Source organism: Rousettus aegyptiacus, unplaced genomic scaffold (genome assembly GCF_014176215.1).
Source record: "Rousettus aegyptiacus isolate mRouAeg1 unplaced genomic scaffold, mRouAeg1.p scaffold_m13_p_1, whole genome shotgun sequence".
NCBI classification, from domain to species: Eukaryota; Metazoa; Chordata; class Mammalia; order Chiroptera; family Pteropodidae; genus Rousettus; species Rousettus aegyptiacus.
Window position 1 is genome coordinate 124,913,046 of NW_023416284.1, and position 144,179 is coordinate 125,057,224.

Consider the following 144,179-nt stretch of genomic DNA (forward strand, 5'->3'; position numbering starts at 1 on the left):
ATTACAGAGAGATTTCTTAGGCTTTTTTATAATACAAAACTGTATTTAAAAGTGTAAAAAATTAACAATGACATTTGCCTTTGTTGCTTTAGAATAGAGCAATCAACAAACATTTATTAATCATCATTCAATACATATTCAGACCTTGGTTAAGTAGCATGGGCAACATAGAAGGAGGCAAAAGTTGGCCCTCTCTCTTGAGGGATATGTAATGTAATTTAGAAAAGAAAGTGCATGCACACACACACACACAGAGACACACACACACACTTCTAAAATGATGAAAGGATACCGTGTATGGATACAACAACTTGTTATATATAGAATAAAATTGCTCAGAGAGTATAAAATATCCACTTGAATCATAAATCCCAAGAAAGTTTAGGCAGAGGAGGAAATCACGTATTCATAAATTTATACTGTCCTGTTCCAGATATTTATTGAGCATCTACTGTATGAGAGAAATTCTCTTAGGGGAAAGAGAGTAAAAGACAGTAAAATGCCATAATTAAGCTTTCAGCTGACAAGAAACAAAGAATCACAACACGGTGTATGTGATAGGAGCTACAAAACTTTTTATTCTGGGATGCTTTTCCTGATCTGTATGGGTTGTTAGATTTATAATATGTTGATCAATTTATGCACTACTTATCTTGAGTGTTTACTCTGAGTAAAAAGTTAGACTACACATTATATAAACATAAAGAATTGGAGTTAAACCCTGAATTTAGTATTTTAATCTAATACAGGGAAATATACTGAAAATACCCAGTACAAAGTAGAAAATGATTTTTCCATTTTTGCTTGGCTTACATTTTAGTTAGCAACATAAACCTAAGAGAACAATTCAAAAACATTTATGTTATAAGGGAAGGAGTTTTTAATCATATGTGCTGGCAAAAGAAAAAGCCTTTTGGGGGCTTGGGTAGAAATCTGGTCTCACCCTGTAAAGAGAAGTGTACAAAAAGACACCAATCATGGCTGTCTCTACACTGGACATGTTAGAATAGCATGGTTAGTATTCAGAAAAGTTTAACAGCAGCAGCGGAGCAGGGGTAACAGCTAGTATAAATTCAGGCCTTACTCTATGCCAAGACTTTAGTTAACAATTTTAATTGCAAAATCTTATTCGATCTTCCCAACCATCCCGTGAGATAACTATTATTTTTTATAGTTCACATAAGGTGATATAAGCCTTAGAGACTAAAAAGGCCTTTCACTACTGTCAGGCAGCTGTGCGTGAACTCAAACTCAGGCATCTCTAAGTGTAGGGCTAAAATTCAAAAAGCAGGTGTTGCCATGGGACCAAAGTGGTCTGGCTTTGCACAATGGCCAAAGGCAGTGATTCTTAAGCGCAGGTGCACATTAGAAACACCTGAGGAGCTTTAAAATACCACTGTTCTAATTCAATATGATAAGAATTTCTGGGGGTGGGTCTCAGGCATTAAAATTTTGAAAGGCTCCCCAGGTGATTCTACAACCATCCAGGCTTGAGAACAAATATATTTAGGTCTTACCCAGAGTAGAAGAGAAAAACAAATATCCTAAAAACAAGCAAACAACAACTATGTGTGTGTGTATATATATGTATATACACACATATATAATAGTATTATTTTATATATAGTATTGTTTTGTTACATATAGCATTATATATAAAATATACTTATGTACATATATTTGTGTATATATAGAATCTCATGTTTATACTCAGAATTCATAGTACATCCATGAGTAAATTCTGGGAGCTGAAACCTGCCCCAGGAAATATAAAAATCCTTGCTGTTGTGAGTTGTCCTATGATAGGCAAAATCCACATCATTTAAGCAGATCATGACTTTCAGACGAGTGCTCCAAGAAGTCAAAATGTTTATGTATTCTTTGCCCCAAGTCTGACAGAAATTTTTACATCAGTACACCAAATTATTGAAAATACTTTTTATTATGTAGAAAGAATGCCCATTTCCTTCAGAATACAGGCGTGTGGAAAACCTAAGATCCCCTGAGCTCCCTACCACAGCCACCCCATAAATTCCCCTAACCTTTCCTCAGCACACACCTCAGACACATATTATGTAAACTCAAGGAAAAAGTTTAAACGCACATGTAAAAGATCATGTATGAAAAAATAAATCTGTCCTGAACATCATTAATGATTCATAGTCTATTTGTTTTATTAACCAATGTTGTCCCAGTCATTTTAATAAAAAAATAAAGAGCGACAACTCCCACAAAAAATAAAAATAGTATTTTCCTTACATCCAACAACTTTTTTCAATTACAATTTTGAAACAAATTTTGATCTCAAGAGTTAACAGGTAAAGTAGAAGAGTTATAGTCATACATAGCCAAGAATAAAAAAGTCAGTAGAATATCCTTACATTTGAGTTAGCAAAAAATTTTATTTATTTTTTTCACTTAATTTCACTGATTTTATTCTTGAATATATTTTGTTTTACAGTGAAAAATCTGATTTAAATAATATTGAATTACTTATTTTCATTATCCTAATATAGATTATATATACAGATTATATGTATATGTCTTATACATACACATATATTGCTGGTTTTATTTTCATTTCAATTTTAGGGCTTGCTTTTTTGTTCATTTTAAATTTCAATGTGTAAAACATTGACATAGACCCAAAACCAGAGTTATATAAAAAGACACACTCAGAAGTTTTAGCTTTGTCTGTGTAGCTGCCACACTCTTCCCCACTAAAATATGTTCTATATGTAACCATTTTTATTAACTTCTGGATTACCTTTTAGGGTTGTTGTAGTGGTTATTGTTGTTTCAAGTATGTGTATGTTGTATGTGTGCCTTTTTTCCCTTCCTTTTTCTTACTAAACATAGCATGTAATTTCTGTTGTTCTGCACCTTGTTTTTACTTGACAATTTATCCTGAAAATTATTCCATTTTGGTACAGAAAGATCTTCCACATTCTTTGTGTTGTGTGCGTGTATGTGTGTGTGTGTGGGGGGGGGTATATTACTCCATTGTTTTCATTTTCCAAAATTTATTTCACTAGCTCTTTATTGATCATTTGAGAGACTTCCAACTTTTGAACATTATAGATTGGGTTACCAAATTTTAGTTTCAATAATTTACTTTGTGAAAATTTTGCTCAATGAATCAAAAATTCTCATACTTTGATGGAAGCAAGTGATAAGGGTTAATGAACTGATAAATATATCAAACATATAAAAATTATGCAAAGTATAAAAAATCTTTTAAAATCCAATGTCAGGCTTAAAATAATACCTTTCTCTTAAAACAGTCCTGAGTTTATGGAGACTAAATATTTTCCTAAATTCTGCAAATAAATTTAACATTTTTAAAGATGTCAATTCATTCATTCCTGTGAATACAGTGTTAGATCCCAAGCCAACACTTGTACTTGACAATTAAAATTGGTTCATAGAGTATTATTTTAGGCCAGCTAAATCTAATGACCTTTCTGCTTTCCAAGTTTCAAACCACAAATTTCAGGAACAGAGACATGAAATGTGTATCCTACATTCCAGCAAGCAAAAGTAGTAAGGAACTTTTCCTGTGGCTAGTAAAGATCATGCTTCTTAATAAGAAAATGACTGAGCACTGTAATTCATCAGGTCATTTCCTAGCCTGTATTTTACATGTGGCTTTCTATTATTTTCTGATACACTCTGAATCCTTGATACCTCATTTCCATTACAAATCTTCACTCAACCTCTCCTCTATCAATAATTCAGCTCCTTGCTTCTCATGTTTGGCTCAAATGATTGTTAAAAGGGAATGGAGGACGTAGAAAATGAGAGGGCTAAGAAAAAAGAAAATTTTCTCTAAGGAAACTGAAAGATATCATCAATACTTTAGTTTTGCTCAGGAGTCTGATATCTGTCTCTGTTCCACCAAGTTGTCAGTTTTTGATGCTTTTCGTTGACAGTATATAGCATCCCACAGTGGAGCCACTCCCCCCGCTTTCCTGCTACCAATCCTTTATAGGTCAATCTACCCATTTCTCCATGTAATCTCCAGCATTGCTTTTATATAAAATTAAGTGACTCAGAAACTGAATAAAGTAGAGGAGAATGTATGAAGCAGAGACTATATGTGAATATATACGCTCTCTCCCCAGCTTAATTTTTTTACTAGCTATATTTTTAGTATTAGACTTCTCTCCTCTTAAACACTTTGGCTTTATTTCTCCTAAGAGACCAGTAGTTTATATCCATTTACAGTTTATAAAAGGGGTGCACTGAAATGAAGATAACTAGCAAGGGCCATTCGTAACTAATTAAAATGTTAACTTACATTGAAATGGATGAACATAGATTTTTCTTCATATATATTTTTTAATTAAAACATTGATTTAATTGGATGCCATAGTAATTACTATGAAGTGTAAATATGAATAAGAACATTTTACACAAAGAGCTTACAGTTTTCTAGATGTAGTTAGTTCTAATTTAACTATCGTATAGAGAAGAATTGTGTTGTAATGGAAAGAACACTAGACCAGGTGACAGGAAGTCAGACCTAGCTCCAATATCACTATTTTCCACTAAGGACCTAATATAGCCTGAATTGTGCCATTTACAAATTCAGATGTTGAAGCCTTAACCCTCCCTCCCCCCGCCAATGTAAATAAATTTGAAGGTAAGGCCTTTAGAGAGGTGATCAACATTAAATAAAGCCATACGGATGGGCTCTGATCCAATATGTCCTTGCAAGAGAGAAAGAAAATGTGCACAGAAGAAAAACCGTGAGAAGACTGTGAGAAGGCAGCCACCTGCGAGCCAAGGAGAGAGAAGTCTGAGGAAAATCCAACTTTGTTAGTACCTTGATTTTATAAAACCAGCCTCGATAATTGTAAAAAAAAATTAATTTCTGTTGTTTAAGCCATAGTCTGTGGTATTATGTTATGGCAGTCGAAATAAACTAATACAGAGCTTTTAAGCAACTCCCTTTAAACTTTCAACCACAACCACCTCCTGAAACACTCTATCCTTGTATTCTCTGACAATTCTTGGTTGTTTATTCTTGACCTCTGTTCCAGGCAATGTTTCCTGTCTGTCTCCTAAATTGTTGGAGTGTGGCAGGGATTTGCTCCAGGTCTTCTTTTGTCAATCTTCATGTAGTTCTGGGTGATCTTGCACAGTCCTATGGCTTCAGTAACTACCAATCTGCGAATGGACCACTATACCATTTCTAGCTCAGACCTTTGTTTGTTTTTATTTTTAATTTCAGCTTTATTGAGGGATGATTAACATATAAAATAATAAAACATTTAAAGTATGCATGTGGTAATTTGCCATATTGTATACATTGTGAAAGGATTCCCTCATCTATTCAAAGAACACGTCCATCGCCTCGCATATTTACTTTTTTTAATGAGAACATTTATGTCCCACTCTCAGCATATTTCTATTATATAATACAGTATTATCAAACACAGTCACAGTGTTATACATTAGATCCTCAGAACTTATTCATCTTACAGCTAAAAGTTTACATTTTTTACCAACATCTTATTTCTCCTGCCCCGAGCCCTTGGCACTTTTCTACTCTCCGTTTCTATGAGTTTGACTTTTTTTTTGTCTTTATATATAAGTGATACCACACAATATTTGTCCTTCTCTGTCTGGTTTATTTCACTTCGCATAATGTCTCAAAGTCCATCTGCGTTGTCACAAATGGTAGAAGTTTTTACTTTCTTATGGCTGAATAATATTCCCATTTGTGTGTGCGCGTCACTTCTTTATCCATTTATCTATTGACAGACGCGTAGGTTGTTTTCATATTTGACTATTGTGAATAATGCTGAAATAAACAAGGGAATGCAAATATTTCTTAGGTATTACGTTTTCGTTTCCTTTAGCTATATAACTAAAAGCGGGGTTGTTAGATCAAACAGTAGTTCTGATTTTTAGAGGAACTTCCATATTGTTTTCCATAGTGGCTACACCAATTTATATTTCTACCAAGAATGCACAAGTGTTTCCTTCTCTCCACATCGTCACCAATACTTGTTATCTAATGCCTTTCCAATGATAACCATTCCAAAACATGTGATGTGACATATCATTGTGTTTTTGCATTTCCCTGATGATTAGTGATTTGAACATCTTTTCATGTAGCAGTTGGCCATTTGCATGTCTTTTTTTTGGAAACATGTCTATTTGGCTCCTCTGCTCAATTTAAAATAGATTTGTTTGTGTTTTTTTGTTTTGCTATTGAGTGGGTGAGTTCTTTATATACTTTAAAAATAACTTATTAGACATATGATTTGAAAATATTTCTCCCATTCTTTGGCTGAGCCTTAGATCTCTGCGTTTAACTTTTTCCTTGACATATCTACTTCCATTTTTTCCAGTTGCCTCACACTCAGACTGTTCAAAACCAAACATATATTTATTTATTTACTGTTTTCTATTTCTATTTCTTTTATTGGAACCATCATATACTGAATTTTCTGAGGATCTCCTTAGACGCCTTTTTCTCTTTTTCTACAAATAGTCTACCAGTAACAGTTTTATGGATTCTACTTTAAAATATATGTCTTATGACTATGAACTTATCTCAATCCCAAGATCATCATGCTAATGGAAGTCACCATCATTCATGTAGTAGGCCTCAAGTGGTCTCTTTGGATCCAGTCCCTCAAATCTGTTCTTTACACAAGAGCAAGTTCTGATACTACCTTTAGAAGGACAAATATCTTCAATGTATTCCCATTGCTTTCAGGATAAAGATCAAATTTATAGCCATGCCTTAAAAAGCTTTGTTCCTACTTAACTGTATAATTTTAGCTTTTTACACACCCTCTTTTTCTCATACACTCTATGCTCCAGCATAATTCAATTCTCCCTTCAGATCCCAGTGCCTTGTTAATTCTTATTCTCTTTTTATATGGGCTTTTTCTTTTGTCTGGATTATCTTTTTCTTCTTATTTCAAATAATTCCTCCTCAGACCTCGTGTCTTACAGAGACCACATCCCTTATATTAACTGCCTTCTTCCTCAGCTCTTGCCATGCCAGGGCAAGTGTCTGTGCTATGTCTACTCATGGCATCCTATGCATTCCTTATCATAACACTTAACACCATTCACCAGTTATTTTAGTCATTTGCCTTCAGTAGTAGCTCACCATAATATTGCCAGTGCTTATAATCATACATGATTATTCTGAGTGACTATTAAATATTAACCAAATGAATAAATGAATTAACTTACTGAATCTATTTACTAGAAATTATAGTGATGATCCACTTTGTCCCAATAGAAATATCTTATGAAGACAAATGATAAGAAATATGCAAAATGACTGATAAAACACTATTATGAAAAATAATAGGCTAATAATAAGTAATGTGGCCTTCAGCTACACAGACTGAAAATTTTTTATTTAATTTAGATTGTAGTTAATGATTGAAATGATTATGAATGATTCTAAGTTTTAAAAACTGTCAAGCTCTCTGCACCTGGGAAGAGCCTATTTAGGTTATTTCTAAGTGGGCACATAAACTGTATATGAACAGGTATGCATAATCTGTTTCATTTGTGTAAGTTATGTGATATTTCAATGATAGATTAAAATATGAAAATTTATGATAGTTTGTGATTTGGAAATTTCAACCCAGAAATCCACAGTTATGCTGGAAAAACACTGAAGTTGGAATATTACTTTCTTTTTAAATAGGTTTTATTTTTCAAGCTTCAATGCTTTTCTTGCAAAATTAATTTAGTATCCACTGATGCTTGCATTTCTGAAAATCTTCCTAGAGATGTGATTTACAGATTCTACTCTTAACATTATCTTTTACAAATTTCACTAGGTATTTTCATAATAGTTGGATATTTCTGTATTCCTGACCTTTCCTCCATGTGGCCTGATTTAATAGAATAATAAATTATATTTGGAAAAGGTCTTGGAGGTTATCTTAGACCAATTCCATCTCCAGTTACATGGTTCCCAGCTTTAGCTTAAGCACTTTCAGGGACTTGGCACTCTTTATTTTCTGAGAGAATTCTTTTCAGAATTGAAAATGCTTTTCTCTTATTACTCCAAAATATGCCTCTGTGTTAGTAACATGTATCTCCCAATCCTAGAATTTTTTCCTGCAGCAAAACTGGTTGTCCATACCACAATACTTCTATTTTTTTAAATTAATTCTCACAATCAAAATAATGGATTTGAAATGTTTGTCACTATACTATTTTTTCTAATTTATGTCTATTTTTCTAAATATTTAATATAATCAACTAATATGCTCTATTATAATTTTGCACTTTCTATGTTTTTCCACACACTCAACCTTTTAATGTTAATATAATATTTCATGTAAATGATATCTTCTACCCAGTGTTCTGTATTCTGTACTAAAAGTCCGTAGTTCTCAAATGGGTCTCGTTTATTAACTTTTGGATTCTAGCACATCCTGGCTGCTATTCTCAGGATACTCTGTTTTTGGCCAACATCTCTCCCAAAGTGAACCTTCTAGAACCAGATACAATGCTATAAAGTTGGAGTAATAATAGCAGACCACAGTTCCAAAATTTTCCTGCATTCGGTACTATTCATAGAATGAGAAAGTCACAAGCTTAGGCAACTACATGGGTTTTTTTTCACATCTCTCGGCCATTGAGGGATAATACTGAAACCAAAATTTATGACACTGTCATTTAGCTGAATCTAGCTTTCTGACAATATTAGGTTCCAGTTCCAAAGACAGGTTCAAAGTAAATGGCTGTTAATTCAGTCTTCCCCATTTGTAGCTAGCTTTCCAAATCTGTGAGAATATTTAATCTTCTGATATTTGGCTTACCTAGCTGAGGTAATTCTGAATCATAATTCTGTTGTTCAGAAGAAAGCTGTCTGATTAAAATGTGAAACAGTATTAAATCTGTGGCAGACCGGTGGCTAACATTCTTTTGATCTAGAAGACATCATTAGTCGTTAATGCAATGCAAAATTTTGAACCTGGCAGACATTCGCCCAATAACTCTACAATTCTAGCCTAAAAAATTCTACAAAGATATTATAACTAACTGTGAAATACCTTGTCTAAATAAATTTTATTATATTTGAGTTATTCTAATTAAGCAGTGAATAAATTTTGTTTACCATAATTTTAGTGAAAATAAAGCTATTTTCCTTATTAATAAACCATTTTTTAAAATATTACAGCGTCTTTCTTTTCATTGCTCATCTTCTTGCTTAAGGAATATCTACAAATCCCTTTGATTGTTCCTATTGTTCTTCACAAGTCTCAATTTGTTTTGAGATTTGTTCTCATAGATGATATTTTTAGAGGTGCATGTGACTCTTGTATGTTTCTATCTCTTTCAATAATTTTCCATCCATCTGTGGTACATATTCTTTAAAAGGATTGCTTTTAAAAAATCTGATACATTTTTAATATTTATATTTATTTGTATGATCCTGAAAGCAAACACCAAGGTTCTGGATCAAGAATAGAGTATTATCACTTATAGCAATAACTGATTAGTTCTCCAAGTCCCCTTTTTCCCTTTTCAGGATGATGCTCTGGGCCAGATACAAGGGAATTTTTTTGCACTACAGAAGAGACCCAAAACTATGAATGGGGAAGTTTATATAGACTTCACAGTACTCCTCTCTTCCTGAGAAAGGGGGATAAATCTTTGTTCCCTAATAATTTAAAATCCTTTGGAATGTAAAGAAATGGTTCTGGGTTTCATCCTTTGAAATGTAAACAGATACCAAGGGGTTAAATCCTTTAAATCTGAGATCTTTCACAATCTATCCAGGCATCTTTTAACTTTTGAAAATGTATCCTTTAATCCAGCTTCCAGTTTTGTTTTGTTTTGTTTTCTGAATGCCCTAACCATGCAGAAACATGAAAATATTCATTTCTCTACATTCTCCTTGAGATCTCTAATCCTTATGTAGGGAAGCTCCAATTAAGAAAAAGAGACGTATAGCTCTTTATCACAAAATATTTAAATAATTAAGGAGCAGGTCTTTAATATGAAGAGATAAAGGATAATCAAAAAGAATAAATATTTTGGGTATATGTGGAAAGAGCGAAATAATGTACAAGTTATATTCTTTTCCAAATGAGATCTGTACTTCCAAGTTTTCCATTTAGGTTGATAAGCATCCTGTGGTTTTAGGTAACAGTTTCTCACGTCTCATAGAGATAGTGAAGAACCAAAGTGACTCCATCTTAGGTATAAGACTCCATCTTAAGCACAGGCCAGTTCCTGGAAAAGCTGCAGATAGCAAGACGGTCACCCCACCCTAGACTCAGCCAATCAGAGCAACTATGGAAAGTAACTCTCCAAATTCCCCGCCTTGTTCCTTGGCGCCATCACCCAGCCAATCCTGCTGAGCGACAAGCTCGTCGTACCAATCCTGTAACGCCGAGACATCACTCCCCATGCTTACGATTTTTCCCTTTAAATACCCCTGAAGCCCTATGTTCGGGACCACCTCCTACTCACTGCTGCGTCGGTGTGCCGACTGCGGTCCGGACTCGAGTCTGAAATAAACTCCCTCTTGCTCTTGCATCGGTGTCAGCTTCTTGGTGGTTCGTGGAGATAGGAGTCGGGGCATAACAATAGGACTATCCAAGTAATCTATGTTGGGCCTAATTAAGAATTTGATGATATATGTGGGATGAGATCCTTCCTCTACTTCTCTTCTGCACATCTCTTAGTATATTATTAAGATGATTACAATCGTCTCTTCTTTTTACCATTACATCTACTGCCATTATCCATATAGCAAGCATAATTTTTGAAAACTCTAATATGATCTTTAAAATACTTAATATTTTATTTTTAATTAAAATATATTATAAACTACTGAATTTAGAATGCAGTTCAAATTTGTTAACTCTCCCTCCTTGACTTGTCCCAGCCTATCTCTCTAGTATCGCCTTCACCTTTGTCTAACTTTACTCACTATACTTTAGCCACAGTGGCCTTCTCTGAGATATTTAAATCAACAACAAAATAACACCTTTCCACTTCAAGCCTTCTTATATTAATTTATTTTGCCTGAAATATCCCTTTAGATGAGAGCCAGTTCTACCCAACCACCTAAAAATGTCTTCCATTTCTTCTCAGACATCAAGTCTCAACTTGTAGTAGATTTAGTGAATTATCCACCAACAAAAAATGTGTTCCCCCTTCCAAAACATAAAATCGTCAAAGGGAAGCAGTGCATTTCCCATCTTTCTTGCAGCTAAGCAGAGCCAAGTGGCTAGTTCTTGCCCAGGGAATATGAACAGACATACCATATGGCATTTCAAGATCCTCACCCATGCTCATCCCCTCTGCACTTTCTATATGACAAGAATTAGGGTAGCTCTTCAGTGCCCTGGAAAGTAACATGTTGAAAATGTTAGCGGCTACATCAGAATGGATTCTTGAATGGTTATGTGGACAAGTATGATTTCGCCAGCCCGTTTACTTACCAATACTTTTACATAAATAGAAATATTCTATTATATATAAACAATGTTCATTTTGGGTTCTAATTTTTTATTACAGATGGTATAACCTTACTAATACAAATAAGTACTGACTTCAACAACTTAGATGACAGAGTAAGTGCCTAGAAAGTCTATAGCTCTAGAGGAAGTTTGAGAGTAGAATGTTAGTAGCATGGGTTGTTTGTTATTTATTGCATTTAAGCAAATATTACACAACAACAATGAACTTGGGCAAGAATTGAATGATTTATGAGCAGAAATAGAAGTGTGAAGAGTTTAGAAAGTTAAACAGTAGAAAACAAGATTTTAGAAAGACATAAGTAACGAAGGTTTATTAATGGTCTGCATGAAACAGAAAAACTCAGTGTTGAAAGATTTAAGTTAAAATCTTTCCTTCCACTCAAGTGTGTCTCTTCACATGGCTTCAAGGTAGGTGCCATGGGGAGAGATACAGAGGCTTGAAATCTAAGAAATAAATCAGACGTGAGAATTATGTATAGGAGAAATTTTAAGTTGCAGTTATCGGCACCTGGTACTGGCTGGAGGCAAGTAAATCAGAAGCCGACTGTTTTTGGATGATTTGTGTTTTCAAAGAAATGTGAGCCTGGACCAAAGAAGCCTTTGAATGTTCAAGCCTTATAGCAATGCTCTAGTTATCTAATTTGTATAACAAGTAAGGGGTTATGAAATCTGTGCAAGCTTCAAAGAGGATATACTCACCAACAACTTTTTTAGGTGTGGCTCTAAAGGAGAATAGATGAACAGCAGAATTTCTCCTAGGTAAAAGTATCTGGATAAATAAAGGAATTTTCCTCACCACTAGAGTGAAGAACTCCACAATAACTACCAATTATGATTGCTATGGATGAGTGACTGCTGTATGTCTCATATTCTTCCACATTTTGAATGATAGTTTTTATTGCTATCCTCACTCCGCCTTATAAAATAGGCATGTGGTTTTGGAGGATGTAAATAATTGGCCTTTTAGAGCACAGGTCATTAAATTATGAGAAACCACTTCTGTAACTAATGAAGAAAACAGTGCATCTCTTATATATCCTGGGCTATGTACTGAATTCAGCAACTGGACTAGATCTTGTGTTGCCTTTTGGGAAGTTGAGTACAGAGTAATATTTGGTGGTGAGAGAGCTAGATTATGGGAGAAATGGCTAACTATTGTTACTGGAACAAACGAGTCTGTCTGCCTGTGCACGTCTAAGTTCAATGAGATATGTACAGGTTTTGCAGCAAAGAAAGTATAAACCTTAGAGAGTTGCAAGTCCCAGAGACACAGGTGAGCTACTGCCCAAAGACCTGGCCTGCTCAATGGCCTCTAGGGGATAGGTTATGTAGTGGAAAACTCATTAGTCATGGAAACTGAAGGAGTTGGAGTTGTGGGTGCTACTGATTGGACAGGGCTGGGGTAATTGATCATCGTGCCCAGTTCTGGAGTCAGACCAGGCATCATCTCGTCTGGTCCCATGGGAAGGTGGCGAGTGGGGCTGTTCTGCTTTGATGGGTCTGGAGCTGAAACACACCTGAAGCTAAGATGTTATCCTTAGTTTAGCCTAAACTTATTATTCTCATGATCAATAGACATGAGGCTTTATTCTTAAAAAGTTTGATTCTGGCCTGAACCTTATGTCTTAAGGCTTAATGATTAAGGGAATAGGCGAAAGTGGAAGGGCAGAAAGAGCAAGCGAGTTACAATGTTATTACATTAGGTAAAGCTTGAATCAGAGGGGAAAAAAACTATATTAAAGACATGAAGCTTGTGCACAGTTATACTGTCCATCAAAAAATACATGTTTCTTCTATATCGGTTGTTATAGGAAACACAAAATTTCTTAGGCCCTCTTGCTCTAGCTGGGCTCCTGTGACCTGTTCTATTTAATGTAAGGCAAGTGGATGAGACTTGGGTCACAACCAAGCCTGGCCCATTAAATGTCCCTGTCCTTCTCCTTCACCCTCCACCATTATTTTTCTTCATTTCAGCCAGCTACAGTGGAGACAACTTCAAGAGTGATCTTAGGAGCCATATATTAAAGATGGCAGAGCCTTTTTCAAATTAGTTCTGAAAGACAGCATAAAAGAAGGCTGTTCCATTGACAAACTTGCCTTTCCCATGTGTTACAAGAGCAAGAACTAGGTTTCTATTGTATTGGAGTTATTACACTTGCCTGAGTCTATTTGTTACATATTACTTCTGCAGAGAACATTGCTATCCAGTAAATATTTTTTAAGTGAGTCGATTAATGCATAATTTTTGAAAACACTCCTCATTTGAGTTTTGACCTTAGGTATGATACTTCCTTTCCTAAACTTTTACTGGTTAAAGTTGATTCACAATTTAGATGTAGTCTTTCACTCAAACATTTTCAATTTGTTATGTATACTCAGTCAGGTTTTTGTTTCTCTCTCAATTCTCAATATAATAAATCTAAGTTATGCCCTTTGCTAATTTTATTTTCTCTAGGTGGTTTCTGAGAACTGTCGCTCACACAGAGAGAGAGATGCACAGACACACACATGCACATGCACACACACACATCGTGGAAAGTAGATCCTGGAATTAGTAGGAAAAAAAGTACCGCCTGGCATTACCAATTCATTCTTTCACCCTCTGAAGAAAATTAATGTCATTTTAAACTACTGATGATGTGATGGTCTTTCTTTTAATATGACAAACACTGAAGGTTGTTGACCTCATTTTGACTACGAGAATTTATTATTCGATTCTTAACAAAAATATCTAGGCTCTTTCTTAATTTCACTTTTTTTGGCTCAGGCTAACAATGAGTTGGCCATAGGCATTGGGAAAGGGTTTTCCTTTTTGTTTTCAGTACTGTGTTTGGTTGAGTATATTTCTAGAATCTAACTCCTTCACTATATGGGCTTAGAACTCTTCTAAGGAAAAAATATATATAAGACATGAACAATACAGTGTATTTTACATAAAGCATTGACTCATTTTAACTTGGAAACTTTGTGAGACTTATTTTCATCATGACAAAAATACTCCTTTCAACAGATCAACTTCAAGTCATGTCTTCATCATGAGAGTTTAAATGATGAAAATTGACCGTGTGGCCACGTTCTTGTAATTTTAAGTTTGAAAAAAAAGCAAGTATCAACTCTTTGATTTTACTCCATGTCTCAAATGGTGAAGTTTAGGATAAGGAAGTGGAATATGTGATAATTGTAAGGTAAACGCATGACACACTGGAGAGAAGTTTTAAAAGCAAGCCTTTATTGGGAGAGGGCTCCCAGGCGAGGTTCACTGGTCTGGAGAGAGGAACGAGAGAAGTCACGCCCTGGGACGGGAGGGCATAGTTTTTATAGGGTTATGTGGGGTTAGGGTATAGAATGGAGAATGTCAGTTAAATTTCTGGATTAGGGTGGTGGTGGATTAGGGCGATGGCACCAGGGCTTTAGGATGGGCCCCTGTCTGGATTCCAGGTCAAACTGGGAAGCCTCCAGGCAGGCCCCCGCTCACCTAACATCCCTACCTCTTTGGTATAGGGGCACCGAGTCAAATCTGGCTACTTCCTGCTGACCAGGGGCGAAGAGGTTGGGGGTCTGAGGCCGGGACTTTGGTGAGGAGGAGAGCATATGGATGTAAAAGTAGCTGGTTGACCGTGATCCGGGAGACTTCGTGGATGCGTTCCTGAATGAATCGGAGTACACACGGTGGTATTATTGGTAGTATACACAGGAGACGGATAGGCTCTAGAATTGGTGCAATTAAGGTAATGAGAGTGGATCTCCACCAAGAGAGGAGTGCCTTGTCCTCTTGGTGGGACTGGCGGAGGAAAACATGCCAGCGGAAGGGAAGAGCAGCTTGTGGTTGTGTAGGGGCAATGGCTAGGTTACTTGGAGATAGGTGAAGGGTGAGGAGGAGAAGGAGAGACAGAAGGTTGGCGGTGGAGACAGATCCTGGTGGGCCCCAGGGGTTCAACAGACCATGGATCACGGGGTGGAGCACGCTTCAGGCGAGTGAGGTGGTACCAGTACTGATGACCCAGGAGTTTGGCAGCTGTCAGTGTGGTCAGGATGACAGTATGAGGACCTGACCACTGAGGTTCCAGTGACCAAGGCTGTGTAGCTCCTTGAGGATGACCTGGTACCCTGCAGACAGCGGATCACTATTTGAGGAAGCTGGCCTGGTAGCTGGGTCTGTTGTAGGTGCTGGGAGGCACGAGTCTGTGTGCTGCCTGAGTAAGTTCCTGGGGGAGAGAAAGATAAGGTAGATAAGAGATCAGTGGTGGGGGAATTACGGTAATGTTCATCAGTGAATAAGTGGAAGGGTTTTAGGTGGGCATGAGGTTGTGCCATCAATCCCCATAACTGAAATAGGTGAGGGGTCTGTAGGACCTGAGTGAGATGGCAAAACAGAGAAGGTAGCCCCCGCATCCACTAGAAAGGAGATGGACTTACCCAGTACCTGTACCGTTACCCTGGGCTCGGAGAGAGTGAGAGGGGTCCCCAAGTCTGGGCCTCTTCAGTCATCCGCTAACCTGAGAAGTTCTAGTGACGGTGTTGCTTGACTGGATGATCCCTCGCATGGAGCGCCAACGACGATCTGGTCATTGGGTAATCAGATTTCCAGTGCCCCGTCTGCCTGCAGATCGGGCAGGGCTTCGTGGGCTTCATGGCTGCATTTAAAGCATGCCTCAGAGGAGGTTGATTTTGGGTCGACCCCAGCTCCTTGGCCCCTGGGTCCTGCCGGCCTCAAGGCAGCTACCAAGGCCTGGGTCTGGAGTGCCACCTGCTGGTGGAGACGGGCCTGGCGGTGAGTTTCAGCCGTCTCCTCTAGGGCAGTGAAAACTTTAAAGGCCATTTTCACCAATTCCTGTATAGGGGTTTGAAGACCCTCCTCAGAAAAAGACCCTAACCGCTTTTCTATTTGAGAGAGATCCTGTAAAGAGAAAGGAATGTGGATTCGGACGATAATTTCAGTCCTGGCAACCTCTCGAAGAGGGCAGAGGAGATCAGAGTCGGGGGCGGGGGCAGAGCAAGAGCCAGTGTGGGCTGAGACGGTGGATGGAGCAGGTAGAGGCGGAGGAGGAAGAGAGGGGTATATTGGGTAAGTGGTGGAGTCTGGCAAGACAGGCGGCAGAGGAGAAACTGAGGGACTAGGGTAGGGAGGCGGTGGGGTAGGCCGTAGTGGAGGGGGGAGAAAGGATTTCTGGGGGATCGTTGAGAGGAGACAGATGAGTTGGTTGCAGCTTCGCCTTCTGTGTCAGGGTTCAGTGAGGTGGAAGGCTTAGGGCCGGCCTCCCGCGCTAAGAGGACCTGAGCAGTAGAGCACTGAGAGCAGAGGAAGGGACGGGAGCGTAGATCCCAAAAGGCTTGCACATACAGGATTTCAGCCCACTTTCTCTTCTTATGACAGTAAGTGTCTAGACCTGTCAGAATTTGTAAGTTAAAAGTGCCTTCAGCAGGCCACTTAGATTGATTGTCTACTGGATATCTAGGCCAGGCAACGTGGAGTAAAAGATCAATCTTTTATGTTTTAATTCTCGATCGAGGCCTAGACGGCTAAAATTTATTAAGAGACGCCCAAGTGGAGTTTTGGGGTCCTGTTTCGAATTAGAAGCTCCCATGGTCTCAGCACCCAGGTAAAACCAGAGATCAGACATCCCCGAGACTCAACAGCAGAAAGGACCATGGAAAGTTAGAGATGTCTCTCGTAACTTACCAGGTCAAGAGTCAAATATGACGGAGGGTACCCCTGGTGCGGCCGCGATTTCGCTTATGGTTATGGACAGAGAGGAAAAACAGGGGACCAAGTGGCGGGTCTGGCCCCGGAGAGTGATGAGACCGAAAGGGAATTTATCCTATCCGACAATAGGAGGTGGGCAGTGAAGGTCCCAGAAGAAAAGAGAGGAGAGGCCCCTCAAGGCCTCCCAGAGGCCGAGAGACATAATTTCCACCCAGGTTTCTGCACCTATAAGGTAAACGCAGGACAAGCTGAGAAGTTTTAAAAGCAAGCCTTTATTGGGAGAGGGCTCCTGGGCGAGGTTCACTAGTCCCGAGAGGAAAGGGGCCAGAGAAGTCTGCCCTGGGACGGGGGGGGGGGGGGGGGGGGGGGGGGTGGTTCGTAGTTTTTATAGGGTTATGTGGGGGTAGGGTATAGAATGGGGAATGTCAGTTAAGCATCCGGATTAGGGGGGTCGCAGATTAGGGTGGTGGCACTAGGGCTTTAGGGTGGGCCCTTATCTGGATTCCATGTCAAGCTGGGAAGCCTTCAGGCAGGCCCCCGCTGACCTAACAACAATAAATTAGAGCTCTTTTGGGGATGTAGAGAATTTTTATTGCACATCATGGACCAGAGATTCATTCTCTGTATGCTTTTTTTGGTGACCTGTTTAAAGCTTTTCACTGAATTACAAAACTTCATTTTAGTACAATCTAATAAAAGCTCCAAAAATATGTTTCTAAAAACTTTCATGAAAACAAAAATCATTTTTGCATGTTGTGATAAATATCGTCCAAGAAAAAAAGATCACTTTCCTGGTAGGTTGCTAAAGCTAATAAAGTCACAGATTTACATGAAAATTTGCAAAATTTGAAAAGTCTAAATTTCAGCTACAGAAAATTTGTAGTGAAGTTCTGTGCAACACTGAACATCCAGTAGGTGACTAAATTGCCCAGTTTGGGATTGATCCCAGGCAAACTGAAATAGTTAGGCGGCTTCTTCTTTTTCCTCCTTCTTCCTTCTTCCTTCTTTCTCCTCCTCCTCCTCCTCCTCCTCCTCCTTTTTCTTCTTCTCTTCTTCCTCCTCCTCCTTCTTCTTTCTCCTTCTTCTTCTCCTCCTTCTCCTTCTTCTTTCTCCTTTTCTTCTTCTTCTTTCCTCCTTCTTCTTTTTCTCTCTTCCCTTCTCTCCTCCTCCTCCTTCCTTTTGCACAACCCTTTTCACATTTATACCATTCTGCAGCCTCTATTTTCCAGAAAAGCAGGAGCTGCCAAAGACCAAATGGCAATTACTTGATAGGGATATGAACACATGATGTCATTGCTGCATTTGCCTTCATTGTTAGATCAATGAAGAATATAGGATGGCTTTTTTTTTTTTTTTTAAACAGCCTAACAAACTTTGCCCCTGCCAGTTAGTGGTTTATAGACTAGAAAAAGAAACAGTAGTGACCTAAAGACAGTCATACATACCCACCCACCCACACAGTTAAAACTATGGAAAATCTTGTGGATAAATTTAGAGAGTGATATAAGAGAATATTGTAAGGTTCGGCAGCTCAACAGACAGAATCTGACTCAGGAATAACAGGCATCCTTTATTGAAAGGCAAGTGGTCACGGATGAGGTTCACTGGTCCCGAGAAAAGGGGCCAGAGAAGTCTCACCCGGGTGGGGTCACGGCAGGGTTTTAAGGGTCGCGTCCAGGAAGGGGAAGATTCAAAAAAGGCAAAAGCATAATGTGGGGCTCTTTCATTGGTGCAGCGGTGTGGCGCCACAGCATGTAGTCTTGGCACCTGTGGATTGGTCTATGGGCTTCAGGTGGCTAGCAGGCGGGAGCTAGGGGCGGGGACCTGACGTCCTTGGGGCCTTTTCTGGGAGCACTGGTTTGTAGGTTTTGACTATAATTTTCTATCTTCACTTTTTACAATCTTTAAAAAATGTTTAAACTCTTTAGAAGATTTAAAATTTTTTTTATTGTTGTTCTGAATATCATAACATGACCCAATATATTTTTGTCAATATATCAAAATTTTAAGAAAGAAGCTTTAAATTTGTCGAGTAGATAGTATAACTATCTACTATAAAAACAATTTGACACGTGTTGGAAACAATATGTAGTATCCTGAATTTCAAAGAATTATTTAAAATATTAAATAATAAATCTCAAATTAATGTTTTAGAATGTGATGATGAGTCCTTTGTGAGAGATTATCTGGTAAGCTAACAGACCTCACTCACATGGCCAAACAGATGGAATTTTGCTACTGACATCAGTTTTTTCTATCCTTCCAGGAAACATAAAGTGATTCTTATTACATGTAATACAGGAGGAAGGATGATATGGCCATGTCTAAGATTTGTGGATGGAGATTGGACCATATGCTACTTCTATGCCTTTCTTTTGGAGCAACAGAATAGTTCAGTGTGTGTGTGTGTGTGTGTGTGTGTGTGTGTGTGTGCGTGTGACTTTTAGAGTGCTGTCTTTAAATGAATATATAGAGCTAGAATTATTTGTTCTTGCTGTGACTATTAGGGTGGAATTTAGGATGCTTACAAATGACTGAAAAAATGTTTTTCCATAATGTTTTCCAGTTCTCCTATACCAGTGTTTGTTAATCTAGCATGCTTTATTTAACCTCACAGAGATTCATATGGGGTCACAAGATAGGATTCGATTAAAAATTTGTGACATACTTCATTTCAGCACAGGTGTCAGCTAACAGGTTGCATGGTTCACAATGAGCAAAATCCCTACATGCCTGAACACTTGTCAGTCAAGTGGCACAAATCTAGGATATAGATGTGAAATTGTTATTCGTGTTCATTAAGACTATTTAAATTGCAAATAACAGAAAAGTCAACACACAGTGCTATAACCAACAACCACAAATTATTGACTTTTATAACTCAGCAGTCTAGAGAAAGGTGCTTATGTGACTTGGCACAGTGGAATAAGTCACTAGGTTTCTAATTATTTTTGTCTTTTTGCTCCTTCTTCCATGGTACTGATGTTTTTTTTCAGTTCTACATGGTGAATGCTGGATCTTCTTTTATGGTGACTGCAGTCCTGCACCTTTTATTACCTCATCAATTTATGCAGAAAAAGAAAGAGACTACTTCTCTGTGGTCTCCCTGTGGTTTGAACTGGGTTATGGGTCAACCTTAAATTAAATACAAATGCCATAGTGATAAGATGAATTGACTGGATGGATTAAGCCTGTTCGGCCCACTTCAACAGCATTGCTACTATACTGTAGGGTCAAGTACACTTCCTCCCTAAGGAATATCAGACTTCTTTTGATAGAAGAAGGGGAAAATAGATGCTTTGCATTTTAAAGTTGAGAGGCGAACAGTAAAAGTCCCTATATAGCTTATACGAAGACTGATTATCTTGTCAAATAGTCTCTTCCAACAGTCTCATAGACATTGAAATAATATCTTTGTAATGTTTCTTTTCTTGCCCACTCTTGGGGCTTTCCAGAAAAGATTGAGTTTGCTGTACTCCTTCCCTCCAGTTGGCTACTTGTCTTGCCTACTGAAGGGTCTCTAACCTTCCAGCCTCTACCCATTTTAAGATGCGCATCTCAATCCCCCTTTTCATGTACCCACACAGTCAGGATTTGATGGTCTATCAGGTAGAATCTCAGTGATCCATTATAACTAGACTTCACACCATTATCTAAAGTAAACTACTTTTCATTTTATCGAAGACAGGTAGGAACCAGTTTTTATAAATAATAATTGTCTAGTCTCTCCTCCTTGGAAGAGAGGGAATTTATTTTTAATTAGGCCTAGAAAAATAGTCCCTATTCATCAAAATGAGCAGAATGATTGCTTTAAAATGCTAAAAGAAAAAAGGTGAAATTAATTTGAGTTCAACATGTATTTTCTGTTACAATATTATTAAGTTATATCTTTGGTGAGAAGCGATACAGAGAAAAGAGAAGGCTATGAGTTACAAATTCATGCTAACTCTACTCAATTTTTCTGTTTTCAGATAAGTTAATTAAAGGCAAAGATGATAGTAATAACAGCAAGCGCACATAAAGCATCTACTTTGTGTCAGGCAATGTTCAAACATGTAATAATTTAATTCTTACAATAGTTCTATGGGGTAGGTAATATTATTATCCACATTTTTAAGAATAATAATGTCACAAAGTAGCCAGGCATCTTGTCCAAGGGCATAACTAGCAGATGGCAGAGTTGGGCTGAGAATTTGCTTAGCTTCAAAATCCATGCTCTTGTTTCTAACACTATATACTACTATGAATGAGTAAGTTTCTGAGTTGATGATATGCCAAAAAATTACTTAGATGAAATGATGGAATATGAGGTCAAAAAAGAAGTTTCTATTTATTTTATTCTTTTTAGGCTGGATTAGGACCCAGAACAGCTTATTCAAGGAGAACCTGAGACTTTTGTCTACTTCTGTAATAATTCTAGGGACTACCAACTGTGTGTCCCAGCTGGTATCATGAAAGCTAAAATGGGATTATTATTAAGTTTGAGAATGTGATGGACTTTCAGATATTTAGCACAATCTCCTATCATTTTTATATCATTTCTGTGCATCTTCCCTAGGAGTTTTATTTATTGTTCTGTGATGATCTAAGTCTTGGTTCAGAATTTTGGGAAATGGGAAGAAAATAAACAGAATTGTTATTTCAATAATTCTTAAAACTGGATAAAAGTAATTTCCATAGAAATAAGTAGAAACAAATTAGCCTACATTATATGGTATTAAAAATGTTGCATTCTCTCTAAAAATATAAATATTATAATTTTCTACTATTCAACATTTTAAGAACTTGGACAAATGAATTTGAGTTAAGAAAAAAACACTGAATGTACATAGGAAAGCATTAAGCTTTATAATTTTTATGAAAAACAGCCATTTCTATTAGAAATAGGAAATACTTAAGGGATATATAAAATAAACCCTACTGTATATATTTTTAATGTATCAGAAACTAATTTTTAGCATATGATAAAATAAGCTATGCATTTAAAAATGTAATTGTTTAAATGATTTCTTTCCTCCAGTTTTAAATGTCTACCTTATTGAAAAGTCATACCTTTTAAAGTTTTGAAGTTTTATTTTTATATTTGGAAATAAATCTTTAAGTTATATGTTGATAATTAAAAAATTGAATTAGATCACTAAGGTAGCCAGATGGGTGGATTTATTCCATACTTCATAACTTCTAAAACCCATAAAATTAAAAGTTCCTGCTACTAAGTTTCATATTAATTTTAAATTAGTGTGAGTCTTAGAAATATCCATGGCATCAAATCAACTGAAATTCCTCATCATTTATATAATTCAAATAGTACAATTATTCTAATTTTTGATAGCATCCATATGTCTGTGAAAGTAAAATATACCACTCTTGTGCCCCTCAAGCTCACCTTTCAGTCCTTAGAAATTTTCTCTGTTCGGTGACTGCTGTACTATTTATTGGTCAATAAACACTTTTTTTAGAAAAATCAATCTAAGGACTGGAAGTAATCTGCAAAGTTTGTTTATATGTTGACCCCTTCTTACTAGTGCACATATTATTAAATTAGCACTTCACAAAGCTGACCTAAGCCAAAATTGTGATATAAAAGAGGTTAGTCTTGATTTCTTCTCCTTCATTTTTATTTTGGGTTCTTCTGATTTAGTGCCTGATTCTGATACCCATGGTTTTGATGCTGTCATAAGTAGCTCAAAGTTCTCTTTTATTCTCTTTAACTGGACCCACTCATTTACCCTGGAAGCAGTAATGCCTCACCTCTGCCTTCACCTTGCATGCAGAAGACCCACTGAGTATTCTTCCATTGCCTGGCTGATTATGGACCATTCCCACCGAATAACAAACTATTGTCCAGATAGTGTTTGAAGGAAAAGGTGTGAATGATTTGAAAATGGATAGATGGTGAAAGAAGATGGCATAGAAAGAGTGTGATGTACACAGAGATAGTTGGTCCTTGCTTATCCACAGCAAATAATTTGCATAGTGAGTTTTTTTTTATCCAGTGAGATTTAAATCTAGTTTATTGTCCCACAATCATTGACAGATTCTATTAATGTTAAAAAGCCAGAACCAGTTCAAAGGTTGCAAATAAGAAGGTAGTTTATTAGTTAATTTAAAACAACATTTTGATTCTAAAAGTAATATTTTTTAAGTTATGTTACTGTGAAATACTGTAGTAAAGCCATGTTTAAATGTTTGAAGCATTTCCTTTTAGTATGATTTCTATACAAGTTTCTACATAGCTAAAATCATGCTGAATAAATAACATATGTCCTGTCTATGTAACATTTTTTGTGTGTGTGATTAAAAAGGCTCCTTATGGGCTCTGTTATATGTCCATTGGCTCTTGATGTATAACAATTTACTTACCTAATCTGTTTTTGTGTTTTCTTCATTTTTTCTTACAAATAATATTATAATAAACATCTAATACATTCAACTAGAGTATTTTTAACCACAAGTCACTTTTTTGTTTTTATAGAATTTATGACCAGATAAATCTCTTGCATCCCTTTGCCTAAATAGTTGTCAAGCCAGGTCTACTCCATGTTATTCTTACACAATTGGTTTCTTTTGTTCTCAAAATAGGACTTTATCTTTCTTCTTATTCAGTTATGAAGCTTAAACCTCTCATCTGTCAGAGTACTCCTGAATTTCAGCTTTGTCATTTAATATTTTAACTATCCTTTTCAGCTTTATACTTTGTGCAAAGGTAGTATTTATATAATTTATGTTATTGGACAAATGTCTACTACAGAAAAGAATGAAGGATCAAGTCTTATATGGAATACTCATAAACACTATGTTCTAGGGTGATATCTATCCATTTTTACTATCATTTTTGTATTTGATGTATCAGCCTGTTGAACATAAATTTATCAAATATGTATTACTCAAGCTTCTCTAAAATAATATCATAACTGACTTATAGAATTTAAATCTCACTGTGTGTATGGTATTTCCTGAGTTGCCAGACTATATAATATATATATCCCCCTTTCTAGGGGGACAGAAATCCTTCTTTCTCCTTACTCTAGAGCACAAGGCTTTACTTTAATAAGTGCTCCAAGAATATTTATTGAATGGGTGAACATACATATTAGTTTGAGTGTCCTCAGTTATTTTTACTGATGCTTTTTTTTTTAAAAGCTTCACAGAGCCTGTATGTATGCCAGTCTCTAGAATTCAAGGGTCCTCTCCAAATCTTCATACTTTGTCATAATATTTTTTATGAGAATGTAATTGATCTAAACAACTAAACTTATTTAAGTAGCCTGTTACTCTCTCAAATTTCAAATTCCTCTTCACCATTTTAGCTTTATCTCATCTTATCTATTACCCAAATAGAAGTTGAAGAACATGCTTCTCTGTGCATGTTCTCAATGAGCTCTTCAGATACTGACACTGGTTCTTGTTTGTTCTTATACTATGGAAAGTTTTATAAGGATTTATGTCCATTGTAATTTGCTTATGAAATTCAGCTTATCTTGAGCCCTAACTTTCTTAACACTCTTTGTATGGAATTTTTTGTGTTATTCTTGATCAGGACATTTTACTTCATCTTATTTTAAAATGTGCTCATATGCAGGGCTGATGTGAAACTGTGTTATAGTGGTAAATTGGACTGATAGGTTTATTGCTTCTCTTCCAACTGATAAGTGTTCATGTCATATCAATTGTTTAATATTTTGAATGTAAACTTGTCTCTTTAAAAGTCAGAGCTCGTATAAGAGCTTCATCAGTAGCTATGTTATTCTTTATAGGCGGTGCGTCTTTTTTTTTTCTCCCTTCCAGGTTAGTAGCCAGAGTTTTATTTCTTAGAAGCTCACATTTCTCTAAGGCCACCTGAAATAATGTTAAAAGATCCTTATGCACAAAACATTGTGCTAGGAATTAAGGAAGAACCCCATAATGTCAAATTTTTCTTATAGTCTTTGAGAGTTAGATCATATTTATGTTTACATATTAATTTTCAAAAAATTGATGTAAATATAAATTCACATCTGTATTTCTAGAGTCTAGACTTTATGCTCATTAGGCCACCTTTTTATTCAATATTATGAAGGTTAACATATCAGGATAGGTTTCTCTGTATATTTATTTTTGGTAGACTTCACTTAAAAAGTTTCCATGTTAGTTATGTATAAAGTAGCAATTATAAATTTACCTTCTCCAAACTTCTGAGACATTTCTTTTATTTTAGCCAAATATTTCTTACTATAATAATTAATTATTATGGAATAACTATACCAACTATTAGAATCTTTGGGTTAAAAAAATAAGATGCCACAATTATATTCGTAATCCCACCTTTTATTATGTATGCTGTGGTTTTTCCAATTAGATAAATAGATTTTTGCCATATTTTTCTTCTGCTCCCTCTTTTACTTATCTATTCCTTTTGACATAAGTAGGTACCATTTAGAAAGTCCATACCACAAAATATAATGAAATATAAAAAATTATCTACCACTTGGGATTAAGATTGTATGATCATTTGGTTTGATGCATTTGTGGTTCTCAGCTACTGAATACCCATCAAAATCTTTTGAAGAGGCTTGTTTACTTGACTGTTTGTTTTTAAATTATAGGTACAAGGGTTCTACTTCAGATCTACTCACTGAACCAGAATATCAAAGGTAGATGTGTGGTAATAGATGATTTTTTTTAAAAAAAAAGCTCTGCAGTTGAGTCTCATAACAATCCAAGATTAAGAACCATTGTGTATACCCAGTGTGAGAGATTTCAAACTTTATACATTTCTCTACCTCTTTCTCTGTTACTTTCTTCTAGGAATTATTAATGCTCTACTTCCTATCTGTTGTCTCTTAGAATATCTGCTTTTACAGTTTTATTTTTGACTCTTGTGCATGAAAGCCTTTTAAGTTACCTTTGAATATTTCAGTAGTCATGTGTTATTCTTCTTTATGGTGGTTTCTATAGATAATGACTGTCTTCATGAATATTTAACCAAAGAAAAGCAATAAACTAAAGTAATTCTCTGCCTAGTTTTATATCTATTTTATACGATTATTCACATAACATCCTTCATTTTTTGGTAGATAAAAATTATGGCCATTGGAATAAAATTAAAATTGTAAAAACTATCTGTTAATCTCTTGCAGAATGGTTAAGATTCTGTTAAATAATAAAATATATGTTCCTTTTTATTGTGATGGTAAATAGCATACCTTTCTACAATGGGTACTGCAAATTACAAATGCTTTGTGTATCTCTAGTAGAGTATTCTGGATCACACAGAAGATATTAATAATAATAAATAGTTTCTTTTTCTTTAATTTAGCTTCACACCTATTATTAGATTTGAAATCTAGTGGTTTTAGAATAATGCCTTATTCTCAGTGTAGGACATCTTGATCTTGATCTGATGAACAGAATTTGAAACTTGGCTCTGTTAATTAATTACACGAATTACGTGAATCAAATGCTCAAAGTTTTTATCAACAGTAAAGAGATTAATAGTAATAATAATAATAATAATAATAATAATACCAATCTTACTTTTTTGGAGTTTCAGTGGAATAGTATATGTTAAATTATCATACTTATTGCTTGGCAAATGGCAGAGAACTTTTTAAAAATCTGTTTTACTGCTTAGTACAGTATTTATCATTATCACTATTGGTTTGAATGAATAAGGCTTTATAACTTTATTAGGAGACTAAGGTAGGGATATGGTCTATTAATTTTATGAGCAAGGGAGAGAAGGCTTACAAAGTATATTTTGTTAATATTTCACAGTATGGGTGACTCAGAACCTTCAAACATAGCATTGTTGCATGAAATGACCTTCACAGATCATTTAGTAAATAGTATTTGAAGTATGCTTGGGTTGCAAGGATTAAAATGGGTGACATTAATCTGGCACAACATATCCTGTGGAATCAAAAGGTAACTTATTTTCTCATTTAGCTTTCATTGAGTGAAGAATGCAATTTCAATTGAGCTCTGTATTGGAGATTCAGAGAACTAGGGTTTTATTACCAGCTCCATCACTGACATACAGTGGGACATTAGGAAAAAATTACTTTTCTGCTCTGAACATCACAATTTCCTTCTTTAAAATAGAAATAAATTTGGTGGCTTGGAAAATGATGTTGAATTTGGCAGATATAGGTGCACTCAATATTCTAGAGCATCTGATTTAATGAATTCATGCTGTGTTCATAATACGAAGGAATAGCAAATAAGTATATATGTAAATAGTGATGATGATGATGTTGATGATAATGATTATGACAATAAACAACTACACAAGAAATTACATCAGCCAGTATAGCCATATTTATGCAGCATGTGTTATGAAAGTAGAAGAGCAAAATCATCTGTCGCCTTCAAGAGCGTGGCCAGCCAGCTACATTAGCCTTCTCAAATGTGATCCAAACCACCATCACTATCCGAAAAAGCTGACCTGAATGCTTATGCGTGATCTCGGTGCTTGTAGGTGGTGTTTATCATTCAGTATTTGTATGTATATGCATAGGTGCAAGTTAGTATGTTTGTAGATCTTCAAACTATGGATCAAGGGGGTGTGTATAAAACAAATCAGAAGTGAATCTAGTTGCAGAAAAAGTGAGATAAAATAAAGCAAGGAGTGGAACAATTTTCATCAATAATGAGGTGACTCTAACTAGTCTTCAAACCCATCAGGAGATTCTGGTAAGAACTAGGAACCAGGAAGACAGCCAGAAGGCTAGAGATGTTGGATAGCCAGACACAATAGGGAGTAGATTAACTGTTGTCTATTGTTTCTTTGGATGCACTAGGGTGAGGAGGATATTCATGTGAGAGCAAGTCTAACTTTGAACTGGGAAGAGAATTTTTCCATGTCTTTAATTTGGTGAAGAAGCTTTTAATCTAATTCAAGCTGACTATTAGTTGTATAAGATTAATCAGGGTGAGACTGGAACTAGTCTTAATAGTCTGAGCAGAAGGGATCAAGGCATAGGCCAGTAGAGAATGTCAATGAATACCAAATTTAGTGATATTCCAGTTGTTAATGACTTTGGTTATTCTTGTATTCTATAAACAGGCATTTACAAGATTTTAAGCCACTAGGTAAAGCTTTATTTAAAAACACATTATTAAATAAGTCAGGAACACTAAATAGGCAAAAATATCAAAGAGCAATCTGGAGAAAAGAAGCAATGAGATATCATTAATTAAAAGCAATAACTCACAGGTCAGAAAAGAATAATAAAACAGAAAAAATTTTAAAGCTATTATTATAGAAAGGAAATTTTACTTGTTTGTTTTTTAAATGATAGCAGAAATAATTAGATTTTTTTTGTAGTTAGAGATGATTTATTTAAAGCATAGTCTACAAAAAAAATAACAAAATTCAGACAAGTTAACTTGAAAATAAAAATAAGAATCATCCATTTTACACTTAATTGAGTGCCTACAATGTACTTGCATTATTTTAAGTGCTAGGGTAACATTAGAACATAGACATTGGTCCCATCCTCATGTGCCTTCTATTATAGTGGGAGAGCAATAATAAATAAAATAATTTTAACAGTAAGTAAAAAAGCAATAAAACAACAACAAACAAACAAAATTGGCAAACCCAGAACTACATTTGTGAAGAAGAATGTTTTGTTTGGAAATCATTTAATAAATTAACCTTCCAAGAAAAGATTAATAAGATTAATATACTTATTTATGGTTTTACCAATTAATTATGAAGAAGAATTCTGAAGCATGTTCACTCATCCCTGAATCATTCTCCCTCTCAACTTCCATGTATTATGGAATAGTGTAACAAAGAGTGGTATAAAAATCACCCTTAAGTGAAATCTTTTACGTCTCCCCTGAGTCTTGTAGGGGAGAAAGCAGGCATTAGAATCTATCATCTTCGGTCCCCAGGGAAAGCCAAGGAACCAGATATTCTTAAGTAAAATTAGTATTCTTTTTTTTTCTTTCTTTTTTTTACTCACAGGTGCCCATCAGTGAAGACTACAATGATCAGTAGTATGGTTGGGAGCCACTGCCTTGATTTGTACTAAGGCACCAACAGTTTTACCCGTCATTGTTTTTGTGCCATTATTGCAAAAGTCAGCTCCAAAGAATAATGAAATTTAAAAGCATTACTCAACACTGAGTATTTATTTCAGTGCCACTTGTGCTTGGTACCAAACATTCACATAAAACAAAATCTTCCTGGATGCTTAGTTGGTGCCCATACCAGATGAATACCAGCTAATGAGCAAGTCCAGCCATATCTGTAGATTCATTCATTGGTAAGTTGTGTACAGTTGTGTAGATGAGATATTATCTTATCTCCATGTTTGCAGTAAATCTTTAATTTGACAAGACACTATAATATTGAAAATTGGCACTAATGTTAATGCTTTTACTGAGTTTTCATCATTGAGCAGTGCCAGTGGTCCAAAACATTTATTAAACCCCAGCTATTGTGTGTTCTTCAATATGCAATATGATAACATATGCTATAGGATCTTTCAGTGTTCTATAAGTCCAGTTTGAAAAGCTATAACAAATAGTTTTGGCTGTTAAAGACTTCGGCCCAACTATCTTTTAAACATTTAATTATTTTTTCTTTAACTTCTGAACGTTTGGTCTCAAAATGACATTGCAACTTAACTGGCACTATAAAACTATTTTAAAATATTCTGTTTCAAACTACAATAAAGAAATTATGAACATCTATAAAGAAGAGGGAAATAGCACTTTGTCATAGTTTTGTTTTTTGGTTACAGTTTCACTCAGGTTTTTTAGAATAGATTCCTATCTTCCATGAGCCAAAAAACCCTTTAATACAAAAATTTTGTTTTTCTCAGCATCTTTAGATGTAGACAATACATCTGTGGGTTGAGAAAATGAGCATTTTTATCTTTCTTAAAAGCCTATAATCATTCCTTAAATATAAGAAAAGTATATTTTCTTTATTTCAAAATAAACTATTATACATCTTAAAATAATAATAGTTTTAGGTGACACTTAAAAGTATACATTTTTCAAAACTTTAAAAATATTCAGATAACTTGTACTTTTTTTTTTTATTTCCATGTAGGTACAAGGAGAATTTTAGGATTTCAAAGTAAGATTTACTAGATGATAATGAGTTTACAAAGATTAAAAGAAATACAACCAGTGACAATAATTAGTGTAATTATTAATTCAAAATTGTTCTAATATATGAAAATTCATTTATTTACATGCTAATATTAGATTTCAAAAGATGTAAGAATATACAAGTACATATTCCATTAGTGTTAAAAGCAACGATGTCCTACATGGTATGTCATTTATGGAAAGGTCCACTGTATTCTCAGACAACAAGAATGAAAGTAAAAAAGCAAATAATATCTTTACATTACTATGGAAATAGTTTTGGCCTGGCAAAACCCCTGAATGTCTCTGGGTGTCTCATCCATACTTTGAGAACTTGTTCTATTGGAATACAAGGGAGTGTGGATCATGAGCATATTAAGCTGAATTATGAAACAATATTAACAAGTTGGAATTTTCACATTTTCCCTTTGACTAAACATTTAAAATTCTAACTGCATTCATATTAATAAATTCAAAGAAATATTTTTAAAGGATGAAATCTCGATCCACATATAAAAGTATTTATATATATGTATGTATGTATGTCTGCGTGTATTTGATTTGTAAGAAGAAAAAAATTGCTTTTTTAATATTACAATTGACTTTCACTATAATAAGAACATAAATTTAATTAATTTTTTTGTAAAGATTAGTAAATAATAATTTTATGAAAGCGATTTCATTGTATGAAATCTATATTTGCTACTGAGAGGAATTCTATAATATTTTCTTAGGAAGTATCAATAAACTCTGCATGAACCACATGCAAAAAACATTAATCCCCAAATTATAAAAAATTACTTCTTCAGGATATTTGTCCAAATGTGTAATCAAGATGATAGAGTCAGAATAAAAGAATGGCACTTTAAGATGCAACATAATGGTCGCTGAATTAATTGTCAAGTTGTATGTGCTCTGGTCTGGAAGGAACCTTAATGGCTGTCCAGTTGAACTACCCATCAGATGCTTACGTATATTCTACAGCTTCCCTGACAAGTTCAATCTCTGCTTAAATGCCTCTAAATTAATGGAAAATGTCCAATTTTTTAGTTTGTCATTTTTACATGACACTTTTGCTAGGTGTTCTTCCTTCTATAGAATTGACATTGGCCTTTTGATGCCTCTTCATACTAGTTTGATCCTGGAGAAAAAGTAAGACATTCTGACTCAGTATTGACTATTTATGCAAACTTCGAAAGTCACCTAAGTGATCCAATTTCAGTCTTTCACAGGAAATTATATTCAATTACATTCAATTATCCTTAAGCTTTCTTTAGGCTTTTTTTTACGCTAAAACTTTACAGTTTTCTCTCAGTATATATACATGTACACACACACACACACACGCAAATTTATACCAGATGTATATGATCTTTTGTTGTCTTCTAACCTTTGGGATCCCAGTTTTTTCTCTAAATTGTTGAAAATAATATCTACTCTATTTTTTATAGGATAATTTGAAAACAGTAAGTGAAAATACTTGATAAGCTCTAAATACTTTATATACTAGAAATTAAAACAATAACTGGTTTAAAATGAAAATTAGCTTTATGGGAAAATGAGAGAAGGGAAGGAATAAGTAGCATACGCAATAGTTTAGTTAGTCTAAAGTACACATAAATGTATTGACATAAAATAATAGTATATGGGGATTTCTGCCTTTAGTATGGTAGAATAAGTATGGTAGAATAATAGATTGACCCTTCAGCAGATAACAATGATATATTCTGGAGCATGCATCCATGTGTGTGTGCGCACGCGCGCGCACGCACTCACACACAAATTCTCCGTGATGGCTCTGGAGTGTGAGTAGAAGTAGACATATGTTGTAAGTGAGCAGGAATTTGGAAGAAAGGGCTGTCGTGGTTGAGCTTCCTGTTTTTATCACCTAATCCTGAGACTAGCCACAGTCTCAAGTGCAAGGTGGTGAAGGGCAGCTAAAAAAAACAGAAAACAGCCCAGGGTGACCATGTTCTCTAGGGAATGAGGAAGAAGTCCTGAAGAGGAAACGCCAAAGAAGATGAGCTCTAAATTCTAATGTAGACTCTACCCAAATCTCTGATTGACCCTGGGGCAATGCATACATGGGGGAAAATAATCAAAGTTGTTGTCCTTGAGGATAAAGGACTGAACTACGATCTGCAATACCACCCACTGCAGGTGAAACAATTTGCAGTTTGGATCTAATCTGTCTGCTAAAATAAACATAACAAGAATAATGGTTAAAAACATACCAAGTTTGGGAAAAGACTTAATTTTAAAGTTCCAAAAAGTTTGGTGAACCACAAGTAGAATAAATACAAATAAAATGACTAGCTCCATCAAAACAAATCTGCTTGAAAACCGAAAAGAAAGAATCTTGAAAGCAGTTAAGAGAACAAAAATTACTTGAAAGATTGTGTTTTCACATCAGATACAATGAAGACCAGAAAACCATGGATCAAATTTTTGAAGTACGAAATGGAAACTCTGTCAGGCCAAAACTCTCATCCAGAAAAAAAATATGCTTCAAGAAAGAATGTGAAATAAAGGCATTTCAGGTTAACAAAAAACATAAAACAAACAAAAACAAAAAACAATAATAACTAAAATCACCAGCACATCTGCACTTCAAAAAAGGCAGTTCTTTAAAATGAAGTAATACCAGAAAGAAACAAAAATCTTAAGAAATGAATGAAAAGCATAGTCTACAGCCACCCTGAATGTGCCCAATTTCATCTGATCTCAGAAGCTAAGCAGGGTCGAGCCTTGTTAGTAGTTAGATGGGAGACCACCTAGGAATACCAAGTGCTATAGGCATAAAAACAAACAAACAAACAAACAAACAAATAAGAAAGAAAAAAGAGAGAAGCATAAGAATTGGTAATATTTAGATATGTATAAAGGATGCTTTTCTCTTAATTTATTTAAAATAAATATAATGATTTAAAGCAAAAACTATAACATTATGTTGTGAAGTATAGAATGCATAGTGTTGAAATGCATGTGACAACTACAAAATAAAATAGATGAGGGTGGTAAATGTCATATTAGATAGAAATCAGAAATATGCAGACATAGTTAGATACAGTAATAAATATAAATTTCTGTGTATATTTGAGTTAGTATACATACATATATCTCTTAGCTCCACTGAAGAGGAATACAAGCAGTGATATTTTACTTCTAATTAACATACAACATATATAGTACCTAGTTTTTGGTTTCTAAATATTATTTTCTAATTAATGGAACCAAGGAGATATGGTTGATTATAAGACCATGTTAAAAGGACATAGGAAGCAACCTAAAGGATCTCAAAATGGCCAAATCTAGAATAATTTGATAATAAACTAAATACTGATGGTATTGTTGTTATAATCCATAGAATAAAAATAATCCATGAAAAACACATGAATATAAATGAATAATATTTAGAAGAGAAGGCACAGTTCTTCCTTACAGAAGAATTGCAATTAATAAATGTATAAGGAATAAAAGAAATAGACAATTCTAATAGAAGACCACAGTAATAATTTCTACAGAAAAGAATACTGACAGATGCTGAAATTAGTAGATGAAAGTATGAGAAGAAACTGGATATTTGCATTGTCACAAAGTATCTGCCCTAAGATATTTATTACCTACAAAAGGGAAAAATAGTAACTTCACAGTGGAGACACAACCTTAACCAAATGATGATAGTTAACAGCGTAAGTAATAAGACCTATTGACATTATGTACTCCTTGATATATAGCACTGAGAAGAAAATATCACTTCTGTGTTATTCTTGCCAATATATATAACTTCAATCTAATCAGGAAATAACATCAGACAAACACAAATAATCCAGGAGCTGCCTTCAAAATGGTCAAGGTCATAAAGCATAAGGAAGACTGGGGTACTGTCATTCCTTGGAGGAAACAAAGATGAAAGATTGAATCTTCAACAACCAGTATAAGAAGTCAGCCCATTATATGTAATAACTAGTCTGGGAAGTCAAACTACTATTTGTAGTAATCAGTCTAGAAAGCCAAATGCCCCTATAGCAACTGGTCCCAAAGTCCAGGATTTGATTAATATCTGACAGCTTCCAAATTAGGACAAAACAGAAAAAATAAGTATCAACCTATAAAGAATTACATGCAATTTCCTTCCTCTGGTTAGCCTATAGCTTTCCTATGCCGACAGCTTCCAATCACGGCATACCTGAAGTCTATCCATTCTTCCATTATAAACTTTCTCATTCTTCTCCTTGTCTATAAGATTCTACCAAGTACAAGTGATAGTGACTGATTCACTTTCTACAGTAAACTTGATAGTTTTTGTGTGTTCTTATTTGGGTGGTCTTCATTTATTTCCATAAAGAAGACTTGACAACTGAATACAATATGGGATCTCAAGACAGAAAAATAACATTAGTGTAAAAATTGGTGAAATCTTAATAAAGTCTTCAGTTCAGTTAATAATATTTTACCAATCTTATCATCTTAGTTTTGACAGTTGTAAAATGATTACGAAAGATGCTAAAATTAAGGGAATCTCTGCGAAGTGTTTTGGGGAACTTTCAGTGTTACTTGGGAAACTTTCTGTGTGTTTAATATTATCACAAAATTAAAAGTTAAATAATAAACTTCTAGAAAAAACCGAAAGAGAAAATCTGTAATTTTGAAGAGCAGAAAACATTAACCACACACACAAAAATTGGCTTTATTATGTAATCTTGTTTTTCACTTCAAAAGATATTGTTAGGAAAAAGAAGAAGAAGAAAAAAACATGCCAAAGACTGGGAACAAATGTTTACAATATGTGTATCTGTCAAAAGACTTGTAACCAAAATACATAAACAACTTTTACAATTCAATAATAAAAACAGAAACAACCCTACAAAAATGATAAAAAACAAATACCTTCATTGACATGTCACAAAAGAAGGTAAAGTAATGGCCATAAGCACATGAGAAGATGCTTAACATCATTAATCAGCAGGAATATGCAGATAGGAATGAGATAGAGCTACACACATATTAGAATGAATGAAATTGAAAAGACTTACAATACCAAGTATTGGTGAGGATAAGGAAGAACTCTTGTATACTGATGGTGGGAATGTAAAATTAGATCATCACTTTGGGAAACAATTCTACACTTTCTTAAAAATTTAAATATACAACTAACATATGACCCAGCCATTCCACTCAGTGAAATACCACTAAATATTTACCTAGGAGAAACATACAAAGATTCGTATATGCGCATTCATAGCAGGTTTATTCATAATAGCTCCAAACTAGAAATAACTCAAATGTTCAACAGATGCCTGGTTAATAAAAATAAATTAGAATGAAGAAATTACTGATGCATGCAATCACATGGATGAATCGCAAGAATAATTATGCTGTGCAAACAAAGACAGACATAAAAGAATACGTACTATACAATTTCATTTCTTTAAATATGAATGCCTTTATATTGACAGAAATCAGATCAGTGTTTGGCTGCGTTGAAGGTAGAGGATGGGATTGATTACAAAGGAATACCAGGAATTTGGGAGTCATGGAAATATCCTGCTTTTTGATTGTGCTGGTGGTTTTATGGGTGTGTACATCTGTCAAAATTTATATAATTGTACACTTTAAATGCATGTAGTTTATTTGACCTATCGTATACTTCAATAAACTGAGTGGTGACCACACAGTGCAATATACAGATGATGTATTATTGAATCGTATACTTGAAACCAATACAATTTTATGAATTAATATCACCCAATAAATTTAATAAAATTTAAAAAAACAAATGTGATAAAAATAAAATAACAATATAATTTAGAGTTTGTAGGCGCCTCAGAGATTATTTAATGGTCTTCCTTGAGGAGGAAATGTTAGAATCTAGTCTTTTGCTTTCCAGACTGTGCTGTATTAAATATATAAACATATATACATATATATATGTACACATATGCATGACAATTCAGAATCATATATGATATTCTATAAGACTTTGTCACCTCTTCTTTAAATTCTGAAAGCAATTTATTCTTAAATATGTATTGTCTGGACTGGCTACTTTGTCTTTCTTATTAAAAGGGGAGAGGGAGGCCACTCGGTTCTCAGAACATGTTGGTTTGTCTGGCTTTTCTATAAATGATAGGAATTCCTATTAAGATTCATTTCTAAGACCTAGAAATGTTTTCAATAAGCCATCAGGAGTGCTGGCTCAAGCTCCTGTTCAGTTTACGCCTTTTGTGCTTCTCAGAACACTCAGTCTACAGCATGTGCTACAAACCTGGATGAGGCTATGATTGAAAACTTCTGCTGCCTATCATCTGCCACTTTTCTTTTTCTTTCATTCAGTGGTCTATTTCCACCTGCTGGGGAAAGTAAACCTCAGAGCAGCTGCATAAGTGGGAGGTAAAGGTTAACCCTTCCCAGGTCTTGAAGCTGACCCTCTCTTATTCAGCATATCTGAGCGAGTCTTAAAATCTTTATCTCGTCATTTGCAAGGATCTGCTCAAAATTAGAAGTGTTTGCATAGTATTTTACTTGACATATGCCAGCATTTATCTGTAACAGAAAAAGTTCAGTTCAGCTCAAAAAAAAAAAAAAAGCAGAAACAAAAAGGTATGCAATGTGCAGAGGGTTACTAAACACTTAAGAGGCTTAGAGCCTTGTCAGGGAGATGACTGCAGTATCTGACCATTTTATCACATGCATGGAAATACATGCAGGATAATTTTTTTCCCCTGTCAGACTTGAATAAAACACAACAGAAGGATTTTGACGAAGAAAGATCTAAATTTTATTTTCAAAATTTAGAAAAGGGCAAAATACAGCTAGAAACGATTTTGGTTGTGAGTTTTCTTATTTGTGAAGTGAATATTTTGATAACTTTAAAACCAATTTGATCATTCTCTCCTTTGACGATGATAGCAAGGCGTCTTGTATAATAGGATGATTATTAATAGAATGAGCACCTCTGAAGTCCACCTCTTAGAAATTACTCAGTGTTTATAAGCCCCAGATGCTGCCAGCCCCCTTTTGGCTAAGACTCTATCATGGAGAATTGGTTTCCTTAATGATTCTTTCTATCTTCGTGCATGTGGTTGTAGTCATTTTCACACTTTTGGTTCATCCTGCTAGGTCTTTACAAAGATGCAGATCAAAAAGACTTAAAAGTAACAAGATCAAAAAGATTATTTGTGCCTCATGTACTGGAATGGGTTTGAATTTTGTTAAATCTGGTTTGGACATATTAAATAAAACCAGAAACTAGTGGTTTGCAAAGGTTGCTGGTGAAAGTATGGAGCTTCATAAGTCAAAATTGCAACACACACAAAAATGCCAGGTTTAATTGCTTTTTTCTTTTTAATTGTATCTAAGATAGAAAACCAATAAAATGTATGCTGCTACATATTATGGCTGATTTTTTTTTTTTTTAGATTAGCGCTTCTGCAATTAATTAGCCCCAGATATGCACTATTGCTTGCTCCTTTTTAATTCTAAATATGACCAAAGAGTGTAGTTATCAAATGTAATGATTGCTTAAAGCAAATTTAATAAACAAACATAAAATGAACACTTGCTTCATGCGAAGCACTGAATAGAAACGGAGGAAACAGCATTGAACAGTTCCTACCCACACAGAGGACACACACTAAAGGAGAGAATAAATCACTCATGTAAAAGCAATACACATAAGTCCCATAAACTTGTGCAAAAGGTGTATGGCATCTGAAGAGGAAAAGCTCAAATCCAGTTGATTTAGATAGGTTTTTATCTCTGATGTACTTAAACTACTTCTTTCTTGCACATTAGGATAATTTCTTTGAGTCTCAGGCTTAGTGTCAAGTGATTAGTAACTCCAAATAAGGTTTTAAATGATAATTGTTTGCAGATATGATCTGTCTCATATCTTTGCACTTTAAAGCTATAAAAATTCATAAGAATGAAACTATTGGTATAACAGACTACGGAAGGGTTAATATATTTGCTTTAGGTCATTGACTGTCATACTAACATCCTTCAATTCAATCATTATATTTAAACATAAAAACGATGTATTTCAGTTAGGCAAATTCTCTAGATGTGTTCTACAGTTCTCTATTTGGAAAACTCTAGAATATTAGCTGTTACTTGTGGTTGGAACATTTCTTTCTTAATTTACATTGTTCTGTTGAAATTGAGCCATAATTTTCCTATTGGGAAAACTGGGGAAATGTCCCATAATTGGGTTGCACTGAATTTTTTATTTAAGTATAAAGAAAGAAACAGAAAGGGGCCTGATACAATAGATAGTACTTACACACCAAGTTTGAAGGGCTAACCGGAAAGGCATCTGGTAAGCAGCCTGGAAAGTCATTCCAATGTGAATGGAAAGGAAACTTTGAATTTTAAAATTCTAGAAAAATGCACATTACTAGAAGAAAGAAAAAAACAACAACTTGAGAACTGTACTCAGATTCTCTCAGTGTATACTTTTCTCCTACAACCTAAAATTATCTTAGGCACTAAGGAAAAACCTCATAAGTTTCTTTTCACTTCTAAAATTCTACGATCCTATGATCTCACTTTCTTTTACACAAAATTTACATACTTTAACATTAAATTCAAGTAAATCCCTGTATTTGAGGGGGAAAAGATATTCTCATTTATTTAATTTAATGGGTGCTTACTGAGCCATTTCTGTGCTTTGGTCTTTGTTCTCTAGCTGTAGTCATAGAAGAGTGAATGCTCAAGATCTTAGATGGATTACTCTAACAAAAATCTAGATAGTCGTTAAACATAAAAACCTATATTAAAAAAATATAAAACATGTACAGGCCATAAATAGAGAGGTAGACATTTTATTTCCATTTTAAATATTTGTTTTCACCTTTTTCATCACTTTAGCTACTTATTATTTGGAGTGAAGATGTTTCTCACATCAAGAAACTGAATTTGCAGTTCAGCCCTTTAAGAAAAAAAGACTTTTTAAAAAATTGCAAGAGATGACTCAAGTGCTGCAATAATATTTTAAAACAAAAAATGTGTTATTTATAAATCTTGGGCAAAAATTAGATACAATGTGTGTTTTTAGCATAGCTTAGCAAGCACTGTATAGTAAAATAGTTATTAAAGTATAAAATATAATTCAAGCTAATTTATATGTATTCTATATAGATTTCCCTTGTAATAAACAGAATTTTTTCTAATATGGATTACTTTGGCATAGAATTCTACATTCAATATTTAGCACGAGATTCTTATTTTCCACTCTAGTCAAGGGTGTTTACTTATTGAGGTAACAAAAGAACATCATTTCATTACAAAATAAAGTCGACCATAGATTCTGGAAATGAATTAATCAACAAGAGGAGAGAAGGATCAAGAATAGAAATATCCATTGTTTTTGTAGGGGACAGTGGAGAGGCTGGCTAAGAGAAAGGTTTGTATTGGAAATATTTAAGAGAAGGTTCTGGCTCTGCAGGATTCCTGCCATTAACCGCCCACACATCTCTTTTAAGAAGTTTTCCATTTTACTGAAAAATGACACTCACCCTGTAATTGCAGACCCCACCCTGTTCTATCTGCATTGAACTCCAAAGGGCACTTAGTGAAAGTTATTCTAAATGCTTAGCAGGTGGCCGCCAGGCACAACCCAACTGGCTGAGCCATTGCTCAGTGGGTGTTGTTAAGGGTATGTAGTCTAATTAGCGATATGGTAACATTCATGATTTGAAAGTCTGAAGTTACTTTATTTTTTGGCTCACTTTATCTTAAGAAAATAAGAAACTTATTTAATGCATCGAATAAAAAAAAAAACTTGTATTTTCAACTTTTCCTATATGGGTACATTATTGAATTTCATAAGCCCTATCTAGAGTAAGACTAAGAGACAGAATGTCTGAGTCAAATCATGGCCTTGACACTCAGGAACTGAATGTCATTGAACAATCTCACCACTTTTGTTTCTCAGTTGCATAATCCATACAATGGGAATAGTCACTGTACCTAACTCTTGTGGTTATTCTTATATTAAGTAAAAAAAAAAACAACCTTAGGATAAAACCATATTTTTATTACACTCTTATACATTTTCCCTTCAAATTTTTGCTCAAAATTTTTCACTTCTCAATGCCCATACCTCATATTCAATCAAGGGAAGACAGGTCTGAGTTCTAAGACTTTTTTTTTTTTTCCTATTATATAACATCATAACTGGTACTGTGCTTTGGTTTTGGAGCAAACACATCATATTCTATTTGTTGGCTTAAATTACGTAGCAGTATTTGTGTTATCAGGAAGTTCTCCAGAAAATTTTATTGTTCATACTCAACAATTTTATCAAATGGGTGAGCAAGAAAAATGATGATATTTAGAGATAAGAATGTGAGGACTGTTCTTTGACATTTGGAATAAATTTACTGTATTCTTTTTTGTTTGTTTAAAATACATAAGGGGTACTTAGATTTCATAGGTGTTTCCCAGGAAAGTGTACTGTTTATTTAATTAAATTTCAGTTAACAAGTTACCTGAAACAATCACATTTTAAAGAAAGCATATCAGAGTCAGCCCAAATGCTTTTTTTTTAAACTGTGATGATAATGGATTTTAATGAAAAAGCAAGTTTTGTTTTGCTGAGCAACTGCTGGAAGTAGTTATGCCTTGATATTGGATTAGAGCTTACATGGCCAGAAGCAAACTCAGACCTTAAGAGAATAAATATCATTCCCTTTCTTAGGAATGAAAACAGAACAACAAACTATCCTGAAGGTAGCATAGGAGCAAATGTCCCAGGAGAAAGCAGAAATGTTTCTTTTCAGCCTGTGCATATCAGGTAACCTAATTCAGGTATAAGCCAGAAGAGGGAAAAGACTTTAATGTGAAAATGACAGTTATTTTTGTAATAACAAAGTGCATAATTTCCTGTTTTTTCTTTTAACTATGAGAAAGTTAAGTAAGTCTTTTGGGACTATCAGGACACTTTCAGTTTCATGCTTTTAGACGTTTATAAAATAAACATTAATAATATATATTGGAAACAAAAATGAGGTCGTTGGATTCTTAAAATTTTTTTCTCAATTTACCTGCTACAATCAAGCATTTTATTGCTGTCCCATGAGAGCAGTGAGACATATTAATATTATTATAGAGTAATCCTGTATTGATATTTGTAATGCTACATAGAAAATAGTTTATAACCATTCTGTTTCGCAACCTTCCTGAGTTTGATTTTATAGATTGAATCTCAAAATATCACACTGGGATAGGGTAGAGGTGGGGCCACAGAACAAACCTATAAGTTTTGCTAACTTTTCTTTCATAATGTCATTAGTGATATCATAAAGAAATCTGAGATTGCTCAGAAAATAGTACAAAACCTGGAAATATTATGATGTTATGATTTGCTTCTTCACCATTGATTAAAGAATTCTAACTTAACCAGTGTATTTGTCAGGGTTCTCTAGAGAAACAGCTAAGTGTATCTCTCTCTCTCACTCTTTCTCTCTCTCTAATTTTTAAGAACTAGTTTAAGTGGTTGTGGTGGAGTCTGGCAAGTACAAAATTTGCAGGGTAGACCAGCAGACTAGAGACCCAGAGATGATTTGATGTTACAGCTCAAATCTGAAGGCAGTCTACAGAAGGAATTCTGTGTTTCTCAGAGATCTTGTTTTTTTTTTTTTTTTTTTTTCTAATTAAAGCCTTCAGCTGATGAATATATTAACCTAAAAATAAAAGGCCAAAGTGAGAGGCAACAAAGTGTTTTGTTTTGTTTTGATCCAATAGAATAGCTATTGAGGAAGCACTGATTCAGGCAGAAACCCCAATGATGTTCTGATTAAGGCAGTGGGTATTTATGAGAAAGGAAAGGGGAACAATTACGTCAATAAAAGGAAAGCATTTTTTAAAGTCTAGATAAACTAACATAGTGATGCTAATTCTAAAGGATGTCTTCAATTCTAAGTCCTGTAGTCATAACAAACAGTTGTTTGGAATACCATGCTAATTTAGGTCCAGTTCAAAGGTTATTTTGTCCAAGTTTCAACATTTCAAAGGTTTAGAGGTTAAGACTTGGAAGGCAGTCTCTCTGAGATAGCAGCTCCGACTTCATTTTAAAATAGCTCCTTTTACGTTATTTTTCATAAGTCCTATCATTATGGAAGTTAATCTGCTTTAGATTTAAATGTTAATCTCATCAAAAAAAACCTTCACAGTAACTGGTATTTAACTAAAATCTGGTACTGGAACTAAGCCAAATTAACACATAAAATTAACCATCATGGCCATTAATTGGTGAAATTAAGTGGCCTATACAGAACAATAGCTGAATTGAAACTGGATGGCAACCGACTCCAGGGCTCCTGCTGCCTGTGCTGCTCAGCCAGTAGACTGATATAGGAGTTGAGCTTATTTAGAATAAGCACTTATTGTCAAAGCACCAGTGATCGGAGATGGCAGCAAGTTAACACCTTCAAAAACTGCCTTGCCTTCTCAGTCCGGTTTAGGGTATTTAAGGGAAAATCTGGGCATTATTTCAGGGTCTACGTGACGTTCCAGGAGCAGGGTGGGTGGGATCCATTGTGCTTCTCTGAGCCATTCCTCTGGTAACATGGTCTTCCGGTGCCATTAGAAACCCAGGAATGAAGATGAAAGTAGTCTGGAAAGAAGGATCGTGATCAGTAAGCATAAGTGTGTTAATCATGAGTTTTAGGGCAACTTTATATGGAAGGAAACATTCCAAGCTCTGGGTCAAGCCACTGGGGACAATCTATTGTTAAGCTATAGAACAAGGGAAAGTGAAGCCAGGGACGCTGTGAGGCCTATTCTACGGAGGTGCCTACTGGGCCCTTCTTCCCAATAAAGTGTTCAATACATGTGTTCAAAAAAGACTTAAAATTGATGTGTGTGTGTGTGCATGTGTGTTTATTCACACACATTTGAAATATGCCTGACATTATATTTTGGCCTAAACTCAGAACAATAAGCTATAAAGTTGAGATAACTGCTTAATCAGTTTCTACCCATTTATTATTTACATAAAAAGTACTATTTAGAAACAATAAGATATAGAATTGTATTATTATTTTTCTCGTATGCTCCCTGAGTAATTGACTATAATTACTAATAGTTCCGAAAATTCTTAACTACTCATAAAATGCTTGATTACATATTAATTGGCTAGTCCTTAATTGGACTTCCTTTGAATTGCATTAAATATGTCATATCTGATAGTATAGGTTCATATTCACATTAATAGATCTCATCTGACATTCTTTAGTTCTTAACACAAGCAGCAACTGTTAGAGTTATCTCTAAGAAAAAAGATATAAAAGGAATGTGGATGAAAAAAGAGATTCTATGGAAAGTAACCTCACAGGATGATCTGATCATAAATTAACTGTCATGATGGACAATTGTGCCTGAGGCATATAACTTTTTTAGTGATAGGTTAATCTTTGCCTTAAGCAAGCCCTGTTCATTGTTTCTGTGCATCCAGGTAAATGTCACACCCCTCTGGACCACCCTTCTTGACACTTGCTTCAAAGAATACAAGAGGTAATCTAATCCTATCTTGCTTTCTCTAACATTCATGTAATCTTCCTTACATTCCTTCCTTAATTTCAAATGGGTAAAATAAACTGCAAACTGTTAGTCTCCAAAGCGTTTATCTCAGTCTGTTGAGATCTTGCATCCAGATCTATCTTCTTTTCAGCTCAAATATATTTTCATAAAAATTCTCTATAGGTTTATACATTCTTACATTGGCAAGAATAATATAAACATAAATAATAACATTTAATTTTATTTGTTGTCTGTCATTATATTTAAATTATAGTGAAATGTACCTAGATATATTTAGTCTAAAGGTAGAATTTGAAGGAATCACTGTTAAGTGGGTTTTTCTTCATGAAGATTCCACAGAAGAAGCATTCACTTAGTATGTAGAAAACCCAGTTCTGCATTTCTCCATTACTCTAACACTGCTAATACACAACACTTCTGACACAAGATATGTGTGTGTGTTTTTCCTACACCAAGTAGTAGGTCCTCAAGTTACTCATAACTTCTTTCCAGCTTAACTACAAATCAGAGATTCCCATAACCTCCTTGCTCTTGGATTCAATTGTTTGTTAGAACTCGGAGAAACACTTTTTATATACCAGTTTATTAAAGATTATGATAAAAGAGACAGATGAACAACCAGATGAAGAGGTACATAGGGCAAGGTATTTGGGAAGGGGTGGAGAGCTTTCATGCCCACTCTGAGGATACCACTTTCCCTGAATCGCCATGTATTTACCAACCTGGAAGTACTCTGAACCCTGTTGTTTTGGGGGTTTATGAAGCCTTCATTACATAGGCATGATAGATTAAATCATTGGCCGTCAGTGATTAAGGTCAATCTAGGGTAGGAGGGAGAGTTTGAGGAAGGGGAGTGGACTAGGAGAAGTGTGACTAAAAGTTTCAACCCTCTAATCTGGCTCCACTGGCAACAGATCCCCAACCTTAGATAACCTAAGAGCTTTCCAAAAGTCACCTCATTAGCATAACAAAAGACATCTTGATTTCTCTCCACACTTGGAAATTCCTGTGGTTTTAGGAGCTCTGTGCCAGGAATAGGATGAAGACCAAATATATATCTCTTATAAAAATCACAGTATCACAATTAGTAAGTCCAGGGACTATACATAATGCTCAGAGTAATAGTTCCTGTCCTTGTAAAGATTTCTGTATCACATTTGAACTTTCACACGTTAGACTGACTGGCTTCAGAACTAGTTACTTTGTAGCCAATGAAGCAATGATCAGGAAATGAATAATGTAGATTTGTGATGGAGCAAGGGCTCGCTGCCAATGCACATATAGAAGCCAACACTACAGCACCAGTTTTGAAAACGAAAAGGCTTTTATTGCGAAGTCAGCTGGCAAAGATACAGAAGAAAAGGCTCAAATCTTTTTCCCCGATCCGGAGTTGTGGGCAAGTTTTAAAGATTAGAGGGAATAGTCTGGTATGCCGAAGTGATGGTGAGGTATGTTTTGATTGGAGAAATTTGGAACTTGGCCATTTATGGTAACGGGCTTTAGCAACAGATGATCCTGAACAATGGGCCCTTCCCTTCTGAAAAATTTCCAGTGTTCAAGTTCTGGTCGTGTTCTGGTCCTTTGATTCCATGGGAGGGGGAGATTTTGGTTCCAGATGCAACCAGGGGGTCAGAATTGTCTCTTCTGCGCATGCTTCAGGTGTATGACTAGTGATTTTGGTCTGTGGTCTCTGACAAGTAACTCAGTCTTTTGTTAGAAACAAATTAGGGCCAGTTAGAGCTGGTTCTGTGGTTACAGATTCGTTTCCTTTATGGATTTGTTGCAAGCAATGAAAGCAGTTACCACAGTAATACCCTTGAATGAGTTTGTGTTTTTCCACAATGCCAGGTTTATTGAGTGAAACCTTCTCAGATAAACCAATCAGGTATCCATCCACACAGGTTAACACACAACACACAGAGAGGGGAAGTACAAAGGCTTATGCGTCAGAGCAAATGGATGAAAGTCCTCAGAGTCTCCAAGGAGATCTCTGTTGACTGGCAGTGCAGATAGCTGTGTGTCTGTCCCAAACCAGCAGATATGCTGAGTCAGAAGGACAGAGTTTTCAGCCCCTTACACACACTTCCATGATGCTCTCAGTTAGGCCTGAGCATTGTCTGTCAAAGGTGTTCAGTTAACATGAACCGTACAAGGTGGGATCCTTATATTTATCAGCTCCCAAAGATGAGGGCTTATCCAAGTCAGTTGTGGCTGATGCTTGGGCAGTACGGTCACACCCTAAGGACATCCCCATTATATGCCAGTTGACATTACTGTCATGGCTCCCATGGAATCCATTTTGTAAAGTCTAAAAGGTCCTCAGTTCTTTATGTTCTATATAAGACTCCAAGTTAGAGTCTGAATATTTATGGTATGTTCCAAGTTATGCTTTACTCTCATCACATTCTTTCTTTCCACATGTAGGACTAGTTGAGAAAGTTGTGTGAAGATGTTACAACTTCAGATTACTTTTAGTATTTTCTTTTCCCCCTCAAAGTGCAGCAGCAACCATTTTCATAAAACAAGAAATAGTGCGACAGTAAAAAAGTAAAAGGTATGGAGTTAAATGGGAAAACGATTGATGATTGAAGGTCAGAGAAACGATGAGATAGAAGGCACCGGGAGGCACATGTGACATGATCAAGAAGACTGAGACATCTATGCCGCCTCTAGTTATACTTTTCCCACTCATTTTAATGCATGTAAAAACTAAGGAACAATTCCAACTTACTGGTCTGTGTTTATAATTTATGGAATTTTTACCAATTATCTATGGACAGAGTAAATGATTTACCATATAATCTTGCTTTGAAACACTTGACTTTTTTGAGAGATCTCATACTTATTGTCTCAGTTATCTTCCTGGTCGTTTGGAGAGTATATTAATTTCCATTGCTGTTGTGCAAATCACCAAAATTTGGTGACTTAAAACAGCATAAATTTATTTTTGTAAAGTTCTAGAGGTCAAAAGTCTAAAATCGAGATATCAAGCAAGACTGTGTTCTATTTGGAGGCTTCAAGGGAGAATGCATTTCCTTACTCTTTTTCTGCTTCTAGAGGTTGTCTGCATTCTTTGGCTCATAACCTTTCTTTACATCACTCCAACCTCTCGCTTTCATAGTCACATTGTCTGCTGCTCGTTCTGATCCCCCTGCCTCACTCTTACAAGGACCTTTGTTTTAGCATTGGAACCTCTTAAATAGTTCACAAAAATCTCGTTATCTCAAGATCCTTAACTTTATCACACCTGTAACATCTGTTTTAACATGTAAAGTAACATATTTATAGGTTCTGGGGATTTTGAACATAGACATCTTCAAGGGGTCATTATTTAGCCTATCATAGGAGTCGAAATGGCACTGATTATTATCCAATTTGGCAGATAAAGAAACTGAAATAATATTTTTACAGAGTCTTTTATGAATAATTCTCTTAATATATCAATTAGTTGCTTACCTTGGATCAGAATTGTGAGGGAAATAAATGGCACCACAATTTCTCACTGGTGGCATACTACCTTAATAAGTATTTGAACAATCAGGTAACTTTTTTTTTGAGGTGACGTGTGGATACTCTCTTATATCAATCATAAACAAAAAGTTGGTCTGACAATTACTAAGAACAATGTAAAGACAATACAGTGGCCCATATTATCTAAATATTCATTATCTATGTCTTACCAATTAGAAAATTACAATTAATGAGGTAAAGAACACTATAATAGGAACATATTTACAAATGAGCTGATCATTTATAAAATTAATTCCCCAATTTAGAACTAGGTAAAATAGCAGCTCCCCCTTATCTGAGGCTTTATATTCTATGGTTTTAGTTACTCATAGTCAACTGAAGTTCTAAAATATTACACAGAGAATTCCAGAAATAAACAATGTATAGGTTTTAAATTGTGTGCTGTTCTATGTAGCATAATGGAACTTCGAGCCATCCTACTCCATCCTGTTGGGTATGTGAATCATCTCTTTGTTCAACATATCCACACTGTATATGCTACTCACCCATAGGTGCTTAGTAGCCATTTGTTTTCAGATTGATATTTCTGTAGTGCTTGTGTTCAAGTAACCCATATTTTATTTAATAATGTTACATTGACATAATTCTTATAGTACATTACTATAATTCTTATAGTACATTCTTATAGTACATAATTGTTCTATTTTATATAAGTTATTGTTAATGATCTCATACTGTGCCTAATTTATAAATTAAACATTATTACAGCTATGTATGTATGTATATATAGGGTTTGATACTATTTGTGGTTTCAGGCATCCACTAGGGGTCCCCCTATAGGAGGATACATTCCAAAAAGGGACTACTGTATTCTGCTCTACTTATCATCTTTCTGATTTTTGAATATTTTGAACACTAAACAATACAATGCAATTGCCATGAAAATCAGTTACAACTGATAATTCTAATTTTCCAATAAAATATTAGAAAATTGATCAAATAGGCAAAATCCATGCCAAATTAGACTTGGCATAGTTACACTGCTTAATATTAATTAAGAGAAAGTAACAAGAGTAACAAGATAGATGCTTCTGAAGAGAATGATTTGATCATCAAATAATTAACAGAAACCCTTGGGGAAACTGGTGAAGATCCCAAATATTTTCTATAGCCCTGTTTTAAAGACCAAATATATATATATATATATATATATATATATATATATATATATGAATATTGTCATTCTGAGCTTTAATATAATATGATTGACTTTAAAAACAATTTTGTTCATTGTAAGAATTAAGTATATTTCTAATTATACTTTGATGTTATTGACTGTAAAATGAAACAAACATCTCAATTTAGTTTTATTTTCTATGTACAAATGTCACTTGATCTTTCTAAATTTAATAATTTTATTCTTATCTTAAGAAATTTACTTTACACAGTTTTTCTTACTACAAATGACCCTTGGATAATGTCTTTTGTATTTTGGAGTCTGTAGCTCACTTTCAGAGGGGAAGGAAAGCATTTGAAGATTTCTAATTCTAACCATCAGCATATGGTTGTAAACCACAACTAAAAGCTACCAGTTTTTTGGCTGTGGGTAGGAAGTTTTGAAGTGGTTAACAGGGCCAATAACAGTTAATTGAGCTTCCTGGAAAGACAGTTTTCTAGAAGACTTTTTTGGATCCTACTGGACAAAGAATTTTACCTTCAGAGGATAGACAGACAAATAGACCTCTTAGAGGGCTGACAAGAGCCAGAGAAACCCCTTAGAGGTCCCAGAAATGAGGTAGAATGTGTGGTCACTTCTGATCAGAAGCTACTATAGCCACTAGCATCATTCAACATGATTCAAGAAAAAGATGAGCTGGTGAAGTCCTTCAATCATGGTGAGGACTTTTAGAGGCCCAGAGAAGCACAAGCAGGGCCATTGTACTCATTCTAGAGGGGTTTGATTAGATGAATTCTAGTTGGGACACTGGAAGGACAGTTAACAAGAATACATTTTGTTGTACAAGATACAGGCTACTAAACTGTTAATGTAGATACATTGTTAATTGCTTAGTAAATCTGTCTGCAGGATATTTTTGATTTTTTTTTTTCCAGCTGTGTTCCTTTATTGTTCACTGAGCTCCCAGGCAAGAATAATTTTTTTAGGTTTCATAAGACAGAAATAATCAAATTTGGGTGAATACAGCTGATTATTTGGAGTTTTCTAAATTAATGTTGTATCAGGAGAACATTTTTTTTGTAAGTGGTATACTACCAAAGGTGATTTGAAAAATTGGTGCCTGAATAGAAACTTGCTCCATGTGTTTTCATAAAACTTTGTAAATCATTCTATTATTTCTCTCCTCTCTCTCTGTCTCCCTCCCTCCCTCTCTCTCTTTCTCTGACAATTTGTTTAGCTTTCTGCTTCCCCTGCTAAATTGAGAGTTTCCTAAAGGCAAGAACTGTGGCCTGTTAATGACTTAATTCCAATTCTCTTAATTAAAAAAAAAAAGTGGATTAAGTAAATCTGTGAATTTGAATAATTTAATGTCACAGTTCCACAGGTGGATTTATTTTTATTTCTCAATATCTGAACTCATTCACTTTCTCTCAAATTATAAAGCAACAAATTGTGATAATTGGGAACAGAGATCTAATTCGACTCATTTAGAAATGTTTATCTCCTAGAGAGAAGGAAATAAAATAAGATGGTGTTTTATTATCATTTCAAGATTTATGATTCAATTGATTATATGTAGACTATAAGAAAAGAAGACCAAATAATATCTGGGATTTTAGGGTCCTGCTGCAATAAAATCTTGAGTGATAAAAGCAGCTATAATTTACTACAATTTCCTGAGTGTCTGTGTATTAGGCTTTTTGCTAGATGTTTTACATGTAATCTTAAATCAAACATACACGATACTTGTAGCCCCTTTTTACAGAGGAGGAAATTAAGCTCAGTAATTTGCCCTACATAACAGAGAAAAAAGCTCGTAAATGGCGGAAACCTAGAATTTAAACTCAGGGCAGTCAGACTTTAAAGTGTTCTGGTATGACCTGGGTCTTGCATATTCTTGCAGAAGATATGCTCAGTTTGGGATACAGGAGTGGAGTCGAAAGGGACCATTCACTGGCTACTAGTTGCTAATTTTGGGTTTATGCATAGAGTCCTCTTTCAACAAACACTTCACCTTTGTGAATTCTGAGTAAAGTAGCATCTGTAGACACTGTTGACCACAAAGTCTCACTGACTCAGCTGTGTAGTGATGTAGTAGGTTTGTACTCTCATTAAGTACAGAAAGTCTCTAAGCACAGATGACTAAATCATCCCTCCCCTCAATTAGGCCTTTTACATGTGGTGCTCTGGCAGCCTGTCTGCTCTCTGTTCAAAGTAGAGAGGAGGTTACCCTTGTAACTATGTTTAGCTTGGATTTGGCAGAATAAAAAAAGCCAAATAATCCTGGCAAATATAGAGACCACTATGTCTGCATTAGATCCAACCATTGTTTGACTCTACATAAATAGACTTTTCTTTGTTGGATATAATTTGAGTTTGTGTGCTATGGTGTTCCGTTTTTACCTATAACCCATGTAACTTCATCTGGCCAGACTCTAGATTGTTTACAGATATAGTGTCTGTTTCTGCATGGTGTAGACTTGATACTGATGGCTGCTATGTCCCTGGTTTGGTTAAAGAACGATTTGGAGAGGCAATTCAAAGGATTGTTGAAGCATAGCTGCCTCATAAACATAACATATTTGCTTTTATGACACTTTTTTCTATATAAGCTTATAAATGGAGATGATTTATCAGTGTTTACATCAATCCCATCAGGTGGGTGGAAACTAAGTATCGTCCATAAAATTAACATCTGTGTGTCAGCTGCATGCTGAATGCTGTATTTACAAGGACTTTTTCCATTGGCACCGCTCTTCCAAACATTGCTTCTGTTTCCCTCTTCACAGGTCCCTTGATAAATCCAGATGCAGAAAGAGGCAGACTATAGGCAAGGCACAGATGGATTAATAAGAGCACTAGATTAGCAAGGCTGGCGACTCAGATTTTCATTAGAGAGTTGACAATGATTAGCTGTGTGATCTTGAATGAGTTTTTAAATTTCTCTAAGCCTTAGTGTTCTTATCTAAAAATGGGAGACTTACCTAATAGACAGAAGAGGTTTCTTTTGGCTCTGACATACGGTAGGTCTACTGAAAAATGTCAAAGAAATGTTCATTATTTCAGAGACTCAAGAGGTTTTAGGCCTTCACTTGGTGGTGAAGACAGAGTTGAGGGAACAAACATCGAAACAGGGGCCTCCTGAAACTGGGCTTTGAGGAACAGAGGGTGAATAGAAAATTCCTTTTTGCCCTATATCTGTCTGGCAGTTTCTGTCATAACTGTATTTTTCCTATCTCTTACTTCTCATCCTTTATTCCTAACTGCCTTGCATTTTTTTAATCACTCACCCAGATTACATAATAACCATCCAACTAATATCTAAATTTCGGCATTCCACAACTCTAATGAATTTTACATTCTTCCAGATTATTGAAGCAAAATCTGTTCATGTTACTGTATTATAGCAAATTCAAACTAAATAAAAACACAGGATGAATTTCTACAGATATAGTTAAAGCAAAGCCATTTACCTTTATAATTTGGCTCGAATATTATTTTCTGAAAATAATTCTCATTACTCTTCACACAGTTTATATTCCAGCAAACTGTCATTGTGACATTTCCTATTGATGTGCCTTTATGTGATTGACATTTCTGTGCTTTCTGAGAAAGATTCCAGAAATGTCTTTTCAACTATGTCTTCCCAAATATCTAAACGCCAAACTATATCTCTTTCAAGATAAAATATCACCACATCCTCAAAGTTCTTTGTAATACTCCATTTGAAATACTATTTTCATTTAAAATTCCATAGCATACTTATACTCTTTATATTGATATTTTATAATATATACATATAATCTGAGTATGATTCTTTCCTAATTTCATATTGCCTTACAAATAGTAATTGCTCAGTAAATAGTTGATAAATAGGCACAGATAATTTATAATCCACTTGTATACCACTCTTTGATTCTAAATGAGAAGGAATAGAATTAGAAAACAAATAATAATAATAACAATAATAATAATAATTAATAAATAATAGATTGAATTCTTTTTCTCAATTGGAAATTTATGTTTCTATTTTCATAAAGCTTTAAGATCTTGAATAGTTGCTAGAACTTGAGAACTCTTTGTTGCTCAACTGATTATTTCATCACTGTTTATTTCTTAGCTGAAAGATCGATCGTATTCCTTCATATTTGAATAGTTTCTCTATTACATACCACATAACATATATATCAAGGTGCCCACTTTTGTTTGTGTTGGACATAGCATACTGCTTTGATTTTTTAGTTCATAGAGTCAATATATAAATTATATAAATTACATAAATTCTCTTATGCAAGTTTATCTATTACATGTGTGTACATCTATTTCGATGTTTCTCTGATAGTAGATAATGAATTTGAATTATTTTTGGTGAGATTTTTAAGAAAAAAATGTAGAAAATATGCAGCTGTTGAAATAACTCGCACTTTCAAAGTTTATGATAATGTTTCTTTAAGATCTTTTTAAAATCACTCTTTGGTAGGAAAAATGACAATTTATGTGAGTTGAGACAAAGGGAGTACATCAGATGGGGCTTGTTTGAGCACACTAGTAACTACATTTCCTCAAAGGGTGATTCATTTTTTCCTAAGACAATTTATTTTACTTCTCTGCAATTAAAATTTTCTTCTTGTGAGAACAGTGAAAGTGAGTACCAGGAAAAAATGTATAACAAGCAATATAAGCTGTGTTTGGGGATTATACTTGGAATTTAAAGCTTTATATTACAGTTCCATCTTACTGAGTAAAATCTGTGAGTACTCATGTGCTTTTATCATAAGAAAGAGCTTTATCTTCAAATTGAAGAATTAGAGTGATATTTTGCTTGTTTTTCTGTGAGATGCAAGAAATGGGTGTTAAATGAAAATGAGATTGAAAAATTAGCTATTAAAATGTTAATTTATTTAATGTTACTTGAAGAATATATAATATCACTAGTAATGATTATAAAATAGGTTAAAATTATATGCCTTACAACAGAAAACTAACACTTTTACTTTATTCCCCAGATATATAATGGAGTTCCCTAAGGGCTGTTCACACTACAGTTCCTAAACCGTTTTCACATTATCTGGCCTCTTCTTACTTCTGCTCTTCGGGTCCCAAGACTGGAGGCTGCTGCCTGTAAATCAATTTAGAAGTTTTCCTGCTGTCATTGCTAGTGATGCCTATCGTGACAATAGCAATGTCCCAGCCAAAGCTGTTTTCTTCATTCTAGACCCTTCAGAATCTAGACAGGGAAGGAAAAATGACCTAATTTGTCACCTAGTCTTTTATTTTTTTAAATAATTATTTTACAGTTTTTATTTTGTTTTGTTTTTTAATGCTTGGATGTTCATAAAATCTCCAGAGTACAGTTATATCTGTTTCTGAATTTCAACCCTCTTCCAGAATTCCAAAGTTCCTTGTGCGAACATTTTTTCAACTTCCATTTGTCAATATTTATTTTGTACCTGTGTACATAAGAGAGTGTGCATGCAAACTTTTTGCTGTCATGGTGGTAGATTATTGTTCTCTATGCTTCAATCATACCTCTACCCATGACATTTACTGTGTGACTTTACACTTAACGACAGTATAGTCAATAGAAGTTTATTCATTTGTAACAACCAGCTTTTTTCTGCATAATAAGCAACAGCAAAATATCCAATTGGCATGCATCAATGTGGTTATTTTTACAGATCTGTTAGTCATTGAGGGTCAGATGACTCACACTAAGCTCAGTAGGTGGCTCTGCTCTGCTTCAGTAGCAGTGGATTAGAAGCTCTGCTTCTTGCTGCAGATTTGTGGGTTGACTGGGGGAAGAGTTCTGCTTCCTCCACTCTATTAACCTCTTTGGACCACAGAATTCACTGAGATATGTTTAGCTCATGACAATGGTAAAAATACAAGAGTCAAGCCAAAATGCACAAGTCTTCTTCCCCATATCATTGCTGTGTAAATCACTCAGCCAAACTATAATCAAAGGATAGGAATATATACACTGCCAACTGGATTTTATCTTTTGCAAAGTACCTGTTGAAGTGTTTTCTCACCTTTCTATTGGAGTGTATATCTTTTTATCTGCTTGAATTTTAGGAATATTTAATACTTTTACTCAGAATCCATTCTTACACTTCCACTAACATTAACTCCTAGACAGAAAATTTATATTTCCATCTAACAGAAGCTATCTTTGTTCAAATGAATGTGTTCTTTTCTGTTCCCCCAAAGGGGAAGACTTAAAGTTACCATATTTACTAGTTTCATATCTCCAAATGACATTTTCTAGTTATTCACATTACTGGATTTATTTTAATGTGAAAAAAGAAACTCCATGGTTATATCAATGATGTTTGAGTTATAATGATACAAAAGGCATTCAATTAGTCCATGAATGATGAATTTTACAGAATATAATTCATATGAAAGACAAATACATATCATACATATAAGCCTGAATACTGGTAGATAAATTAAAGGAAATGAGTCAATGTGATCAACCTGTCCCAGGATCTTAGCTGGTTTCCCCAGTAACTGCAACCATATCAGAGGTTCACATCAACCTTTTTATTTATCTGGTTGAGTTTTCAGCAGATCAGCCTTGGCAAGAAGACATTCATGTTTTATACCATTCATCGTCTCCCAACTACCAAGGCTAATTGTATGTCGATCCATTGAATAAGTATTGTAGCTGTAGAGGAAAAAAATGATGAATAGCCATAGGATGTCACATTTCTACCTGATTTTTTGATATAGTTTGGTATGTTTTCACACTGGACACAATTCAAAATCTATATCCACTCTGAGAGGTGCATTTCCAGATATTTTTGCCACCAATCTTCCTATCTTTTTCTTTCCTAGACCAAACTGACAACTCATTATCATTGCCTATGACTTGATGTAGAACTGTAAGTCTCGTTATGTATTTTCCCATTAAGAATGGGCAGCCACATGTATTGCCTGATTATAGGGACCTTCACATGAGACCATAAGTGGAAGCTGAAGAAAAGTCAGCAATGAAAACAGGAACAGGTATTCCGAGAATCTGATTTATCTACTCAAGCAACATACTTGTATCTTCTGACCTGTTAACACATAATATTGTATATGTCATTTCCACTTAATGATATTGATGCTTCATTCACCTACTCTCATGGCTTATTGAATCAGGTAACACCTAGTTTATTTGAAGAAGGCCAGTTTATTATAGTCACTTCATTTTCTTTGGTCAAGTTTTTAGTCTCTACCAAAGTTTAGTAGCAATCAAATAACTGCTTCTTTTAAAAGAATATTCATACAAGAGCAAATATATTTTTCCAAAGCTATGGTTTGCACTGACTATCCTATTGGGGCCAAGTATAGGCTCCATTAGAACATTTCTATCTGCCATAAAAATCTACTGATTACTGTTGGTTCTACTGGGTTACAAGGCTTGAGTAGAAAAACTAATTGCGTCACAGCTCGACTCTGCTGCAGAGAAATTTCTTGCTCTATGTTCCACTCACAGTTATCTATTTATGTGTTAAATCAAGTAAGAATGCCACACCCAAATGTGGTTTGTGTTGATTTCTAAGTCTGAAGAGGTCCATCATATATTGTACTTTTTAACAACTGGTAGCTCTTACAGAGTACAACAGGGAGTTTATCTTCCATACTCTGATATGCTTGACAGAAAGGCATCTTGATACTAAAGTATCTGGTACATTGTATTCACAGGTGTAATAATAAAGTCATCAGTATAGTGGATAGACATGATGTTCTTTGGGACTTTGAATTATATTATGACATAAAGCAGGAGAATTAACTTAGCTCTGAGGTAAGACAGTAAAGGTGCATTGATGTCTTCAATATGTAAACCTCAAATTAATTCCAATATGCCTTGCTATGGAGAAGTTTATCTGCCTATCAGCTGCATACTACATGCCACTGGCTGTGTTGATTTGCTACAGTAAAGGTGCACATCCGGAGGAAAGTTGCAATTAAAATCAGTCTTTCATAATTAACAATAGCCCATTGTCATCTATCCATTTAACTTTTGCATTGGACAAACAGACAATGTAAACAGGGATGGGCTGTGAATCATCGCCCTTGTATCTTTCAAATTTTTGATGGTTAGAGTAATTTATAATTGACTCAGAAATATAGTATTGCATTTGGTTTGGTATTGTGGCAGGAAGGAGTAAACTTGGGAACTTTGACTTGGTCTTTCTGTTATATTAGCCCTCGGTCCATGAGTTGGGAAGCCAGGTTGTGGATTTTTTTTTTTTTTTTTTTTTTTTTTTTTTGCTGAGTTCAGCGACTTCAACTATAAATATAGGAATTAACATGTGGGAACACAGGATATATTTCACTGATTAACTAGGCCCAGTAAAAAATAAACTCAGATTAAAGCTCCATTTATCACTGACTAACTTACATAAGTACTACAGTACTATTTTATTTCCCCAAATTAGCATTAATTCAGAGCCAGTGTCCCTAAAATCTGGTTTTTACTCTTTTCCAAGTTCATAGTCTTTTCACGTAAATAACTTCACAGACAGTTGGAAACATCTTGACGAGTATTTACAGTATATATTGGTAATAGTTTAATCTTGTTGATGTAGCAAAGTACCACAAATTTAGTAGCTTAAAACACCACCATTTACTACTTTACATTTCTGTAGATTAGAAGTCTGATACAGGTCTCACTAGGCTGAAATCAAGGTAGGACTATGCTCCTTTTTGGTAGCTGTAAAGGAAATCTTTTCTTGCCTTTTCCAGCTCTGGAGACTGCCCATATTCCTTGGCCCTTGGCTTCTTCCTCCATTTTCAAAGCCAGCAACGATGCAATTCTCTGGCCATTCTTCCTAGCCATATCTCCCTCTGACTCTAAGAGTTCCTGTTCTGCCTCTTTCTTCCACATTTACAGACTCTTGTTACTACATTAGATTTATCTGAATAAGGCAGAAAAACTTCCCTATTTTAAGGTTGGCTGATTAGCAGTCTTAATATCATATGCAATTTTAAATCTACTTTACTATGTAATCTAACATAGTTATGGAGTTTCCGAATTAGAACAAATGCATCTTTTGGAGATCATTATTCTGCCTACCATATTACTATGGCCTGGTTGCAGAGCACTTCCTTCGAGAAGATCAGACACCCCTTCTATAAAGGACTGCTAACTGGGTGAGAAACCATGACTTTCAAATATTTGACAGTTCAAATAAAGTGTCTGCTCACCATGAATAAGATTTTGTTGTTGTTGTATAGATGAAGTAACACTTTAGTAAACTGGCCATCTATTTTATTCCTTGTCTTAAAATAATGAATAAAACACTTTCATAGATTCTTTTATGTCAAAATACTCCAATTTCCCCTCTATTAATGATGTCTATTGCAATGTTGGTACCACATTATCTCTGATGGATTTCTTTACTTCAGAATTTCATGGTCTCTATTGAATTCAGAAATCCCATTTCAATGGCAGGATCTCTTACCATCTTTCCTAACCAATAAAAGACAGGCCTCGGAGATTTTATAGATGCTATCTCTCTTGTTATTACTTACTTCCTTAATGCCTCAGGAAAAGGAGTGTCCACTGGGTTCTGGTGGATACATATAGTCAAGGAGAGTGTGTTCTACCTGTTTCAGATATAATGCCTTAATCTAAGAGTTACAATTCCAGTGCTTTTTTCTGTAAACTTTAACACAGTCCTAAGTAGTCATCCCACCTCTAAAAATTTGCAGTCATTATTACACCTCTATTGTTAGGTGGAATAAATATGTGTTTCCTAGAGCCTTGCAGTCAACCAGCACTTCATCACAAGAATTTATAAAATATAAATTCATTAAGCCACATATTGCTAGTATCCCATTTTCATCAGAAAAGATATTATCAAAATATTTAAGTTCGAAGAATTGACTCTCCAATTTCATAATCTCATACTGACAGTCTTGGTACCATGAACAATATCGGTCAGAATCCGGTCAGTAAATGGAAACCACTACATGTATTTTAGACGGAGGTTACAGAGGTAATTTAATATAAGAAATCGATGATCTGTATAATGGAAAAACAAAGAAGCAACCCAGAAATAAGCAATATTAGAAATTCCATAACACCTCTGAGGCTATAAAGAAAAAGGGAAGAGAGAGTGTTACTAGAGGTCTGGAACAGGTCCATCAGACAGAAGCTAGAATTCTAGTGAGCCTGTCTATCAAGAACTGGGACTAAAAAGTACGGGGGTTGTTCAGTAGATAATGGAACAATAGGAGGTAGAAGGAAGGGAGGAAGGATGCGGCTGCTTTTATCGATGCTGCTTAAAGCAGGTGAATGGGGATATCCTGTCTTCTCTCTTCCTTCTGTCTTGCAGTCTTCTGCTCTACCTGCTCAGGCTGAAGTTATTTGGAAACAAAAGGCAAGGAAACCTGGGGGATGTGATTCTCTTCTAGACATGGCAAGGCAGAAAAGCATAGAATTAAACATGAAACAGAAAATAACTGTCCTTTGTTTTATATTCAGCAACATGCTAAAAATCTTTTATTGATTCTAATAATTTTTCTATATTCTACTTGATTATGTACATAAAATATATATTTGTGATTAATAATTATTTTCCAACACATACACTATTGTTATTATTTTTTACTGAACTCACTAGGACTTCCAATAAAATATTGTCTAAAAGAACTAGCATTGGTAATTTGTCTTTTCACTGTTACGAAGGAAAAATTTTCAACATTTCACCATTAAGTATATTTGCAATGGTTATAGGGTGATTTTCTTTCTTTTTTTTTTAGTTTTGTTGAGCTGAATTGATACACAAAAACTACACATATTCGATATACTTTCATGAGTTTGGACATATGCATACACCTGTGATACTAACACCACTATCAAGATAATAAACATATCCATTGCCTCTAGAAATTTTCTTGTATCTCTTTTTTCTGTGTGTGTATGCAATAAGAACATTTAACGTGAGATGTACTCTTAAACTTTTAAACTTACAACACAATATTATTAATTATAGGCACTTAATTTTGCAGCAGATATCTAGAATTTATTCATCTCGTATAACCGTAACTTTATACGTACTGAACAAGAACTTTCTCATTCCCCCCTCTCTCCAGCACTTGGTAACCACCATTCTATTTTTTGATAGATTGACTATTTCAGATTCCTTATGTAAGTGGAATCATGTGATTTATTGTCTTCTGTTTGATAATAATTATCCTAACAAATGTGAGATGATATCTCATTGTGGTTTTGATTTATGTTTCCCTATTGAGTAGTGATGCTGAACATCTTTTCATATACCTGTTGATCATTTGTATGTCTTCTTTGGGGAAATGTGAGAAAACTGGATATTCACATGCAAAAGAATGAAACTGGACCCTTATCTTACACTATACACAAAAATTAACTCAAAATGTATTTAAAATTTAGATATAAGACATGAAACTATAAAATTCCTAGAAGAAAACATAGCAAAAAAAAAAAAATTATGGTGTATAGGGTACCTTTATTTTTTTATACTGTAAAGTTTTTTTCACCTCATGAATTACTTCATTTACATCTTTGATAACTGCTGCTATTGTGGTTGATCAGGTTTTTAAAAAATAATTTTTTTTGGCTTTCCATTCCCTGTTCTCTAAGTTATTATGTCCCGCATTATTACATTTTTTTGCATTGTATATAAAGGCCATACAAACTTAAATTTCTCCTTTGCATTGCTCTTTCTCTCTCTCTCTCTCCTATATTTGTACTTAAGCCTTCAATTGAAGTTTGAAAACTGCTATATCATTTTTTTGTCTTCATTTTTTCACCTTTTCTATCCATTTCATATTCTTGCTTTTTTATCTCATATTTTTTCTTTACCAACTGGATTTTTGTGTTGCATGAATCATGCCATATTTTTCCCATTGAGTACGCAAAATAATTTTCTTAACTATTAACTTGTTTTCTGTAGGAAAATACTTTGAAGATGTTATCTTTCTCTCAGTCTTCCAAATATGTTCTCTTTCATGCTAAAGAAAGTTTTCACAGCTACTATTTTGGAGTTTTAATATTTATAAACCCTTGATCAAAAGAAGATAAGACCAAATAGTATGCCAATGGTTTGGGAACTTATTCAAATTCTACGTGTATCTCAGTGCTGGTGGAATCCTTTTGTCATTTTTATAACTACTGGACACATCATTGTTGTGTATAGTTTATGTCTCCATCCTCAATATGTGACAGTGTTTATTTAACAGAATGCTATTAGAACAAACCTCTCATACTTTTAATACCTAACTCTTTGAAAGTGTTAACATATCAGGTAATTGAAAAACTTCATACCCAGGTATAAATTGATATCAGGATACTGATGTCTTCTCACATGCATGGTATGTTCTATGTGGGAAAATATCCTGATACCAGCAGTAGTACCCAACCCCTTAATAACATGTAAGTGGGAACTTGGGAAAAGCCTAACATTCTTATTTAAGACACTATTTTACAGCAAATCAATTTTTGATTAATTTTAAATATATAAATACTCACATATACATTGAACACTGTTTTAATAGTATAGTAAAACTGCTCACAAAGATAGTTTTCTATTTTTATTTCTAGAATTTCCCCTTGATCCTGCTTATACATCATCCTGTTAAACTATACTATGGGAGAGGTTATAAAAACTATTTAGCAAGAGTACAAATATCTTTAACATACTGAGAATTATCCAATTTTATTCCAAAATTTTTACGATTTTATTTCTCAATTTTACCCTGATTTTAGTCATGAGTTCCTTGGAGGAGTTATAAACTAAAGATTTCTCCAGCACCATCTGGTGTAGATTACTGCAGACATTGGTGGTGGAGATTCAAAGGATTGTGGTACTAATCTTCTTTGTATATCATCTGATCCTCTAATCCAGAATCCAGAGAGTATCTGTGTTCTGTATAAAACACAAGAATGCTGAAAGTCAGCCAGAACAGAACAAAACTTTAATCGATTCACTGTTTCTTGTTGAAGATAGTTTTGGTTCAGTGGGCAGAAATCTGATTATCCATAAAATGCTGAGTAAAACGTTCTATACCCTCTGATAATGGTTTACTGACTGCATTGTTTTTCCTATTTCAGTTTGCCCATAGGATAAAGATGAGCTCAGAAAATGAAAGCCAATACATATGCATTTATTTTCGACAAAAGCTATGATTGCATATGACATGCCAGACATTGTAATAGGCATTGAGGAATCCAGGGATGCATAGAAATCTCTTTAATATCAAGGTGCTCCCGGTCAAAAGGTGAAGAAAAACCAAGATAAAACAATTAGCACTACTGCAGGAATATAGACTAAATTTCTCCTCTTTCTTCACTGATAAGATTGAAAAAAAAAAAAGAAGGTACAAAAAAGGGACAAAATTACATGTTTTTTCAAGTTTGAAATTATTTTATATATGTACATATATGTAAATAAATGTATATATGTATATACGTATATATAGATATATACACATACACATACAAATATACCTTCTCCTTCTCCCTTTTTTTCTTTTTCTCTCTTACTTTACTTTTCCTTATTATTATTAGAGTTTCAACTAACAGAAGAAAACCCGATTAACTGATTATGTTCTGCACATCTTGCTAAGGCAATTATGTCACAATATAAGGCCTTGGAATAATCATTAAAACTATTTGAAGTTCTAACACTTCATAAAGTAAAAAGATAAATTACATTTTAAACTTTATAACTCTTTCATTAGGGTTCAAATCTTATCCGAGGACAATAAAATACTGGAAACATCATAAAGAAAAAGAGCAGATTAAATTTAATTTAAATCACATTGGTAAAATATGAGAAATTAGGAAATGTGAAGAGTCTCATGCTTCTTTTCCCTAATCTTCTTGCTTGTTTTAAAACAAATTTTCAGTATTCATCAAAGCACAATAAGATTTATTCAAGATTTCTTTTGAAATCATGGAAGAAGGAGATGTGTTTTATCTAGTGAACCATGAAATGAATCTTGGAAGAATAAACATCTCTGAGCATTTTGGATTTCAACTAGTACTCTTTCAGAATCACATCTGTTTCAGTTCAATATAAGTTCATCCCATTTATGAAAAGTCACAGTCAGAGAGGTTTTAATTATACAGGTACTGGTTTTAGACTCAGTCTTATTGATAACATTCATTATATCATGCTTTTTCAAATGAGAATTTAAATAATTCATATGCCGTTGGTTTAGAACTTACCAACTACAGTGCCTTTTCTAACATATTAGTGAATTATTTTATAATTTATTTGAACACAAAATACTCTTTAAATATACACATAGCAGAGTCTTCCAATAATGGTTGTGTGAAGGTAGTGATTCCAATCATAAATAACAATTTCTCATTTTAAAAATTAGAACAAAATATTTAAAAACAGTTATTTGAAGGTATTTGAAAATGAGTAAGTCAGAAACTTGTAACGTGTTTACTCCAGAGTCACTGCTGCATCAGATAAGAACAGCAAATGTGTGGCTTTCACTTTTGAGGGTGTTTCCTAACCTGGTGTCCCCCAGTTTAGATAGTGGTAACATGCAGTATTACTGGTTCGACTTGTATATAAAGAGTTCTGAAGAGCAAATAAACTAGAAAACATTGCACACACATGGGAGACCTCACTGAGCCAAGTGCAATGCGGACAGAAATTAGAAAGTACCTAATCTGAAAGGGAGAGCTGCTCCTGATGACATTTGCATGTTTGCTGTATTATTAGTGTGTTTCTAAATCCATATACAATTTGAGAGGCTTTTGAGCAGAACTTGAGGCTCGTAGTTAGATTGGAAGCAAAGCCCAGGTACAAAGAAATCTCAAAAAGGTAAAACCCGGAAATCTGAATGTAAGCTCTTTGAATGAATACTAAGTTACATAAGCTCAGGGGAGACTCTCAGGGATACAAGCTTAAAAAGTAACAGTTGGTAGAAGAAAAAAATGAGCAATCATCAACAGTTACCCACCATGAGGGAGAAAGATTTCGCTGCTTGAGTCTTGGCAAGTTAAGTGACAACTATAACAAAATAAGGGTAGCAATCATCAGTAGGAAAAAAAGACCATATCCCAAAGTCTTCAAAACATATTATTAAGAATAACCAGCGGTACATGAACATGTGAACCACATTCAGAAGAGAAAGCTATTATTAAAAATTAACTCCCAATGGACCCAGTTGTGGGACAGAGCAGATAAAGACTTCAAAGCAACTATTTTAAATTTGTTCAAAGTAAACCATGTATTAAGAAGTAAAGACAAATCTGATATTAATGATAAAAAGATAAGGAATCACAACAAGAAACTGGAAATTACAAAAGTAAAATAATTTGAAATAGTAAGCTAAACAGTGAAACAACTTAAGTGAAGAAAACCTACTCTATGATTTTAAAAGCACATTTAAAATAGCCAGAGGACTTTAAGTTAGATCAATAGATATTTTCCAATCTGAACAACAGAAAAAAGAAAAAGGTGAATAAGGTGGCAGAGACCTGTGGGACAATATTAAATGGACACTATACTTGTAATTGGAGACCCAGAGGGAGAGGTGAGTAATAAAGGGGAAGACAATTTTTTGGAAAAAGTAATGGGTAAAAACCTTCTCAAATTCAGTGAAAAATATTAATTTATAGATAAAAAGAAAACATGCAGATGCAAATAAAACTGCTAAAGACCAAAAATAAAGGGAAAGTATTGAAAACAGCAAGAAAAAAATGGCATATATCATTATTGGGTTCTGCAACTTTAAGTGAAACAACATATAATGAAACTGATTTGCCATAGGCTAATTGGTATAAACAAGAGTTAAGTTCCTATGGCATCTCCTCAACATTATAATAAAATAAGGTTGAACAAAATGACAGAACTGTACTTCATGAAATACTAAAGGAAATTGTGCTGACAGGAAATGTCACCAGTGAGTAAAATGGATTATACAAGAAAGAAGAACACCAGAAACGATAAATGTATGGGCAAATACAAGAGACTACACACCTATACACATATTTATGTTTATACGTACATGCATACCCACACACATATAAATTATCTCTAATTTATTTAAGACATATAAATTAAAACAAAAAAATCTAACACTATTTTCTTGGGTTTTTAAAACACATAGATGGAATGCATATGATAACAATGGTATAAAGAATGAAAATGTATAAATAAAACATTACTATTGGAAGTTTCTTGTTTTAGCAAAAGTAATAAATTTAATATACATATTGTAATCTTGAATACAATGCTATAATGTATGAGTATAGCTAAAAAGTCAAAAGATTAATTAAAAAGGGTAACACAAAATAAGGCATGAAAGGGGTAAGAGAGGGAAAAACAGCACATTAGACAAATAGAAAAAGAAAAATGGCAAACCTAAATCCAACTATATTGTAAATTACATTAAATATAAATGTACTAAGCATTCTAATTAAAAGGCAGAAATTGCTATACCTGATAAGAAATCAAGGCTCACCTCTATGTTGTTTAAAGGAGATATACTTTAAATAAAAAGACACAAAAGTTTACAAGTAAAAGAAGGGAAAAATATATATCATGAAAAAATAAGCACAGTAAAGTTGGTTGGATACATTAATAGGAAATAAAATATACTTTCAGATAAAAAGTATTACTTTTTAAATTTACAAAGGTTGTAAAAAACCAGGGAAATATACAAAATCAGTTGTATTTCTGTATACTAGTAATGAACACGGGGCAGTTAAATGAAAAACCAATTTATTTTATAATAAAATCAAATACTTAGGAATAAATTTAATTAAAGATGTGCTAGACCTGTACCACATAACTACAAATCATTATTGAGAGAAATGAAATGATGTTTAAATATATGGAGTGATGCATCATCTTATATATTGAAGGTTCATTGTTAAGAAGACGGTAATCCTCAAATTATTTCTATAGATTCTATTCAAAATCAGCCAAATTCCCAACAGGATTTTATCAGAAATGCCAGATTGATTTAAGATTTTATATACATAAATTCAAAACATCAACAAAAATTAAAAAAATAAATTTAAGAAGAATAAAGTTGGTTTTGCAATAACAGATTTCAAGACTTCCTGTAACTGAGAGTGCGATATTGGTTTTAAGGACATTTAAGATAAACAGATCAGTGGAACAGAATAGGGCAGCAGTCCCCAACCTTTTTGGTGCCAGGGACCTGTGCTCCTATGAGACTCTAATAATGCCTGATGACCTGAGGTGGAGCTGAGGTGGTGATGCTAGTGCTGGAGAACAGCTGTAAAGAGAGATGAAGCTTCGCTTATCCTCCGCTCACCTCCTGCTGTGCAGCTCAGTTCCTAGCAGGCCAGGGACTGGTACTTGTCTTCATAGTTGGGGGCTGGGAACTACTGTAGGAGAGAATCAATTGACTTGAAAGAAAAGTTTAATGATGGGGAAAGTACATTTCCAAGAAAAGGTGCTGGAAAAAAAATTTGGAAAAAATTCACCTCAATTTTTACCTCACCCTATGCAAAAATTAATTCAAAATCAATCATAGATCTAAACGTAATAGATAAAATCATTAAAAAAAATTTAAAGACAGCATTGGATAAAATCTTTGTGACTTTGGTTTAGGCGAATATTTTTCTTTTTTTTTTTTTTGATAAAACACAAAAATTACAAACCATAAAAGAAAAAAATAATGAATTGGATCACAATAAAATGAAAAAACTACGGCTCTTTTTAAAAAAATTATTAAATTAGGGTGTCATGGTTAATAAAATTATATAGATTTTAATGATACAATTCTATAATTCATTGTCCGTATATTGCATTGTGTGTTGTTCATCGCCCAAAGTCAAATCTATTGTCACCATGTATTTGACCCCCCCTTACCCTTGTCTACCTTTTCATTCCCCTTTGTCTCTGGTAACCACCATACTGTTGTCTGTGTCTATGAGTTTTTGTTTGTTTGTTTGTCTTGTTTGTTTGTTGCTTTCTGTTTTTATCTTACATATGTGTGGAATCATATGGTTCTCAACTTTTTTCATCTTATTTTGTTTAGAATGATGTTTTCAAGATCCATCCATGTTTTCGTAAATGGCAGTATTTCATCTCTTCTTATAGCTGAGTAATATTCCATTGTGTGTATGTACCACATCTCTATCCAGCAAACAAAGTGTCCTTTAATAGATATTTGGATAAAAACTATTATTCTTTAAGGAAATGAAGAATAATCTGCAAACTCTAGGATAAAGTATTTCTAAGATATTATAGCAAGTCAAATGTTAGTATTTAGTTAATTCATATGATTCAATAATTAATAGTGTCCACCAAAAGATTTTAATAGATACTTAACAGAGAAGTTATACACAAAAGAGGTTATACCTAACATTTCTAATCAACAAGGAAATGTAAAATAACCACTACTGGATACCATTAAACTCAAACATGGGGTGAGTAAAATCAATAAGACTGGCAATACCAAATTCTGGCAATAAATGGAGGCCAAATGGAATCCATATGTTGCTAGTGAAAATTCAAAATGAAAACAACTTTGAAAAATAGATTAGCAGTTTCTTATATAGTCAAAACAAAACTAAATATGACCACCATATGACTCAATGATTTTACTCCAAGTAATTATACAAGTAAATCAATGAAATATGTGTTGTTGCAAAGACCTGTATATGAATATTTATAGCAGTATGGTTTATAAAGGCCAAAAATGGAAAATGACCCCCTGCTGGGTGAATGGATAAACAAATTGTGATATATCCATTCAATTAAATACTCAATTAAATACTATCTAATGATAAAAAAGGAGCAGTGTACTTTTATATACAATAATATGAATGGATTTGAAATACTTTTAATGAAAGAAGACAAACATATATTTTCATTTTCATGAAATTCTAGAAAAGGCAAAATTATATTGAATAAAAGCAGATCCGTGATTCCCTTGAGTTGGGAGCACAAAAGGATATGAAAAGACATTTTGGAAGATGGAAATGTTTTGTATGTTGATTTTCATAGTGAGTACATGCCCATATGGATTTTTAAGTACTTACTGAAGTATACAATTAAATGAGGCAATTTACTATATGTAAATTATACTTCTATAAATCTGATTTAAATGATCTTAATAAGGAAGAAATAGATTATCGAGAGTTAATTTCTTTTTTTACAAACTTCTTATTCTCTTTAATTAGAATAGATATATTTCAATTCTTTCTTACTCTCTAATCATCTTTTACAGTCAAAATCTATGTTATCCATCTTATGACTTCAACTGTATAGAGATAACGCTATGGTTTATCACTTCAGTACTAATCTTTTTCCGGAGACGTTTCAAACTCCCAACAGCTTTTCAAACATTTATGCTCATGTCTCAACTTATTTTTATGTTCATGTGACAAAATAAGATTTAATACCACCCCAACCTGCAAAAGTATTATAATGTCCCTTTTCTGAGCCTCAGCTAATACTAGGCACTGTGAAGACTATTTAGAAAACATATCATCTAATTTTTATTAAAAATATTGATTTGTGATTATTAATTCCCTTTTACAAATGATACATCTGAATCTTGGAGAAACTAAACAAGTTGTTCAAATTAACGGTAAGATGTGGAACTGAGAGATCAATGCTCAACTTCTTAAGCCTAAAATAATTCTTAAACCTGTTACTATTAAAAGAAACCATACAAGGTTGAATTTTGAACTATTATTTACTCTTCTCTCTTTCTTGTACCATATGGTCATAGCCAATATAGCTAACTTTTTATGTCCTTGTTCTGCATTTATTTTATTTGGCCTTGGTTAAATTATTCAGTAACTGAGTCTATCCTTATCTTTTAAGTCATGCACCAAAACCAACCATATAACCAGTTCAAAGATAAAATAATAATGCCTCATAGATACTTTAAAATACTAATAAGTTAACATTAATGTACCTAATGCAGTACAACTAAAATACTAATTATTATTTAGTAGACAGCTGAAAGTACTATTATCATTTGTCAATACAATCTTTTAAATTGATTTTCACACACTCTTTACTTCTTTTCTTTCACTCTACTGTGGCTCTATTAAGGGTCTGTATTATCCCCCACTTAAACCGTAGCAATAAGCTTTCATTACACCCTCTTATTCATCTGTATTTTAATATTATCTTTCTTCTCTTACAGAATTTGCAGCATATTATTCTCCTAGACAAAAACTCTCTATTGTCTACCTATTAAAATCTGCATTTGTTTTGTTCTTCAGTTATTTAATATAGTTTTATCTCTCATATTCCAGTAAAGGGATTGTATTTATTAACTTAATATTTCCAAGTTCCTTCTTTCACTTTTGTTCTCATTAAACTTTGCCTGTGCTTGCTCCCTTTAAAATAATAAAACTCTCTGTGGCTTTAATCTATTGTGTTTATGTATCAAGATTGATTTAAAATTCAGCCACTTCAGTAAATTCTCTTCTGTGATTCTTAAATGGTAATGAACATTCTTTTCTTTAAAATTCTATAGCTCTTGTCCTCTGAACCTTTGAGAGGAACAAAGTAAGGTTTAAAAAGCATAGTTTGAGTCAAGGGACTTAGATTCATCTTCTGTGTGTTTTTTTTTTTTTATGACCTACCTATGAAATCATGAACAAATCATCTGATGTTTTTGAGGATCAAATATTGGAGTGTATCTGGCGTTCCATCGAAAAATGCATAATTATCATTTATAATTATCAGTTCATGGCTTTTTATGCACTATATAGTTTTTTTTTAAATTATTGAATTTCTGATATTGAATTGGGACAGCTCAGAAATTAAAGACATCAGATATTGTTATACTGCACCTGGAATCCAACCGATAACATTCAACAAATAGGCACTCAATAAACACTTTGAAACCATTCTTAGAAAAAAAAATTGTATATATACACATACATAATACATGTAAAAATCAATGATAATACTTTTCATTATAAAATTAATATGTAATATATAGGTGAAAACTTCAAGGGATTTTTTTTACATGTTTTAGAATAGCAAATTCCATTGGTGTTAATTAAATTTTCCAAAATGTGCCTGTTAAAAATTTTTGAGCATCGCATAATCCTTTTTATGACTTTGTAAATGATGTTTAGATAATTTTTAAAATTTTAACTTTTAAATTTCAAGTGGGTTTTCCACTTGTTACTAAGTTAAGGATAAAGATGGAAACCATAGAGAGATACCACATGACTTTGCTATATTTCACCTTCTTCCTTTTTCTTTTTAGTTTAGCACGATCATAAAATTTAGGTCAAATTCCCTTCTGAATAATAACCATGTTTGTCATCACTGATTAAAAAATATGACTCAGAGACAACTCTACTTGATAACAAAATAATATAACAAAAATAATAATAACATCTACTCTTTAGTACTGTGGTAGGTACTGTTACATGCATTTTACATGTATAATTTATTTTAATCTCCATAATAATTATAATTATTTCCATTTGTAAATGAAAAAGTTATGGCTGAGATGGCTTAAATAAACTTCCCAAAGTCATATACCTCATATTTGGAGAAGCCAATTTTGGAGACCAGGCAACTTGAATCTAGACCACACAGCTGTGATTAAAATCTTGAGGAAAACCAGCACATCTTGTAGTACTTAATAGGTCACATATGTGTGGCAGATATTAAATCTTATTTTGGCCAGTTATGTGATAAAAAGGGATTGGTAGTTCACATATAATTAGTATGGTTGGAAGGGTAAGATGCTTGGAGTAGACTGAAACATTATCCCCAAAGATATCTAGGTACCAATCCCTAGAAGCTGGGAATGTTTAAAGAGATTTTGTGGATGTGACTAGGTTAAGGATCTTGAGATGGAGAGATTATTCTAGATTATCTGGAGAGATTTCACACTGAAGAGGAGAGGGTCATGTGACCATGGAGAAAGTGATTAGAGTGATGCAGCTACAAGGCAAGGAGTCCCACCAATCACCAGAAGCTGGAAAAGCAAGGAACAAATTTTCTCCTAGAGCTTCTAGAGGGCATGCAGCACTGCTGACATCTTGAGTTTGGCCTAGTGAAACTGATTCAGACTTCTGACCTCCATAAATACAAGAGAATATATATGTTGTTCTAATCTGCCAACTTTGTGGCAATTTCTTACATCAGCCATAGGAAACTAATACAATAGCAGATAAAGCTGTGGAAAACTTACATGCTGACTCTATCCTTCCACTTCAGATGCTGCATAAGGTATAAAATAGTGTGAGATATACTCCTTTTTCTCTAGTATTGAAAGTTAAAGACCATCAACAAAATGAAAAGACAGCCTACTAAATGCGAGAAGATATTTGTCAATGGTAGAGTTGATACGGGGTTAATAACCAAAATTTATAATGAACTCATACAACTCAACAGCAAAAGAAACAATCCAATTAAAAAATGGGCAGAAGATGAATAGGCACTTCTCCAAAGAGGACATACAGATGGACAAAAGACATATGAAAAGATGCCAACATCACTAATCGTCAGAGAAATGCAAATTAAAAGCACAATGAGATATCATCTTACAGCTGTCAGAGTGGCTATCATCAATAAATCAACAAACAAGTCTTGATGAGGTTGCGGAGAAAAGGGAATCCTCGTGTAGTGTTGGTGGGATTGCAAATTGGAGCAGCCACTATGGAAAACAGTTTGGCAATTCCTCAAAAAATCAAAAACTACTAAAACCTATTAAAAATATAGAACAACCATCTGACCCAACAATTCCACTTATGGATATTTATCTGAAGAAAACAAAGACACTAAATCGAAAAGATATATGCACCCACTATGTTCACTGCAGCACTATTTACAATAGCCAAGATGTGGAAGCAACCTGCGTCCATCAATAAATGATTGAATAAAGAAGAGGTGGTACGTATATACAATGTAATATTACCCAACCATAAAAAAAAAATGAAATCTTACTATTTGCAACAATATGGATAGATCTAAAGGGTATTCTGTTAAGTGAAATAAGTTAGACAAAAGCAAATACCATATGATTTCACTTATATGTGGAATCTAAAGAACAAAATAAACAAAAACAGAATCATAGACATAAAGAACAAACTGGTGATTGCCAGATGGGGCTGGGTGAAAAAAGTGATGGGATTAAGAAGTACAAATTGTTATAAAATAGTCACCGGGATATAAAGTACAGCATAGGGAATATAGTCAATAGTATTGTAATAACTGTATATAGTGTCAGGTGGGTGCTAGACTAATTGGATCACTTCATAAATTACATAATGTCTTACCACTAGGCTGCATACCTGAAACGAATATTCAATGTCAACGTTAATTGAAAAATAAAAATTAAAAAATGTTTAAGAAAGATATGTTCCCCAGGATGCAGGGGAGAACAATATCAACTAATTTGTATTCACCTTGTACTTTGTGTCTGGATCTGTGCTAAATACTGCCCAGTTTGTCTTATTTAAGCCTCACGACTCTATAAGGTGCTTTATGTGATTATTTCCATTGTAAATGACACGATTAAGGCATTCAGAGAGATTCAATAAATTGCTCATGTTTACTCATGTGAGACTGGAACTCACTTCTGTCTCTAGACCATGTTTTGCTTCAACCATTAATTATAATACCTCTTAATCAGGTGCATTGTTTCTTAACAACCCAGCCATGGGGAAAAATTGTTCTAGGAAAAATCTGAGTACAATCAGAAAAACATGATGAAGCATTGATTTAAAATTCTCTTTCCATTTACCTTCTTTGTACTTTACCATTTTAATAAAGCACAAATATATTTCTAATAATGTTATACAGGAAAGAAAAGATGGGATATGCTTTCTACCCCCTCCCCATGTTGCTAAACCCTAAAAATGAGACATAGAAATGAATCTCTGAAATTACCCAGAAAATTCCACAAAAATATAAGACTTTCAGGAACCTAAATAAATAAAAATGTAGATGATAGTTGGTAGAGAAAGAAAGCTAGCTAGCTGGCGAGATTTCATTATTGGATAAGCAAATACAATTTCTTAAATTATTTCATATTTTTCTTTTTATTTCCAATAAAAATATACTTCTTTCCCCATAGAGATGAATTTAATATATTGGGGGATATTCCCTCCAACATTCTTTAGGCTATGTCCAAAAGAAGTATGCTTTTGACTTTGCTGATGTGCTCTTTCTTTCATAGGATTTGGCCTAGAATAATAACAGTACACATAAAATGACTGTGAGTCGTACCACAAACCTGAGCAAGAATATTATGTTAAACAGAGAGCTTTCAGGCATTCTAACTTACAAGCAAGAGCAAAGGAAAAATGTTATACTATCTTCAGAAGGAAACCACTAGAAGGTTAGTTCTGCTTTCTTTAATCTATGTGGATTAGACTGCAGATTACCAAACATTGCAATGCCCTATAATGTTCGAATAAATTGACAAAAATGCAAGCAAATTTATTTATTTATTTATTTATTTATTTATTTATTTATTTATATTTATTTGTTTATTATTTTTAAATTAAATTTATTGAGTGACAAATGGTTAATGAAATTATATAGGTTTCAAGTGTACTGTTAAATAATATGTCATATGTATTCACTGTGTTCACCACCCAAAGTCAAATATATATTTCCTTCTGTCACCATATGTTTAAATACATCTTAAATACATATTACTCCTAAACTACTTGGGGTTAAAAAGAAATTACTCAATTTTGTTGAAAAAATAAATATCTCTAATGCTGGGTATGAAAATTTCTCTTTATTAGTGTCTTAGTAATAGAATCGTTAAGTAATGTTTAGAATAAAAAACATAAATCTGGGACCACTTTATTTATTCCTAATTTCAGTTTTATTGAGGTATAATTAACATATAAAATTGTAAGATATACAAAGGTGACGTGATATATGTGTATATTATGAAAGGATGTTTCCCATCTAGTTAACATATCTGTCACTTCACACAGTTATCTTTTTGTGTGTGTGAGAATATTTAAGTTCTGCTCTTTTAGAAAAGTTCAATGATTGTACAATGCTATCAACTATAGTCACCATGTTTTACGTTAGAATCCCATACGTTGTTTACCTTATAGTTGAAAATTTGTACTTTACTAAACTCTCCTATTCCTTCCACCTACCCAAGCCCCTGGAAACCACTTTTCTATTATCTGCTTGTTATCAGGGGGATTTTTATGCTACGTATTTCTGGACTCATTATCTTTAATATTCTTTTTAAAGATGTGTACCTTAAAAGTCTTATCTGCTTCTTTTTAATTTTTTCATCCTAAATATTGTTATGCATTCAAAAAACTATCAAGATTAATATAATGGGCACTCATTTAAATGTCATTATACAAATGAAATAAAATCCTTATGTTTCTTTCCCAAGACTATTTTTTTCATTCAGTAATATCATACTATGAGCGACTCTAGCTCTCTTAGAGACAACTATTATTAGCATTTAGTTACATAATTACTATGCACTTCTTTCTCTTTTTTTATATCTTCATCAACATGTAATATTGTTTTGTATGCTTTAAAACTACATTTTTATTATACTTCACTATGTCTATATTTTTCTAACATATTTTCTTTTATATAATGCCTTTTACTTTTTTTAGTTTATTGAGATATAATTGGCATATAACATTGTATAAGATTAAGATATATAACATAATGACTTGATTTATGTATACATACTACCAAATGATTACAATAGTAAGGTTAGTTAACATAAATCTCCTGTTGTAGTTACACATTTTTTTTTTCTCATGATGAGGCCTTTTTAGGGTCTATTCTCTTAGCGACTTCCAAAAATTGCTAATACAGAGAATAGATTGCCAGTAACTGCCAATTTACTATCTGTAATTATGAATTTATTTTTTTTAGATTACACATATAAATGAGACCATAGTTTCATCCAAATTTAGTCTTATGGTTGTTGAAACACATTGCTTTAGTTCATCCTTTCTAACTGATACATGGGAAGCCATTGTATAAATGTGTCACAATTGATTTTTTCTTGTTAAGTAAATTTAAATGTTTTCAAATTTTCTATTATAATCAATGCTACTATGAACTTTATTGTATATTTTTTTAGAAACACATGCACATAATTTTCTCTAGGATGTATAGTTAGTAACAAAAGGTTATAGTCAACAATATTAGGTAATATTAAATTACTTTCCACAATGCTTGCATGAATTTATAAACCCTCAACAACGTACATAAATTTTCATTGCTTTATTACCTTATTTACAATACCATCATGAGACTTAATTTTTTGCCAATGCAAAGGGTATGAAATTATCCCTCCCCTAGTTTCTATTAGTATTTTACCCATCATTAATGAGGTTGAGTAGCTTTTCATATGTTTATCAGTTGTCTTTATTTCCTCTTCTGTGAAGTTTTTTTTATTGGATTGCTTATGTTTCTTACTGAGAAAAAGGAATTTGTTAACTCTGTGTTAGATATTTTGCAAATACCTTTTTCAGCTTGTCTTTTTTTTTTTTTCAAATTTGAATGTGGTAAAATGTATTAATTTTTTTTCATTTTGGGTTGTAATTTTTGCCATTGTTTCAGTAATTTATCCTGACTTTGAGTTTATCAAGTTAATTCTAATTAAAAGTTATTTCGATTAAAGTTTCACTTTTCATATTTAGGTTTTTAATCGACTTGCATTTAAGCTTTGTAAATAATGTAAACTATAGATTCAGTTTCACTTATTCAATATAGATCTTTCTTTTAAGTTCCAATCCCATATGTCCAATGACCTATTTGCTGTATTTCAATGATTTATTGACACCTAATTTCAATATCTCGAACCAAATTGTTGCACATACATCATTCATGCCGGCTATTACTAACTCCAAATGCTCTTCACTAAGTAAAGTTAAATTTTTGATTCCAGCTATGGCTAGAGAGTTTGGCTCCTCCCCTGCTGTCTCTGGCTTTTCTTCACTTTTGTCATCCTGATTGTGCAATACTTACCGATTTTTGTTTGATTTTTGGTGCCCATATCTAGTACCTGGCTCATTGGAATGATTTTTTTTTTTTTTACACCTTCGCTTTCATACCGTTTACAAGTCATGAGGTAGAGGGAAAGAAAGCATCTGTATAAATGTCTACTATGTGCCAATTACTCCCAGGCACTTTACACATGTTAGGTCCTTTAATTGTCACACAGCTCCATGAAGTGTGTTTTATTATACAACTTCACATACAAGAAACAGAAGCCCTTAGAGTTTGTGTACATCACCACAAATTTCACAGTTAATAATGATACCAAGATTTGTGGCCAGGTCTAGCTGTTATCAAACGATATGCTTTTTTTCCCAGGAAAAAACAAGTTAATGTATGCACTTCCTAAGCTCTATTTTTATAGGTAGCTCTTCTATAGTTCTTAATTTGCTACTGAAATGAATCATGCTAGCACCAAGGCAGATTCGGTGCCTCGGTTTATTTACCTCTTTCAGGGCAGCTGCCGTCTCTCCGGGATGATTTCTCTCCTCTATATAGAGTGTGGTAGAAATGATATACACTATCTTAGCTTTTGATAGGTGTTCCTAAGTTGAGTGACATTTTTCACCTACCTGTCTAGATATCTTTTGAAACTCAGAATTCATAAATGTGTGATATTTCATGGAACTGATGATCAAATAGGCCACACATGGTAATGTTTTACTATTTTATCTCCATTATGTGTGGATCACAATATCAACCTAACCCAAACAGAAAGTGTTGAGAAAAATGCCTTCATTTCCTTTCTGTGAATCTAATAAAGTTGCTTTATTCTACTGGTTTGAAAAGAAACTACAATAATAGAGCAGTGAAAGTTTGTGAGGTTAATTTGAATCTTTCTATGACTTTGTAGCTTTGTGTATAAGCATGCTCACTTAATTTGTATGCATTATTTTATTCTTTTGGAAAAAATATCTATTATATTTTATAAAACTTTAGAGTACCAATGATAGAATTTTAAAATTTACAATGCTATTTTATTAGTCTTAATAATTCACTTGAATTCATTAGCTATTTATAAATAAAAATCATTCACTGGTCCTGTAGCTATATATAAATAAGTATGCAGTACAAAATATCTCAAGGGACTACTTGACTCTAATCTAAAAGTTTGCTTAAAATTGCAAAATATAATTAAAACAATTCATTTCATTATATAGAGATTTGCTTATGAGAAAGTAAACTTGTGGTTTTAATATTTTTATTTAATTTTATGGCCACATTCATATTTTAATCTTTAGATTGGCATAAATAGTTTAAGCTTTTTTTTAAAAAAATACAAACAATTGTTGAATTTGCCATAGATTATATTTCTAACAAGGTACAGAAAATTGAAATCATGTAAGTTGATTTTGATTTTTCTAAAAAATTTGATATTATAATGGAGATTATATTTCTAAGGACACTTAAAATTTTTTAAGATCATAAATACCATATTTTATCAACTCTAAATGAATAACACCTGGTCCATGGAATAAAATTTTTAAAATATATATATAAACTCTGACACACCCAGCTTATAAAGTGTCATCCAACATTTCAAATAACATAGCAAGAATATTTAAGAAAAATAAAAATATTTTTTACAAAAATATAACAGACTAGAAAGCTAAAAAAAAAAAGTCTTTAAAATTAGATTCTCTGGGTTTCAACTCTAAGTACTTACTAAAATTCAACTCTAAGCACTTATTACCTTGATAACCATGGATAAGTTGCCTAACCTTAGTTCTTCATCCATATGTATATAATGAGAAAAATTACAGATATACTTCATAGGACTGATTTGATTATTCACTGAGATAATATGTGTAACTACATTGTAAAGCTCCTAGCATGTAACTGATATGGAATGCTAATAATTATAATAAGCCTCTTTCAAAAGTGTTTATTTTAAATGTCTCAAAAGGTGCATAAAAATACCAAACTATTCAAAAGAATAGTTTATTTTAGGAGACGGGATGATAAAAAATTTTTTATTTTTTATATACTTCTTTCTGTATATCTTATTCTAAAATAAGCACATATTTTATACTTCTAGTAACTATAAAGACACCATTAAATGTTAATCATTTAATTCATTAACAAGTAGGGAGAAATTAATTCATTCAAACTACAGATTAAGCTCCTTGAAGTTTCAGCTGTGTCTCTTCAAGTGTTCCAAAGTCAGTATTCTGTGCATTTGACAGGAAACTGGATATAGGACACTCAGAAATTCATTAATGAATATAAACTGGAGGCCTCACTAGTTTCTTATGCTATGTTCAGGCAAAGATGGAGAGTGTTATCAAGTTTTTTTAGTAAAAGTTAACAACTAGCTCTCCAGAAATAAAAAGTTCTAATTTTTGGTGTTTGCTTATTTCTGCAATGTGAATATACTTACCATGGCTGAATTCAACCTATCAATATGGTGTCGTTGAACCTAAAGCTAGGAAAAAGCGTGTAGTAGTACGCTATTGTGAACCACCTCCACTAAATAGCTACAATAGACATAATTAACCTCAAAAGCATAGATAATGATAATAAAGTGCAGTAAAATAACTAAGAAGTGATGAGGCTTAAGTATTTATTAACTTTGTTTTTAATATCATATTCTTAATTGAAAGTTTGTATAATTTAATTTTTAATTGTGGCTGTTTTTACATCTGACGCAAAATTCCTAAAAATTTAATGATTCTTTCTTGTAAACTGGTATGAGTCAACTCTAGCACACTGATAAGAGTATATTCGAAATATGTTAGCCCATCTACATACTTCGAATATCTTTATTTTTAACAATAAAAGCTAATTTCTAAAAATGTATCCTGTTAGTTAAGAGCTACTATTTTCACAAACACAAAAATGATACTTGCTGTGCTATTTAACAAAATGAGGTTTGCTGATTGACATATTGACTGAAGAAGTACTTATTTTCTCTGAATTATGGTTCTTTCAGATAAAATGCTAGCTGACCATCCTGAAATGTGTATTTTTTAAAATTTCACTCATAAATATTTCAGTACTCAAAAAGATGACTATTTTTAAATATTTTTTTTCATCTTTAGGTAATAAATTTACATGCCACTGTAGGAAAAAAAATACAGAGTAATCCCATATAGCCTTTGCCTAGTTTACCTCAATGGTATCATCTTGCAATAGGATATTGACATTTATATGGTCAAGAGATGTAATGTTTTCATCACTGCAAGATTTCTTCCTGTTTTATAGCCACATGTATACACATCCATTCCACTGCCCTCTTTAATCTCTAGCAACCACTGATACTTCATGTTTATAATTTCATCATTTCTATAATATGATATAAATGCGATAATTCAATTTGTAATCTTTTATGTTGCTTTTATTTTTCACTCATCATAATTCTCTGGAGATCCATCTAATTTTCTGTGCACATCAATAGTTCATTCTTTCTTATAGCTGACTATTCCATGATATGAATGTATTACTGTTTGTTTACTCATTCATCCTTTGAAGAATACTTGCGTTATTAACAGTTCTTGGCTATTATGAATATAACTGCTATACACATTTGTATGCAGGTTTTTTTTTTTAATGAACATAAGTTTTCATTTTTCTGGGAAAAATGTTTGAAGTGTAATTGCTGGTCACATGGCTATGCATACATAGTTTTTAAAGAAACTGACAAACTGTACTCAGAGTGACCATGTTGTTTTAAATTCTCACCAACAATCATGAATGATCTAATTTCTTCACATTCTTGCCAGCATTTGGTATTTTTAGTGTATTTTATCTTAGACACTGTGATTTTAGTTTACATTTTCTAAATGGCTAATGACATCAAAGCTCTTTTTTATGTGCTCATTTTCTATCTATATATCTCCTTTAGTGAAATGTCTCTTCATGTCTTATGTCCTATTTTTTAACTGGATTGCTTGCATGTTTTTATGTTGTTTTGAAAGTTCTGTTTTGAAAGTTGTTTTGAAAGTTCTTTTTGTATTATGAATACTAATCTTTTGTCAGGCATATGGTCTGCAAATATTTTATCTCAGTCTGTAGCTTGCTTTTATCTTCTTAACAAGAACTTTTACAGAGCAAATACTTTTAATTTTGATCAAGTCCAATTTCTCAATCTTTCTTTATATGAATCATGCTTTAGGAGAAATTTTCGAAAATGATTTATGTAATCTAAGTTTCAGAGCCATATGATTTCACTTATATGTAGGATATAAATCAGAAAACAACAAATGAACTAGACAAACAAACAGAGAATCATGGACACGGACAACAGTTTAGTGGTTACCAGAGGGAAGGTGGATAAGGGTAAAGAGGGTCAAATATATAGTGACGAAAAAAAATTACACAATGCAATTACAGATGATGTATTATAGAACTGTACACTAGAAACTTATATGATTGTATTAACTAATATTATCCCAATAAATTTAATTTTTTTAAAAAAAAGAAAAGAAAACATATAGTTCTAGACTGGAAGATTTTCTCTTTATGTTCTTTTTCTAAAACTTTTATACTTTTTAATTTTACTTAACGTCCAAGATCCATTTTGAGTTAAATTTTGTGAAAGGTATGACCTTAAGTCATCAAACTAAATGCCTGTTTGGTGAAGTTTATTCCTAAGTATTTTATTTTATTTTTGATGCTGTTATAAATTAGGTTATTTTCTTAATTTTTTTTGGATAGTTCATTGTTACGGCATGGAAAGAAAATTAATTTTCTTATTTTGACTTTGTATTCTACAACTTTATTGAAGTTGTTTATCATTTCTAACATTCCTTTGTGGAGTCTTTAGGATTTACTATGTATAAGATCATGTTATAATAGAACAAAAAATTTACTTTTCATTTTCTGATTTGGATATCTTTTGTTTCTTTTCCTTGCTTCATTGCTCTGGATGGGATATCCAGTACTATATTGAATAGAAATGATGAGAGTGGACATCATTGTCTTGTTCTTCATTTTAGAACAAAAGATTCGAGTTTTTCACCATTGAGTACAATGTTAGCTGTGGATTATTATATGTGGTCCTTATTATGTTAAGGTACATTCTTTCTACATGTAATTTGTTGAGAATTTTTATTATGAAAAGATGTTGAATTTTGCCAAATGCTTTTTCTTCATCTATTGAGACAATGATTTGATTTTCTTATTCATTCTGCTAATGTTGTATACCACATTTATTGATTTGTGTGTGTTGAACTGCTCTTGCACACCAGGGATAAGTTCCACTTGATTATGGTGTATAACCCTTTTAATATGCTGTTGAATTCAATTTGTTAATATTTTTATGAGGTAATACGTATAAAATGAGTTTGGGCGTGTTCCCTCCTCTTTAATATTTTTTGGGGAGAGTTAGAGAATTGGTGTTAATTTTTCTTTAAATGTTTGGTAGAATTTACTCTTGAAGTCATCAGGTCCTGGATTCTCCTTGAGTGGGAGGTTTTGACTATTGATTCGATCTTCTTACTTGTTATTGGTCTGTTTGGGTTTCTATTTCTTCATGAATCAGTCTTGGCAGATTGCACATTTCTAGGAATTTTTACGTTCTTTCTAGGTTATCCAATTCGTAGGCTTATAATTGTTCATACTAGTCACTCATGATTTTTTTTGTTTTTATTCAGACTAAGAGTTTGTCTATTTTGTTTACCTATTTGAAAAGCTCTTAGTTTTATGAATTTTTTCTATTGTTTTGCAGTCTATATTTTTTTTCTGCTCTAATTTGTATTAATTTTTTTTGTCCTAAATTTGGACTTAATTTGTTCTCCCTTTTCTAGTATCTGAAAGTGTAATGTTAGCTTGTTTATCTGAGATCTCTCTTCTTTTTTGATATAAAAATTTATCACTTCCTTCTTTGTACTACTTTTGCTACATCCCATAAGTTTTGTTGTTATACTGTGTTTTCATTGTCATTTATCTTTAATTACTTTCTGATTTAATTTAGTCTTATTCTTTGATCCATTAGTTGTTATGAATATGGAAATTTCCACTTATTTCTAAATTTTCCAATTTTTCTTCTATTGTTAATTTATAGTTTCACACCATTGTGGTTGGAAAAGATACTTGATGTGGTTTGAATCTTCTTAAATTTATTATAACTTGTTTTATAGTCTAAAATGTGATCTATCATAAAGAACATTCTCTGTGTACTTGATAAGACTCTGTAGTGTGCTGCTATTTGCATGAGAAGTTTTATATGTGCCTATTAAATTTACTTGGTCTGTAGTCTGCTATTTCTTTACCTTATTTTTGTCTCTAGATATTCTATTTATTGTTGAAAGTAAGTATGAAGTCTCCTATTATTGCAATGCTGTTTATTTCTCCTTTTAGTTCTATCAATATTTGTTTTATCTATTTAAATGTTTACTTGTTGGATACATATATATTTATAATTTTTATATCTTCTTGATGAATTGATTGTTTTGTCATTATATAATGTACATTTTAGTCTCATAACCATTTTTTAATTTAGAGTCTATTTTGTCTGATATACATATAGCCGACCCTGTTATTTTGTTTACCATTCGCATGGAATACATATTTTCATTCCTTGACTTTCAGCCTATGTGTGTCCTTAATCTAAAGTGAGTCACTTGCACACAGTATATAGTTGTGCTTTGTGTTTTTAGCTATTTAGGCACTCCAAACATTTTGACTGGTGAGTTTAATCCATTTATGTCTAAAGTTTTATTGGTAAAAAGGTATAATTTTGCCATTTTGTTAATTATTTTGTCTTTTTTCCCCTTTTTCTGTTTTTTTTTTTTGTATACGTGTTGTTGTCTTTTAGTACTTTGTTATTTTTAGTGATAGTCTTTGATTCCATTCTCTTTTTCCTATTGCATATACATACACACACATAATATGCACATATACATAAAAGATCTTGAATTCTTGATTTTTTTCTTTCAGTGCTTTGGATATATCATCTTATTCTCTTCTGAACTCAAAGTTTATGCTGAGAAATCTGTTAATAGTTTTATGAGGCATCATTATACCTGATGAATCTTTTTTCTCTTATTATCAAAATTTTCTTGCCTTTGACTTGACAATTTTATTACATGTCTTGATGCAGACTGCTTTGGATTTCTCATATTTGGAATTTTGTGTGTTTCATGAATCTGGATGTTCTTTCTTTCCCTAGATTTGGAAGGTTTTGGCCATTATTTCTTTCAATAAGCTTTTTGCCCCTCTATCTTCCTTTCCTTCATCTGGGACTCTCATGATACACATATTATATTAGTTCACTTGATTGTTTCCCATAAGTCATTTAGGCTTTTTTTGCTTTTTCATTTTTTTTTTTTTTTTGTTCCTTGGACTGGATAATTTCAAATGACCTATATCCAAGTTCACCGATACTTTCACTTTATCAAATCTTCTGTGAAGCCTGTATTGGATTTTTCAATTCGATTATGGTGTTTTTCAGCTTCATAATTTCTGCTTGGTTCTTTGTATGATTTTTATCTTTTCATTGATGTTCTCATTTTCTTCATGTATTCTTTTCCTCATTTTGTCTGTATTTTCTTAAAGCTCACTAAGCTTCTTTAAGATGATTATTTTGAATTCTCTGCATGTACTTCATAGATCTCTATTTCTTTTCTGTTGGTAACTGAGAATGTTTTTTTTTTCATTCATTAATGCTATATTTCCCTGTTTCTTTGTGTTTCTTGAGGCTTTGTGTTCGTGTATGCACATTTGAAGAAGAAGCCACCTCTTTCAGTTTAAAAACTGTCTTTAGCAGAGAGAGACTTTAAACCAATCAGCCTGGTTAGAGATTCTGGAAGTCTGTCAAACCTCTTTTATGAAATGTGCACGGTCCACTCCTCTCCTTCCTTTTTGGGAGAGAAATGTCGGGATTGTGAATCTTCTAATCCTGCTGAGAGCTATGCTGTATACTGAGAGCCATCCTCTTCTTTTCTCTAAAACAGTGCACTGAGATTCCTGACATTGGGCACAAATCCCACTTCTTTCTCTCTCCTGAAAAAGTCATGGTTACACATCTCATTGCAGTCCCGTAGATCTGATCCAGTTACTATCTTCTGAGAATTGTGCCTTCTGCTAAGAACCACGTTATCCGCTGAGATCCACACAGGCTGCTGAGATCTGTACTTGGTGTTGAGTTCCTGGCTGTCTGCTGGGGGCTGAGCTGCCTTCTGTGTGCTTTACCAGCTGCCAAGAGCCACCTATGCCCCTTCTTTGTTCTTAACTGCACCAAAGCATATTAGCTATGTCAAATTCCTCAGCACTCTTAGTGATGCAAGACAGGAGAAGATTTCTCAGGCAGCATTCTGAAAGGTTTGGTATGTTGGAGTCAGCTATTGCTCTTTCTTTTCTCTGCAGGAGAAATTTCTTGTTTAACTCTGTCAACTTGGAAGAGGGAGGACACAGGTAAGGGTAATTTGCTCTTATCTCAGTCTCATGTTTTTCTGAGGCACTGCAATTTCTTAACTTGATTTTGGTGTTCTCATGAAGGTATTTTGGTCCATATATGGTTGTTAAAGCATTTTTTTGGGGGGGAGGGTGTGGGGAAATGAGTTGGAACTTCCTCTTCTGCTGTATTGCTGACATTAGTCCCTCTCTTCAAAACTTTTTGAGGTATATGTTTGTCAAGACTTTTCTCCCATTTGTATGTGACATTTTATTATTTATGTAAGTTCCATTCCCAGTAATGTCTCCTCACAGTGCTCTTTCCCTTCACTGAGTATTTTGGGGAGCCCTGTGGCCTAGGTTGTCCAGCGTGTTCCAATTGTCTTACAGTCCTCTGCAAGTTGGATACTTTGGAGACTTTCCCCTGTCGGTTACCTGTTTCACTCATAGTGGGGGACCCCTCATTGTAGAAATGAGGGCTGGTTAGGAATTTTTGTTTCCTACATCTTAGGTCTACCAGGAGTTCCCTTTGCTTTTCCTCTGCTGTCTCTTCCTGTGCACCTTTTCATGTTGCATTTGGGCCTTGCTTGCTCACACTCTGAGGCTCAAAAAATATCTTGTCAGCAACTCTTGTGGTAGACATTATTTTTTTTTCTGTCCTAGTTGTCCTATCTCCTTTTAAGAAAAGATTGGAAACTGTGAAATTTTAAGCAAAAAAAAAAAAAGCACAGAAAGATTCTCATTTGGAAGATCAATGATGTCAAAGGCCAAAAACTTATAATTCCAGAAGAAAAACTGGGAGATGTTACCTAAAACAGAATATTTATAATTGTATTATGTGTCAGAAGCAGTAAGACAGTAATCTGATATGAGCTTGACAAATCAAGGACAGCATGAAATAATGCAGGTGCAACAGACAGAGCCCTCTCTCTCTCCTTCCCTCTCTCTCTCCTTCTCTTTTATTGCTGACAATCTCACTGTTAAGTATTTACCGATAAACCACTAGTGGGGGCCAAGAGTATTAGATGCCAAATGACAGCAATTAATTGCTAAAGATAAGGCTGACATATTTACCACAAAGGGCAAAAAGAACATGTCAGAAATCAGAATTCCTTGGTTTTCAGAGATCTCTGACAGTGTTTACTTGATCCTGTGTCCCTAAAAACAAAATAAATGGTCTTTCAACTAGAGCATTGCATGATCTATATAGCAGGGAAAAAAAAAAAGAACTTTTATATCAGGTAGGTAGCCAAGAACCTGTCAACCAAGAGTAGATTTGGTTCAGACATATATATATATTATCCTACTCTTTCTGATATTATAACCCCTAGAGATCGTGTTTCTTTGACATTCCACAAAATTTTATACTAGTACTTTTCATTTACTACATTATGCCTTTCATATCCTATTAACAGGTACCTTAACAAGAAATAACAAACAAGATAATGAGATATAAACCTCACAAAAGTTTTTGGGGTTCTCCAAATCAATAACATTTCTAATGTTGGGGAAGGTGCTAAATGTCAGGAATCTGTTAATATATCCCTCCAACGTGAAAAGCAAGTTGATGCGCTTCAATCAATCTACCTTGAGAAATGAGGCATAGTTCATGGTTTGTGTTTCTGGATTTTGGAGGCAACACATACCACATTAAACAGTGTTACTTCAATGAATCAACAAAGTTATCTGTAAGACTATCAGTTTCTACTGGGAGCTAGCACAAGAGATGACTCGTAGGAAGTTAAAGCTTCAGTAAAAATTATTCTAATACTTGGGCCTTTTGGTCCAGGCAAGCCAAGGATACTCGAAATGTCCATAGCAAATGGAGAAGCCAAATAAAATCTGTCATCACCAATAGGAGAATCATAGCACAAATGTCTAGAACTTTGGAGCAATTCAATGCCTTTCCCTGTAGATAAATAACCTAACTTTGAGAAATAGTTTCTGGTTTGCTACTAGGCCTTTGAAAAGACTCAGGTCACCATGGGATCTGAAATTATCACTACTGAGTGTTGTCTGCCCCACTTACCTATAGTTTAGGTGCATGCATCAGCAATCTATCATCAAGCGGAAATGACATATAAAAGATTGAGCTCAGGGAGGTCCAAAAAATATGTTATATGAGTAGGATACTCAGATTTCTTTGACACAATTCATCTTATATCACCGCCTTTCCCTCATTCTGTGCCTATGGTCTATTGCAGTGTTCTTTACAAAAAGTTGACTAAGGAAGAGAAAACTTGAGACTGATGAACAATTGAGTCTTTATAGTATGCTAAACAAAAGAGGGATAGCTATAGCATTACAGCCCCACCGAAGAGTGACTCTCAATGACAGTGATGAAGAAAATACTACCAGTGGGAATAAATTTAAGCAGAACATTTGGTTGTTCACTTTGTCTAGTGCAAGACAGTCAGAAATATGGATCTGCAGAGATCAATGGCCAGTTGTTAATGGCTTGACTGGATGGGTGGTGATTTGGAAGGTACAGGATTGAAAGACTGGCAACAAGAAAGTCTGGGTAAGAGGTATGGGGTTGGATTTTTCAGAATGAATATGGATTCTGAACATATTTATGTTCAATGTGAATAACCATCAAAAGGATCTCAAACAAGAAAATTTTAATTATCAGGTGGATAAAATGAAAGAACCTGTGGATGTGTCACTTTCACTTCAGTTCTTTGTTAAAAAAAAAAAAAAAAACATAAAAATGGTAGCCAGAGAGATTGAAGTGGAGGCTGGCTATGCATAGGTTCAATAACATGGAATTCTTGTCACCAAGCCCGACCTGGCTAATGACGCTGCTCAATACCCAGCCTGTTATTAGCAGGGACCAACACTGAGCCCCCGTTGTGGCACCATTTCTCAGTGTAACCAGCTAGCTACTCAGTTAATTGCATTGCATTTCTTCCAGTGTGGAGGGGCAGAGGTTTATCCTTACTGGAATATTACACACGTATTCTGGATATAGATTAACCTTCTTTGCTTGTAATACTTCTGCAAACAGACTCACAGAGCACCTTAATCACTTTTATGAAGTCTCCATATCACTGTTCCTGATCAGGGAGCTCATTTCACAACAACGGAAGTTCAGCGATAGATTCATACCTATAAAATTAACTTGTTTTACCACAGACCTCAATATCTAGAAGTTGCTGGAGTAACTGAAAGGTGGATCAACTCACTAAAGAATCGGTTACATTGCCAGTTGGGTGAAAACATCTATAAGGAAAGCATTCTGTTTCAGGATACAGTATATTTTAAGTCAGAGATTCTTTTATGGTTCTGTGTCCCCCATAGTCAGTATACTTGGGTCTGGGAATCAAGGGTGGAAGTGTCTTCTTTCACTTTTCTATCCAATGAATTGAATAAAATAAAAATTTTTACTGAGGTAAATAAATAGGGATAATAGAAAGTTTTTTTAATAATAAAAAACCAACTAATAAATTTAAATGGAAATAGAACTAGAAAACTATAATTTGACAACTATCATAGTAATAATTCACACATGAAATAACCATGGGTATTATATAAAAGTTTGATGAGGATGACTATTTATATAGACTCAAATAACTTCTCAAAAATATGTATTATTAACTACAAAGGGAAAAGCAGTGGCTTTACAGTGGGGAAAAATTGGCAAATAGAAACTTAACCAAATGATCAAAAGTAACATTATCAACAATGGGATAAATCGAAACATCGTACCACCTGATAAGATGCAATGATACAAACACAGTGTTCCTTCTGTAATATTCTTTCCAAAAATGCTTAACATGAAAATACTCGAGGCAACTTCTGACTAACCTAACTTGGGGGATATTCTACAGGTGCTAATATCATGAAAGTCATAGAAAGACTGAAGAACTGTTCCTGGTTGAAGGCAATAAAGGAAACATGATAATGAAATGCAAAGTGTGGTCCTCAGGTGGATCTCTTCACTGGAAAGGAAATTGGTGAACTTTGAGAAACTAGAATGGGGTCTGTAATTAGATGGTAGCAACATGTCAATGTTAAATTTCTGATTTTGATTGTAGTATTGTACGCAGTCAGGTAGGAGAACTTCCTTGTTTAAAGAATTACATACTAATATATTTGGAGATGACAAGACATCACATTTCACACACTACTGCTTCAGAAAAATAATAGTTTTTGTGCTATTACAACTGTCGTATAAATAGGAAAATGTTTCTAATTTAAGATTATTTTTCACATTTAATTGTATAACTATATGTTACTGATTTTAGAGTTTTTGTTAAAATAGATTTGACATCGAAGGCATAATTTTCTTTTAGCTAATTATTGAAGGAAAATTGTCCATCACCATATTAAGATTTGGAGAAAGCAATAACTACCCACGTAGTAATATAAATGTATTTTTTTCATCGACTTTCAAGTTAGTAGTTAGTGTACAGGTGGGGAAAGCAACAGGTAAGAACAGGAAATGAATGCTCATCAACCGTTATGCCAATTTCAATCTCTGTTTGTATGCAGTCAGATGACTGGAATTATAATAATCATCACCATTGCCACGATTTTCAAAACCAATTGTTGGATTGTGTGAAATTCTTTATTAATATGCTGAAAGTATTATCAATAATTTAAAATAATCTCTCCTTAATTCGGGACAGAAATTATAAAATGAAAAACATTGGTGATACCAGTGGCAAAGTTTTTATCTAAAACAGTGTGAATATTTTAAAAATAAATTATACATTTATTATCTACATCTAAATATTATCCAGTTGAATTCTTTTTTAATTAAGCTGTTTCTGGATGTGAAGCTGTTTCTCTTTTCTTCTCTAGAGTCTTCATATTTTATGAGAAAAAATAGGAGACTTTGGTTATTTCGAAGTCTTCGCCACCTTGAATAATGTTGCGATGAGCATCGGGGTACATATTTCTTTATGGATAAATGTTTCAAATTTTTTAGTAGATACTCAGAGGAAGGATTGCTGTGTGATATGATAATTCTATTCTTAATTTTTTGAGGAAATTCCATCCTGTTTTCCATAGTGGCTGTACCAATTTACATTTCCACCAGCAGTGTATGAGGATTCCTTCTCCCTCACAACCTATGTGACTCTCGTTATCAATTGTCTTGTTGATGATAGCCATTCTAACAGATGTGATATGGTATCTCATTGTGGTTTTAATTTGTATTTCCTTAATAACTAGTGAGGTTTAACATGTTTTCATATGTCTATTGGCCATTTGTATGTCTTCTTGGCAGAAGTGTCTGTTCAGGTCCTCTGCCCACTTTTTAATTGGATAGTTTGTTTTTTCTGTTATTGAATTGTATGAGTTTTTTCATATAGTTTGGGTATTTGCCCCTTATAGGAGGTGTTGTTTGCAAATTTATCTTCTCCAATTCTGTTGGTTGCCTCTTTATTTTGTCAATGGCTTCTTTTTCTGTGGAGAAGCTTTTAGTTTGATATAGTCCCATTCATTTATTTTTGCTTTTACTTCCCTTGCCTTTGAGGTCAAATTTATAAAATCCTCTCTAAGACCAAGGTCCATGTGTTTAGTACCTGTGTTTTTTTCTATGCAATTTATTTCCAAGACAAGGAAACAACCAAAGTGCCCTTGGATAGATGATTGCATAAAAAAGATTTGGTACATATATACAATAGAATATTAATCAGCCATAACAAAAGATGACATATTGCCATTTGCAACAACATGGATGTATCTTGAGATTATTGTGCTATGCAAAATAAGTGAGAGAAAAAGTTGATAACTGTGTGATTTCACTCATATGTGGGTTTTAAAACTGAAAACAACAAATGAACAAGACAAATGAACAATCAAAACTTCACAGACACAGACAGCAGTTTGGTAGTTATCAGAGAGAAAGCAAGATAGATAAGAGGAAAGGGGGTCAAATATATGGTGACAAAAAGAGATTTGACTTTGGGTGGTAGGCACATAATTCAGTATATAGATAATGTATTATATAATTGCACAGTTGAACCTACAGAATTTTATTAACTAATGTCACTTTAATAAATTTAATTTTAAAAAATACGAGAATGGGAAGGAAAAGAAAGTATAAAGCATATTGATAATAATAAAACAATCACTAATTGATCAGTTCTCACTCTGTGTTAACAGGGTATAATTTCAAGTAAATTATTTATTAGTGTCTTCCCCAACAGACACTGGTCAGATTTGTCATGAGTATTTTTATGTTAACTATTTTGGCATGGATATCACAAAAGTAATACTATATTTAACTCATTGAATTATATAGTGGTGCAGGATTTTATCTCATTAGCGATAACATGCAATTCTGATTATTTGTTTAATCTTGTGTCTGCCAGTTGTCCCCACTGTAAATTCTTGCCATAACTACTTTTTTCCACAAGCTCTTTGAGCAAGAAATAGATTGATTAAGCAAAGAAAGTGTGACATATCCACAGAGTCTGCCATTGTGTCTACTTGATAATTAAAGATTCTCCTCTGTTGTGGATACTTTTGATGGATACTGACATTGGACATGACTATATTTGTAAGCTGTACCCATACGATTAATTTAATTGAAACCATATAGAGTTCCTCGATATTAATAAAGCTGATTTAAAAATTTAAAAAAAATAAAAAATCCACATGTTAGTTTCCATCCATTGTATCACACTAAGAAGGTGAGGATAATGAAAATAATAAAGCACTTGAAATCAACAGGCCAATTGTTTTGTGTGACCTTGGAAAAGTCATTTATTCTTATGTTATCTAACTTCTACATTTTCAAGTTAAACAAGTAATAAGCATTTTTATTTAGTGTTTATCATATGCCAGCAATCATACTAAGCTTTTTAACGGCATTACTTTAAAACTTATCATAAATTATGTAGATAGTATCACCCCCATTCTACAGATAAGGTTATTAACATGAAGCGAGAGAAATAAATCTACCACAATCAAATACTGAAGACATGGCAGAGCTAGGATTCCAGTCCAGAAATATGTAACTTAGAGTGAAAGCTCTAAACTTTATTTGACCTCCTTGCTGACTTACCCAAGATCCATTTTGGTCTAACAGATTTTGAATTTCCTTGAATAAGAAGAAGAAAATAGAGCCGAATGTCATTATGTCACTTAGAGTCAAGTAACTGTGTCCAGTATAAGTTTTGTGTCCTCTTCCTCAAGAAGTTTTAAGTTCTATTTGTAGTTCTCTGTCCTCCTTTGCTCCCAAACATTCAAAACTGGTTTTAATCTTTTTACATGTGTTTTAGCTTCATCCTTTTGGCTATCTCTCCTAAAATCTGTAGCAATACAATAGTGCCACAGATCAGTTGACAGCTTTATGTAGAAATTTCAGATTTGGCAGGCTTTAATCTAGAAAAGCCTAGAGAACATTTGTCACCTGCCAAATGAGGTCCTCATGGCTTTTTTTCTTCCACATTGAGTGTGATCTTGCACACTCTTACACTCTTGGGATTTTAATGAGATGCTCACTTTCCTTCCCCAAGGGTAGTTGCTAATCTTAAGAGTGTAATAACATTTTTCATATTTAATTTTTTTCTGTCTGTTATTTGAGTTATTTTTAAGTATTTGTTTTTATCCTGCATTCATATCTCTAAGGACTTGCTATGGGAACATCTGTGATTCATGTATTTGAGTGGATTTGAGGAATAACTGAGCCAAACAAAGAAAATCATATTTATTTGTCATGTTAAGAATGAAGGTATTTATGTATTATTATTTTTACCAATGTTTGTATTTTTAAAGTGGAGCTTATTGGATAGCACACATTAAAACAAAGCATTTTACTGAGGAAAGCTTTATTTCATGCAAAAGAGTTGTCGTCTTTTGAAGTAAACGTTTTAACAATTGTAAGGGTTCAGAATGAGTCACCCCAAGATGTGCCTCTGGAGGATGCAGATTATTTTGAGCTAAAGGCAACCAAGACCTCCATGAGAAACTTTTACTTCTCCCTTAAAGAAATTAAATTAGAGATCTTGCCAATAATAAGAGTTATGACCAGAAATAACTTTTATTGACTTAGCTATATGGCAAGGAAAACTACTAATTACTGAACATCTGCTCTTATCTCTCTGCAATGACCTTCATCCCTCTTAAGCCTCAAGACACCTTTCCCTTTTCTGTCTTTGAACTTCTCATGTATGTGGTGTCTCTGACCCTCTCAGATATATGAAATTCCTATGTGTATGTATCTAATTAAATTTGCTTATTTTCTCTTGTTAATCTGTCTCATGTCGATTTAATTATTAGACCAACTGAAAGAACATTGAAGGGTGGAAGAAATTTTTCTTTACTCTTCTACACAATTAAAACTTTTTTTTCCATTTAAATAGATTTTTTATAACATCAAATTGTAGCGGCCTAGTATTTGTTTCATATGAAAATAAAATACAGCCATGATAACTTTTTATTGTAAAAGCAGTATATTTCTTATATTTTATATTCTAAATATGTTTCCTTTTTGTTTTTTAAAGTGGCATATATAACTGGGTTTATAGGAAGAGCATAAATAAATGTCACATTTATTGCTATGATAATTTTATTTAAATTTTACATTATAAATTAAACCTGTGCACTGTTTTTTATCTAGTTTCTAATGATAAATGCAGAGAAAATAGTTGTGTTAAAAATTGGCATGTATTGCCAGATCTTGGTGACTGATTAGATATAATTTGTTATTCAAATTGGAACACTTTTTAGAGTAAAGGGAGGTCCTAATCTGAAGATGGCGGGATAACAGGTGTACCCTGGGAAATGATCATATCACATGGAACATAAATTTACTCTAGAAGTGAGGGATAAACTACCCGAAAATGTCAAAGGTGAAATCCAGAATTGTTTAGGCTAAAGGATCTGTATATCTATCCCAACACTTTTCAGATCATGTTGGGTATATATAGAGTACCTTTATTTTGATTACACATTTGAGTCTCAATAACTCTCCTAACATTGAATTGACAAACAATAAAGTGAAGCGACCATTTGATACCCAGAATTTATTTGAACTATTTTCCAGGGGCCTCAACAGGATAATTCAGAGCCTATGGTAAGAAAAACGCTTATCTAAGTGAACTCATTTGTGCCAGGATGAGTTCAGACATTCATCCCTGGAAGCATTACTGCTTCATCTATGAGTTATCTTTTTAAAATGGTTTAGAATAAATCAGGAAACAAGGACTCAACAGAAATTAACCCTGCTGGCACCTCCATCTTGGACTTCAGCCACCAGAATTGTAAGAAAATAAATTTCAGTTGTTTAAGTCACCCAGTCTATGGCATTTTGTTATGACCTCCTGAGAAGACTAATACACCCTCTCCCCTCTATAATCAATTTTTATAATCATTTCATGGTAACTCTTAACCTTCCTTATCCTTTTCTTGTTTTATATACTTGATAAGTAGATACATGACCAATTTAATCTACCTTTCTACCTCTTCCCCACCTGCAAAATGAACATGACTAGAGAAAAAGACACAAACGACGCCAACTTTCACTTCATGACCATAAACCTTAAATGAACTCATAGAGCTGCCCCCAAATCATTATTGTCCCACTCTATTCATTCTCCTACTCTTTTTAATATTATACATCTCTCTCATTAAAATTCCAGAATCTCCTCCCCCTCCTTCAATCTCTACTAACGATCTTGCTTCCTAAACCATTGAGAAATCAGAAACAATCAGAAAAGGGCTTCCAAAAAAATTTTAAAAAGAAGAAGAAAGAAAAGAAAAGGGCTTCCATAAACCTCCACCATCACGTGTTCCCAACTAATATATTCTGTACCCTGAAAATCTGCCTTCCTTCTTAAAACTGTAGATAAACTGCCCATGCCCTCCACTTGGATACTTGATCCTATCAATAGGACATTTTCAAGGACATCTCTCTATCAATTTCCCTCCCCATTATCCATTTTTCTCTCCACACTGAGCTGTTTTCCCAACTATGCAGCTATTTTTTTCATCTCAAAAACCTTCCCTTTACTTCACTTATCCTCTAGCTACTATCTCATTTTTATGTAATCTATACATAATTTTCTTAGCATATACTTAGAAAAAATTTGGAAAATTGGGTGACCAAACTTTTAAAAGTGGCCATCTCAGAGTAATGGAATTAATGGATAATTTTTTTCTTAATAATACGTATTAGTAAGTTTAATTCCTTTCATATATATTCTTTTCATGTGTGTGTACACATGATAGTTATGCAACCATATAATTATAATATAAATATATATAGTTAAATATAATCACATGATTTATTAAGTATAATAATTGCATGTTATTAAAATGCAAAATAAATGACAAGGTGTTATTTTCACCTTAAGACTAACAAAAAAGAGATTACCACGTTTGTGGAATTGTAAGTGGCACAGTTACTTTGAAAAGCAACATGGCAAACAGTAGTGTGGGAGCCAGAGCAGCACAGAAAGCTGCCTTGGTATGCAGATCTGGACCGGGCGGGGCGATGAGAACAAAGGGAAGCAGTTTTTAACATTGATTTGAATAATAACAAATTTGCAGTGTTTGTAAACTGGAAACAAAGAAACACTTTTTCTGCCACAGTCGTTTTGAGCTAAATATTGAGGGAGTACCAAAATCTAATCTCTTGTACACACAAGGTGTTTGAGAGGTCATAAAAACTGCTTTGAAAAATATCATTTTATTGCAAAACAGGATTGTCCTCCATCTAAGCTTTGAAAAAGTGCTTAGGGAGAAGCGAAAACTTTTCTGAATAAGAAGATGAATTTAATTGTACGGTATGCACAAAGTAAGGATGTAAATTCAGATTCTGAATATTCTAAAAATCCTCAGCATCACCTATCTAATTTCAGGCATAAACCGATAAAAAGTTACTCCTACAATTTGACTCCCAAGTACCAAAGTATTCAGCAAAGTGAATAGATAAAAACACAAGTGGCCTCTCAGGCTGTATGCAAAAATATCGGAGCAGAGGGAAAATACAGACTTCGGGCTTGCTGTGTTATAAGATTCAGGTGCCACTTTATGCCACAATAGAGACAATCGCTAATCCAGAGGCTAATGTCCAGACCCAGCATCTACATTATAGCAGAGAGGAATTAAAGCCAATGACTTTTGATAAGGTAAAGACTGAATGAAAAGCTGCAACAGCAACTACAGGAAGCGTTTGAAGAGTTAACACACCAAGTGCACGAAAAAGATTAATCTTTAGCCTCAGAGCTCCATGTCTGCCAAGTAGCCATTGAACAGCTTCTCAAGAACTAATTCCAAGTTACCACTTCTGCAAGTGGGATGAACAGGAATGAAGTCACACCTACCTGTAAACAACTGAACTAAACTTACACTCACTTCTTTTTTTCAGATAATTTTTTTTTTATTAAGCTTATTGGGGTAATATTAATTAATACAATCATGTAATTTTCAGGTGTACATTATCATTTGACATCTGTATATTCTATTGTGTGTTCACCACCCAAAGTCTAGTTTCCTTCAGCTACCATATTTTTGATCCCCTTTACCCACTTCACCCTCCTACCCCACTATATTTGATTCCTTTTACCCCGTATACTTTCCCCCTCCTCCCACCCCGCTGGTAACCACTACTCTATAGTACTCTGGTAACCACTAGTCTATAGCCCATGTCCATGAGTCTCTGTTTGTTTATCCTGTTCATTTGTTGTGTTTATATACCAAAGTAAGAGATATTATGTGATTTTTAACTTCTTCTGTCTGGCTTATTTTGCTTCGTGTGATCATCTCGAAGTCTATCCATATTGTCGCAGATGGCAATATTTTATTTCTTCTTATAGCTGAGTAATGTTCCATTGTATATATGTACCACAGCTTCTTTAGACAATCATCTATCATAGGACACTTTGGTTGCTTCTATGTCCTGGCCACTGTGAATAATGCTGCGATGAATATTGGTGTGCAAATATTTTTATAGATATGAGTTTTCAAGTCTTTGGGGTAAATACCCAGTAGAGGGATTGCTGGATCATGTGGTAGATCAAGTCTTAGTTTTTTGAGGAACCTCCATGCTGTTTTCCATAGTGGCTGTACCAATTTGCAGTCCCACCAGCAGTGTATGAAGGTTCCTATTTCTCCACATCCTCTCCAACATTTGTTATTGCTTGTCCTGTTGATTATAGCTATTCTAACAGGTGTGAGATGGTTTCTCATTGTGGTTTTGATTTGTATTTCCCTAATAGCTAGCGATGTTGCGCATCTTTCCATGTATTTTTTGGCCATTTGTATGTCCTCTGGGGAGAAGTGTCTGTTCAGGTCCTCTGATTGGATCATTTGTTTGTTTTTTGTTGTTATTGAATCATATGAGTTCTTCCTATATTCTGGATATTAGGCCCATATCAGAGGGGTTGCTTGAAAATATATTTTCCCATTTGGATGGTTGTCTCTTTACCTTATTGGTGGTTTCTTTTGCTGAGCAGAAGCTTTTCAGTTTGATGTAGTCACGTTCATTTATTTTTGCTTTTACTTCCCTTGCCTTTGAGGTCAAATTCATAAGTCCAAGGTCCTTGTGTTTCATTCCTATGTTTTCTTCTATCCATTTTATTGTTTCCAGTCTTATATTCAGGTCCTTAATCCATTCTGAGTTATTTTTGGTGTGTGGTGATAGACAACAGTCTAGTTTCATTCTTTTGCAGGTGGCTTTCCAGTTTTCCCAGCACCATTTATGGAAGAGGATTTCCTTTCTCCACTGTATGTTTTTGTCTATTTTGTCAAAAATTATTTGCCCGTGTAAATATGGGCTTACTTCTAGACTCTTGATTCTGTTCCTTTGGTCCGTGTGTCTGTTTTCCTGCCAATGCCATGCCGTTTTGATTACTGTCATTTTGAAGTATGATTTGAAGTTGGACAGAGTGATGCCTCCAGCCTTGTTCTTTTTTGTCAGGATGGCTTTGGTAATTTGGGGTCTTTTGTGCTTCCATACAAATATGATGATTTTTTTGTTTTATTTCTTTAAAAAATGCTAATGAGATTTGATGGGGATTGCATTAAATCTGTATAATGCTTTAGGTAATATGGTCATTTTAACTATGATGATTCATCTAATCCAAGAACATGGAATATCTTTCCATTTCTTTGTATCTTATTTGATTTCTTTTAATAGAGTCTTGTAGCTTTCATTATGTAGATCTTTCACATGTTTCATTAAATTTATTCCTAGATGTTTTATTTCTTTTGTTGCAATTGCAAAAGAAATTATTTTTTCAACTTCTTTTTCTGACACTTCGTTGTTGGAGTTAGGAAAGCTATGGATTTTTGAACGTTGATTTTATTTCCAGATACTTTAATATATTTGTTTATTGTTTCTAGTAGTGTTCTTGTGTAGTCTTTAGAGTTTTCTATATAGAGAATCATGTCATCTGCAAATAGTGACAGTTCGACTTCTTCATTTCCTATGTGGATGCCTTTTATATCTTTCTCTTATCTGATTGCACTTGCTAGGACCTCCAATGTTATAGCGAATAAGAGTGGCAATAATGGACAGCCCTGCCTTGTTCCTGATCTTAGAGGGAAGATTTTCAGTTTTTTACCATTAAGTATAATGTTGGCTGAGGATTTGTAATAGATGGCCTTTATTATGTTAATAGATGGCCTTTATTATGTTAAGGTACTTTTCTTCTATACCAAATTTGTGAAGTGTTTTAATCATAAATGGATTCTGTATCTTGTGAAAGGCTTTTTCTGCATCTATTGATATGATCATATGATTCTTATTTTTTAATTTGTTTATGTAGTGTATCACAATAATCAATTTATGTATGTTGAACCATCCTTGTGCCCCTGGGATGCAGCCAACTTGATCGTGGTTTATAATCTTTGTAGTATGTTACTGTATTCAGTTCACTACTATCTTATTTAGGATTTTTGCATCTGTGTTTATGAGATATATTGGTCTGTAGTTTTCTTTTTGTGTGTTACCAGGTTTCGGTACCAGAGTAATATTGGCCTCATAAAATAAATTGGGAAGTGTTGCCTCTTCTTCAATTTTTTGGAAGAGTTTGAGGATAATATGTATTAAATTTTCTTTTACAGTGTAGTAGAATTCACCGGCGAAGCAATCTGGTCCTGGACTTTTACTTGTTGGTAGGTTTTTGATGATTGTTTCAATTTCCATACTGCTGAGTGGTCTATTTAGATTTTCCAGTTCTTCTTGATTCAGTCTGGGAAGATTATATTTTTCCAAGTACTGGTCCATTTCTTCTAGGTTATTAAATTTGGTGTTATATACTTTTTCATAGTATTTTTGTATAATTCTTTGTATTTCTGCGATATCAGTCATAATTTCCCTTCTTTCATCCCTGATTTTATTTATTTGTGTCCTTTCTCTTTTTTCTTTAGTGAGTCTAGCCAGGGGTTTGTCAATTTTATTAACCTTCTCAAAGAATCAGCTCTTTGTTTCATTTATTTTTTCTATTTTGTTTTGTTTTGTTTTCAATTTCATCTATTTCTACTCTAATTTTGATTATTTCTTTCCTTCTGCTGACTTAAGGCTTCATTTGTTTCTCCTTTTCTAGTTTTTTAAGATGAAGCATTAGGTTGTTTATTTGGGCTCATTCTTGTTTTTGGAGATGGACCTGTAAAGACATGAACTTTCCTCTTATGACAGCTTTTGCCGTGTCCCAAAAGTTTTGACATGTACTATCCTTATCATTTGCTTCTATGTATCTCTTGATCTCTATTTTTATTTCTTCTCTGACTCAGTTATTCTTCAGTAGCATGTTGTTTAATCTCTGTGTATTTGTGGTTCTTCCTGATTTCTTTTTGCAGTTGATCTCTAGTTTCAAAGCATTAAGATCAGAAAATATAGTTGGTATGATTTCAACCCTCTTATATTTGTTGAGGCTATCTCTGTGTCCCAGTATGTTACACTTACTTCTTATTCCCTACCACTTACTGGTCTGCCGGGTATGCAAACTAAAGAAATTGGAGAAAGCTATGGTCCATTTTTATGCTCATTAAATTTGCAAAGCTAAAGACAGTATTTAACATCTTTGTCAAATAAAGCAGATTGTTACACTCTAGGCTTCAACAGTTAATAATTTTGATTTATTTGGGGAATCTTTGTTCCCATAATTATTAAATGGCCCTCTCTAACTTTTAATGCATATAACAACTTAAATATACTTTTACAGTGTGATTTTATTAAACACAGTTTACTGTAATTCACCTTTCAAAACAATGGAAGTTAACAAACTCCTTAGATTAATCTGAACTACTAAACATAAATTTTAAGAGAGAAATGGAATTCATGAAATTCATATCACCTCATTTATTATGAGCAATATTTTAATGTGAAAATTTTATACATAAAATACCATTTTAGGTTATCTTTTTTATTCTTTTTATAAATTCATATTTGAATTTCTGTGTATATTATATTTACACTTTCACATGTAAATGTTATCCATTTTTCAGATCACTGAATTTTACTTTCTTAATACATTATTTTTACAACTATTATCTTGTTTTTCAAGATAGAAAACTATCTAGAAGTAAAAATCTATCTAGTTGAATCATTTGACTTCTAATAACTCTTATAAAAGAGAAATTAAAAACTTTAAAGTAAATAAGCAAGAAAATAAAATACTTTATTTTTTCTAAAAAAAAAAAAAATTAGAAAGCAATGTGGCAATGCCTAACAGACCTGCAAATGTGCATATCCAAATATCCAACAATTTTATGTCTCAAAATATACTCTCAAGGAAAAAGGACACCTAAGAAAGGATTTACATTGCAGAAATAATTGTAATCTTGGAAAATTTGAATCAACCTAAATATCCATTAATAATTCTAGATAGATCAACATGAGAGATGTTAAAAATAATGTTAGATGAAAATGAACAGATGGAGAATGACACATGCAACACATCGCATGTATTCTTTAAGAACACATAAGATAATAGTCTATAGCAAATAGATTGCAAAGATTCTTATAAAAGTCAGATAGTGGTTGCCTCTGGTATGTTCAAAGAGGAATAGTGCTGAGGAGATTTATTACAGGAGACTAGCTAAATCTCTAAAGTTTTATTTTATTTAAATAAAAAATAAGAAACAAATATGACAAAATATGAGCTGTAGATATTCTAAGTGGTGGGAATGTGTTTATATTTTATATACATCTTTCTTTTTATTTTCAAATTTATTTTTTAAAATATAAGGAGAAAAAAGAAGGAAAACAAACACATGAAATTGAAAATGCATATTCTATGAAGTGTTGGAATATCAATAATCTTAGATCTCATTTACAAATGCTGAGGTGAGAATTCTTTCAATTTAATAGTTTCACAAATTTATATTTTTTCAGGTCGTTATTTATTAAATTATGGGCAGGAAGAATCATTTTTTATGTAATTAAGATGTCTCAAAATAATAAGGTGCTAATAACTCCAAGAATGAAAATTATTCAAGACAGCAAAATTTATCACCTCCAAATATATTGTCTAATGAACTCAAAAAGAGTCTGGAGACTTTGCTAGAAATAAATGATATAGATTTATTTAAGAATTGTAGAGATTGCAAGGTGGAAAAACAACCAATCAATACCAAGAGTGTTTCAAAGAAGAAGGAAAAGCTGAGAGTTCTTAACAGCAAAAAAAGTACATTGTTGAGAAGAATCAGTTCTCCATACTTTAATTCTGAATTGGTCCAAGACGATAACCTTCCAGAGATGACTGGTGGTCTGGATAATGGATTCGGATGATCTGGATTTGTGAACATTCTCCTTTGTCATTCAGGGGGTAATCAGAGAGTTATCTGGAGAGTTGTTGTATATGTAGGCATTGATGCAGGACTGAAAAGTGCAAAAGTTTAAGTTCTCAGGCTAGTTAAAACAATAATGGAATCATTTCCTCATGCCGTAACCTACTTGTGTCAAGCTTGACCATAATGACTCCATTTTATTTCGTTACTGTATTCCTCGATATCTCTTTGGCACAAAAATTATTTTAGGCTGATTATTTTTAAGAAACAGTAGACACAGGAGAAGATGTGAAAACCGAGTGGAGGTTACCCTTTTGTAAAAGATATTTACATTTATGAGGAAAATCTCCATTTTTATGGGTGTCTCCCTTCTTGTACCAGTAAGAAGGAAAAGACTGAATCTCTAGACACTCTTTATCAATGAATAAGACAGAGGCTTAAATTTGTTTAACAACCTTATCTTCCTTTACTGTGCTTTGCTTGAAAACTTCTCACGACTGTCTTATCACTCCCCAACATCTTCTTTTGTCTTTAGCTGGAGACAGAATTTAAGGTGATGGTTTGGGCCATTTTGAGAGTTACTCAGTTTTCCTAGATAGCTTCCATGTATACAGGAGGTATACATGTTATTAACTTCTGTTTGTTTTTCCTCCTGTTAATTTGTCTTTTATTATAAGGAGAGTTTCAGCCAAGAACCTAAAAGCATAGGAGGAAAACTATTTTTCTTCTCCTACACTTCTGCAGAAGAATAAGGCAGGTTTTCTTTGAAGGGTTAACATGGAAATGTTGTTTTTATTATTACTATATTATCATCAAATGGAAATGGCTCATGTGTCTTGTAATTGAGGTCAATTATTGATACCTTAGAGTATCTTTAAATTAACTTAACCTAGGCTTATATTTTAAGAAACTAATATAGTTCCAGGGTTTACGAGCACTTGTTCCCAATTAAAAATCTGTAACTACAATTTTAAATGCCAAAAAAGAGTTAAGAATTATGTTGTAGTCTTAAATTGTACAGTGTAATTTGTTTCTAAATGTTGGTATCGATTCTTAATTGTTGCTAGAAGTTCAAATAATAAATGAAGTCTAAATAACCTTTATTAAAGCTCCATTTGAGACTTTTTCTGTCTAAACACACCAGTTAACACTTATATAACTTTGAGCAGTGTCAGTGTCGAGCTGATAGAGAAGGAAAGTTTTTGGTGGTGAGATGCCCAGTTGGAAGAATGCACAAGGGGCCAACATGAGAATGAAACGGTGGGCGCCAACTTTATTGCAGGGAGTGCACTTCTGTTGCAGGGAGTGTGGGGAGCGCGCTTCTGCTTCCCTTCTTCTGTTTCCTTTCTTGTGCTTCCCTACTGCTCCCCAGGGGCAGTAGGGCTCCACACATATCAGAGTATAATAGTGGCATTCAGCCACACATGTATGATACAATAAGCTGAATTATATTTGCATATTTTAGGCACAGGTGCCCTATTACACTAATGTAACATTCTAAATCTGGGGTCCTATTTCTAGTCATGAGCCTGGCTCACAGCCAAACCTGGGACCATCCAGGCCTGTGACCCAAAAACGGTAATCTTGGGTTTATGTTTTTTAACACTTTTAAGTGTTTACTTGCTTTTTAAATATAAATTAGAGCCAGACGACAGCTGTCTATACCTAATTTAAGTAACCAAAACACAGAAATAATTAGCTTTCTTCGGATTGAAATAGAATTGTAATGGAGCTGTCTTGAGAAAAATTTGATGACCGAAACTTATGCAAACATGACCTGCATATTCTGAGAAGTGAAAATGATTAAAAGGAAAAAAAAAAAAAAAACAATACTATCATTATCCCATCATTAATTTAGTATATTTTATTTACCTGGGAAATTAACTAAAAGATCTTAGGAAGATATATGATATATTATTGGAGTCTATTTAGAATATTATCTCCCCAAAAATGATAACATTGTTTTAATCTTTTTTCTATACTCCAAATTTGGTCTACTAATAAAATCATCTACATGTTAGAAGTATTGCTACTAAGTAATCTAAATAATTGTGAAATTTCATATTTTAAAAACCACTGAAGGAAGATCTGTTTATTCCACCTGAATAATCCTTTGCTATTAAGCAATATTATTATAAGTGCAAACATAATTAGCATCTCAAATACGTGTGCTATAATGAACCAGCAATACTGGCTTTGAACTCTTGTGATTTTACTAAAAAGAAGTGGAAAACTAACTTTATATAATAAACCTCTAAGTTCAGTAGTAAAACTTTATTAATCTTGAGCTATATTTTTGTTGTTGTTGTTGCTGGTTTTTGACCTATTGCTTTCATAATGTAAACAGGGCATAGCAAAATATGCAACATTGGATGACAGTTTACTAGGGAAATTTCTTAATATATATTCTTTGGAAGAATTCTTACATCCTTTATTGAGTTGACAAATTATAATTAAAATTTAGAACTAAATGCTTAGACCTAGACAATATGATCAGCAAAGAAGTAGAAAAGGAACCACTCAATGCCTTTCTGGGAGACTATACTTGTTCTACCTGCTGTTACTGGACCTGATCTTTGATAATGCACATTTCAGATATGTCAGTAGAGTAAAAATGAATGAATGAAATATGCACTCAACCTTCATTATGTTCTCCTCAGCTCTAGTCCTGAACAACCTACATCCTAAATCAGTCCTCGATCCTGGCTGTGTATCTGAATCATTTACAAAATTTTCTGAAGAAAAATAGTCCTAAGTCCTGAAGTTTCCTATGTGGGCACTTAGAGTGTATCTTTATTTGGAAAATAACTTACCTCTATTCTACTTTATTCATTTGTGATGCTCGTGGGGGAAAAAAGATCCCTGATCCCCACATTTTTACCAAATTGAAAACAGAAGGCCAAATGCTTTGTTTCAACTTTGGGCAGTATCGAGAAAAAAAAAAAAAAAAAAAAAAAAAGGCAACCTCAGTAAATTTTCACTCATCATTCTCAAATAGTATTTATATAATGATCATAAGAATAAGCTATAACATTAGAAGATTATTATGTAATCAAATTAAACCATCTCCATATACAATTTTCTGAATTCTAGTCTGTATTTTATACATGCCAGAAGGCATTGAAAAGAAGGAGAAAGGAACAAACGTATTTAAAAGGAATAATTTTCTAATGGGTCTTAACAACTTTTAATTTAATGTTATAATCAATGAACATGCTTTTTCTATTTTGATAGAAACACTTAAAAACTGCATTGCAATCTATCCTCAATAAATGTATTATGAAAAACTTTGACGTCTTAAGTATAATGTTGTCATTAGAAAACACATCCTTATGGTTTTCTGCAATAGAAAGATATTCAAAAGGGCCATTAAGCTTCTGGGACATTTTGCTATTATAATTATTAAATCTGATTTGTATATTTTTATTTATTTTCTTTCATATTTATACAATTAACAGTCTTCTTCACTGCTACATGTGTACCTGGTACTTTTAAAATTATCTCATCCATTATTACCTTCATAATATACTGATTTAAATATTCTGTGAGCTAGAAAAGGAGCATATTTGTTAGATATGTGGCCAAATAAAAAGGAATATATGGTGATTAAAAACAAATGAGTTGTCTGTGAACAAAGGAGGCGAGACTTAGAGCTTGACATGGATGCCATTTTTCTTGATTCTTGTGTTGTCTCATTTTCTATTTTGTTTCTCAACAGTATTTGCAGTAGTTTAAATGCTGTATATATTAAATTCAGTTTAATCACTGAGATCACATTCTTTTTAGCAAAACATAATGTTAGGCCTTATGAATGATGGAAATGTGACAAAATCAATCACATAAAAGGTTTATAATAAGGAGAGAGATAAGTATTCAATAGAACATTTATTGAGCTATTATAATGAATAATATCTTCTTACAAGAGATCACAATCTATAGACAAAAATGTATCTTAACCACAATAGAGAAATATTAAAATAGACATATAAAATACTGCTAGTATTAGGTGAAGAGATAAAAGATAAGCACATAAGAATTTAAGAGATCTAGTCATTTTAAATCCAAAATAAAAAATTTAAAATTGAGTGATCTCCTTCTAGATATGTATATCTCCACTAAAAACTAGAACTTGTCCATATTTCTTTTACAAACTCTAGAATATTTAATTTTATTTTTATTTCATTATTTTTGTGTGTAAACATGTATAAAGCTGTTTGTTTGTTTGTTTGTTTGTTTTAATTAATTTTTTATGGTGGCATTGGTTAACAGAATCTAATAAGCTTCACCTGTACACTTTAATAGTAAGGCATTTTAAAGTATTTGTTTTTGTTAATGAAATGGTTTCATATTAATTATAAGTTTCCCATTAACAATATTCTCTGTTATAAATTTCTTGTTATAGTATACATTTTTAAAATTTTATTTAATTCAACAGGTTTCTTTTTATTACTTGCATCCTCACTAATTTGGAATTTTCATCAAGTACCTCCATTTGTCTTTATTTATCATTCTATCTTTAATGAAATATTAATTCTATATTTCCCTATTATTTTATTAAATTTAAAGAACAAACATCCCTTCATTTTAGGTTAGTTTACCTACTTCTCTCTTCACCAATGAGATAAAAATTTTATATGGTTTTAATTCTCCTGGTGATGTTTTATTATAAAACTTCAGAGTTTTTGGTTTAAACTATTGTTTTTCCCTTACTTTAGTGTGTATGTGTGTGTATCTCTGTGTGTGATCCTTATTTAACACATTTTACCAATCCTCAGTTATACTATCATCATTATATTCATACAGATTAATCTATCATTATTAAAATATTTATTACTCGCCATTGTTACCATTTTTGCATTTCATAATCTTGAGATTTTTTTTCTAATTTACTTTTAATTTAATTCGAATAGTTGCCTAAAGAATTTCTTCATATAGAGAACAGAGATGGCATACATTCTGATCCTTCTATATTGAAAAAAATATATTTCTTTAGCCTATATAGAACTACTCTAAGTGGAGAATACTTGGATTGCACTATTTTTCTTCACCGGAGTCTATATGTTTTGCTCACTTAGATTCTAGTGCTGTAAGTAATAAAACACTGGTTTAGTTTCCTTAAAAAAAATATTTTTTTCTGCCTGGATGAGATATGTATTATCTACAATTAGACTCCACTTCAAGGAGCATAATACTGAAAAATAGTAGCTTAAAACAATAGAAGTTCATTTTTCTCTCCTGTAAAAGAAGTTGAGAAATGAAGAGTTTGGTTATCTCTCTTTCTAGATGTGTATATCCCACCTGGATATATATAACCAATGTATATCTGTCATGGTTCCAAACCATTTAGAGACTGGAGGTTTTTCATTTATCTTTCCACTATCCTCTAAGAAATAGAGTTTGTCCTCATGGCCTAGTATAGTTGTTTGAACTCTAGTTATCACCTTCCCATTTTAAGAAACAATTGTAAAAGGAGCAAAAAATGGCACCTCTTTTCTTTTTATAAAAGTAACTTTATTAATGTATAAATTTCATAAAATAAAAGCACTTATTTTAAGTTTTCAAGTCAATATATTTTGGCATATGTAGGTATTTATGTATGTATGTATTTGTGTAAACACCACTGCAAGATTTTCAACATTTCCATTATTCCAGAGAGTTTTCTCTTCCTCCTCTAGTTAACCACTTCACACTTATTTCAAGGCAAATATGGATCTGATTTTTATGAGTGCAGCCTATTCTAGAATTTCATACGAATGGGACCATATGTATTATTTTGTATCTGATTCTTTCTCATGCAATTTTTGAGACTTATCAATTTTTCTTGTGCATTGGTAGTTGGTACTTTTTTATTGCTAAATAGTATTTTATTTCTAAGTTGTTCCATTTAGAGTTCGTGGTAATTATTCTTTGTCTGGTCTTGAGGTGCATCACACTCTAAAGTTTAATATTCAGCAATGACTCAAGGAAACCTCCGTGCATATCTCTAAAGTTCTTTTTCTACATATTTCCTTCCTTTCCAGAACTATGCCCTACAAATTCCAGATGACCAACAATTTCTGTTTCCTCAATTCAGAGAGATATTGGTCTCTGTTCGAATTTTTTATTTCCCCACCAATATCTAGAAAATGCTCCCAAGTAAAAAGCTGGAGCAATTATTGGGCTTGCCTCATTTGGTTCCATTCTTGTGGTATCACAATTTTATGGTGTCTCTTGTCCAATGTCTAAAAATAGGTGCTGAGTTATTTAATTTAGTTTTTTAGTTTTTAATATTGGGAAAGGTAGTTTGTTACCAATTATTCCATCTTGACTAGAAACTAAGAGACAGCTCCTTGCCATTTAAATAGACATTCTGGAATTTTCATTCAACATGTCAGCTTATATTTCATTGGCCAGAACTTAACTTATGGGTACACTTAACTTACAAAGGCAACTCGAACATACAGTAATATATGTAAGTAGCAGTGTACTCAACTAAAATATAGAGTTATTTTACAAAAGACTTTATGGACAGTGGAAACAAAGGCAACTAGAAATCATAATGACAGGAAGACTATATAATTTCCTCTTTATTTTAAATAAAATATATGGGAATATTGTCAAGAAAACTATATGAAACTTTTGGGAAAATGGAGAGACAAAATGCATAAGAGGCAATAAAAACTCTGATGCATGAATAAAGAAAGCTCAGCTATCTAGTAATTAAATAAATGAAAGTTAAAACCACAACCGCAAAAGGGCAAACATTAAAAAGTATGGCAATAAAATGTCAGAAAGGATAGGAAGCAATGTAAAATAAACTCTTATAAACTGCTAGTTAAAGTTAAAAATAGCAGCATCATTTTGAAATGCAATTTAGATATATTTAGTATAGATAAAGATATGCATAATATATTCTAGTCGTTCTATTTCTAGGAATTTGCCTCGAAGAAACTCTTACAGGAACACAAGGAGACCTGTATGAGGATGCTAATAGCAGCATTCTTTGTAATAGCAAAAGTATGCAAACTAATTGCACAAAAAATAAATAAACTGTGACATACAATTGTATTTCATGTAATAAAATACTTCATAATGGTGAAAATGAACTAAAAGCTTTTATGGAACATAGATTTTTCTGCCAATCATATTGCTATGTGGGAAACCTCTCAACATGGAAGTGAAGCAGTTGGTGGCTCTTGGCTAGTTTTGGATTAAGAAGTGGTAAAAACTGGGATGAGAGTTTCTTCTTCAGATGCCTAAGTGTGATTAGTTTAGGAAGTTGTATAGAAACTACTCTGTCTTCAGGTGTAAGACATTTATATTGTTCTCAGCCAGGTACTAAAATTTCCCTCCAATGCTTCAACCTCAACTAGGAGCTGGTCTCCACAAACCCACAGGAGTAGCACCCCATCCATTCTCCAAAGAGATTTTCACACAGATCAACACACTCCCTTTCTCCCACCTGACAGTAATAAAATGTCTCCACGCATAAGCTTTACCTTAGATTCCACTAACAGTACATGTCCATTATTTATTTATTTGCTTGTTTGTTTGTTTGTTTGTTTTTAAGTATCTTGGGCTTTTCTAGGCTCTATCTACCAAGGTCTTGATCAAAGACACTCTAAAGATTTCAGTCATATGCATTATATCTATATGTGAGCCAGATATATTTATATTTATCTCTATATATCTATATCTAGATGGATGGAAGATAGATAGAAGATGATAGATAGATAGATAGATAGATAGATAGATAGATAGATACATACATAGATAGATAGATAGAAAGATAGATAGATAATAGAAAGACAGATAGATATACTATATCCTTCTGGCTCTAGCAATCAGCCGAGATTGAATGAGAAATGGAGAGTAGTAATGAAGAGAGTACCAGGATCATGTCGAGATTGCCATCTTTTTACAGTTTACAGATTTATAACTCTTACTCTGTTAATCTATAGACCATACCAAAAATAAATAGTTAAAGTCTCCTAAGTCATCAAAGATAGCATTTAGACTCTTACCAAATATTAGGAGGAATCGTTATTTTGAAATTATTGATGGTATTAAAGATTCAGGCCCTCCTAAGAATCTGTTACATTGATTATATGCCTGCACTTTGTTGTGGTATATTCCCTCTTTGTCCAAACAATTTAATGAATAACCTCTGATGATCATCCAATGATTGCAGTTCCTTAATTTCATCCACCCTTCTCATTTACTCGAAAGATTTAGTTTTAATGTCAATAATAGAGATCTATTTTCAAGAGCAGTTCGGTTCACCCAAATCACTACATTCTTTGCATGCCCGATATAGATTTTTCTTTAAAAAAATTCAAATGAAATAAAACAAAATTTCTGAAAGTGCAAGTAACTTTCCAAAACAATTCCCAAAATAAATAGAAAGACTTTATGCTACCTACTTATTAAAATTGTCAACAGAGAAAACAATTGAAAAAAATCTGTTTTATCCATTACTGAATAGTATTAGAGTTGTTAAAAAAAAAATAAGCCAAAACAGTTTTTGCAAAGGAACATCCATTAGCACTAGCTAACCTGAATCTACTCTTGAAACTTCAAATTGAGCAAGTGAAAATAATAATCCAGATGAATTTGCAATAAAATTTAGGCTGTATGTTTTTAACATTGTCAGCTCCCAATATTTCAAATTTTCTGAATAATTTACATCAAGAATGTGTTAAAAGGTAAAAACTCACCAAAAATGCCATATATTTGAACAAATAGATTTCTGAAGAAATATTTTGTGCACCATACTTGGTGAAATACTTGAGTTCAATAAATCTAGACTACTCCATTTTGAATAAGAGTATTTTTGTTTCTTTTTAGAGATCTCTGAATAGTTAATTTTTAGTCTTCCACATTTTTAATATGCACTTATGATTAACTAGCAAAATATATTGATATAAAATAAGCAATCTTTAATGTGCATTAGTATCAGCTGGGGAGATTCTCTATCTACCGCTTAATGTGTCCTGGATTATCCACCACCTTTTACTGTTCAATAGAATTGCAAAGTTAATATCTAATCAGTAAAAAAAAAAAAAAAAAAAAGGTAAATCCTGAGATTAAAGCCCTGAGATTTCAGCACATAATTTTTAAAAATTTTCTGTAAGAATATCCTTAAAATAACATTAAAAATGAATGCTCCCTTTTTCATAGCAAAATAATGTCTGTATACCATATCTAGAAATATATCTTTATTTCAAATATATTTTCAATTAAAGTAGTAAATAGTCATATAACATTTATAAGTAAGTAATTTAAATCCTAGGTTTTGTGAGAAAAGAAACAGAAGTCCAAAAAGTATGATTAATCTGAGAATTCAACATTTGTTAGTAGCAAATCTGGGTCTGGGACCCTGATTTTCTGACTCCTCACATGAGACTACCTTCATAGGCCAGACACTGAAAGATTGTAAATATGGCACAAGCTGATGGAAAACAGTGTCTTTCAAATTATATATAATATTTTTATAATGCAAACAGGCCTGATAATTTATCTGAATAGAGCTAGAATTAAAGGACTGAAAGTAAACAATAAATTACAAAATGATTTCTTTATATTTTGGTTTCAAAAACTCAGACTTTGTATTATTTGGGAAACATTAGGGGATTTATGCTATTATCATTGTACTTGTAGGCACCCAAATCACAAAGTAGAGCATCCCCTTCAGGACAAGGATGGTATGAAACCTGAACACATCTGGTCAACCATATTGACTTTGTACGCCAGTGACTGTTCTGATTAGCTGTGGCATTCTGGGGGCGAGTAAAGGAATCCAGGGTGACTGGTTAGTGTTCTTGCTTTATTATTTATTAAATCTGTTGTATATCATTTCTGTTAATAAAGCTATTAAAAAGCACAAAATTACAAACATTCTCTATGAAGAGACTTTATATTAAATAAGACAAAAGAAGACAAAGATTGACAGCACCGAAATTTTGTCATTGAATTGCAAGAAATTGGTAGGCCTTGTTGAAACAAATATATAGCAGTAATTAAAGATTAAAGACGTGGGCTTTGAAACATGAAATATTTTAAGCAAAAAGAGAAAAGTAAATTAAAGCTGCTGCTTTATTTTTTATGATGGGGCTAAATAGAAATCTTATTTGAATATACACAGTGGTAGAACACATCCAAGCTTTTACATATTAGCATACACTATTAATGGTTTCTGAAGATTCATTAAACATAATAAACTGCTTTGACCCTGGGGACATTACATTTGGAAATGTACTATATAAACAGAATGTTCACATGCTTAGAATGTATTTTGTTTTATTACAAAGCTAGCTCACTCTGCACATCATTTAGAAACTTGTTTTGACTTTACAGCCCTAAATATCTAATTGAATATTCTGCCTAATGGATGGTTGATAAAACATGTATAAATCAACATACAACATATTATAAAATTATAATTTAGAACTGCTAAACCAAGTCCCAAGCTAAGCAGGAATAAATGAGAGTCCTCTAAATTGACTTTTTTCTGCAAGTAGTCTATTTATCAGTACCTATATGTATCTCACACTGTTCTGAGTGCCATACTAATGCCACATATAAGAAGGCATTACTATGGCACTTACAAGAGTGTGAAATACCAACTGGTACTGATACATGTTTGCAAACGTTGAAGATTAAAAAGTATCATTGAACCTGATTGATAAGAGGTTTTGAGCTGTGGTGGTGTCTCACAACTTAAAATTTTACCATGTATACGTTTATTGTTAGATCAATTAAGTGTCTCATAAGCACTAAATAAAACCAGACAAAATTTGTTATTTTCAATGTCAGTGGGCTTTACGTAACATGTGGTAAATACTCACCCCATGAAACATTTCTTGATTCCAATATTCTGATGACTTAAGGGTTTCCAGGCATCTAGTCTTCCATTCACTGTTTATTACATGGCTCATTCATAAAGCAGGCTTTATTTGTGAAGTTCAATTTGTTGAGTTAAAATAAAATGATACTTGTGGTAAGAATGCTGCTCATAAATACAGAGCTGATGATGATGAGTGGCAAGATTAAACAAGGACTGCCTTCAGGGTCCAATGGGAATTGTAAACACTTGCTGGATTTTCCAGAAGCAAAAGCGGAATGTTTCAACAAATTTGTGATTTCACCTGCTAATCAATCCAACAAGAAATCAGAGATGGGAAAATAGTGACAAATCATGCTTAAAATAAAGCAATATTTTCCATTACATTTTACTTCTACTGAGCCATCCCCACTTTTTTTTTTTACATGAGAATGTGTCATTTTTAAAATGAGGCTAAACTATCTTATTGGCAAGCTAGAAAATGCACCCTTGTTGCCAACCTGAAACACAAGAAGTCAAAACTCAGTATTTCTCCAAGTGATGTATTTCCCAAATTCTCAAACATCACCACATACTTCAAGATCCATGGTAGCATTCCAAGCAAGGTCAAGGTAGGATATTAAGTGGAAGAGAAAAGAGAGGGATTCCATCCTCACAGAAGGAATGATACAAACAAAAGCTCAGAGATAGAAAAGTGAAAAGTACATTTTGAAAATGATTCCATGTGCCTAAAGGATAGGGTTCTGAGGCTGAAAATGAAAAATGGGAAAGCAGGGGAAAGCAGTTTTTATACTAATAGTCAAAACCTCGCATGTGAGAGCAACGAATTTTGCATTTATTTAGTGGGAGATGTAAGTCATTGAAAGTTTTTGAATAGAGTGAAGAAACAACTCTGAACAAAGTTGAGCTTTCTAGAGAGACCCACTAGCTTGAATGTGCATGAAAGATTAAAGGAAAAATCTTATGTTTTAATCTTATCAGATTTTTCATAAACATTTTAAGTACTGAATAAAGATGGAGCAAGAGCATTATCCCCAAATTGGACGATATGGTCCAGTTGACTCAACTTTAATCTTTAAAATCATTAGGCATAAGAGGGCTCTAGCAAAGAGTGATGAAATAAAAAGGCTATATGATTACTAGAAAACATTTTGTTGTTGTTGTTTACAGCTTAGTATCATTGCAAGGTTAATCCTAATATTGAACACAATTGTATGTTTTCAGACTTTTGATTGTAACAGCAGACCTCATTGATGAGTTTCTAAGGCAACTTGATATGGAAAATTGATCCCATACAGAGAAACTTCTAAACATATCCTCTTCCTTTTTCCCACATAGGAAAGTATAGTTTCTGGCAGAGATAGAAGAAAAAAAAAATCAAACATCTTTGATCTTTGAAAGTTGGGAATAAATGGTTCACATCTTAAAAGTAAATATACAAACTTAATTTATGTACAATTTTTGCATCCAAATACATTTCTTATTCTATGAATTTTTAAATTTTTCTAAAGAAGAGTAAAAATATTAATGATGTCTAATAGATATGACCTTAAGCTTTAGGAGTAGGTGATATTCCTATGATCTTTGATTGCCTAAACAAAAGAGAAAAATCTCTAAAAGGAAAATATCATGTCTGTGGCATGCAAAAATGTTCATGTTGGTTTTATTTCAAATATATCAAGCACTCAAAAGAAGTAAAGTCTTAGCAGTTAATGGCCCCTTTGAGGAGGCAATGTTATTTGGAATTATAAGACTTGAAATCAATATTGCCACATTCATTAACATGTTTCCTTCTTGACCAAATGATGATTAATATTTTACCATCCCAACATATGTTAAGAGGCTTGAAAAATTATTTACTATAAAAAGTTATTTTAACTACTATATTCTTTGAATGTAAGTTAATAATATTCTACATGAATATTTTTAAATGAAATGAAAATATTACTGTTAATAATAGACATGAAATATATGTATACATAAGAACCTTTATGTATTCAGTGCCTGTCTTATGCCAATATGAGCTAAGAAAATATACATTATTATTTATGGTTCTCATAGTAATATTATCATTTTGGTTTTATTACCCCCATCCATTTTACAAATAAAGAGCAAGAGATATACAGAGTGCAAATAGCGATAGCTTATTCAGTAGGAGGGCCTGGTTTCAATCCCAATGTCATTGCTTTCTTTTCCTGGATATAGTGATGGTCTCTTCTGATATGTAACCTGAAATGACGGCATGACACCATTGTTTTCATTTTTAATTAAAAGAAATATGAGGAAAACAATTATGTACGTTTTTAAGCCAGCAGCTTACCAAATATATGACTGCCTCAGATGTGGCAAAGGGAGATTCCAGCATTAGTATTAAGATGCCCACAGTTCCTGCCAGGTTGTAGTGATAGGTTTCCTTAAAAAGATGAAAATTATCAGGATTGTGTTGCTCTCTTGATCTAGGTACTATACGCAACCAGACAAATAAGGAATTGGAAAAGCAACATTTAGTTATAAATACATTAACATGTATTTGTAGATGAAGGTGAATCATGCATCATGGACTTCTCTCATGTAGTAAAAGAGAAAAAAGAACTGATGATAAAATTTGTAGTTTATTCATATATTTAATCACGTTTCTCATATTTGATTATAGTTCACCTATTTTTAAATAAAAGCATCAAAATTGAGAATTGCCACAAATTAGAGCCATGGCTTAAAAATATATCCCGTCTTCTTTATCCAATCATCTATTTGACACTTTAGTTGTTACTATGTCCTGGCCACCATGAATAATGCTGCTACGAACATCGGGATGCATATGTCTTTATGGATAAATGTTTCAAAATTTCTGGATAAATACCCAAAAGAGGGATTTCTGAGTCATATGGTAAATCTATTCTTAATTTTTGGGAAACCGCCACATTGTTTTCCAATTTACATTCTCACCAGCAGTGTATAAGGGTTCTTTTTTCCCTACAACCTCTCCAACACTTTTTGTTACTTATCTTGTTGATGGTAGCAATTCTAAACAACTGTGATATGGTATCTCATTGTGGTTTTGATTTGTATTTCCTTAACAGTTAGTGAGATTTAGCATGTTTTCATATTTCTATTGGCCATTTATATGTCTTCTTGGGAGAAGTGTCCGTTAAGGTCCACTTTTTAACTGGATTATTTGTTTCATTGTTGTTGTTGAATCGTATGAGTTTTTTGTATATTTTGGATATTAGGCCCTTATTGGAGGAGTTGTTTGCAAATGTCTTTTCCTGTTCTGTTGGTTGCCTCTTTGTATTGTTAATGGTTTATTTTGCTGTGCAGAAAATTTTTAGTTTGATATAATCCCATTCATTTATTTTTGTTTTTAATTCCCTTGCCCTTAAGATCAAATTCATAAAATCCTTTCTAAATCCAAGGCCTATGTAATTTATTATTTCGGGTCTTATATTTAGGCATTTGACCTATTTTGGGTTAATTTTGGTGTATTCTTTTGCTATGTGGCTTTCCAATTTTTTCAGCACCATTTATTGAAGAGATTTTTTTTTTCCTCAATATATGTTTTTGGCTCCTTTGTCAGGATTATTTGCCCATATGCATGTGGATTTATTTCTGGGCTTTCAATTTTGTTCCATTGGTTTGTGTGTCTATTTTTCTGCCAGTACCATGGTGTTTTGATTACTGTCACTTTGTAGTAGAATTTGAAGTCAGGCAGTGTGATACCTCCAGCCTTGTTCTTTTTTCTTGGGATGCCTTTGGCTATTTAGGGTCTTTTGTGATTCCATACCAATCTGATAATTTTTGTTCTATTTCTTTAGAAAATGCCATTGGGATTTTGATGGGGATTACATTAAATCTGTATATTGATTTGAGTAATATGGTCATTTTAACTATGTTGATATTTCTCATTCATGAACATGGAATATCTTTCCATTTCTTTTTCTTCAATTTCTGTTAAGTCTATTCCTAGGTTTTTAATTCTTTTCATTGTAATTGTAAAAGAAATTATTGGGTTTTTTTTTAATTTTCTTTTTCTGAAATTTCATTGTTACTATACAGGAATTCAATAGACTTCTGTACATTGATTTTGTATCCTGGAACTTTACTGTCTTTGTTTATTGTTTCTAATGTTTGTTTTGTTTTGTTTTTGTGGAGTCTTTAGGGTTTTTCTATATAGAGAGAATTGTGTCATCTGCAAAAATTGACAATTTGACTTCTTCATCCCAATTTGGATGCCATTTATTTCTTTCTCTTGCCTGATTGCTCAAGCTAGGACTTCCAATACTATATTGAACAAGAATGGTGAGAGTGGGAAACTGTGTGCCTTTTTCCTGATCTTAGAGAAAAAGGTTTCAGTTTTTCATCGCTGAGTATGATGTTAGCTGAGGACTTGTCATATATGGCCTTTATTATGTTGAGGTACTTTTCTTTTCTATCCATTATTATTACTACTGCATTTTAAGCTTTTAAAGGCTGCTAAAAAGGTGGACAATTAAAAGTAAATTCACTTAAGAAGACCAGGTGTTGTAGGCATAAAAAATAAATAAAAACTAAAAAAAGTAAGGGATCATAAGCTGACAAGTTCCTTGCAATCTGTGAGGTCAACCAAGGGTTGCCTTGCCTAAAAATAAATAAATAAATAGGTAGGTAGGTAGATAGATAGATAGATAGATAGATAGATAGATAGATAAATGTAAATTCAATTAGTTTAAGTCAGGAATTAAGTTTCTGACATTATATTTGTGATTGCTGATACATTTTTACATATAATTTAATTATTTCTGTATATATTTATTTAAATTATCCTGAATATATTTTAATTATTATGGTAAAAATCTCATAATTCTTTCCCAAACTTTTGTAAAATAGCTATTATTTAATAAAACGCTCTATATGTATCTCTTAGCATTAGAACTCTAAATGTGTTTAAACATTTAATAAGAGATTTATTAAAAGTTTATGTAATTGAATTTTACAACATCTTTTAATCAGTGTTTTTTTTTTCCTTTTTGGTATTTAATAAATAATTTTAATTTAAACTATGAAAAATGTCAATTATTGATGTTTTCTTGGTCCTAAATATCATCTCAGCACAAATAGGGAAAAGCACACACAATTAGTTTATAAAAATCATAGCTGTACTTATGATCAACTTCCATTATTTGAAAGTCAAAATATTTATAAATATACTTAAATTATTATGTTATATACCTTTAAAATTTTTCTTATCAAGATTCCTTTTGGCAGCATATTTAAAATATTTAACATTATTAGGTGAATAGCATTTGACGTGGAATGCAAAGATACTAATTTAATTTATACACTCATTATACATAACCTACATCATTATAGATTAAATGACTAAATCATTTATATAACAATGCCTAATGTTAAAACATTGATTGAAATACATTATATGTAAAATTTTAGATAAAGAACATAATTTCTTAAGACCCAGTCCCCATTTGCTTTGTAAAAAGGATAATTAAACTAATGATTCTAAGAACACCTTTTGACAATTTCTCAACTAATATTTATTGAGCTTTCATATATCAAACCCTTTTATGTAATTTAACACATGCAAGTCAGTGTTAAATAATATTTAGGGAAAATTCAAATACACTCAAAAACAACTTGACTATAACTGTGCACACAAAAGGAGGGGGCAGACCGCTCATCATTAACATTTGACTCCCTCATGGAAATTCTTGCCATTATATATTCCCTCCCTAGTTTTTGGATCCTTGGAGAAGTCTAAGGAGGTAGAAGATGTATAAAGGAAAAAATGAGCTGAGTTGTTGCAGGGGTAAGAGTAAAGATTTTCAAATATTAAGTATAATAGACTACTTTTGGGGGGTACTTTTTCCTTTAAAAATTCCCTCTAATAAGATTAGAACAATTGAGGAATTTTCCAATTTCCTTTCTCTTTCCCTCCTCTCATTATACTTTTGTCATCACATACTCTTATTCTTTATTCTTTTTATTATTTTGCTTTAGCTATAATTTTAAAAAGAAAAATATTTTGGATAAAATCACAGTTAAACTTTGATACTTAGTAAGATCTAAATGAAAACCATATCTCAAGTGTCTTATTAATTATCTAAAATTAGAAAATTTTGTACAAGTGATAATCATAGTTCTAATAACACAAAATCTATGAATGTACACTTCATAATCTGTTGATTCAGAAACAGAAGTGCCTCACTGTTTCTTGTAATCATTGACAAGATAGACAAAAGAAATGCTTTGCCAAAGGGGGTTATAATATAAAGAAAAGTAATGTGTATTTAAGATGTCTCTGTCTATTCATTTCAATCGTGGTTAGTGGTCATTTTAAGCATAAAGCAACAAGTATTTAAAAATAATCCTCTCTGCCCATTCACACCCTAATAAACCATAGTGAAATTAGGCATTTATGTGGTTTCTGGACTGTCATATTACGTTATGTGCATTCAAAATCAGGTTGTATTAGAGCTTGTGTAGCAAGAACCTTTGGAGATTGAAAGCATTTGCTCTATTTGGAAGATAGAATGCAATTTTAAGTCTTCCATTCCCACTACATGAGGACTAAGGTTGTACCAACTTGCTATAATTTAAAGCCATTATTGAAATCTTCATAGCATGAGATAATTCCTTTTGCATCTTTGAAAGCCTTGGTATAAAGCAGCTTATATTCAAAGATTTTCCCATAATGACATAGCAGTTTACACAATGTGTAGCCCAGAAAGTATGTTCCATTGTTATCAAATGTTTATTGAGTATTTAAAATGGAGAATTTTTGATATATATTCTATATGAAGATGACTGAGTAGGACTATCAAACTTAATAAGACATAAAATAAATCTAATCCGGTGGTAGTTTGCTATGCACCATAACAGCTTCTATCTTTAATGAAAAAGAACTTATTATTATACAAAGAATATTACCAAATTTCATAAGTTTATGAAATTTTTTGGAAAAAAACTTTTTTAGTAATAATGAGTTGAAACTCCATCTGAGCCACCAAATTCGCATTTTCATCCTACCTCATTTACCATGAAAGGTCAATTTCATAATGAAGAAAGACTTCCATTCTAAATACCACTCTAAATAAGGTGATGCACTTATGTAAGATAAGACACAAAATAGTTCGATTAATACAATTTTATCTGATTTGAACCACACATCCTATCAGTGTTTCAACCAGAAATAGATGATGCAAAGTGAGAAAATTTGGAGTAATCACAAATAATTTATTAACAAATATGTAAAGTTTGTAAAACACAAAAAGTACAGTGATTCAGTGAAATACCATCTAAGCTTTTACCACTCCTAGGCCAAAGGGGGAAGGGAAAGGTGGAGTTCTTGGGTCTCTGAAGAAGATAATGCAAACTCAGCAGTGATCTTCAGTGGAAGAATACATTCAGCTCCATACAAGTGCTTAAAAAAAAAGTCAAAAGTAAAAATACCCTGACCTTTCTCTCCTCCCTTCTTCCAATCTCCTGCTGGTCTTCCTAACTCTTACAGAAGCCAGAATACATTGGCGACCTTTTAACATGATCCACAAAGGTGAGTCTTCTAGGACAGAGAACAAAATGGAGGAAAGTAGAGAGAGGATCTGGAAGGGCACACCCAACAAGGAGAGTAGTAAGAGAAAAATCTTTTCATAATACAAAGTAAAGCATATTGCCTATATAAAATTTGGAAAACAAATACATCATACCTATAGAATATTTCTTTTTACCAATTATTCTTTCTATTGAAAGTGGGAGGATAATATCAAAAACATACACAAACAAACAAAAAAACCTCCTCAAGCACACTTTAAAAATTTAGGAATAAGGGCAGTTTTTGGTGTTGATTTTATTTTGCAACTCAAATGATGATACCAAAGACTGGTTTTCTTTAGTCTCTCTCTCTGCCTTGGTGTCAATGTTAACCTAAAGCTGTCAACTCAAGGTGACAAAATGGCAGTCACATTTCCAGGCTTCACATCTACATACCACAACAATGTGGAAGAAAAATGCAAAGAGAAAGCTGGCTCTTGCCATGTTTTTTCACCCAAATGTTCCACAAAAAGTCCACCTGTGTCTATTTGACCTGAATTGAATCACTTGAACTAATCTCTGTGGTTCAGAGGAGAACCAGCAAATTAGTTTAGGATGATGTTATAGAAACCAGTAACTGACAGCGAAATAGTAAATCATCCCACAAACTGATGCTGAGCGTCAGTATCACCTCCAAGGGCAGCAGTGGAGTAGGCAGAATTATTACTGTAAAGACAGTCTCAGTATCTAGTATCTCCCTTTTACTCTCTACAACCTCTTTAACATGGGGAAACAAGCTTAAATAGGTCAAGAACATTTCCTGACATTTAGCTACTAAATAACAAAACTGGAATTACATTTTCAATTTTCTAATTTAAAATCTTATATTTTCCAACCTCTATAAATTGCTGTAAGTAATTATCTGGTATATAAAGTGTCCAATAGCCTTCTGAGTAAGAGCTTTTAAAATATAAAGCATGAGATCGAAAGCATAGATAAAATTAATAATTCAAGTAAACTCACTTTAAGAAGGTAATATAAGCACTGTTAATCAATTTTATAATGAATTAAGGACTAAGCTTCACTAACACATTTTTGGAAACAAAATTTGGAACAATCAGAGTAACTTAGAACAAGGATTACCAGTACTCAATGAGTACAACGACATAAAATGAGTACTCTGAACATAAAATTAGGAATATCTATAAATTTAAAGAGATAATCAGATTACAAAAATTATATAAAGAAAGGCAGTTATTGTGCAAGTACTGCTTCTATGGATAAAATACTAAGTATTCAATATATGTTAAATATGCACATATATTTTGATCTCTGAAATCTATTAATTGCCTAATTTATCATTATCTTATATATTTTTTGTTTTTGTTTGTGACTTTGAATTTTTATACATGGTAGATAACTGTTTTATATTTAATAAAATTTATAAGATACTTAATTCTAAAGTTGTTTAAATGTATCTTTTTCTATTTATAGCCTGGTACTATTTAACCAAATTATGAATCTAGTTGTTTAACTTAGTCTCCTCTAAGTCTTTTGAAGTAGATAAGTATCAAGTCCTAAGCAAAAAAAAAAAAATATATGACTTCCATTCCCAAAGGACGTCGTTTCTTCTGCAAAAGGCAAGGAGATAAAGAAAAGGATGGAAGTGAAAGGTAAAATCTTACACGCTCAGAAAGATGGTTTCTCTTACACTGAGGCAAATTTTATCCTTCTTTGTCATGCACTGTATGCCACTAAATAAAGTTGAAGAAACATCACATAGATAAAATATTTGACTTGTTATCATACTCCCTGGAAGTTAATAAGATATTATCATCTACTTTTAAACCACAAACATTAAACATAATATTTGGCTTATTGTTGAACTATAGAATGAATACAATATTTAGAAGAGAGGGGGCACAATTTATTAATACAATGTTAGATATTATTATGTGTCAGATTTTTTCGTTTTTTTAGTTTATTTTTATGTAAAATGATCAATAATTTTATAATACAGCTGAAAGTATTCCTGCCCTTTCCAGCAGCTGAAAAAAGCAGTTGGTACTTAATTTGGAAGTATGGAGTAAAATACAGGGAAGACACATTTTGTGATGCTCCTTAAAAAGCTGGTTATCATGGTTAAATTGTAGTGACAACACACTTCTTTTATTAATATTTAATTTCTGAAAGGTTTTGTTATAATTTTCAGGGAAATATTTTAGCTGTGTGTTGACATACTGACATTATATAGCTTGACACAACCAAGAAATCCATTCAACCATGCTATATTTAGAGAATACAATTTAAACTTTAATCTTCTATTCATATTTACTAAACATGGAATATATACCACCTCTTTGATAACTCTTTTCCATGTAGACAGAACATAGCACACGTTAGTTTATGTGAGATTGCACAGGCTAAATTTATATCCTCACAGGATGAAAGTCTTAATGGGTTATTGGGATGGTCCACAGCTCCTTCCCCCTCATCTGTTTTTTTTTTTGTTTGTTTGTTTGTTTTTTCAGGTCAGTAGTACAGAATCTGTGGAGAATAAATGCACTTGATGAGATAGGAATGGTGGATGGAAAGTCTTGGCAGAGTCAATCAGGGTTTTCTCTTACAGTCTTTGATTCAGCTGGCAATGCAACCCCTGTGTAGTTGACCTTTGTGTTGCCTTTAGAACATGCCGAAATTGACTTTCCTCATAAAGGCCACATTCCTGCCAAGGAACAGAGCAGGTTCCCAAAGCTTTGCTAACAGAAAGTTATGGAGAAAATACAAAAGGCATGAATTAAGATTATAAATATGCACTGTCTGAGAGTTTTAGTAAGTGGTGGAAGTAGCTCTCTGTGATCGGAAAGTGCCAGATATATTCCATCGTTAGGCTCCCAGTACTTTCTCAGAAAACCATTGTATTCTTTTTTTCATTACCTTATCTTTTAGCAACACACTCTTCATTAAAACAATCAAAATCTCATGACTTAAACCCGAAACATGATTAATTTGTTAAGCCTTTTCTATTTGCTTGCAAAACTAAACAGAGATATGAAAGGAGTAAGTAAATAAACATTTGTTGAACAATTATTGTCCTATGTTGACAAAACATTAAATATTTAATTCATGGAGAAAGTTCTTGAGGAGAGGATCAGAAAATTAATTACAATTCCATTTTTATCCCTAGGAGATAGAATGGAAAACAATTGATAGATGCTACAATGAAAATTATACAAAACAATATACTGTTTATGTTAAAATATTTAATAATGATTTAAATAATAATTTATCACCAGGCCTCCCTCATTTGCCACTGCACGTCTATCTTTTCAAAGCCCCTCAACATATGTATATATATATATATATACATATGTATATATATATGTATACATCTTTATTTTCATTTGTTTTCAAAACAGATTAATATTCACAAGTTTACAGGTTTTTCATTAATTACAATCATTTCATCCTCAGGAGATGAACAGAGTAAGATATAGTTATCATTAAGCTGTCTTTCAATGATTTTCAGTATGGATTATTGTTAGGAATGTTTATTATAGACAAGTAAAAATCCATTTCAGGTTTAATGGTTATGTGTTAAAGTTATCTCTGAGGTTAATTTTCTGACTTTTTTTTTTCCCCAAAACTAAATATCTAAATTACTGTTTGCTTTAAACCTTAGGGTTTGTCTTTTGCACTTGTAAACTGAATTTCTACCAATCAATTATAAGTTTATTTACCAGTTTAGTTTAATTAACAACTATAAAAAGATAAACTAAACATAAGAAAATCAACTGCCCATTTTTAATGTGGTCTTGTATATTTAACAACTCTGCTTTGTTTGGCAAATTTAATTTTGATAAAATCATAGTAAATTTATTTAATATAAATCTGAGAGAACCTCTCTGCATAGTAAATTGTTTTGCTTGAAAATGACAACATGATATGGAAGACTTTGTTTTCAGTGATTTTTTAAAAATTCTTAAAACAAAGATCAAGTCACAGCTGTTTATGTAACACTTTGGACAGTTTTTTAAATATATCAAGATTTTCAGAATTGAAATATATTTGAGTACCATGACTATTTATTATTCTTATCTTTCTATATTGATAATTTATTTTAATAAAGCTCACTATTTCTTATGAAATGTTACTATTTGATATAAATTGGAGTTATTAGTACATAACTACATTTTTAAAACACTGTAATACTATCAGAGCTGCCTTAGTCTCATTTCTCATTCTAATTCCAAGGATATCTCAACTTTTCATGTATATACAATTGTCAAATACATGCAGATAGCTTACAGAGTCCTATTTTCTGCACATCTCTCTCCCCCTAAGTCTAGGCTATAGCTATCCTAGTGGAAATCTTCACATGGATATCTTCCAGGTACATTAAACTTGACTATCTAAAACTAAACTCTTCATTTTCTCTTCTCTGCATTCCTCACTTCAGAGAATGGCATCATATTTCATCCAGTTCTAAGACCAAGAACCTGAGAGCTGTTTTTGACTTTTTCTTTAACCTTATTCCCCTAATCCTCATTGGTCATGGAGTCCTGTTGACTGTACTTCCTAGATCATCATTATTAAAATAGTCTTGTTATCATGTTTCCTGTCTACTATTTCGGCTTTTTTCTCTAATTCACTCACAGAATTCTGCCAGCATGATCTTCCTAAAATTAAAATATGGCCATGACACTCTGTTTAAAATCTCCTATGCTGCTGAGTATTGCAAATGTTCTCACAGGATTTATGAGACCTTTCAGCACTTAAGCCATGGTTTCCTCTTCATACTATTTTCTAGGTAGTCTCTTCTTTTCTGCTGTGCTATAGATATATGGAACTCATTCAGCAATTCAGCTGTGCCAGGCTCTGTCTCACTGCCATGTCTTCCAGTAGGAAGTACTTTGCACCCTCCATCTTCCTCTTCCCATTCACTAGCATAACTGCAAATAAAACATCTGTCTCAGTCTGTATGTCAGTTCCTCCAAAAGTCTTTCATGGCTCTCTATTAAATCTCCCCTTCGGATTTGAGTATAGGTCTCTTCAATGTGCTTCTATTACACACTTCATTTTCTTCTCATATTACCCATTATATTTAACTGAAACTGATTTTCAATTGCTTATAAAGTTATTTCATTTTATTTCCTGCACTAGATTGTCATCTCCACTTAAAACTTTGTCAGTTCTTCTTTTGATATTATATTTCTTTTGCCTAGGATGATGACCCCATATAGGTGCTTGGTGAATATTTATTGAATATATAAATGATTAATGGTGTGAATACTAAATTTGAGCTGAATGTGATTGATAAACAGTTTTGCTAAAAACTTTTAATGCGTTCTAATACTTGCTTCTCAATTCTAAATGAAGCCTAATGAATTAAAATTGATTCAAAATTATTACATTTAAATATCGCATCAATTTGATATTATAATTAGAAATATATATCTAGGATTGAGCTGAAAACTTATTACAAAAATGCTAACAAAATCTTATCAAATTGACCTAGTAACATTATTTAATTTCATTTATAATTGAAAATTATTTCAGCATAGTGACATATTCTTTTTCTTTTTTTAAATTTAGGATATATTGCTCAATGTCTTGTGTTTATTCTAAACATGCTCATTCTTTTCATATCAAGTCTTATTCAGATGGGACAATCTTACCATTAATGGTATCATAACCAAAGAAAAAAAGTTAGCCAATTGGCTATTTTCATGAAGCTTCAATTATTAAAGATAGTTTACCTTTTGTTAGAAATATATTTTCTCTCCAATAAATTTGCTCAGGATAACTTAATTTTATATGCTAGAATTCAAACCTGTATCACTTATGGTACTAATTTTCCTTTTACAAATAAGAGAAAACCTTTATTTTGGGGAGATATCCAATTCTATCTTGGAAAGGGACCTATCTATGTTCATAAAGTAAGTTCTAAAAAGGCAATGATAGTCTAGAAAATTGTCATGGAAATTGTCCAGACGGAATTAAGTTTTGGAAGTGTTTGTATGCATGGGTTAAAAAATGATAGGCAAGTTCCCATAATTTAATTTTTTGCACATGTATGAGGATATTTACACCAAGGAACTTTTTCATTTTCACTGAGAACTAATGAATTAGTTATCAAAGTTCTCATACACCAGAACAGTAAACAATCAGTGCAAAAATTCACTGGTGGTATGGTGATATTTATTTTTTTTATGTCATGAATAAAAAATATGCAGAAAAATGTAGAATACTGAAATAATCTTGTCATTGTGAAATCCCAAACCCTAGCTCAACCCAAATATTTTTTTCATTACTTTTGTTTATTTAAACATTTTTTCAGAATCCTTTCTTAGCATTGACCATTGATAACCCACCGTCATAAATTTTCTAAACAAAAGCCTCATTGATATCTACTGTATATGTCACTTATGAAGTTTATTTTGAAGATTATATAATCATTTATATTGAAAACCCAGAAAAACACACAAACTATTAAAATAAATAATATATTTCGTAAAGTTAACAAGACACAATCAACATTATAAAATAAAGTAATAAATTTTCCCATAATAGATATAATCAACTAGAAAAGTAACAGAAAGTAAGATAATTGTTGTAATAGTCTAAATAAGTTTATTAAATATTTGGTGTTAGGAATTACCAAGGAATGCTATCAATGTAATGGAGAGCATTTTAAAATTCTACAAAATATATAATAAAAGATGTGAATATATAAGTTTATCATGGCCAGGATTAAAAAAAACATTAATTTCCTTCTGAGAAAAATACAAAATAAAAGGACATAGTTAGTTTTCATATAATAGGACATATTACAAAGTCATAGTTATTAAAAGTGTGTTATTGATACCAAAACACTGAGAGAAGATATAACAGAGTAGCAAGTCTATACTTATTATGTATCAGAAGTAGCATCGCATTTATATTAGCTTGTTTAGTTGATTGCATTGAGAAAGCTTATTCACAATATGAGAAAAATTTAAGAATTTCTATATCACATATGCATATTTTGAAATAAACAAGTGACTTAATACCTAAATATGAAAGGTTAAAAATAATAAATCTAATAGATGAAACTATAAGAGGATCTCAGCCAATTTATAAAAACAAAAAGAAAGTAAATTGGCAAATTGACTAGGAATATTTATAGCATCAACTTGAAAAAATTAATAGCTAAAATGCAGAAAAAAATTCTAATGTGTTAAAAATAAAGAACATTAATTAACATAAACATTAGCAAAGAATATGAACATCAATTCTCGAAAAGGGAAACCTAAATGGCAAATATGCATATTAGAAAGATATCCAACTTGGCTAGTAATCACAACAGCACAAGTGAATTCAGTGAAATACTACGTAATATATCTTTTATGTTGACAAAAATTAGAAAGTCAATGAACATTAAGAGCTGGTAAAGATACACACACACGCGCGCGCGCGCACACACACACACACACACACACACATAATGTATATGCTTTGCCCATTATATATAGCCCAGAGAATTGTTCACATTGGTCTCCAAAGAGGAATGAATGAGATTATTCTGAAAGCAAAGAATTAGAGACAGTTTAAGTATCACTAAGGAAAATTATATTTAACGTATTGTTAATCTACAATGTGCACTAATACATAGAGTTAAAAGTACAAAACTATGTAAATAAGAACTACATGACTAAATATAAAAAAGAATGTTGAGGTAAAATGTGAAAGAGAATGTTGTCTATATTGCTGTATCAGTTATGAAAATTCCATAGACACAAAACATATTATTGACTACGAAATACACAAATATAAAAATTCATGTAGGAGTCAGTAACGATGTCATGGCATGGGTGAAGAAACACAATTAACTTGGTCCTATGTACTCAGGATCTCAATTAAATGAATAAAAATACAAAATTTATTTTTAAAAATTTGGACCATATACTGGAAAGATGTTTTCATTCTTATTATTTCCTAAATGTTTTTAGTAGAAGATAAAGCAAATGACTACATTTTGGGGAAAATTAAATATAAAAGTTTATCGCAATCAAATCAAAATAAAAACGTTTTACCAAGCTAAACACTAGTTTTTCTGTATAGCAATTCTTACTCAGCTGTCATTGGTGAGCAATATACCCATGATGCAAATAGTAACTGTCTTTTTATTATACAACTTCTAATACTAATTACAATTATTACTAAGAACTGAAAGTTTCAGTTTACAGAAAGATAACTCGAATGCACCAAGTAATAAAGTTTCAGAATACAGAAAAGCAAAAGTTTACATAAATTCTAGGGAGAAAATTTCAATTATCTATTGCAGTGAAAGATTTTAACACATATCTCGCAATTATTAATAGTTCAATTAAAATTAGCTAAGTTTTTAAAAGATTTAAAATATGTAAATTAACAAAATCCAGTAAGTTTCAGGTGTACAATTCAACAGTAAGGCATATATTGTGTTCACCGCTCATAGTTAGATTTCTTTCTGTTACCACATATTTGATCCCTTTTACCTATCTACTTCCCCATTAACCTATGTCACCTTAAAATAAATAAATAAATAAATAAATAAATAAATAAATAAATAAATAAAAGTAAAATATAAAAGTAAAAATGAATCAGGAGGAAAAAAATAATAAGAATCAACTATCATAGAATCTCCAAAAATTTATAAAAGACTAATTACTGTGAATAGAAAATAATTTAATTTTGTTCATTTAAACAAATAACCCAATTAATGTTTTTGGCCAAAGTTGAACTCTGTAAGACTTCAAAAAGAAAAAGAAATGAAAATAAGTTTGTCATTAAAAATAATTTAATGGTTTGGTAATATACTCTTGGCAGTATATGTAAAAATAGTAAAAAAATAATTGTGTATACATAATTGCATATATTTTGTGACCCAAAACATATAATTTCATGTATATTAATAAAAATGATTAAAAATAAAACATGTAATTTAAAAACTTGATTTATTGGGGATTATATTGCTATAAAAATATCACCAAAACTGATTCAAGAAAAAATAATAACATGGCAGGTGGGAATAAACACAACAAAAATTTGTATATATGAAAGAATGTAACATTTTATTAAAGAACATTACAGATAATATCTTCATAGGTAAGAAGATTTCCTATCATAAATATATAATTCTCTCCAAATTGATGAATAGATTTAATGTAGTTTTAATGGTTTTTTTTCTGAGGACTAAAAAATAATACAGATACTCCTGAAAAAGAAAAATAAGAATAGGTTGTAAAGCTAATTACGGCCACGTGACATTGGCATAGGAATAGACAAGTAAAAATGTAATGGAATAGAGATATCAGAAACAGAACCAAAACTGACATGTAAGACAAGTGGCTTTGAAGAGAACTTGGAAATGAATGGACCAGTAAATCAATGGAGCTTATTTACTGTATATCATTTTAAAATAAGTGAAATGTGCTTTCTACTTCATACCACGCAATAAATTATTTCATTATGGATGAAAATTTATAATGCTTATGTTAAAATGGAAAATAAAAAAGAAGGGAGCAAACGATATGAGATAACATTTCATAGAAGAGGCAATAGAAATGATCCATGCACATGGGAAAGATATTAATTTTGGTTAAGAATCAGTAAAATAGTAAAGACCACATTAAAATATTATTTACCACACACTAGTTGGGCAAAGTTTAAGAAGTCTGATAATTTCTAGTGTTGGATCAGTGGAGACTTTTATATCATTCTGACAGTATAATTTGAAAACATGAATTTTCATGTAATCTAGAGCAATTTCACTATATTTTGTGTACAAGAAATTCTAGAAGGTGTTTTAAGAAACACACAAGAATGTTGATCACATTCTTATTTATAATAGTAAAAATTGAAAATTGTCCAGTTTCCTCAATAGGAGATGGATAAATAAAATTGCCTTTTTTAAGAATAAAATATTATAGAATGATGAAAGTAGATATATACACTTATATTAAAACTATCGAAGAAGGAAGAGGGGAATAATAGGGGTCATGAGAAAAGAAAAGAAATGAAAAAGACATTTAAACAGAAGTTATCCCTGAAGAGAAAGCAGAGGGAATGAGATAAGGAATGAACACATAAATTTTGGTAATTTTAAAAATATCCCTGTTCTGTGGATGGTAGGTTTGTAGGTTTCCATTTTGTTGGGAACTTTATAGTTTATACATATATACTGCACAATTTCCTTTTATAAATTTAATATTATTATAAAATATAAATAATCTAAAAATATTGCAAAATATAACTCACCTTCATATTTCCGATCCATAAAGAGTACCAACACACAATAGTCCTCTCATACATATTTGATAAACCAAAGGATGAACAATTAAAAAACTGTTTTAAATATTTCAGGTGATAGGAGAAAGACTTTAAAATACTTTTGAAAAGAAAGAGGGAAAAATAGTGTAGAACAATAAAGCATTTTGATATGGAACAAAACCCAAGTTAGGACATAAAAGAAAGTCTACAACTGAGAAGCATTACTTAAACCACTGAATCCACTTAACTGGATGTCATTTCACTACAAGTAAAGAGAGCTGTGAAGCTCTTTGTATTCATAATCTGAAAATCTCCTTCTTAGGACTAGAAGACTAAGGCCAAACAGAAATAAGCATCATCAACATCTCAGAGGCAGAATTTATCTGTAAAACATGTAACTAAATTCAATTCATAAAACAAGGTTTTCAGACAGAGGCTGTCAGAATTTTAAGTTTCTTAACAATTATCAAATACTCTTTCAGGTTACTAAAATGCTAAACTTGTTTTTAGGTAGAACAAAATTCTCAGTACCAAGATATCAATTACCCTGTTTGGATTTTAGGTTGACAAAGGGAAATTAAAACTAATTACTCTGTGTGAGTACTACAATTTGTTGAAAGCTTGTAAATGAATAATGTTCAACTGATAATTCAGAGAGAAAGCATTTATCAAATTGATATATTTTGGGGGGATGGTTTTGCAAATATGTGATCATTTTACATAAAACTCTTGGATAAGCCATGGAAAGAGCTGTATGGTATTCTAAAAAAACTTATACAAATCACATAACATAGCAAGGCTTTTTCGTCAGTACCCAGCAAGACTTTACTATATAATTTGGTGGTTAAGAGTCCTTTTGCAGACCCAGGTTACTTTGGTTCAAATCTTGGCTCTAGAAGAACTACCTGTATGAATTTGAGCAAATTACTTAATTCCTCAGTGCCTAATTTTCTCATCTGTAAGTGGGAAACGATAACAACACCGAATTCCTAAAGGTATTGTAAGAATCGATGTCCAGAACATGGTAGAAATATCAATAAATAATTGTTTCTCAAATTTTTTCGTGGTGTCATAATAAACAAGGAATAATTTGTCAAGTATCATCAATTATCATCTCTGAGTCTTAATTAATATTCCCAGACACATTGTTTGGGATATGGTAGATACTTAGTAAAGAATTACAGAATAAATGTGTTTGAGGATGTTTATCAATTTTCTAATGAAAGTCTTTCTTGACAACCTATTAGCAATGATTATAAAGAACGAAACAGCACTGAGAAATGGCTGAAGCTGGGGGTAGGGCAGAAGTCTGAGCTGCGGTAAGAGCATAAGTGTTGCAGGCTTTCACCTCTCTCTATCATATCGTCATCTCTATACTTCACACTGATAAAGCTAATACACTATTGAGAAACTCTCGAAAGTCTTGATTCAAACAAGATTTGTCAAGAAGGTTCTGGACAACGGCCACTATACCATCCATGTTCAGTAAACAAAATATTCTGGTTCCCAAATAGACACAGATAGATAAATGGGCAATCACAAGAGTATGATTTTTAAAATAATTTTCCTTGAAAAATCCATTTTTTTAATCCACTGTAAGTAGGGAAGGAAATAAGTACACTCCCTTCTATTATCTGCTATCTTGGCAGGGAAGCAGATTATCTTATTCCAAAATATATTTGTGATATAGTGGTATGAGGCAATGAGTCAAATTAGAGGTTATTCTCAATTATTAGGAACAGAGACATTAGTTTTTAGAGTTTTAGAGTGTTTCTAGAAAAATTACATCTAATATGCCACCATAAAGATTAATTTATTGAGGAAACTTGGTGAGAATTCAAAGTCACATAAACACTTTTTCTTCTATTTGGCATGTACTATATAGAATGTGCATAAAATTAAACCTATGTGGTATTAAAAATGAGTGTGTGGGTATATGTCCACACCGTGTGGCTATCCATGGTATACTTGGCCTGATTAAATTTTAGTACAAAGTGAATTTAATAGCTATGATTGCTTACCCTATTTCCTGAGGTTAAGTTAGTCCCTTTTGAAAGGGTCTGGCTGTTGCAGATATTGAGTTCAATGTTTGTTCACTTTGAATCGAGGTTTTATTATTCAGTCTTTAAAAAGCTATTCTACATGAAAATATGATTTCCTTCTCCTTTCCTTCTGTGCAGCCACCAACCCAGGAAAAGGGGGATTCAAAACCGTTTCCAGAAAACACACAAAATATTATGATACAGCATGATCTGGCTTTCACATCTTAAGAGCTGAAACGTGCCTTTGCTAACTTACAGTAGGCCATGAAATAATTATGTTGTGTGCTAAATGGCACTTTTCACTTTTCATTTGTGCTTCAACACTCGGTTTTCAGTAGATCATTTAGAGAGGATCAGCATTCTTTGGAAACTAAAAACACACCACAGGTCAGGGCAGCACAGCCTGATGGGAAAAGAATGCTGCCCACAAAGGTGGTCTTTGTGAGATTGGACGGCGTGCTGGTGTCTGTTACAGAACTGGCAGACTCACCGCTTCCCCTAGTGTCTCCTCCTGAAATACTAAACTCATCTGTGTTGCAAGGCACAACTCAAGGAAACAAGTAGGCTTTTAAGGCACCCAACCCTGTTTCAGAATAAAGATTAATTACACACATTTAGGTGAAATCCTTCTGTAAAGGAACTTGATGTTGTGCAGTGGGTTTTAGTAAAGAACCATTTAGTTGCCTTTTTTTTTTTTTTATGGGATTAGTAATTCCTAAGGTTCAGTGTGATAATTGGAATAATAGGAACATTGACAACTTCCAGAAATGTATCGAGTGCCCTTATTATATTATTGTTTTCAAAGAGGCTTGAGCTGTTTTATCGACAGAGACAACTACAGCCATTTTATACTTGGTATTCATTTCTTCAGGCCTATTTTGAAAATGAGGCACTTTAAAGTTCTATAAGCCTACATTAAAAGTGACTTCATTAGCTTTTTGAAATATTTTTTATTAGAAAAAATCTTAGAGATTTATGCTTAATTCCCACATCGAATTCTCATTTTCACTTCTACCTCACAGAATAGCAGCCTGCCAACTTTAGCATTAAAGTTGAGTTGATCTAAACTGTCAATTCAAAATAAGGGCCTCATTCCAGTGGTTCCATAACCTTGCATTCTAGTTCTTTTTTTTTTTTTTTTAATTTAATGTTTATGGTGTCATTTTCACTCTTTTTGTCATTTTTAAGTATTTTTCTCTCAATTGACAATGACCATATTCTTCAACCATTGTGGATTATGCAGAAATGTTCTCTGTTAGAACTGTGAGACAGAAAATATCTTTAGCATCTTATTTTTGTGGCAAGTTAAAATATTTTAAAGCATTGAATTATTTTTGCCACTATGTGAGAAAAAGAAGGGTTAAACATTTTTATTTACAAAATAAATTAAAGTTTTTAAAACTGCATGGCTGATTGGAGCCAATATACATGACTGTGTCCTACAATTCTAAAGAAAACTTGAACATTTTCTGACAGCATCCTAGTATTTTTATTTTCCCCTCTCTTTTTTTATCATATGTGGATTTTTTTCTTAGTTTTTATTTAAACATATGTCAATAATCTCACACTCATCTCACTCTATATCTTCTTTCTGTTTCTGTAGCGATGATGTGCTCTTCAGTCAATATATGTATAGGATTTTATACTTTACAAATACTTTCAAGCATAGTGTCACAATTGTTCATTACTCTCACCCTAGGCTGTGAATGACTTACCCAAAGTCATACCACTTCTGCATGGCAACCTGGAGACAGAGTCAGGACTTGTGATTATAACATTTCTGGCCTTTCCTCATTTCATAGCTTCTTTTCATATTCAAGAACAAAGTACCACTTTTCATTTTTCCATTTTTAAGAAAATAGTACATATTACTCTTAAATGTCAGCTATAAAGACATCCAACATATCCTTCCTGGTGGCACTTTTGCCCACAAAGAACAAACACTTTTGCTCTTCTTGGTCATGAAGCCATCGATTTCCAAATTAATTGTAAATAGATGTACATCAACCTTTGCAAAGGAAATATATTTTCAAGTAGAATGAGGCAAATGGAAATTCCAAAGGTGAGAAAAATCAATGTGAATCTCAGCTAAGGGTAGAAAAACTTTACGTTATTAAAATAAAAAGAAATATCACCTTATAACCGAAAGTTATTCTCTAATACTAATATCTTATGCCTTTATCTCTGAATAGGTAGATAATACAATTTTTTCTTGCGATTTTCTCTCATTTACCACAATTAATAATATAATAGAATTACAGAAAATTATAAATGAGTAGTATGTCAATCTCTAGTTCTACTGTCCTACTACTATTTCTATTTTTCTAAACTATATTTCAGTTATTTGTGTTTAAATCTTTGAAAACATTATGTACATGCCATTTTATTTTTTATTAGATAGGAAATATTATTCAGGTTGATAGTAAATGGTAATGTTTAGTTTAATTACTTGTTGTCATGTCCAATTGTATGTTTCACACAGCATTTTTTTCACTTAGTGTTTGCTATGTAGGTAAATTAAAATTAAAACTCAATGTTTTAGAAGTCGGCAGCCTCCTGTTCCTTTGCACAGAGTTGCACTTTATGGTTACATTTTTCTTTTATTTTATCTAGTTTGAGGATGAAGTGGATGCTGCTCATCTGAGGGAGGCCATAGCTTTTAAGTAATAAGATTATATAATTTATCCTCAACGTAGAAATTCTCTTGATACTGAAATAAAACACTGAAATAATTAATTTGGGGCAATAAATTAAAAAGCGTTCTTTTCTTGGGAGAACTGAGATACATGGTCACTCTAGTTTTAAGTAAACCCATAATATCCAGTTCTTTTATGAACCATTTTCTTAGTCAAAGAAAGGCATTAGAAATTCTCTTGTTTACTTACTTATGGTGCATAGTGCCAAATTATCAACACCATTAGAGAGGAGGTCCTGGCCTTTTGGTGAGGAATGTGCCAGGCTTGTCCTCATTAAGCAGATATCAGTTTAAAGGAATATAAAATGAAAAAGTTCAGTATGAGACTTTTTAATTCTCTTTTTAAGGTAAAAGTTAAAGGAATTATATAATAGATGTAGATGTTCATTCATTCCTTGATTTTCGTAAAAGAAATTGTAAGATCTATCAGTACTATTCACTGAGTGCTGAGATCATACAGCATTTCATAGGGTTAATCCACTTATTTGGATGGAGTTAAAAGGACAAATGAATCCTGCAACAGCTGACTTTTGGAAGATCATTTTCAAATGGTTAGAAGATACATTCATAAAATGCAACATATGCACGTAAATATTTCAGAACCAATAATGCTGAGATTTTCTCAAATTACATACTACCATTACAATTTAAGATCTCTCTTACATTTCATCCCAAACCTCCTCTCATGCTACGGTGATTCTGAAAGTAGCTACTCTTCTCACAGGACAGAGGCTGAGTACTAGAAATATCTTTTACTTAGAACTATAGTGCATAAGTTGGAGAGCAATTTAAAATTTGTTTCCTGAAAGAGAGTTCTGAGTGGCTGGTAGTAGGAAATTGGGAAAGAAGGAATGGAGATAAAGTATCACAGAATATTGAAAAAGCAGAGAGTGCAAACCCTAGAAAGTTCGGATCTGATGTTTGAAACTAATTAAAACATGAAAGGCTCATTCTAAAACACATGGGTGTATTGTATGTGTTCCTAGGACCTGCCTAGAGCATTTATTGAAGCCAAGATTTATGAATATAGCAAGATGGTTAAAAGAAGTGAACCCACATTATGGGTTCAGAAATTCATATATTTTGCTTATATAATAATTTAAGTATAATATTTTTTTCATCCACTTTTAATTACTATACAATGGAATTCAGATATGACATGGCAGTTCTTTCTCATCAAAGAATTGGAGGTTGCCTTTGGTCAGTCTGGCAAAAATAAATGGAATTCTCCTTTTAAACCCCAAGTTTCACTCACAATTATTTTCAGCCTCCTAATTTGGTTCCTCAAAGTGATTTTAAAGAATATCTAATGAAAATTAGTGTCATCAAATGCTTTGCTACCATCAATGAGCACTGCAGGTTTTCACTTCCTGTTACATAGGCCGCAGCCATAGCCCAGAGATGATCACTGCAAACTATAGTGTCCAGAGGCAAGGCCGGACCCAAGGCTCTTCTTGCCTTCTTTAGTTTCCTGCTTTCTGGCTTAATGTCCACTCTACCTCCAGCTTCGTTTGCTATGTTTTCAGTTTTCAGGAATTCTTAATTCTTCAAACGCCCGTCCTTAATCTGTGAGAGTCTGGAGGTTCCTCAATTCTGTATTGTTCCTCTGTCTTTTTAATGCTATCTTCTCTTTGCTTTTCAGAAACTTCTCAAAAAATTCGGACTGTTGATAGCACCATTACTCTCTTTCCCTAAAAGTGTATTGATTTTGTTTTTATATTTAAATATGGTATGTCCTTTCAAATAGCTTTTGGGTACAAGCAATAGCACAGGGGTCCCTAATCCTTGAGCCACAGACCAGTACCAGTCTGTGGTCTGTTAGGCACCGGGCCGCACAGCAGGAGGTGAGTGGCAGGTAAGTAAGAGAAGCTTCATCTGTATTTGTAACTGCTCCCCAGCACTAGCATCACCGCCCTAGCTCCACCTCAGATCATCAGGCTTTAGATTCTCATAGAGTCTCTGGTGCCAAAAATGTTAGGGACTGCTGCTAGCAGATTGTAAGCTTTATTGGCCAACATGATGTGGAAATTCTAAAATATAGGAATATTCTGATCTGATCCTTGATAGTTTAAATTTCCCATAAAGCTATTCAGTTGTGACACCTTTTTTAAAGGGAGTTTGAAAATTTGTTTAAATAGGTATCATTTCATTAGGCTTATTTTAATTTTCCAATTCTCAAGAAAATCAGTAACATTCTTAATTTATATTCTTCTAAAAATAGAGAGATATTTTTAAAGGAATTAACATAGAGTTGTACATAATATTAACTTACAATTTTTAATTATTTTTGTTTAATCACACTCATTTGTCATTATTTTTTACTTTGTTATGGAAAATGGCAAACTTACACAAAAGTAGAGTCTAATGAGCTCTCCATGTGCCTGTCACTTAATATCAACAATTATTAGTTTATGGCAATCTTAATTCATCTCTATCCCCATCCATTTTTTTTCTTTTCTTCACTGACTTATGTTTTTAAAAAATCCAAGACATTTTGTCACTTTATATGTAAATATTTACTTTCTTAAATATTATTATTAAATAATAAACATGTAACTTCAAATAATAACTTTAAAAATCCACTTTCCACTAACATTTTCGTCTGAAAAAAATTAACTGTTAATATTATCAAATATCTAGGAAGTATTTACATTTGCCAAAGTAGCTTTTTTTAGTTGCACGTGTTCATATTTTTAATCAATAGATTTTCCCTCTACTTTTTGTTTAAAATTTTCGAATCATATTCCCATGAGACGAACATGTTACTTTGTCATAGACTAAACTATGTACTCTCAAAATCATATGTTGAAACCCTAACCCCCAAATGACTGTATTTGGAGCTGAGAAGGACCTATAAAGAGATAATAAAGATTAAATGAGACCCTAAGGGTGAGGCTATAATCTGATAGGACCAATGTTCTTATAAGAAGAGGAAGAGGCACCAGAGATGTCTCTCTCTCTCTCTCTCTTTCTCTCTCTCTCTCTCTCTCTCTCTCTCTCTCTCTCTCTCTCTCTCTCTCTCTCTCTTACATATGCACACAGAAGAAAGGCCAAGTGAAGAGACAGGAAGAAGGCAGCCGTCTGCAAGCCAAGAAGGGCTTCTCTAGATGCAAATTCTGATGGCGCCTTGATTTTGAACTTTCAGCTCCAGAACTGCGAGAAAATAAATGTCTCTTATTTAAGATACCTGTTCTACAATATTTTGTTATGGCATCCTGAGACAACTAAAATATTCATTGTATTTCAATGTATTAGGAATTAGAGCTAGAAATTTACCAGTTATCAATATGTTACCATTCAGTTCCAAATCCACCCTTCAGTATGTTGCTTGAGATACTAGAACATATTTTCTTTTGGAATGAAGTGAGTAGAGGTGCCAAAGGGATTCCCAAAGGAGGAAAGGAATTCTGCTTCCTGGTTCTGGTGTCTCTTTTGGCAGTCTTTTGCGGTGCAAGGGAGCCATCAGCATAAGGCACCTCTCTGAGGATGCCGTCCCTGGCACCTTTTCGGGCAGTTTTGCAATAAGTTCTAAGACACAGCACTTCCCTTTAGGCAGATTTTCTTTGACCCTAGAGAGTGGTTTCCCAGTGAGTTCCTCTGGTGTGGAGTTTCTTCTTGGACAACTTCCCTTTGTACTCCACAGGGAAAATTCTCTGTGAATCCCTTAGCACTTCAATGAATGTGCCAGTAATTCTGCCTCATCCACACCCTCTCCAATGAGATCTAGATCTCATTCCTGGTTAGGAGTCTTTCAGATTTGTCCCTTTTTCGAGTGTTCCATTTCAGCCCTGGGGGCAGTGGCTGCTCCCTTTCTCTGCTTTACCTGAATTACTTAGCATTCTTTTTACCCTCAAGTGTCCAATCTCTCATTACATTAGTCCTGAAGTAAAGTTAATAATTCTTCATATTAAATGGCTCCCTTTCAAATTTCTGTATTGTTTCTGTCTCTTGATTAGATCTTGACAGATATTAAAGACTTAATTAGAGTCAAATTCAATTTTTGTTTCTTTGATTTGTACAAGGAAACTTCATGGGTATTTTTATATACATCTGTGGATGCACACTCATTTCATTAATTCATTAAGGTTTGCAAAAGGTTTGAAAATTAATATTTTTCCCAGCTTTTTAAAGGTATATTTGACAAAATTATGATATTTCTAGTGTACATGATGATTTGATATAGGTATACATTGTGAAAGGATTCCTCTTATTAAGTTAATTAACACATCCATCACCTCATATATTTACCTTTAATTAATCCATTTATTTTGATAAGAATGTTTAAGTTCTACTCTCAGCAAATTTTAATTATATAATATAGTATTATCAAGATATTCTAATTTTATCACTTTTTTCTAATGAGTAAGTGGAAAATTTCTATAAAATAGTAATGTCTTTTATCAACAATTTAGTTACTCTGAGATACAGATGATATAGAAAAGATATAATAAATGTGTAATTATGTCTAACTTTTCCTGTCCCATGATTAACTTTCCAAATCATACTTTATTTCATTTTTAAAATGATAACTTTCTCTTAATTGTGTTCATCAAAGTGTCTTTGTGTTTTGATATCATTGTGGATAAATGGAAATAAACGTATTTGGTAAATTCAATGAGTTGTATTTATCCTGATTAGTGTTCTAATTGCCTCAACTTTGTCCATTTGGATCTTTTTAAGGTGATTTCTGAGTCCTTGTTTTCTATGATAACATGGTTACGTTCATTATGTATACTTCCTCTTTAAATCTAGAATCCACCATTTCTCTAAAGCACAGGTCCCCAACTCTCAGGCTGTAATCCGGTACTGATCCATGGCCTGTTAGGAACTAGGAGGTGAGGGATGGGCGGGCAAGTGAAACTTCATTTGTATTTGCAGCTCCTCCCCAGCACTAGCATCACTGCCTCAGCTCCACCTCAGGTCATCAGACATTAGATTCCCAGTCCCTGGTGTCAAAAATGTTGTGGACAGCTGCTGTAATGTACTTTGTTATCTTTAGGAGGGAATGATATCGGGATTCCAAAATCTAGGTACTTGGAATGTTTATTGCTATAAGGTTAGTCTAGATATTTTCAGTGTTCAGAACTAGGAAATAGGTATTTTTAAGAGAAAATATATCTTGAGTTTACACTGATATTTTGAATTCAAATTCAGAATTAAAACATTTACTTTTTTGATGTTATATGTATAGCTCTTTTCTTTTACGCTAAAATCTTGGATCATAAACATTAGTACTTATTGTACTTCTATAAAGTCTAGACTTTCATCTCTAATTTTTTTTTATGGTTGTACTTTATCTACTTTGCCAAGACATTTGACAATTTCTGTTTGCTACAGGATTTTTATTAGGAATGAGTGTTGAATTTTGGCCAATTTTTTTTTTAGCATCGGTGGAGATGCATCTTCTTAGATTTATTATTCTGTATTATATTAATGGATTTCCTAATTTCCAATTATTTTGTTAATGTGTTCGTGGATTCTGTCTACTATCATTTAATTTAGTACTTTTGTATTAATATTCATAAGCAGTACTCATTTTTAATTTAATTTGTCATACTACTTTTATTAGACTTATATATAAATATTACACATGCTTCATAATAGGAATTTAAAAGTTTTTCTTCAATTTCTATGCTTTGGAAAATTTTATGTAACATTGTGACCTTTGAAGTTTTGTTAGAATTCTACTGTGAAATCATCTGGGCCTAGTTCTTTTTGGAAAGTAAGATAGAGTTGTGCACTGATGCTTGCTCAAATTAGCTTTCAAGAATACATTGTTATATTTCCAGGAATGTAATGAGCTCATTGTTGAATGCAGACACTATTAAATAGTATAGAATCAAACAATGTTCCACTCTTTGCAGCTATACAAAAAGATAAGAGTTAACAAGAATGCAGTCAGTAGTAAACATATCTAACTCCCAATATTTCTGTGTTCCTTTGTTATTCTTCTCCACCCCCAATTGGCAGGCAGCCATAGTAGCATAATTATTTTATTTTTTGTATTCAGAATAATTATTTTGAGATTCTTCTGTGTTGTTTCATGTACCAATAGTTCATGGCTATTGATTGTTGAGAAGTAGTACATTCTATGTTGATCCATTTATCTCTTAACAGACATTTGAGTTCTTTCCAGGTTTTGGTTATTATTGAATAGTTTTCCAAGAGTTTATTTGTCATTTGTATATCTTCTTTTTTGAAGTGTCCATTCAAATCTTTAGCTCATTTTACATTGGGTTCTTTTCTTGTTTATTATGGAGTTTGAGAATTCTTTATATATTCTAGATATACATCCTTTTTCAGACATATGCTTCACAAAATTGTTCTTATATTCTGTGGCTCATCTTTTTGTTTTTGTAACAGTTTAATTTAAACAGAATAAATTTTAATGTTGATGAAGTTCAATTTCTCAATTTTTTTAATGGATTATGTTTTTTAGTGTTATCTTTAAGAAATTTTTGCCTAACTCAAGGTCATAAAACTTTTATCTTTTGTTTTTCCCAGAAGTTGTATATTTTTAGGTCATTTCTTTCCTTCCTTCCTTCCTTCCTTCCTTCCTTCCTTCCTTCCTTCCTTCCTTCCTTCTTTCTTTTAGGTGAGACAACCCTTGGTTGACCTCACAGATTGCAAGGACCTTATCAGTTTACAATCTCTTATTTTTAAAATTTTTTATACCTACAGCACCTGGTCTTCCTAGGTGGTTTCCCATCCAAGTACTAACCAGGCCCGACCCTGCTTAGCTTCAGACAGGATCTGGCTTGATCAGGGTAGCATGGCCATAGACTATTTTTAGGTTTTTTTAAATTTCATATTTAGAACTATGATTATATTGCATTAAACTTTTGTATATGATGAAGTATATATCAAAGTTCATCTTTCTATATGTAGATATCCAAAATTTCCAGCATCATTTGTTGAAAATGCTATCCTTTCTTTACTGAATTGCCCTTGAGCCATTGTCAAAAGTCAGTTGTCTACATATATCAAAGTATATTTATATGCTCTTTATTTATCTATTTGTCTATATTTATACCAATGCTATATTGTTTTGACTACTCTTAGCTTTCAATTTTGTTCTTTTGAAAGTTATTTTAGCTATTCAGTTTCTTTATATTTCCAAATAAATTTTAAATATGGTATATCAATTTCTATAAGAACATCTATTTGGATTTTAATCACAATTGTTTCAATATACAGGCCACTCGAAGAAAAGTGAACAATCTAACAATATGAGTCTTCCAGCTCATGAACAAGGTTTCTCTCTCCATTTATTTAGCTCTTTCTTAATTTTTCTTAATGTTTTATAGTTTTCAATGCAAATATCTTATACTTCTGTTGGCAGATTTATCCCTAAGCACTTCATATTTTTGATGAAAATGACATTGTTTTATTTTTTTTCAATTAGTGACTTTTAGTTGTTATATAGAAATACACTTGATAGTTGTGTTTGTGTGTATATATATAGTTTGTATATATATGTGTATATATATTTGCATATGTATATATATTTAATTCTATAACCTGGACAAACTTTCTTGGTAGTTCTAGTAGCTTCTTTTTTGTAAATTGCATTAGATGTTTTACATAGATGAGCATGTCATCTGTGATATAAGCATTTTACCTCTCCTCTAGATTCTCTTATTTTTTATCTCTTGGACCATGTTGTATAAAAATGAGCAAAATAGATGTACTTGCCTTTTTTGATCTTAGAAGGAAAAAATGTTTGTTTTCTTATCATTAGGTTTGATGGTAGCTCTAGGTTTTTTACAAATGCCCTTTATCAGATTTATCAAGTTGAGGAAATTCCCTTTTATCCATGGTCTGCTGAGAATTTTATCAGTAATGTATGTTAGGTTTATCAAGTGCTTTTTCTGCATCAACTGAAATTCTCATATGATTTTTCTTTCTTAATTGGTTAATATGATGAATTACATTGATTGATTTTTAAATGTTAAAATACTTCAAATTCCTGGAATAAACCCTTATCCTTTTTATGTATTATTGCATTCAATTTAGCTAAAATTTTGTTTATAATTTTTGTGTCATTTTTCATCAGGAATGTTGGTCCATAGTTTTTTTGTCATTGTTGTCATTGTGTTGTTTGTTGTTTTCCTTGTAACATTTTGTATGGCTTTGGCTTCAGAGTAATACTGACTTCATTGAATTAGTTGGGAAATGTTCCGTCCTCTTGATATTTCTACAAGATTTTCTGGAGAATTGGTAATATTTGTTCTTTAAATGTTTGCTACAATTCAACCAGGTTTCTTTGTGGAAAGTTTTTTAATTAAAAATTTAATGTCTTTAATAGGTACAGAGTCATTATCTATTTTTTTCTTGAGTTTGCTTTTATAGTTGACTATTAAGAAATTTGTCCATTTCTAGTTATTTTTTAAACAATAAGATCATGCACTGCATGACAACATTTCAGTCAACAATGGACTATGTATATGATGATGGTCCCATAAGATTAAAATGGAGCTGAATTCCCTAAAAGAAATAGAGAGATATGTGGTTTGGGAAGAATTTTTTCTCTGACCAGAGCAATATCTTTGGATCTTGGCAATAGATTCCTTCTCCCTCACAATACCTCCTATTTAAGTGCACAGATTGTATTCCAATCAGTCAGTCACTGACCTGTTTTAGTGCAAAGAAATGTTGTCCCTCAGCATTACATATCCAGAGGGTGCTATACCTCTCCTAGATCTAGCTTGATGGTCTTCAGAGAATATTACTCTAAATTCCTTATTGAGGAACTAAGATCTTGTACAAGAACACAAGTTCACAGTAACTAACTTAAAAAGTAATGAGTCACTACTACTTTAGTAAAAGCTTTCTATGATAATGTGGAACCAGCCTGTGTCTTTTGGAAATATTTTCAGATTGTAATGATGTAAAGCATAGATAAGTTTTATTTCTTCAGTCAGTTCAATGCCAGAGAGAGCTCTTTGTGCTAGATAGGATCAATGAAACCAAAAAAAAAAAAAAAAAAAAAATTTCCAAAGTCAAAATATTGAGTCCTCAGTTCTATACCATCTCTACATTAAAAACCCTCTTAAAAAAAAAAAAATGAATACCGCAAAGTTCCATAAACCGGCCACTGCTCCAACATGCAATAGCTAAAACTACATTGACATGAAATCCTCTGTATTCCTTTATTTCTCCATCTTTATTTCTTATCCTACTGATCTTCAAGACACCTTTCAGTCCCTATGCCTTACCCAGCTAGTTTCTTCTTGATATTTCCAATCAATCTCACCCACATCCCTGTTCATTTAGCAACGCTGACTACTTCAATGTTCTATTTCTGACCCTGTTAGAAAGAAACAGGGAAGGACTTGTGGGCCAGTGCTTATAATGTTCTAGGCCCTCACATTCATTCACCTCTCACTGAAACACCAAGAGCAACTTCCAGTCTTGCAAGCTCCACGTATAGTAAGTTTCCTGTGTGTAACACTTTTCATTTTTTATAGTATTTTTACTGTATCCTTTCTATGTTTAGATATGTTTAGACACACAAATACCATTATATTACAATCTGTCTGTAGTATTCAGTACAATAACATGATGTACAGGTTTGTAACCTAGGAGCAATAGGCTATATTATGTAGATTGTGTAGTAGGCTATACCATTTCGGTTTCTGTAAGTGCACTTTATGATATTCGCACAATGATGAAATCGCCAATGATGCATTTCTTAGAATGTATCCCTGTTGAATAGCACATGACTGTATATTTTTTATACTTGTTCTGACATTACCTTTTCTCTGTAGACATTTCTATTTGTGAGTATATTTTATTAATTGACCTTCTCCTCCCTCTCTTCTCCTTTTTTAAAATGACATAATTCATGGTATGTATTTAATTTATATTTCTTCTAGTTGAGTTTTTATTTCTGGCAAGATTATTTTTTCTTTTCAATTTTTTTTCTTGAGATCTTTGAGCTTTTTAAAATCTTTTAGTCTAATTATCTCTTTCCTAAATTTTTCTGCTCTTTTTTCATGTCTTATATAATTGTCTTCATTTCTTTTTTAGCTCCTCTTAGTTGTCTTGTAACCTCTCTTACAATATGGGATTATAATTTTTCACTGTTTTGTGAAGATATCTGTCTAACCAACATTTTCTTTCTGTAAGGATAGTTTTTAAAATTATAATAGCACTTTTTAGTATAATATCTTTATATATAATTTATTATAAATTATAACCCTATGTTGCTTATATTTAACATGTGTTTTCCTGTGCTTTTGGGAAAGAGAATGATCTGCAATAGCTTTTCTAGCTACAGGGTTGTCTTTTCTGTTATTAGAGCTACCTCTTTGAATTTTAC

The 144,179-nt window shown here is 32.9% G+C and overlaps 2 pseudogenes; one reads left to right on the forward strand and one right to left on the reverse strand.

Annotated features, from left to right (window-relative positions):
- The first annotated feature begins 16,402 nt into the window (after positions 1-16,402).
- LOC107513195 lies at positions 16,403-95,086 on the forward strand (annotated as a pseudogene).
- Positions 95,087-140,527: 45,441 nt separating this feature from the next.
- LOC118605308 lies at positions 140,528-140,639 on the reverse strand (annotated as a pseudogene).
- Positions 140,640-144,179: the final 3,540 nt, after the last annotated feature.